General features: G+C 40.4%; 3 protein-coding genes and 1 long non-coding RNA gene across 7 annotated transcripts; 1 reads left to right on the top strand and 3 right to left on the bottom strand.

Annotated features, from left to right (window-relative positions):
• Nucleotides 1-4,678: 4,678 nt before the first annotated feature.
• On the bottom strand, nt 4,679-12,086 carry LOC100072612 (purine nucleoside phosphorylase). 3 transcript variants are annotated; one of them, XM_005603184.4, is made up of 6 exons: nt 11,857-12,086; nt 9,114-9,283; nt 6,856-6,959; nt 6,482-6,657; nt 6,178-6,368; nt 4,679-5,335 (listed from the first exon to the last, which is right to left on the bottom strand). In XM_005603184.4, exons 1-6 carry the CDS (start codon nt 11,865-11,867, stop codon nt 5,118-5,120), a joined length of 870 nt encoding a protein of 289 aa, XP_005603241.3. In that variant the 5' UTR covers nt 11,868-12,086; the 3' UTR covers nt 4,679-5,117. The 3 variants fall into 3 exon arrangements, with proteins under 3 accessions (XP_005603241.3, XP_001502658.4, XP_070095807.1); XM_001502608.6 differs by having other exon boundaries at nt 11,634-11,978; XM_070239706.1 differs by lacking the exon at nt 11,857-12,086 and adding an exon at nt 11,129-11,166.
• Nucleotides 12,087-61,272: 49,186 nt separating this feature from the next.
• On the top strand, nt 61,273-62,909 carry LOC138917556 (uncharacterized). The gene is made up of 3 exons (XR_011425763.1): nt 61,273-61,446; nt 61,572-61,674; nt 61,903-62,909. It is a non-coding gene; the product is annotated as an uncharacterized lncRNA (long non-coding RNA).
• A 10,893-nt stretch (nt 62,910-73,802) lies between these two features.
• On the bottom strand, nt 73,803-131,959 carry LOC100058767 (purine nucleoside phosphorylase). The gene is made up of 7 exons (XM_001505137.7): nt 131,956-131,959; nt 80,481-80,560; nt 77,933-78,102; nt 75,948-76,051; nt 75,573-75,748; nt 75,269-75,459; nt 73,803-74,444 (listed from the first exon to the last, which is right to left on the bottom strand). The coding sequence occupies exons 2-7, from the start codon at nt 80,489-80,491 to the stop codon at nt 74,227-74,229; spliced, it is 870 nt and encodes a 289-aa protein (XP_001505187.3). The 5' UTR covers nt 80,492-80,560; nt 131,956-131,959; the 3' UTR covers nt 73,803-74,226.
• On the bottom strand, nt 99,536-132,038 carry LOC100072592 (purine nucleoside phosphorylase). Of its 2 annotated transcripts, none has more exons than XM_014733732.3 (6): nt 131,879-132,021; nt 117,039-117,208; nt 114,552-114,655; nt 114,178-114,353; nt 113,874-114,064; nt 99,536-100,975 (listed from the first exon to the last, which is right to left on the bottom strand). In XM_014733732.3, exons 1-6 carry the CDS (start codon nt 131,887-131,889, stop codon nt 100,929-100,931), a joined length of 699 nt encoding a protein of 232 aa, XP_014589218.1. In that variant the 5' UTR covers nt 131,890-132,021; the 3' UTR covers nt 99,536-100,928. The 2 variants fall into 2 exon arrangements, with proteins under 2 accessions (XP_014589218.1, XP_005603240.2); XM_005603183.4 differs by lacking the exon at nt 99,536-100,975 and adding an exon at nt 107,340-113,031 and having other exon boundaries at nt 131,879-132,038.
• Between the last annotated feature and the right edge of the window lie 12,141 nt (nt 132,039-144,179).

Raw genomic sequence — 144,179 nt, 5'->3', positions numbered from 1 at the left:
CTCCACAGATTTGTACACTTAAAGTGTCAGGGCAGAGTCTGGTCTGTAACAGAAAAAGATTGCCTCTGGATGGGGTTAAAGGCCCCTGGGACCTACGTCATCTTTCCCATCTTCAGACCAAAAAGTGAGTAAGTCCGACTTCCCTACAAAGCAAAAAGCACTGCTTGGTGGAGCCATGGTGCTCCCTGAGCAACTCAACCTCATCCCGGCTCTCACAGGTCTCCCCAGGCTCCAGCCCCACCTTCCCCAGTCCCTGGGCTGGGCTGTCCACCCCACAGCAAGGGGTGAGCCGCAGTCTTGGATTCTGTCCATGGCACTCTAGAGCACTCTCTGCCTCCATCCCTGTCCCTCCAACTTGCCATCACTTTTGCTCTAAAGTGGTTGTCCTTGTGCCCACAGTCCTCAAAAAGGATGGCTGGGACACATCTTTAATGGACGTAGCTGAGATTCAAAGCCAAGGCTTCTTCTAAACATGCCATAAAATTTCAAAATTAAAAAAGATATTGTGTAAATTCGAAAATAAGTTTCCTTTCTTCCCTATTCCCTGGCCACTCAGTTGCCTTCTTCAGAAGTAAACTTCTCTTCCCCCATATGAATGTCTCATGTGTCCTTTAAGTTATATACTATGCATCTACAATCATAACCATGTATATTATTTAAGAAATTTTTTATATCAGTAGTATATTTTACATACCATCTGTATCTGGCTTTTCTCGCTTAATAATATATCTTGGATATATATTCATTTCAGAACATATAGAGCAGTCTTTCCTTTTTAATGGCTGCATAGTATTTCATTCATATTTGTGATGGTTAATTTTATGTGTCAACTTGGCTGGGCCATAGGGTGCCCAGATATTTGTTCAAACATTATTCTGGATGTTTCTGTGAGGGTCTAAATTGGTATACTTTGAGTAAGCAAAATGCCTTCCATAGTGTGAGTGGGCCTCAACCAAACTGGTGAAGCCCTGAATAGAAGAAAAAACTGACCTCCTCTGAGCAAGAGAGAATTCTCCAAGGAGACTGCTTTTGAATTTGAGCTGCAGCATCGGCTCCTTCCTGGGTCTCCAGCCTGCCTTTGGACTTCAACTGCAACTCTTTCCTGAGTCTCCAGGCTGCCAGCTACCCCTATCAGATTTTAGACTCACCAAGTCTCCACAATCCCATGATCCAATTCCTCAAAATAAATCTCTAACTATATACAGACACTTCCTATGGTTCCTTTTCTCTGGAGAACCTAATACGATACTATAACCTATTTGACCAGGCCTCTATTAAAGGATACTTAGTGTTTTCGTTTTTCTGCTATTACAAACAACGCTGCAATGAATATCTTTGTATATACGTTATTAGGGACATGCCACGTCTGTGTGTTTAACCACTGTGCTATTTTGCTTCAATATAAAAAGAACTTAGAAAATCCTCTCCCCAAGCAGTAGCCAGGCCAGTTTGGATAATGTCTTGCTACAAATCTTATGTTCAATGTCATTAGTCATTAGGGAAGTGCAAATTACAACCATAATGGAATATCACTATACACCCACTAGAATGGCTAAAACTATAAAGTCTGGCCATATTAAGCGTTGGTGAGGATGTGGAACAACTGGAACTCCAATACTCTGCTGGCGGGAGTATAAAATATTACAACTACTTTATAAAACAGTATGGCAGTTTCTTAAAAAGATAAAAATTTACCAACTTTATGACCCAGTCATTTCATTCCTAGATATTTTCCCAAGAGAAATGAAAGCTTATGTCCACACAAAGGCTTGTGCACAAATATTCACAGCTGCTTATTTGTAATAGCTAAAAACTAGAAACAACTGAATGTTCATTGGTGGGTAAATGTATTGTGGAATATCCATACAATGGAATATTACTCAACAATAAAAAGGAATGACTACTGATTCATGCAACACAGGGACGAGTCCCAAAATAATTATGCAGAGTAGAAGAAACCAGACGAAACACATGTTAAATACCGTATGACTTCATGTGTCTACATGAATATGTTTGCTGTCTTGATTGTGATGACTGTTTCACAGATGCATATACCTGTCAAAACTTACCCAATTGTACACTTGGAATATGCGCAGTTATTGTCTTTCAATTATATATCAACAAAGCTATAAAAATTTTATTTTGAACGTCAAAAAAAAAAAAAGAATGGCAGATTGGCCAGAAAATATAGAAAATTATTCTTACCATAATTCTATCTTTGTTTTTTTTAAACACTAGCGGCTCCTATCCATTTGTGAGGGAAGAGGGAAAGGTAGCTGAGGACACATCCAAGGATATGACTTTCTCCTGCGTCCAAAAATTCACACACCTGTAATCTTGCATTTCAGGGGCTTCACAGGCTGTGTAACATCCTATCTATTGATGTCCAGAGTGATAACTTTCCCACTCCAAATAAGTATATCAAAATAACTACTGTGCCAAATATTGACTTTATCCCTCGATGGCAATTATTTTTATACTTTCTTTGATGGAGTTGGTAGGATACTAACAATGGTGGGAGCTATATTTTATTATACGGGGGAGCAGTAGGGATTAACGTTGTGAGCCGGAATTGACCATAGACAACCTATTTTTTTTTTTGTCACCCTAGGAGTACATTTAATGCCTTAATATGAATATATTAATATACACTTGTATAAGCAAGTGAGTCCCACATTTTGTACTTTAAATTAGAACTAAGAAATTAGACTCTTGAATTAAGGCATCAAATGCATAATCTTATGGAATCTAGTATTCTATCACGAAATACATGATGCTCTACAGGGTAAATGGGTAAACCCATTTACTAATCTATAAAGTTAGAATTCCACAAAGTCTTTCAGGGACATATTTTTCAGGTGGCACCATTCCGGATCCTGATTCATCTCACCAAGGGGCAGATCAGGGGTAAGAAAGCCAAGCACCAGATGCAGCCCTCTTCCCACTTCCAAATACCCATTTGCCCATCTCACTAGAGTCCTTCATGTCCTCTGGTCTAGTCACAGCTCTTGTGACAATGACCTATGAATATGCCTAGTAGTTTTCATAGCCCTGTGCTTTGGCACACCCTGGTGTGAAATCTTCCTCCCCTCCATCCTCTGAGACTAAGTCAAAGTTTTCTGTGAAACTTTCCCTAAACACCCAATCGTCAGGGGCCAGTGTATGCAATCAGTCCATCCTTTGGTCTCCCGTCACATGTGACTTGTACCTATTTTATACCACCTTATAGGAACAGTTCATGGCTTTACAAAGGTATCTCTTAATATTGTAAGGCCCTTGAGAGAAATGACCATTTTTTCATTCTCAATTTAACATTTTCTGAGCTGAGAGTGTTATACAGAGATATTTAATAACTTGATCAAACAAAAATGTCTATTAGCCATCTCCTTAGGTGAACAAAGTAAAGTTGTGTTTCTATCTAAAGGATGCATAGTACTTCCCTCTAAACCAGCTCTCTCAGAGACAAAAGACAGATGCTAGTAGATTGCCTAAAGGTCCAGGTAGGGTTTTAGAGCTGGATGGAGGTACAAAGAACTGATGAAAGAATGATGACCAGGCCACTCCAGGATGCTTTTTGGTGCAGGGCTCAGCTAAGTAGGTCACTTACCATACAATGATGATTTGAAAGACTTTTTTTTTTTGAGGAAGATTAGCCCTGAACTAACATCCACAACCAATCTTTCTCCTTTTTCTGAGGAAGATTGGCCTTGAGCTAAGATCCACGCCCATGCCTGCCACAGCATGGCTAACAAGCCGTGCACAGGTCCACACCCAGGATCCCAAGTGGCCAACCTGGGGCTGCTGAAGCTGAGCGCGAGAACTTAACCGCTACGCCAGAGGCCGGCCCCCTGAAAGACTTTTCAAAAGCTTTCTGTCCAACATGCCTCTTCTATTTTATACTACTAGTACTTGGAATGTCACCATTATTATAGATTCATCCAGCACAACCCTTCCTGACAAGGCAAAGAGGCCCCGAGGGTAGTGTGGTTTTCAAACATGCCAGCCAGCTGAATGCACGTTGATAACCACTAGTGCCTCGAGCCAGTCACAGGGAGGTTCTGACCAAGCGAAAGTGAAGAGAAAGACTAGAGCCCAGACAGGCAGCAATAGGAGGGAAGGAAGAGCTCCAAGAAGCTGAGGATGAGCCCACTTCACAAGTTGCCTGGGGCTGGCAGGACTCTAACCAGCAGTGTAGTGGCTGGCCACAGAAAACGGGGTATTATCTGCTGCACTATCAGAGCAAAGGAGGGTATAGTTGCCACTAATTAGGGCAGAAGGTAGACTAGGAGAGAGAAGGAAATCAAGAGGAAATATAATTAGGACTTAACGGGGAAGTGGCAACTGTTAACAGAAGCTGAGATCAGTGAACAGTCTGGTATTCATGAGAGAGCAGACGGGGTGACACAATCGGAAGGCAAGGGACAGAGCAGACTGGTCTGAGGGAAGTGGCCTCACATGCCAGAAGCTAGCCCTTCCATCCTCATCATCTTCCAACAACTTTGTCTCTCATCATTTTGCCTTTCCTTCCTCTTTCCTGGATTCACCTACCACCTCATCTCAGTTCTTAGCTACTTATCTGAGAAGGAGACAGTCACATAAGACATGTGGTCTCGCAACCTTTCATACCAGTCTCTGCCTGTGCCCCAGCCTTATAACAAACTGCACAAAAATGAACAAATTATTTTATCTTTCTCTTTATTCTCAAAGTATGATAGTATAACAGTACAAGAGACATTGGGCTGGTCCCTGCGTGGGATCTAGTGCTTTAGGGGACTCAGAACTGAGACCCCAGGAATTTGAGAGCATCATTTCAGAAAGCTGGAGTAGCTACTATGCCAAGTGCAACAGCCTAAGCCACATCCTGGGCATTTGCATGGATGTGTGGCAGGGCTTGGGCTTCAGCTCTCAGGGAAGGACTGTTTTGAGAAGACAATGAAGCAAAAGAGGACCTGGCACCAGAAGGGTCTGATGGGAGAAGTGAGGAAGGTGGAGGATGTGGATCTTCCTTTCTTTTCTGCTACTACCTAAGAGCAGAGGCACATGACCCACCAAGGGGCCAAAGCAGGTAGCAGCTACTCGTATACCATAATGGAGAGGCCAGACCACTCCAGGCCTGCTTAACTGGCACTGCCAGGCTGTGGAATGCCAGCCATAAGGATGGAGACAAACTTTTCCAGTTTCTGTGCCGCTTGTCTCCCGGCCTCTAGGACTTCCTCGTGAGTGGTCTTTTCCAGGCTTTCATAATCCATAACGACCTTGTTAGTGATGAGGGAGAAGCCAAAGACTCGAAGTCCACAGTGCCTTGCAACTATAACTTCTGGAACTGTGCTCATGCCTGATGGGGAGAAAGAGGGACACCAACTGTCAGGAGCCTCAAGTGACTCTTTTCCTCACCCCTTGGCCTAACAGCTATTCATCACCTCTCTGAAAATTTAACATGTCAGAAAACATCCAAAGAAGCAGCTAAATTAGAGTTGAGCTTAGGTTGTTCTGTATTGTTTAAAGGAGTGGGCCCTCAGAGGGCCTTACACTTTTCTTATAAATATTACCATTGCAATACTTTATTTCTGTATCTGTCTGTGGCAATTTTTTTTTTCGAGGAAGATTTGCCCTGAGATAACATCTGTTGCCAATCTTCCTCATTTTTGCTTGAGGAAGATTCGTCCTGAACTAATATCCATGCCAGTCATCCTCTATTTTGTATTTGGGTCACCACCTAGCGTGGCTGCTGATGAGTGGTATAGATGCATGCCTGGGAACCTCAACTGGGCTTCTGAAGTGGGGTGTGCTTAACTTAACAACTAGGCCACGGGTCCGCCCCTGTCTGTGGCAATTTTGGAGTCAGTTGTAATGATGCAGTTCCATCTTCCAGGCAAGGTACAGAAGGTGCATATAATGATATTTATTAGAATAACACTTAGACATAGTTATCAAATCATGGATAGGTCATTAGCATTACAGCTGTTTAAGCCCTTGATGCTGGATGAGGAGGTTTGCTGGGACAATACACCAAACCTCACCATCTTAGTATCTTTCTAGAAGTCAATTTCATTCAATCTACCTTTAAGTCAGATTCTCTCTCAATCCACCATCAAATCTGCAATCTCTTACTTCTTGCCCTCCCTATTTTACCAGATCCCTCCCGCTTCAAGCCTCCAACCACATTCCCCTTCTCACCAATAGCATCTGCTCCCAGCTTCTGCAGCAGATGAGACTCTACCACAGTATCAAAGCTGGGGCCTGCCACCATCACGTAGGTGCCTTCCTGTAGCTCTCTCTCCTCCCCCATTTGTTTCCAGGCAATGTGAGCCTTCTGCCTCATATCCCGGTCATAGGCATCAGACATGGCAGGGAAACGAACTCCAAACCTAGGGCACAGGTTCAATTATCTCAGATTAACGGAATACAACGAGATTTCTCCGAACCCCCAGGCCAGTCCTTACAATCTATCCATCTATAAATAAAGGAACAAGATCCATACCTTTCATCATTGGGACCTATGAGAGGGTTCTGACCAGAGAAACCAGGCAGGTTAATGTGATCACGGATCAGCATGATATCTCCAACCTCAAACTTGGGGTTGAGCCCTCCAGCTGCATTGGTGACCACAAGGGTGTCCACACCCAGAAGACGGAAAACCCTCACTGGGAAGGTCACCTTAGAAGCAAAAGATAAAAGATGATAAACTGTTCTTTAAAATTTCACCAACCCATCCATGCAGACATGCATGATATACATCATGAAAGAGAAAAGAGGGCATCAAAAATTACCTAGACCAGGTAGCTAGGTAATAGAATAGGAGAGATGGCTCTCTCCCTTCTTCCAGATTCATCTAGGCTGATGCCCCTGATTCACCTTCCAGAGCGGGTAGCCTTCATACATGTGGAACCTGCCCTGCATCATCACACAGGCTTTGCCGTTCAGGAACCCAAACACCAGTCGACCAGCATGACCTGGCACTGTATACAAACAAGAAAGGGAGATGAATGGGATGATTGTTTCATACAACACATATCCATGAACACCTACCATGAGCCAACTCATTGTGCTCAACACGTGAGGGCATAATGAAGCAAAAGAAGACATTACCATCTCTGCTTTCAGAAAGTTTAAGTTGAGTGGGGGAGGCAGAAATTAATCACAATTTTACAATTAAGTATATAAATCCATTTTGAGATTAAAGCTATGGAGACAAGGATGTTCGGTGTAAACATATATCAAAACAAGGAAAGGCTTTTTAAAGACATTTCTAAGAATGAGAAAGCCATATTGCGAGAGAATAGGAATAAAAAGTAGAATAAATGGGTAATAATGAAACAGTGAATGCAGTAATTATAGAACTTTTTTCCAAAATTTTCAAAATTCTCAAAATGTATATTCTTATTTATTACCCTAACTATATGCCTCCTCGCTCCTGAAAGGGAACTCAAGGCATATCCTAGCTTTCTAAAGAGTCTACTGAACAAAGGGAAATGGGCAGAGCTTGGATCCATACAAGTCTCCTCCATTAGACCCACATAACAGTTCTGTGGGAGCACATGTCCAGGATGGGGCAGGCAGGGGACGGGAGTGCAAAGGTAACTCCCACCCAGACATCATAGCCATCATTACCATACCCTTATCTGGCATTTCTCCTCTAATGGACATGGCCACCCTATCGCTTGGAATGGATGTTCTAGGAGACGCACCAAAACCAAGAGGAAGAGTTGACGGACACACAGAGATATAGCAGCTTATTAAAAAAATTACCAGTAATAGAGCAGAGGTGTCAGAGATTGAAAAACTCAAGTGGAATACAAAAAAACACGTTGATAAAATTTAAAAATTAATCCACTTATCACTAAGTGCAATGCCCTTCTTCAGGGAGTAGGAGTGACAGGTAGAGCCAATGCCACTACTATCTTCCTTAGAAAACTTTGCCCTCCCTCTCTTTTCTTAATATTTCCTTCTCCTACCCCATTCCCACCTCCCCACTCTAGTCTCCCAGTTGCTTCAAAGGATTTGAAAAATATCGGTGAAAAGTCATAACTCTCCAGAGAAAACAGGAAGGTAGATTGCCGAAAAATTTATAAATAAATCAAGAGAAGTTAGTGATCTGAGAAATGAATCAGTAAACCAAATAAACTATCTTTGTCCTATTTTACCTGGCCCTTTTCCAAGTGTTAGCCTTAGAGCTTTCTGGATGCTACTGGGATGCTGGATACCCTATTCTCAGATACCTCAGAGCTCCACTGTGCACAGGGTGCATCTGCCCCGTTCCTTTCCCCTCCAAAGGGTAGTGTGAATGAGAAGTTGTGTATTCATGCAGCATCTGTGCATTTGTCTGCAGGAACATGGCAGTCTGCCCATTTGCTGCTGTGCACCAGTGTCTGCCTTATCCTAGGCCTGGAGCTAGAGCTGGGAGATTGGGAATAGCAGGAGGACATGGGACAGGGATGGCCTGATCTTGTCCTGAGCAGTTACAGGCACTGTTTTTTCCATTAATGCTGCAGACTGAAAGAAATGAGAGAAAAGAAATGAGAATGAAAGAAATAAGAGTGTGCGTGAGTCTGTGGTGACCATGGTATATGGGGGAGCAGTTGAGGGAGGTGTTGAAGAGCTTTAAGGAGCTCTGAATCATTCAAGCATATGAAACAGGTCATCATATAGTACATGACACACACACGCCCTGTCTATTCTGAAATTCCTACTGGGGAAATTTCCTTCTAAAGTCATTCTGATTCCTGGGGCTGGCCCCGTGGCCGAGTGGTTGGGTTCGCGCGCTCCGCTGCAGGCGGCCCAGTGTCTCGTTGGTTCGAATCCTGGGCACGGACATGGCACTGCTCATCAGACCACGCTGAGGCAGCGTCCCACATGCCACAACTAGAAGTATACACAACGATGTACCTGGGGGCTTTGGGGAGAAAAAGGAAAAAATAAAATCTTTAAAAAAAATAAATAAATAAATAAAAATAAAGTCATTCTGATTCCTGTCGTCTTCTCTCCTCCATCACAACAGTTGTCTCCAGTCAAATGCTATAGAGAATAACCAGCTCCAGGCACGGAAGCATTGCCCTTCCATCAGAATCCCATCAACATTCCTCAGTCCCATCCCTCCCTCCCCTGACCAGTACCTGTACTTCGGGGAAAGTTTGGTATCTCACTGTAGTCAAAGCTCTGGGCCTGAGTTAACTGATTAGTCAGACCTCCTAACCCAGAACCGCAGATCACCGCCACTTGAGGGCGGTGCTTGGTGTGGGACAGAAGCCACTGTGCGGTGGTCTGATAATCTTCATATGTGAACCTAGGAGAAAGGGAAAATCAAGGTGAGTTTCACTCCCATCCCAAGTGCATCACAGACTAATGACCCTCAGCGCACAAAGGCTGGCAGGTGTACCAAGGTGACAGGGGACAGAAAATCTGGTCAAAGAGCTGCACCAGAGGGAAGGCTCCTCTCTCTCAGGAGAGGCTGCACTAAGCTCACCCACCCACCCACCCACACACTCCTCTTTCTGAATCAGACTCACTAAAAGTCTGACATGAAACTCCCTCCTCATTCCTGGCAAATATTAATGATGCCTATGTCTCCACCAGCAGCCCCAACTCCAGTTCAGCCACCACTGGCAGGCTTAACCTCTCTCTTGTGACAAAGATTTAGAGGAAGGACCATCTAGTATACAGACAAATACAGCGAAATAATCAAATCGAGGAGGGTAAAAGTGCTGGGCCTCAGGAGGCCGGCCCAGAAGTACACTCAAAAAGGAACTAAGACCTTCCTTAGGGCAGTGACAAACTCAATGCACCCCTCCTTAGTACCCACTCAGGACGCTCAAAATGTGGTTAAGACTAACTACCCTGAGGGCAAGGGATGAATCCAATTTCCTTCTGGACCCTCACCCTCCAGCTCTCCCCTCAGACAAATACTAAGGGCTGAATTTTTTTTTTTTTTTTTTTTGAGGAAGATTAGCCCTAAGCTAACATCTGCTGCCAATCCTCCTCTTTTTGCTGAACAAGACTGGCCCTGAGCTAACATCCGTGCCCATCCTCCTCCACTTTATATGGGACGCTTACCACAGCATGGCCTGGCAAGCAGCACATAGGACCGCACCCAGGATCCAAACCAGTGAACCTCAGGCCACCAAAGCAGAACCTGCGAACTTAACCACTATGCCACCGGGCCCTAGGGGCTAAATTTTTGATTGACAAAGAAAGTGAGAGGAACACTCCTAGTGGAAGTCTATGTGTCTGTTCAATTGGATCCTTCTTTCCAGGGTCCCCAGACCCAAACAGAGTACTGTCACATGGAATGCCAAGAGCAGACCCCATTTGCACTCTGGTTGTCAGCGCTGGAGCAGAACTGACTGCATAAATTTCTCACAGCAGCTTGTTAAAAATAGATTCTGGAGCCCACTCCTCCAGATTCATAATTTTGGAGAGAGACCCTAGAATCTGTATTTTTTACAAAAGTGCCTCAAGTAATTCTGATTCAAAAACCAGGTTTGGGAATTTCTGGTCTAGAGGGAAGCAGAAATCAACCTGGTGTCTAGTCCCAATTTTGCCTTTTTAGGCAAGTAACTTGTGCTTCAAATTCTTTCCTGAGATAGAAACCAAAGGAATGTGATCAGCCCTGCCTATCTTACAGGCTCAGTTTGAAAATGAATTAAAAACTTGCTAACAAGCTCCAAAGATCTTTAACTCCATAAATCACCGGTTCAGGTCCCCATCACGTGAACCTTTCTGCCACTTGCTCCCATGTCTCTGTTCTGCTCCCTGCCTTCCCCCATCTTCCCTTCTCTTCACCAAGGTTCTTTGCTCCTCACAGACTTAAGGACATACACTCATCCAGAACCCATACATCCCAAGAATCAATCTAGAATTTTTCTCACAATTCTAGTCCAATTCTCTCACACCCATGCACACAGCTAACCAAGCCTCCAGAGGAAATTCTTTCCCTCAAAAGCAGAGCCTTTGAAACCAAATCACTCCACAATACACCAGGCTTCCCTCAGGGAAGTAGCTGAGAAAGGGACAGGGCAGGGGCGCTAGAGCCAGGGCCACAGGAGGCTGGAGAAGAGAAGCAATGAAATGGTAAGAAGTGAACCAAACAGCATCCCCAAGAGATGCAAAGGAAATGTGAAGCCCTGGCCACCTAGCATTTCTAGCCACAGCCATAGGACTTCCTCATTGGCCATCAGTGCCCTGAGCATCCAAAAGCCATTGCGATCCCTAACGCTGGAGATTTGGACTGGGATTTCCAGGACCAAAGCAGAGAAAGAGGTTTTCAAAGGTAGGAGTGGGGGCCAGTGGGCAGGATATGTTGCCTGGATCAATGAATAACGGTTTCCTTCCCTCCTTGGAGACTCCATCCCTAACTAAATTGGACCTCCAATTTCGAGGGAAGAGTGGCGTTGGCGAAGGACCTGAGCAATCTCTCCTCTGAAGGAGGAACTCTAGATATGGGCAGCAAAACTATCTCGCGGCTTTACTTGGACTCTAGAATGGGAATCTGTGAAGAGCGTGCAGTGGGAAGACCTTTGCCCTGTATTTGGGGTAGGGGAGTACGCCCCCCTCTAGACTTACACCCTCAACGTGCACGCGCACACATACACACAAACACACCGGCTCCTTTTCCGAGTACACTACACTCTACTCACCTCTCCCCTTCCCGCTCCACTGGCGTCACCCTGGCTCGATTCCCGAGTGCGTCCCTGCTCTGCGCCTTGGCCCTGACCCCGGGCTCCTTGCCAGGCCTCTCTGCAGCTCCAGGGCCCCCGCTCCCTCTCCCTCGGGGCCCAGAGCCGGGTTTCCAGGTCTCGGTAACAGCCATTTCCCCTCCCTAGGAGCGGCAGAGTTCCCCGGGCAAGGTGCCCACCTCACCCGGTCTCCATGGTGCCGCTGACGTTCTCCGAGCAAGCCCGCCCTTCACTGCCTGGATCTGCTCGGCTGAGCTGAGCTGCCGCCGCCGGTCAGGGCCGCACACTTAGCGCGCTGTTTGCTCCTCAGCCCGGAAGGCCCCACCCGACGGCAGCAGAGCACGCTGGCCGGTCCTGTCTCCATGGTGACACACTCTGTTTCAATCGTCCCAGGCTTGGCTACAAGCCTAATCTGACTTCTTCCCCGGGCTGGATCCTTTCTTGTGCCCCACCTCCCCTTGCTCCTCCACCCCCGGAGGGCCATGATGCATTTCATCCCTGCGCCTGTTCCAGTCCGTAGAGCTGGGGTTTCTGGCGAGGATGCCTATGCCAGAAGAGGGCTAGAAGCCAGGAGGAGACCCCCGAACTGTCTGTCTCCAACCCCATTCCTGCTTGTGTCTACAGTGAACCGTGAGAGATTGGAAAGTTGAAAATTTGAAACCTTAGATCATGCAACCTCAGAATAAAATTGAATTGAGCCTGTGTCTGAGCTGCTTCCTGAACAAGGAAACAGGGTCGAACCAAGAGGTTACGGCCTTTAGGAGCACTTATCGGGGGTCTAAATCCAGGTCCAGATGGGGAGAAGAGGAAAGTTCCAGGGGCAAGAATTCCTGGATCCTGGACATCGACAGAGAAAGGATGGGGATGGAGTGGGGATGACGTGGAAAAAGCCAGACAATCCCTTGATTTACGCAATACTGGACCAAAGCAATTCGGAAAGCTGGAGGACTCCTCCCAATATGGAAATTCCTGAAACAGAACTACACAACATAACGTCTTTGTAAGAATTCAGCTATTTCCTCTCTCCACTTTACAAGTTTAACCAGCCTCACATGAAATCGCTACTCACTGGCCCTTGCTTGGCTGTTGGAATCCTCTACCTGTCTCCACTCTCCTGAAACCTCATCTTTGCTGCTTGCCATTTCACCCACCACCATGGCCCAGGTCACTCTTTCCCAACCCTGTTTCTATCTCAGTCATGGGAGAAATGTTTATTGAGCCTCAACTATGTACCTGCAATGTTCTAGTGCTAGGGACAGAGGAGTAATGACAATATATATAAAGAAACAAATGATAAGGAACTGAGCCGAGTTTAGTTTATTCAGTCCTCATTAATATGAACAGTTTATTCAGTCATCATTATTGTTATTATTGGTTTATTATTATTGATTTATTATTACTGCTTTATTATATAAAATAAACCAATTTGTTATTATTTGTTTATTATCACTATCCTTAATCATCCGGTAATTTTAGCAAAAGTAACAACAGGACGATCAGAAAGTAAATCTTAGAGATCTTAGTAATGAGACTGGGAACAATTGAAACATTGGAAGCATGATTTTAAATGATGAATAAGGTCAGTCATAAGTAAAAATCAGCCCAAGGAAGGATGTATCCTATTTGTTCTCTGAAAGGTTTTTTTAAACACCCCAAATGCAGTCCAATTTACGCAAAAGATAAGAACATGATTATAACTTAACAAGTGCAAACTTAATTAATTTTAATGGAATCTGTCTAAAGTAAGCGTATGTAAACCAAAAGGAGATGATCTTCAATATATTTACAAAAGCAAAATTGGGTGACAATGTTTACTGTTCTGTAATGTTTCTCTGGTGTCATGTGGGGAAGAATCTGCAGTATGTATATATAAATATTCTGGTCACTGAAGAAATCATGTGACAGGCAAGGGCAGTTTACCAGACTACACCTTGGCCAGGGTGACATAACCTTCAGAACTTCATGGCGTACTTTATTCTGAATTCAGGTTCAGCAACCAGCCTTCCAAATAATCACTTGGGTCCCCAATCTCTTTAATCTGAGATTCACCAATGGCCCATAGAGGAGTCTACCCAGCAGGCCTCCTGAGACCACATGTTTTGTGGGGGTTTTTTTGGTGAATATCTTTTTATTTTATTTATTTTTTCATTGAGGGAACATTTGTTTATAATATTATATAAATTTCAGTTATAGATCATTATATTTCAATTTCTGTGTAGAGTAATCATGTTCTCCACCCAAAGGCTAAATACCATCCATCAGTGTACACATGTGCGCCTTTTACCCTCCTCCCTACCCCACTTCTCCTCTCATAACCATCAACGCAATCTCTGTCTGTGTGTTTGTTTGTTGTTGTTTTTATCTTCTATTTTGGAGTGAGATCATACAGTATTCAACTTTCTCCATCTGACAAATTTCACTTAGCCTAATACCCTCAAGATCCATCTATGTTGTCACTAATGGCGAGATTTCATCATTTTTTATGGCTGAGTAGTATTCCATTGTGTATATATACCATATCTTCTTTATTCATTCGTCCCTTAATGAGCACTTAGATTGTTTCAAAGTCTTGGCTATTGTGAATAATAACGCAAGGAACATACGGGTCCATATATCCTTATGCATTTGTGTTTGCACATTCTTTGGATAAATACCCAGCAGTGGAATTGCTGGATCATATGGTAGTTCTATTCTTAATATTTGGAGGAATTTTCATACTGTTTTCCATAGTGGCTGCACCAGTTTCCATTCCCACCAGCAGTGTATGAGAGTTCCATTTTCTCCACAAGCTCTCCAATACTTGTTATTTCTTGTCTTTTTAATTATAACCATTCTGACCGGCATGAGGTGATATCTCATTATAATTTTGATTTGCGTTTCCCTACTAATTAGTGATGTTGAACATCTTTTCATGTGCCTGTTGGCCGTCTGGATATCTTCTATGGAGAAATATCTGTTCAGATTTTTTGCCCATTTTTTAATTAGGTTGTTTGTTTTTTTGTTGAGATGTATGTGTTCTTTACATATTTTGGGTATTAACCCCTTATCAGATATATGGGTGGCAAATACCTTCTCCCAATTGTTAGGTTGTCTTTTCATTTTGTTGATGGTTTCCTCTGCTGTGCAGAAGCTTTTTAGTTTAATGTAGTCCCATTTGTTTATTTTTCCCACTGTTTGCCTTGCCTGGTCAGACATAGTACTTGAAAATATATTGCTGAGACCAATGTCAAAGAATGTACTGTCTATATTTTCTTCTAGGAGTTTTATAGTTTCAGGTCTTACATTCAAGTCTTTAATCCATTTTGAGTTAATGTAAGATAACGGTCTACTTTCATCCTTTTGCATGTGGCTGTCCAATTTTCCCAACACCATTTACTGAAGAGACTTTCCTTTCTCCATTGTATATTCTTGGCTTCCTTGTTGAAAATTAGCTGTCCATAGATGTGTAGGTTTATTTCTGGGCTCTTGATACTTTTCCATTGATCTGTGTGTCTATTTTTGTGCCAGTACGATGCTGCTTTGATTACTATAGCTTTGTAGTATATTTTGAAATCAGGGAGTGTGATACCTCCAGCTTTGTTCTTTTTTCTCAGGATTCCTTTGCCTATTCAAGTCTTTTGTAGTTCCATATAAACTTTAGGATTCTTTGTTTTATTTCCATAGAAAATGTCATTGGACCTTCCACAGGGATTGCATTGAATTTGTAGATTGCTTCACGAAGTATGGACATTTTAATTATGTTAATTCTTCTAATCCAAGAGCACAGAATATCTTTCCATTTCTTTGTGTCTTCTTCAATTTCTTTCAACAATGTTTTATAGTTTTCAGTGTACAGGTCTTTCAACTCTTTGGTTAAGTTTATTTCTAGGTATTTTATTCTTTGTGTTGCAATTGTAGATGGGATTGTATTCTTAATTTCTCTTTCTGCTCTTTCATTGTTAGTTATAGAAATACAATTGATTTTTGTATGTTGATTTTGTACCCTACAACTTTACTGTATTCATTTGTTACTTATCACAGTGTTTTGGTGGACTCTGTAGGGTTTTCAGTATATAAAATTATGTCATTTGCTAACAGTAACAATTTCACTTCTTCCTTTCCAATTTGGGTCTCTTTTATTTCTTTTTCTTGCCTGATTGCTCTGGCTGGGACTTCCAATACTATCGTAACTAAGAGTGATGAGAATGGGCATCCTTGTCTGTTCCTGTTCTCAAAGGGACAGCTTTCAGTTTTTCTCCACTGAGCATGATATTAGCTGTGGGTTTGTCATATACGGCTTTTATTATGGTGAGGTACTTTCCTTCTACACACACTTTATTCAGAGTTTTTATTGTAAATGGATACTGTTTCTTGTCAAATGCTTTCTCTATGTCTATTGAGATGAGCATCTGATTTTTATTGTTCATTTTGTTAATGTGGTGTATCATGTTGATTTGATTTGCAGGTTTTATTTATTTCTGCCTTCTCCTTCTCCTTTTTCTTTTTTCTTTTTCTTTTTTTTTTTGGTTGAGTCTAGCTAAAGGTTTGTCACATTTATTTATGTTTTCAAAGAATCCATCTTGATTTTTTCATTGATATTTATTGTTTCATTGATTCTCTTTATTGCTTTTTAGTCTCTATTTCATTTATTTCCACCCTGATTTTTATTATTTCCTTCCTTCTATTAATTTGAAGCTTGTTTGTTCTTTTTCTAGTTGCTTTTGATGCATTGTTAGATTGTTTATTTGAGATTTTTCTTGTTTGTTGACGTAGGTCTGTATTGCTAAACTTCCCTCTTAGAACTGCTTTACTGTATCCCATAAATGTTGGCATGTCATACTTTCATTTTCATTTGTCTTCAGGGATTTTTTTATTTCTCCTTCGATTTATTCATTGACTCAATCATTGTTCAGTAGCATTTTGTTTAATCTCCATGTATTTGTGGCTTTTCAAGCTTTATTCCTGTAGTTGATTTCTAGTTTCATACCATTGTGGTCAGCAAAGATGCTTGATACTATTTCAGTCATCCTAAATTTATTGAGACTTGTTTTGTGACCTATCCAGGAGAATGTTCCATGTGCGTTGGAAAAAAATGTGTATTCTGTAGTTTGCTGATGGGATGTTCTGTACATATCTACTATGTCTATTTGGTTTATTGTGTCATTTAAGTCCAACGTTTCCCTATAGAACTTCTCTTTGGGTGATCTATCCATTGATGTGTGTGGAGTGCTAAAGTCCATACTATTATCATGTTACTGTCTGTTTCTCCTTTTATGTCTATTAATAATTGCTTTTTTATATAGATGTATCTACGTTGGGTGGATAGGTATTGACAAGTGATATCCTCTTATTGAATTGTTCCCTTTATCATTATGTAGTGCCTTTCTTTGTCTCCTGTTAACAGTTTTTGTTCCAAAGTCTATTTCGTCTGGTATAAGTATTGCTACCCTAGCTTTCTTTTCATTTTTATTTGCATGGAGCATCTTTTTCCATCCCTTCATCTTCAGTTTTTGAGTGTCTAGGTTGACGTGTGTCTCTTGTATGTAGCATATATATGGGTCTTGTTTTTTTATCCATTTGGCCACCCTATGTCTTTTTATTGGAGTATTTAGTCCACTGACATTTAAAGTAGCTATTGATAAGTAGGTACTCATTGCCGTTCTGTTAATTTTTTTCTGGGTGTTTTAGTTCTTCTCTGTTCCTTTCCTCTTCTCTTGCTCTCCTCCCTTGTTATTTGATGGCTTTCTTTAGTATAATGTTTGTATTCCTTCTCTTAATTTTTTTCTGTATTTATTATAGATTTCTTGTTTGTCATTATCATGAGGTCCATAGATAATAAAACATGTAAATAGCAATCTATATTAAGTTGATGGTCTCTTAAGTTTGACCTCTTGCTAAAAGCTCTACTCTTTTACTCCCCTCCTCCCACATTTTGTTTTTGATATCATGTTTAACCTCTTTGTGTGTGTGTGTGTCCATTAACCTCTTATCTTGGAAATAGATAATTTTAATACTTTTGTCCCTTGAGCTTCACATTAGCTTCATTGGTGGTTGATCTGCTGCCTTTACTGTATATTTGCCTTTACCAGGGATTTTATTATTTTTTTGATAATTATCTTATTCTTATTTGTGATCTTCTTTTTATAAGTCCCTTTAACATTTCTTGTAGGGTTGGTTTATTGGTAATAAACTCCTTTAATTTGTGCTCGTTTGTAAAACTCTTTATCTCTCCATCCATTCTGAATGATAACCTTGCAGTGTAGAGTATTCTTGGCTGCAGGTTTTTTCCTTTAAGCACTTTAAATATACTATGCCAGTCCCTTCTAGCCTACAGGGTTAATACTGAGAATACTGTTAATACTGATAGTCTTATGGGGTTTCCTTTGTATATTACATGTTGCTTTTCTCTTGCAGCTTTTAGGATTCTCTCTTTGTCTTTAGATCTTGACGTTTTAATTATCATTTGTCTTGGTGTTGGCCTCTTTGGGTTCATCTTATTTTATGCTCTCTGTGCTTCCTGTACCTGGATGTCTGTCTTCTTCTTTAAGTTAGGAAAGTTTTCAGCTATTATTGCTTCAAATATTTCCTCTGCCCCCTTATCTGTCTCTTCTCCTTCTGGGACACCTATAATACGGATGTTAATGTGATTGATATTGTCCCAGAAATCCCTTAGACTGTCCTCGTTTTTTAAATTCTTTTTCCTTTTATCTGTTCAGCTTGGGTGATTTCCTTAAGTCTTTTGTCCAGCTTGCTGATTAATTCTTCTGTATCATCTATTCAGCCATTGATTCCCTCTGGTGAATTTTTCATTTCCCTTATTATATTCTTAAGTTCTGATAAGTTCTTTTCTATATTTTCCAGTTCTTTGTTGATGTTCTCACTGTGTTCATCCATTCTTTTCCCAAGATCAGTGAGCATCCTTATGGCAATTAGTTTTTACTCTTTATCAGGTAGATTGTTATCTCTGTTTTGCTTAGTTCTTTTTCTGAGAATTTGTCCTGTTCCCTTATTTGGAATGTATTCCTTTGTCTCCTCATTTGCCTATTTCTCTTTGCTTATATCTATGTTTTAGGTAGTTCAGCTATGTCTCCCAATCTTGGAGCAGTGGCCTTATATAAGAGATGCCTTATGAGGCCCAGCAAAGTGCTTTCCTCTTGTCACCATTTCCGAATGTTCCAGGAGTGTTGCTTATATGGACTATGTGTGTCCTTCTGTTGTTGTGGGGTTTCTCTTACTGCAGGTGCACAGGAAGGCTAGGCTGTCTGCCTGGCTGGCTATTTGTAAGGCTCAGCTGTGTGCAGCTGCTAGATCCCTTCAGTCACTTTATTGGGTAGGGGTAGTTAAGCACAGTTGGCTACAAGGTCTAATATCACATTCCTGCTGAAGTTTTTCTGTTAAGTGAGTAGGCCCCCAGTGTGGCTGGTTGCTAGGCTCAGAGGCTTACAATTGCTGTAGGCCTCTGGCCTGCAAGAGTGTTGTCAGCTCTCTCAGTAGTACAGCTGGGTGGGGCGAGACCCAGGCATGGCAGCATATGATTGTTTCAGGCATTGGAAGTTGGGGCAGATCCCCCTATATGGCTGTTTGAGAAGCACAAGTCTACTGCAACTAACAAAACCCACCACCCACAGGTCCACACAGCCTGTCAGTGCAGCCCTGTGCCATGCCCATGCCCCACCCCACTGAAGTGGACCCACTTGCCCTACTGCAGGGGCCCCACATGCTTCACCAATGCAGGCCCACAAGTTGCCTGAGGGCTTGCTATTGGGTGGGACCCTTGCCTAGGGCAGGCTACCTGCCCTGGCTGAGCTGGATTAAATCAGTGCTCTCATGAGTGAGGCAAACCCCTGTGCTAACAGGTCAGAGGAATAACTCCAATGGCCTCTGCCAGTGTCTGTGTCAGCCCACCTGTACTAGGTCACAATAATGGCTGCCACCAATGTCTCTGACCCTGGGGACGGGGTCCCAGCTACCTCCTGCCTTCCTGAGATGTGCCCAGAGCCTATCAAGTGAGTCTCTTTTCACCAAGGGACTGTGAACCTTTCTTTCTAGTGATTTTTGTGTTGCTGTCTGAAATGGGTGAATTTGTACATGAGCCCTTTAAGAGTGGACGTTTCTTTCCTTTATCTTTTTTTTTTTTTTTTTTAAAGATTTTATTATTTCCTTTTTCTCCCCAAAGCCCCCGGTACATAGTTGTATATTCTTCGTTGTGGGTTCTTCTAGTTGTGGTATGTGGGACGCTGCCTGAGCGTGGTCTGATGAGCAGTGCCATGTCCGTGCCCAGGATTCGAACCAACGAAACACTGGGCCGCCTGCAGCGGGGTGCGCGAACTTAACCACTCGGCCACGGGGCCAGCCCCAGTCTTTCCTTTATCTTTGATAGCTTTTCTGGAGGTATTACCTGTTCTTGTTAATAGCAAGCAAAGCCGGATATTAGTACATTTGTCTTAGTTGTGCTGAGTTCAAAAGCTGCTTATTGTGGCAAAGATCAACTGCTCAGATCCCCCACTCCTCTAGGGAAAGCTTCATACCTTAAGATTGCTCCTCATCTGTGATGCACCTCAGCTGGAATGTGGCTTTTTTCCTCTCCAGAAACGTATTTCTGCCTCTTACACCTCAGTCAGTGTAGTCCCCTGTTGTAGGGGTCATTTTTATCCAGTTTCTGGTTCTCTCTCAGGAGTAATTATTCCAAAGGTAGTTGTAAATTTGTTGTGTCCATGGGAGGAGGTGAATTCAGAGCCCTCTTATGCTGCCATCTTCCCAGCAATGGAGACCACATCTTTATCTTGTGGTCTATCCAACAAGGGGGCCCAGGCTCCAGGTTGCATCCAACCTTACCCTTGGTCCTGTCCTATTCCTAAAGTTGGTTTGTTTACATCTCTTACTGCTTTCCTCCCAGATTTTCGACCTTTGAAGGGTATGGTTTCAGATTTTGTGTATGTATATCTGCTGTACTATGAACACTGGTATACAGCACATGCTTAATGGTCAAATATATGAAATGTCTTAAATGTCTATTTCATCTCTTTAGGCCATCTCAAGGGAAGTCCCTGTAATATATTCCTTTATGACTATTTTGATCGGTTTTCAACACCCTAGTCTAGAGATTCCTAATTTTTTGGTTTATAGTGTACTTAACATCCCAGCAATTTTTTCAGAGCACCCGTAGGTCAAAAGAAATACCTAACAGTTTTGCTTTGCAAGTAGTTGATTTCTAACAACTTAGTAACCATCTGAAAAAAATAATACGCACAAATTGAAAGAAAAAATATGTTAAAGTTTTTTCTTAAATAGCCACAAATAGTCTCTAATGGGATGTAAGCACCTGTGGGGCACTGCACAACTTCTCAAACCTTGGAATCCAACACTGCTACCCTCATTTCCTGTTCTGTGCTGATTTTCACACAGTACTCTTTTATCTGAGGGACTTAGTAAAACAAAGCTTCACAAAGGTATTGTCATCAAAAAGAACGTAGCACAACCTAATGTTCAAATTGTGAATTACCTTGAGCTAATAGTTTGCATGGCATACAAGATGTTGAATATTGCTGTGTTCCCCTCAAAATTTTAAAATATCTCATTATGTCCAGTAAGTTTGCACCTTAGCACAAAGTTTGGAAACTATGGCCAGAGTTAGTCCATGTCACCTCATTCCTGAATTTAAATGAGGGGACTCTGTAATCAAACTACATGTGTATCAATTCCATCTCCATCCCTTACTTACCAGCTGTGTGATCCCACACAAGTAAAATTCTCACTGTGCCTCTGTTTTCTCACATGTAAAATGGTGACAATAATAGCACTTGCGCTGTTGCAAGGATTACATAAAATGCCTGTTAAGTGTTTAGATAAGTGCCTGGAATTATAGTAAGCACACAGTAAATGTTGGCTATTATTATTCCCCATTGTCTCTATTTCTCCCGGCCCACCTAACCATGAACTGGATCAGAAGACAAACTAGAGGTACACCCAGCCCATCAACACCGACTCTAATCCTGCCGTGTTCAAAACAGTAGCCTCTAGTGTCAATGCATGATAACCAATAACCATTCTATAGATAAGATAAATAAGATGAGTTTACTTGAACCAGAGTGAGGATTATGCATGGGAAGGCCTTAGAAAGAGTTCCAGAGAAGCATGGTTTTCAGTACAGTCATATCTTTTGAGAAAAAGGAACATACATTAAACACACCCAGGACATTTTCAAAGGTTCAAAGAGGTATTTAGTTGCAAATTAGCAGGTTATCATGACCCTCACTTCAGCAAAGGTACTAATAGTGTCGTTACCAATAGGATGTTACCAATAGGGGAAGTATGCATTCTTGTCTTGAGAATGCATTCTCTACTTTAATGGTTAAGGTAGATGTACAATGTGTGCTTCATATGCCATAAGTCAGGCTTCTTTAGTCCATGCTGAAGTAGTTTTGAACCTAAATAGTTACCCAATATACCTCCATATGTCTTGACAGAAGAGAAAGAGAGCAAGATAAAAAGAGAGATTGGCAAGTGGGATAAAGTCAGCTTCCTAAAATGAACCAAGTCAGAATGGAAGTGAAAAGAAAAAGCAAATGGAAGGGTGGGGATTCTTTGACCTAAGAACAAGAGAACAAAGACAGATTAATCCCAAACAATATCAAATCTAATTTATGCCCCAACTGAAAATCTGGCAAAAGGATTGAAGACAGGAAATTTTCCATTTTTATTAAAATCCGCATTTACAAAAACAGGAAAACCAGGCAGATAGCCAGTGTTTGCTCTAAAGATGTCCCTTAGAAACCAAAAGTAATTATGGAAAGAAGAGGCCTATTTAGAAGGAAAAAGTCAATGCAAATCTAAGCTAAATCAAATTTACACAGAAGGCACAGCACAAAATGAACAGTTCTGTGCTCCTCCCCATTCTTGTTTTAATGGAACGTCAAGTGGCATTATCTCTTTGTCTCTTTTTCTATTAGAAATCAACAAACAGACTGGGAAATGACTAAAAAAACAATTTAAAAATTAGGACCATATTCTTCTTTTGCTTCTAAAAAATTTGGGGTGAGACATGTGTACCCTTTACGGCACTGACCAAGATTCATCATGAAAAAACAGTAATATGAAAAGATATCCAAGATATATTAAGATAAAATAAAATAAGATGCAGAGCAGTACAACAGCAGACTAACTTCTGTGTATAATAAGAGGAGAAAAATAAGAATATCTATTTGTATTTACTTATATTTGTATTAAACTTGGAAGAAGGCACAGGAAACTACTTAGTAGTGATGACATTTTCACATATTGGAGTATATGGGGTAAGTATTGTGAATCAAAACTGACTTGGCTTGAAATAAAAAAAAAAAGCCTGATTTATGGCCTATCAAACATACATTGTACATCTGCTTTAACTATTAAAATAAGAATGTATACTTCCCCTCCTACAAAGCCAATAATGCCCTATTGGTAATGCCCTATGGGTAACACCCCTCTTAGTACCCCCAAAATAAATTCCCTTTTCCGACATCAGGGTCATGAAGACTTGCTAATTTGCAACTGAATACATCTTTGAATTTTTTTTTTTTTTTTTGAGGAAGATTAGCCCTGAGCTAACTACTGCCAGTCCTCCTCTTTTTCCTGAGGAAGCCTGGCCCTGAGCTAACATCTGTGCCCATCCTCCTCCATTTTATATGTGGGACGCCTACCACAGCATGGCGTGCCAAGCGGTGCCATGTCCACACCAGGGATCCGAACCGGCGAACCCTGGGCTGCTGAGAAGTGGAACGTGCGAACTTAACTGCTGCACCACCGGGCTGGCCTTACATCTTTGAAATTTTGATGAATATGTATCCCGGGTATGTTTAATGTATGATTCTTTGTTCTAAAAATGTATAAGACTATACTGAAAACCAGGCTTCTCCAGAACACATTGTTCCTTTCTGGAAAAGGCCCTCCTGGGTTATAATCCTCAGTTTGGATCAGGTAAAACTCACCTTATCTCTCCTATCTATAGATTATCAGTTATTGGTTATTTTGTGTCATTGAGAGTGGTCACAGGGAAGTGGAGTCGGGGAAGGAAGGGCAGACAGAAGAAAGGATGGAGGTAAAACTTTTCACTATATGCATTTTATGTTGTTTAATTTTTTAACTATGTGATTATATCACCTATTCAAAATTTTAACGTAGAAAGAAGAGAAAGCTGCTAACTTGACTTATGTGTAAATTTACATTTCTAAATTACTTGATCCTTTACCTTTACATTTTATTTTATAACAGCATATTCTTTAAAACACCACAAAAGATCTCAACCTGATTAAAAATTAAATTCTTAACACCACCAATGATGCTATTCTGTACAGCTAATTTGGGGTGAAAGTAATTCTACCATCAAAATAAGCCTCCCTGGTTCTAGTTAGGCTTCAATCCATCAAAATACTACAGTATGATTTCCACCTGTCAGTACTTAGGTAAAAGGCCTTCAATGCCTGCCCATCTTGCCTAGAAAATAAGGTTCTTACTCCTCAGCCTGGGATCAGAGCCCTCAGCAATCTAGCCCCTCTCCACCTTATCTCCCACTGCTCCCATACATGACTTCTTCAATTTAACCAGTTCAGTCTGTTACATGATAAAACATTCCTGAATTTACCTGCAGGTGGTGCCTTCTGCCACATCCTCTCCACCTGTCTTCCCTCTAAGGCCTAACTCAAGTCTCCCAGTCCTTTTCCCAATCCCCATCCCCTGCATTGGTTCTCTTCTCAGAAGTTCTACAGTACATGTTATCATCAGCACTTAGCATATGCTACGTTTCACACATTACATATTATATTCCTTTTTCTAAACTCTGACAATATAATATCTGAAAAGACCAGAAATGAGCATAGAGGGCACAACTAATTCAGCCTCTTTTTTCTCTTTCTATGCATATTTCCTGTCTCCATCTAGACTGCAAGCACTTTGTCTTATTACCAATTTGTATCATAGTTTTAGGACAATGTTCTATACAAGGTACATGATTAATAAACGTAATTGGTGTTGATACAGATGACCATGATAGGCTCAGGGAAGAAAGCCTGACTTGATGAAATGTGTGTGTTTTGACACCTATCGTGAGACTCAAGAAAATCAATCCATTTTGCAGGCATTCTGCAGGCCCCTCTGGAGAAGAATAGTCTCATTACTAGTTTTTTTCAAGAACTACCCTTTTTAGGTGGCCCACCCAGGATGATGTCCCTTGACTTTTTGCTTTTATTCTCTTGCTCATGTGAACTGATACATTCAGTGGGCTGGGTCGGTTGGCACTTTGAAATTGAAGAGACTTAAACAAATGGTGCTGTATCCATAAACGGGAATATTATTTGGTTGTAAAATAAGAATGAAGTACTGATACATGCTACGACTTGGATGAGCTTTGAAAACACTATGCTAAGTGAAAGAAGCCAGTCACAAGGTCCACATGATTCCATATGGGATTCCATTCATATGAAGTCCAAAGTAATTCAGCCTGTGGAGCAGAAAGTAGATCAGTGGCTGCTTGCGGCCAGGGAGGTGTGGTGGGTGGACTGAATGATAGCTAAAAGGTACCAGGCTTTCTTTTTTTTTTTAAGATTTTATTTTTCATTTTTCTCCCCAAGAGCTCTGGTACATGGTTGTCTGGTACATTTTTAGTTGTGGGTCCTTCTAGTTGTAGCATGTGGGGTGCCACCTCAGCATGGCCTGATAAGTGGTGCCGTGTCTATATCCAGGATTCAAACCCGCCGAAGCAGAGCGCACGAACTTAACCACTTGGCCATGGGGCTGGCCCCCAGATTTCCTCTTGAAGTCACGAAAATATTCAGAAATTGACTGTGGTGATAATTGCACTTATCTGTGACTATATTAAAAACTCCTCAATTATATAGTTTAAATGGATGAATTTTATTATATGTGAATTATATCTCAATAAAGCTGTTTTAAAAAAAGAAGACATTTTACGTGTTCATGTTTTCTTTCCCTAATCCATATACCCCTGAACCTAGAATTCTAGCGAATTTAAAATTAATTATCATTTATTATTAAATTGATACTTCTTAGTAAATGACTATTACTGGCCTATAGCTACTTTCCTTGGGGTACCTCCTAGTTTGGAATATAAAGAATTTACAATTTTGTTTTCTGTCACCATGGAGGTACATTTAATGCACTAATGTGAATATACTAATATACATTTGAATAAAGCAGGTGAGTCCTAATTTTTGTACTTTAACTTAGAACTAAAGAATTAGACTCTTGAATTAAGATATCAAATTCACAACCTTATTCTTGAATCTAGTATTCTATCATGAAATATATGACATCCTGTACAGGGTAAATGGGTAAATCTATTTCCTAAATCTATAAAGCTAGAATGCCCTTCAGTATTCCACTCAAGTCTCTCTGGGACATATTTTTCACGTGGCACCATTCCGGATCCTGATTCATCTCAGGAAAGGGCAGATCAGGGGTAAGAAAGCCAAGCACCTGATGCAGCCCTCTTCCAACCTGAAAATACCTGTTTGCCCACATCTCACTAGAGCCCTTCATGTCCTCTGGTCTAGTCACAGCTGTTGTGACAATGACCCATGAACATACCTAGTAGTTTTCATAGCTCTGTGCTTTGGCATACCCTGGTGCAAAATCTTCCTCCCCTCCATCCTCTGAGACTAAGTCAAAGTTTTCTGTGAAACTTTCCCTAAACACCCAATCCTCAGGGTCTGGTGTATGCAATCTGTCCATCCTTTGGACTCCATCACGTGTGACTTGTACCTGTTTTATACCGCCTTATATGAATACTTCATGGCTTTACAAATGTATCTCTTAAGATTGTAAAGGCCTTGAGAGAAATGACCATTTTTATATTCTCAATTTAACATTTTCTGAGCTGAGAGTGTTATACAGAGATATTTAATAACTTGATTAAATAGAAATGTCTATAAGTCATCTCTTTAGATAAACAAGATATAGTTGTGTTTACATCTAAAGGATGTACAGTGCTTCCCTCTAAACCAGCTCTCTGAGAGACAAATGACAGATGCTAGCAGATTGCCTAAAGGTCCAGGTAGGGTTTTAGAGCTGGATGGAGGTAAAAAGAACTGATGAAAGAATGGTGACAGGGCCACTCCGGGATGCTTTTTATTAGTGCAGAGCTCAATAAGTAGGTCAGTTATCAAACAAGGGATCATTTGAAAGACTTTTCTAAGCTTTCTGTACCAAATGCCTCTTCCAATCAATACTGCTAATATACTACTAATACTAGTTCTTAGTTTCATTCATCTTTTCTATTGTCTTTTTAGTCTCTATTTCATTTATTTCCACTCTGATTTTTATTATTTCCCTCCCTCTACTGACTTTGGGCTTCACTTTTTCTCCTTTTACTGGTTCCTGTAGAAGTAAGGTTAGATTGTTTGATTTTTTTCTTGTTTCTTGATGTAGGCCTGTATTGCTATAAACTTCCCTCTTGGTACCTCTTTTACTGCATCCCATACATTTTGGTATATCATATTTTCCTTTTCATTTGTCTTCAGGTATTTTTTGATTTCTCCTCTGACTGTTGACACAAGAATTGTTCAGTAGTATATTGTTTAATCTCCACGCATTTGTGATTTTTCCAGCAGTCTTCATGCATTTGTTTTGTAGTTTCATACCATTGTGATTGGAAAAGATGGTTGATATGATTTCAATCTCTTAAATTTATTGAGACTTGTTTTGTGTGCCAACATATGGCCTATGCTTGAGAATGTTCCATGTACACTCTAGAAGAATGTGTATTCTGCTGGTTTGGGTTGGAATGGTCTGTATGTACTTATTAAGTCCATCTGGTCCAATGTTTCATTTAAGGCTTATGTTGCCTTGTTAACTTTCTGTCTGGATGCTCTATCCATTGATGTACGAGGGGTGATATAGTCCCCTACTCTTATTGTGTTGCTGCCTATTTCTCCCATCAGGTCTGTTAATAATTGCTTCGTATATTTTGGTGCTCCTATGTCGGGTGTCTATATATTAATAAATATTATATCCTCCCATGGATTGTTCTCTTTATCATTAGATAATGTCTATCTGTCTCTGGTTGCCTTTTTTGGCTTGAAGTCTATTTTGTCTGACATGAGTATGACTACATTTACTTTTTTTTAGTTACCATTTGCTTGGAATATCATCTTCCATTCCTTTACTCTGAGCCTTTCTTTCTCTTTAGAGGTGAGATGGGTCTCCTGGAGGCAGCGTATAGTTGGATCTTGTTTTTAATCCATCCAGCCATGCTGTGTCTTTTGATTGGTGAATTCAATCTATTTACATTTAGGATAATTATTTATACATAAGGGCTTCATACTGCCACTTTATCTTTTGTTTTCTGGTTGCTATATTTTTCCATTTTTTTCTTTTTCTTGTATTTCTGTCTGCCTTTTCCATTAGGTACTTTTCAGGGCTGTTTTTCTCAGTTCCCTCTTTTTTGTGTTTCACATCTATGCTAGCTTTTTGTTTTGTGATTACCATGAAGTTTATAAAACATCTCATAGATGAGATAGACTTTTTTTCTGCTGATATCATCTTATCCTCATTTCCCCATACAGGTTCTGTTTTTCTCTTCCCCTTTTGTTTTGCTTGTCACAAATATCCCTTTGTCTGTTGTGAGTTCATTACTAAATTGAAGTAGCTATGGTTATTTTTAAAACTTTTCTCCCCTTTAACTTTTAGGCTATTCTGCTATAGAGTTACAATTTTCTGATTCTGTATGTCTGTTTACGAACTTACTCAAAGTTTTGTGGACTTCTGTCTTTTTCTTTCAGGTATAAGAATTCCTTTCAGCATTTCCTGTAAGTCAGGTTTAGTGGTGATAAACTCTCTCAGGTCCTCTTTCTCTGGGAAAGCTTTTGTCTCCCCTTCATATCTAAAGGATGACTTTGCTGGATGGAATATTCTTGGCTGACAGTTGTTATCTTTCAGTATTTTGAGTATGTCATTCCACTCTCTCCTGCCCCGTGAGTTTTTTCCAAGGAATCTGCCGATAGCCTAATGGGGTTTCTTTTGTAGGCTACCATCTTTTTTCCCCCTGGTTGCCTTTAAAATCATTTCTTTATCTTTGACTTTTGACAGTTTTAATATAATCTGTGTTGGAGAAAGTCATTTTGCATTGAGATAATTTGGTGTTCTATTAACTTGGTGGAACAAGTCCACCCAGTTCCTTCCCCTGGGTTGAGAAGTTCTCAGCTATTGTTTTTTTAAGTATGCTCTCTGCTCCCTTCTTCCTTTCTTCTCCTTCTTGGATACGCATCATCCTTATTTTGCCTTTCCTAATGGAGTTGGATAGTTCTCATAGAATTACCTAATTTAAAAAAAATCTTAGTATTCTCTCCTCTTCTCCCTGAATTATTCTTATATTTCTGTCTTTGAGCTCACAAATTCTTTCATCTGGTCTGCTCTATTTCCAGTGCTTTCTGATGAGGATTTTAGGCTGGTTATTTTTAAAACTACAGATAAGAAGCAGGCTCCGAGGACTGGAATTTTGCTTGCCCTTTTGAGAGACATTTGCATTTGTGAAGGAAGGGGGATGACCTTGTAGGGACCTGAAATTGGCCACCCCAAGATATGTCTCTTTGGCATCGGGATTGTTTTGGGGCTGATTGCTTTTGATAAACTGGCACAGGGAAGGAGGCTCTGAAGAATGGAACTTGCCCTTGTTGGGACATATTTACATTTGTAAGGTAAATCTCTATCTGTAAAAGGTGCCTCCCTCTCTGTACCAGAAGAAGAGAGATGACCTTATCCCTAGAAACTCTTAATGGGGAAGGCAAGAACTTAAGTTGATTGCTGTCTGGCAATCTCATGTAACTGATTTAGGGTGGTGGCTTCTGTCCTTTACTTAATCCGACTTGATTCTTGTCTAAAAGTCATGGGATCACCCAACGACCAGACCCCACCTGCACTGATACTATTTTAACTTTTTTTCATGTTCTTTCCTTTGTCTTGTAAAGAAATGATTCACATAGCTATGCCTTATAAAATTAGCCCTAACCCTCAACTCGGGGCAGCAGCAGGAGCTCTGCCTGCCCAAGTGTCCTGTCCCCATGCCAGCGGGGGCAGCAGAAGCGGTGGCAGCAGAAGCTCTGACTGCCCATGGGCCCTGTCCCCATGCTATTCCATACTATTCTCTAAATAAAAGAGCACTACTGCCAGATCTTGAGAGTACAAGAAATCTTTCTTTCGACTCCTCAGATCACTGACCCCGCATCACTTTCTAATGCATTCTTCATTTCATTTATTGAGTTCTTCAGCTCTAGAATTTCTGTTTATTTCATTGTTTTCCAGAAATTACTATTTATTCTTTTCAAAGTCTCTGCTCAATCATATTCTGTTTATTTTCCAAACCTACCAATCAGTTTGAGAAACAAAGCAGATTTCACTTTATTTCCACTGTGTTTTGCATAACATCTTGGATGACAATTTCCATTGTATTGTGACACATTAGACAAGCCCATTAGAATAATGACAGCCTGCATTTGGGTGGTGCTTTTTGCTTTAAAAGAACATTCATGTACCTTACCTATGTTGATTCTGATAATGATCACATGAGATAGACAAGAGAAGCTTAAGATTCTCACTTTAGAGGTGGAGAAACTGAGGCTCAGTGAACTAAGTGGTGCCCCATGGCATACTGTCATTGCCAGGCTAAGGATCAGGATCTGAACATCTTGACCCCAAATTCAGGCTCATTTTACGCTGGTATAAAACCTCACACTCTGAAAACTTAAACTATATCATTTTTAAGTGTTAATTACTTCATTTAGAAATTAATTCTCTGGTTTAGTCATCGAGAATTACATCACATGCTGAAATTACAAACAAAAAGGAGAACATGTCTTTGGCAGAAAGCTAGCTTGGTGACTCATTCAGTGTGCAGAGATATTGCATATAAGAATTTGGTTTTGTACAGTCTATAACCACATTTAAACCAATAAAGTATACTTTTGCCAAAATTGGATGTGCACTGTTTTGATTATGTCAATTTGCCTGTGTTTCAGGCTCTGCCATGTGGTGGTGGGGGGTGCCAGGGTCACTGGCACTGGTATTCCATCTGGGATTGTTGGATTCACAGACATCACTGCCAGGGGTGCAGGGCCCGGAGTCACAGGTGACACTGTGGCTGGAGGGACCAAGATGTTGGCCCCGTCATTGCTGCTACTTGGTTTTCTGTGGCTGAGGATGCCATGGCAACTTGGAGGCCTGTCTGTTGTTTACCTCCTCTGTTGTTGCTCTGAGTTCCCTGGGGCTGTGGCCTCAGCTAGTGAAGCAGGGACTGGATCATGGACATAGCCTCTGCTCTTCCCCAAGCTTACATCTTCTGTGTTTTCCAATCCACCCACTTTCAGATGTACTGATGTGTGGATCTCTACTTGTCCTAGTGTGTTAGGCAAAGAAACCTTTGTTGAGTTGCATGTTTTACTAGTTGTAGACCGAAGGGGAGAGACAAAGAGAACATCTCATGCCACCATGATGCTATGTCACCCAATCTGCCATTTTTTGTGGCTGGCTAGCTTCTAAAATATTTCTGCTCACCAAATTTCACTTCAGGATAGCTCTATGGCTGGTCTAAGGGCTTGTTAGCAGGACTCCCAAAGATCTAGGAAATGGATATCTGTTATGATTCCACAACACTGAGTTCAGGAATGTTATCTGACCAGAATGCACTAGCCTAGAGAGTATAAGAGAGATGCCTTAGAGAACGAAACTGTACCTGGCAGTTGTATTGTGTGTTGTGTGACCCTTAGACAGGTGAAGTGCATCTGTCCAAGGTTGGGCTCTGAGCATATTCACACTTGCTATTGAGTACAACTAGACTGGACTGAGAGAGATTCTTATATTTCCATAAAGTCTAATATGACCATAACTTACTTACAGTTTTCAGGAACAATTCTCCCTTCTGGTAAAGATGTTGGAGTCAAGATGTTTGTACTTCTGTCTGAATTGGAAAAATTTATTCATCTCTCTCAGAGAGATGACTTTATTCTGTGCCCTTTGAATAAATAACCCTATTTGATTTATTCAAGTGATATCTATGTCAAGTCTTGTCATCAATTTGCTCCTAGTATTGACATTTTTCAATACTCAGATAACCATAACATTTACCTGACAACTCTGTATTCATTGATGTTTGTTCATTTTTTCTGCATTCATTTTGAACTTTGTCCTTTTGACGATCAGATGTATTAAGCCTTAGAAAGAAATGCCAGGATGTGTGTGTATGTGTGTTTGTGTATATGTTTATACATACATATACATATGTAAAAACTAAAATTATTACCTTATAACTCTTGTCTGCCCATAAAACCTTAAGGAAGCTTGAAGCTTTGCTTCATCCTAGACAGGACACTTACCAGGTGTATCTTTCCAGGCTGCTGAGCCTTGAGGAATATGAACGCATGAAGAGGGTATGTTTCTTCATGTACTCAACAAACATTCTAGGGCTTGTGGACACAGAGAAGGACAACACAATGTTCCTTCCTTCATGGAGCTTACATTAAATTGGAGAGTCTGACTACAAATAAATAGATACGTAAAAAAATCTAAGGTAATGATAAGTGTTAAGGAAAAATAATCAAAGTAAGGGGATGGATAACAACAGAGGAAGGAAAGGCAAGTTAAAACTACAATGAGATACCATTTCATACTCACTAGAATGTCTATAGCAGATAAGAGACATTAATAAAAGTTGGCAAGTATGCAGAGACACAAGAATGTAACACATTGCTGGTGGGAATGTAAAATGGTGTAACCACTTTAGATAAACAGTTTGGCAGTTTCTCAAAAAGTTAAGCATAAAACTACCATACGACCCAGCAATGCTACTTCTAGGTGTCTACCCAAGAGAAATGAAAACATACCCACACAAAGACTTACACACAAATGTTTACAGCAACACTACTCAAAATAGCCCCTAACTGGAAACAACTGGTGGATGGATAGACAAAATGTGTATCCTTAGAATGGAATACTATTTAACACTAAAAAGGAACAGACTACTGACACACGTTATGTCATGGATGAACCACAAAAACATGCTGAGTAAAATAATCCAGACACAAAAGAATATATATCCTATGATTCTATTTATATGAAACATCCAGAAAAGACAAACTTATAGAGACAGAAAGTAGATTAGTGGTTTCCTGGGGCTCATGATGGAAAAGGAAATCAATGTAATTGAGGATTCAGGATCTTATTTAGGGGAAAAAATATTCCACATATATTTATGGTGATGGTTGCAACATTGAATAAAGGTACTAAAAATCATCAAATGGTATACTTGAAATGGGTGAATTATTATTATTTTTTGGGGGGGAAAGTTTCACCCTGAGCTAACATTTGTTGCTAATCTTCCTCTTTCTTTTTTTCTCCCCCAAATCCCTAGTACATAGTTGTATATTCTAAGTGTACATCCTTCTAGTTCTTCTATGTGAGCCACTGCCACAACACGGCTACTGACAAACAGTGTGGTTCTGTGACTGGGAACTGAACCTGGGCCAAGAAGCAGAGACAGCCAAACTTTAGCCACTAAGCCTTCAGGGCTGGCCCTGAAAAGAGTGAATTTTATAATATGTAAAATATACCTCAGTAAAGCTATTGAAAAAAAAGGGATGGGGCCAGCCCAGTGGTGTAGTGGTTAAGATCATGCATGCCTCTTCGGTGACCAGCAATTCCCAGCTTTGGATCCCAAGTGTGGACCTACACACCACTCATCAAGCCATGCTGTGACAGAGTCCCACACACGAAATAGAGGAAGATGGGCACCAATGTTAGCTCAAAGCTAATCTTCCTTAGCAAAAAGAGGAAGAGCTGGCAACAGATGTTAGCTCAGGACCAATTTTCCTCACCAAATAAATAAATAAATAAAATTTTTAAAAAGTAATAAACAAGCAAGGGATTTTAAATAGGTTAGTCCAAGGAAAGCCTCTCTTAGGACCCAGCATTTGAAGTGACGCTGAATAAATGAGGGAGTGAGCAATGCAATAATTAGGGAAGAGTGTTCAAGCAGAAGGTACACAACATAAAGGTTCTCATGGAACTTAGCACGTGAGCAACAGCAAGAATGCCAACGTTATCAGAAGAGAATGGACAACGAGAAGCGTGGTAGGAGATAAGGTTGGAGATGTAGGTAGTTGTTGTAGATCATGGTAAGAATTTTAAGCCATCTTTTGAGCATGGAAGGAGGTTACTAAAAGGATTTTTAATGAATTAAAGTTAAAAAACCCTCACTGCCTGCTTTGTAGAAAATCAATGGTATGGAGCAAAACGGCAGTAGGGAGACCAGATAGCAGACCACTGTGGTAGACCAGACTAAAAGTTGGTTTTGGTTTTCATTAGTGGTGATGGAAGTGGTAAGATGAGGTCAGATTCTGGAGATATTTTTGAAGACAGAGCAGACACGACTTGCTGATATATTGGAAACAGGGTATGAGACAAAGAGGAATCAAGAATCATTCCTGGGTCCGACCCAGTGGCTCAGCAGTTAAGTTTGTGAGCTGTTTCGGCAGCCAGGGTTTTGCCAGTTCAGATCCTGGGTGCAGATCTATGCACCACTTATCAGGCCATGCCGTGGCAGGCATCTCACATACAAAGTAGAGGATGGACACAGATGTTAGCCCAGGGCCAATCTTCCTCAGTAAAAAGAGGAGGATTGGAGGCAGATGTTAGCTCAGGGCTAATCTTCCTCAAAAAAAAGAAAAAAAGAAGAATCATTCCTAAGTTTTTGGCCTGATATATTTGATGAATAGAATTGCCATTTACTGAGATGAGATCATTAAGAGAGGAGCAGTTTTGGCAGGTAACCAAGAGTTTATTTTTACAGCTGTTAAATTTGACAAGTTTAGACCTCCAGAGGGACATGTGGAGTATGCAGTTGGATAAATGAGTCTGGAATCAAAAAGAGGAAGTTTAAGCTAGATGTATAAATTTGGAAGTAATTAGCATATAGATGGCTTTAAAGCAAATGACCTGGATGATCCCATCTGGGGACAGAAATCAGGATGAGGGGAAGGATTTAGCAAAGGAGTTTGAGAATGACCCCTAGGTGAGGTAGCAGGAAAATCAGGAAGAATGATGTCTTGGAAAGCAAGTGTCAAGGTCACTGCTGACCATGACAAATAGTCTCAGTGGAGCAACAAGGATGACCCCAGAAACAATGAGATGAGAATGTAGACACAGCATATACAAACAACTCCTTTGAGAAGTTTTGCTATATAGGGAGTGGTGGCTAGAGAAAGGACGTGTGGTCAAGGGAAAGGACTTAAAAATCTTTTTTTAAAAATGTTTTCAACAATGAGAGACATCTTGAAATGGAAAGAATCTAACTGGAACTAAGGTGTGACATGAGAGAGGAGACAAGATGGTTTGTACTATTGTTTGGGAGTTCAATGGCACCTTTAATTGATTACTGATAGAGAATTCTGTGACTTGCTTATGCTACAGTTAGAGCTGTGCAAGGTGATAGGGGACATTTGATACCAAAAGGAAATGAGTCCACACTGGGAGCTTGGCTTTGACTTAGTAGTTTATCCTAAGAGGGCAGCAGAGAAAGAGCTCTGCAATGTGTTTCCTGCACAGTAATGACTGTGTTACCTCCTCTGCAAAGATATTAGAGGGAATGCAGCCCTTCCTCCCTAGAACCTCAGTGCTAAAAACCAGCTTAGAGATCCCAGAAGCTCCGGACTTTGGGACATACTTGAATAATGTGGCCAGGCTTTGAAATCTGGAGGGAAGGAAGCAATTATCATGCTGATTGAGTGTGGAGGAAAGGCCAGTACAGAGGGAGGTTGTAGCAATTATGTTGAACCATTTTTAAAAATAACAGAATGAATCTGGACCATTGTTATTATAAATATACTGATTCCCCTGGAGTAATCATCACCACAATCATTCCAAAAGAACCGTTGATGCTGAATCCCAAAGTGTGTGGCCAAATTTTACCAGAAGTGCCAAGTAGAAAAGGAACCAATCTATGATGGAGAGAGGAAGACACTCCTGCTGTGATTGGACCTTTAATGTGAATATCATAGCATGTAACGTGTACACAGTGCTTTACAGTCTACAGAAGATGTCATATGCTTTGTCCTTTTTAGTTTTGATATTTATAGAGACCACTGACTAAGTGTCATTCATATTATTCTCATTTTTATTCTTTAGATGAAAAAAGACAGGCTGGAGAATGGTCGCCTAACTTTGCCACCATCACACAGCAAATGAATGGCTGAGCCAGGACTCAGACTCAGGACTTTTGGCTTCATGTCTTTGAATCTACAGAGTGAGGTGGGTGGGTGGGTAATGTGTGGAAATTCATCACATGTGTAGGCTGATTATGAAATGTCCAAGGGGAGTTAAGCTGGTGGCAAATCTGAGAAGAAATGGGGAAGTGAGGGTTTGTCTTCTATCATTTTTACATGTTTGTCCATGTACAAGAAGAATTGTATTCATTCTGTGCAACTTTGGAGAGTTAAGACTAGAACAGGGAGACAGATTCCACTCAGTTTGTGCAAAGCTCCACAAAAAGGAAATCATTGAGTTGCTTTCTTAAAGAGTTGAAGCTGGGGCCTGATGAATAGCTGGCAATGCTTTGGAGGGAATTCGTTGACCTTACAACCTCCAAGATTCTATTCAAATCAGGTCCCTTAGGACTTCTTTGAAAAAGCCTGAATAATACATTTCTCTAGCACTCTAGTTACATGGAAGGATGGTGGGGTGTTACGCTGTACTTTCGTGTTGCAATAATTTTGTATCCATAAATGTCTATTTCTGCTTGACCCACAGCATGGCGGGAGATGAGAAGTTAAGAGGCTAAGTTATGAAGAGTAGAGAGCTGTGACTGATCCCAGACAGAAGTATAAGCAATTCACTGCTTCTTCATGCAGGGAAAGGCAAACTTTTAGTTCAGCAATGCAGAAATCTTGAGCATTATAGCAGGGAGAATTCCTCAGGGGATTGAAGCGGTGACTCAGAGAGGATAGGTGGAGGAAGGGTTACATAAGAACCTTGGGAAAGGAATGGTTTATGGGTGGAAGCCTTGCACAGAGGTGCAGTCAGTGGTGAAGGAAGCCATTTGTTCCAGGAGAGCTGTTTAGGGGGAATACGTTTTGTGTGAGCAGTAGTTTATGAGCAAGTCTTCATGGGGAAGAGAGTTATGGGGTTAGTAGTATGCATGGGAGGACATGTTGAGCAATGGTGTTTGTAGGGGGCTTGCTTTGCTGGGGCAGGGGGTGGGGGTAATGTTTGCAGCACTGAGCCAGGCCACAGGGACCTAAGGAAAAAACCTTGCTGTGGCCTTAAAAAAAAAAAAAAATATATATATATATATATATATATATATATATGTATATACATACATCTTTAAAATTTTAAATAAAAATCTTATATGATTACAAAAACATATTAATGTAGAACATTAATATAGAATCATTTGACAATATAAAGAACAAAAAAGAAGCCATATATCCCCTCAGCCAAGATAAGCACTGTTACCAGTTTGGTGTATTTACTATGGATTTGATATAATTTTGGGAAATTTTTATGTCCACTTTGTCCCCAACTACTCATGTGGAAAATCTTCAAATCTGTACAGCAGTCAAAAGAGCAGCGTAATGAACTAGTATACCTTCCACCTAATTCATCAGTTGCTAATATTTTGCCACAGACACTTCCTTTTTTTCCTGAGCCATTTGAAAGTAAGTTGTTGCACACATCATGGCAATCCGCTTTTAAGCATACCAGCATGCACCTCTAAGAACAGGGACATTCTCCTGTATAACAACATTAACGTCATCTCAGCTAAGAAGATCAATGTTAATTCAGTGATGTCTACATATGTCTTACTTACCAGCCTGGTCAGAGTAATTACCTACCGGGTGAGGTAAGAAAGACTCTGGGCATGGGAACCTGGAAGCTGTCAGGAGGGCATCTCTCTCTCAAGCCCCTACTCTTCCTTGCCTCTTGCTCACTTCAACAGTTCTCCTCTAGGCTGTGGGCTAGAGCATTGCTCTGGGGGAATCCCAGCCTCCCTTCCTCTCTCTCCTTCCCTCCTTTCCTCTCTCCTTCACCAAACTCTACTGTGTGCCTGTTCTCTGCCCACTTCTGCACCAGGGTCTGCTGACCCAAGTGAACTTGGTCTCTGATCTCAGGAAAGGACAGAAAAGGCAGAGTTTCTCCTTGGTGAGAGGTTTCTATCCTTGGCCCTGTGACCTGCCATTTAGGAGCATCATGCCCATGGGACTCTTTTGTCCACCTGGTCACCTTACCAGGGTATCTGGGCTTCACATGGGAAAAGCCTCTACTCCTTGGACCACTAGTTTTCTTGACATTCATTATTATCTGAGCAGAGCAGCAGACACACTTTGATGAAGAGAAAGTAAGCCTCCTAAGTCTGAAGGCTTAGCTTAGCTGCTCTCCTGTGGGGTGATTCTGTGTGGAGAGAAAATATTGGATTTCCAAATTAAGGATATTTTGTCTACTTTCTCGTTCTAGGCTTTTTTTTTTTTTTTGATTCAGATGTTGACTGTCCTTTCAAGATTGTTCCTAGGTGGGAGAATGTAAAGATGGAGGTCTGTGAGCTAATTTTAACATTTCAGAAATCTTCAAGAAAACCACAAATTTACTCTAAGTAAGCCTATACATGCTAATTAAAACTAAGTTTATTTGAATTATATTAATCTATTGTGGCAACCCTGCTTATCTTATTTTTATCAAAAATTCCTGCTAACTTTTTTTAATTAATAACAATGGGAAAATTAAATTAATTAAATTGTGGTGATTCATGAGTATAACAGCAAAATTTCCTCAAAACTTCAAATTTTCAGTACCATCTAAAGATTAAATCAGTTCAGATCAGCCTTTGGTAAATAGTAGCCACCATTTGTGAAATTAAACTCCTAATCTACCCAAACCCATAAACTATCAAGGGGGGGGGGGGGTTGGCTGCAAAGAACCCACACGCTCCAGCTTTGGGGATCAAAATGCAGGTTTAGGGAAGTATGTTGATTTTAGCATCCTCACAACTAAAGTTCAACCAATCAAACTGTATCTTGCCTCTTTTCTCTTAACTAAATTTGATTTGGGTTATCATTTATTGCAGATAGCTTTGCAAGCTTCCTTTAATCCTATCTTGGGACAAGGTAGAAAATAAAAGAATACAAACCAACAAGCCTGCTAATATATTTTAACAAAGAGATGGGGGAGCTTGGAGATTAGAAAGGGAAATTCTAAGTTTTGGAATTGCTTCCTTGTGAGCCAGCACTGCTCAGGGGGAAGATGCTGGCTCAGTCCTTAAATCCCGGTCAGGAATGTCTCCCCAAACCCATCCTGCCTGAATGAATCTGAACACTACTCCCACCACTGCTCACCAAGCAAACATCTCTTCATGGTTTGGTCTCCCACTTAAGTGAGAGAGAGAATATGTAGGGCAGGGGTATTTCCCACTGCACATAGTGTTCAATGTAGCTCTTGTTTATAGTGTCGTTTTGGGATTGGTTTGTATGAGTCAGTCCCGTGAGACTGAAAAACTCCAGAAGCACAGACAGAATCAAGTGTGGGCCTGTGAGTTGAGGACGGTATCCAATGTGCTGGGGTAAAGGTGCTGCCTCCACCTCCTGAAGCCCTTGCTGGGCGGATCATCTGACCTTTCTGGATGACTTTGTTATCTCAGTCTAAGCGAGAGAAATAATTGTAACTTAGCAAAGGTAGCTTACAGGGACCTAAGGGGGCAGGGAATAATGAAAAGTGTCCTTGCTAATTAAAAGATTAGAGGCCATGAGTTTAGCTGGTTTATGTTCTTTTAACTTCAGAGTTTTTTTGCCAATTGAATTAAATGTGGTTCCACTAAAACTTGTTTGATCACTACCTCAAGTTGAAATACTACATAGTAACGATTGTTTGAAAGTCTCTTTCTGTGAGTTTCGCTGTTTCAGCATTTTGTGGCCATTCTAAAAAGTTGTTACTACTACCAATCAACCATTTCGCAAAGTCGTCTTCCACTCCAGCAGACACACACACACACACACATTCATACTCACATTTTCTTTCCCAGTGTTCTCTCCTTCTCACTCCTAGTGTCTAGTACCCTTATGACCTCAGGGATTGCCAAGAATTGGAATTCTGTCCACAATGGAACTTCCAAGAACATGGATTTCCAGTCAGACAACTCTGAGTTCAAATGCTGACTCTGTCATTTACTAGCTGGATGATCTTGGGTATTTCACTGAAGGTTCCTAATGCTTTGTTTCCCCACTTTAAAATGGGGATATGGTATCAGTCACTTCACAGTGTTAGATGAGATAGGTTCAGTATTCCTGTAAAATCTGTCGTTTTCCAGATCCTTTCCCAGAACTGGGCAGTCAGAAGAGGAGTGCAGAGGTGGGTCAGGGAGTGGTTTGAACTACTGGGTGCAAAAACCTAAAAAGAAAACAAAACTCCTGAATTTGCTTATCTTTCACTTCCTTGCTCACAAAGCCCTCACATTTCCTTTTTGTTATTTCCTTCTCCAGTTTTCAGTTTTCTATCCAGGGTAATTGTTCCAAAAATAGTTGTAACCTGGTTGTGTTCATGGGAGGAGATAAGTTCAGAGTCTGCTTATGCCGCCATCTTGACAAGATCTCCTTCTCCTTTAAGGTCATTTTTTTAAAGACTTTTTCTTATGGGAAATTTCAAACATGCCCTAAGTAGAGAGAAGAGTATACTAAATCCCCATGTGGCCACCACATGCAACTTCAACAATCATCAACATTTTGCCCATCTTATTTCCTTTCTCCTCATTATTTACTATTTTTACTTGTGTTAATTTATTCCTAGAATTTTTTTTTTTAAAGATTGGCACCTGAGCTAACAACTGTTGCCAATCTTCTTTTTTCTTTTTTCTGCTTTATCTCCTCAAACTCCGCGTACATAGTTGTATATCTTAGTTACAGGTCTTCCTAGTTGTGGGATGTGGGACGCCGCCTCAATGTGGCCTGATGAGCGGTGCCATGTCCGTGCCCAGGATCCGAACCCTGGACTGCTGCAGTGGAGCGTGTCAACTTAACCACTCCGCCATGGAGCCAGCCCAACCTAGAATGTTTTTAAAGCTAATTCTGAGTTTATTTTTAATGAATTCTCCCTCTCTCCCCAGTTAACACTGGGAGTTGGGCAGAGGAGACCCAGCTTGGTGAGTTCAGCCCCTCCCCCTGCCTCCCCAGCTCTCCATCACTGCCTCACAGAGGAAATGAGGTGAAATACAATTTCATAACTTGGTATTTATTCTTCTAATAAATAATCTAGACCACTTTCCTTATGCCACACACTGTGCTAGGCACTGAGGATAAGAAAAATGCTAGAATAAGAAACTCTCAGCTCAATGGGAAAGAAAAGAAGTAGAAAAACAATATTGTTGGTTTGGCCCAGTTATTTACACAGGTGCAGCGAGAATTTTAATTTACTGTATTGGTGTCCTAAAGTTTGTTTTGTATGCCTTTTTATGTTGTGAGTTGATTACTGAATTGAAGTGGCTATCATTTTTAATGTCTTTTTTCCCCTTATATTTTTATGCTATAATTAAGTGTTTAAAACTTATTTTGATAGAGTTGCAATTTTCTGAATCTGTCTAATTATCACCTTACTCAAAGTTTTGTGTACTTCTGTCTTTTTGTTTCAGGTAGAAGAACCCCTTTCAGCATTTCCTCTAAGTCAGGTCTAGCGATGATGAGCTCCCTCAGCTTTTCTTTGTCTGGGAAAGCCTTCATTTCTCCTTTGTATCCGAAGGATAACTTTGCTGGATGGCGTATTCTTGGCTGACAGCTGCTATCTTTCAGTATTTTGAGTACATCATTCCACTCTCTTCTGGCCTGTGTGTTTCTTCTGAGAAATCTGCTGATAGCCTAATGGGGATCCTTTGTGTGTTACTGTCTTTTTTTCATCTGGCTGCCTTCAAAATTATTTTTTGTCCTTGACTTTTGACAGTTTTCATATGATGGGTCTTGAAGAAGATCTTTTTGCATTGAGATAATTGGTGTTCTATTAACTTGGTGGACTTGTATATCCAGTTCCTTCCCCAGATTTGGGAAGTTCTCAGCTATTATTTTTTTAAGCGTGCTCACTGTTGGCTTCTTCTTCTTTCTCCCTCTGGGATACCCATTATCCTTATGTTGCCTTTCCTAACAAAGTTGGATAGTTCTCAGAGAATTACTTAACTTTTAAAAAATCTTAGTTTTCTCTCCTCTTCTACCCATGTCATTCCTACATTTCTATCTCTGTGCTCACATATTCTCTCTTTCATCTGCCCTGCTCTATTTCCAATGCTTTCTAATGCATTCTTCATTTCATTTATTGAGTTCTTCAGCTCTAGAATTTCTGTTTGTTTCATTTTCTTCCCCAAACAGCATTTATTCTTTTCAAAGTCTCTGCTCAATCATATTCAGTTTATGTTCCAAACCTTCCAAACAGTTTGAGAAAGAAAGCAGATTTCACTTTATTTCCACTGTATTTTGCATAACACCTTGGACGACAGTTTGGATTGTCTTGTGACACATTAGACAAGCCCATTAGAATAATGACAGCCTGCATTTGGGTGGTGCTTTTCTGTTTAAAAGAACTTTCACAAACGTTATGTATTTTGATACTGATAGCAATCTTATGAGATTGACAGGGGAAGGTTAAGATTCCCACTTGAGGGGTGAGGAAACTGAGGCTCAGGAAGCTAAGTGGTGTCCCAAAGTCATTCTGTCACTGGCAGGCCAAGGACCAAGATCTGATCATCCTGACTCATAATTCAGGCTCATTTTACACTAATATAAAACCTTACACTGAAAACTTAAAGTATAGCCCTTCAAAGTATTAATTACTTCATTTAGATGTTAATTCTCTGGCTTATTCATTGAGAATTACGTATCATGCTGAAATTGTAAACAAATTGCAAAGGAGAACATGTGTTTGGCACAAAACTAGCTGGGTGACTCATTCAGTGTGCAAACATATTGAATAGAAGGATGTTATTTTGCACAGTCACTTTCCTAATTAAAACCAAATTTTAACCAATAATGTGTACTCTTGCCAAAATAGGGTGTGTACTCTTTTGATTATGTGAATTTCCCTGTGTTGCCGGCTCTATCATTTGGTAAGGGGAGGATGGGGGAGCCAGGTCACGGGTGCCACTGCCCCATCTGGGGTTGTTGGTTTCCTGGACATCACTGCCAGGAGAGGGTTGCCCAGAATTACAGGTGCCACTATGGCTGTGGGGACTCGGATCTCAGCCCTGCCATTGTTGCTACCCTGTTTCCTGTGGCTGCAGATGCCACTGCAACTTGTAGGACTGTGTCTTGTGTGCCTCCTCTGTTGTTGCACTAGGTATCCTGGGGCTGTGGCTTCAGCTGATGAAGCCAGGGGCTAGGTCATGGGCACAGCCTCTGCTCTTCCCCAATCTCACCTCTTCTGTGTTTTCCAGTCCACTCACTTTCAGATGTACTGATGTGTGGATCTCTACTTGTCCTAGTGTGTTGGGCAAAGGAACCTTTGTTGAGTTATGGATGTTTTACTAGTTGTAGATTGAAGAGGAGAGACAAAGGGAGCATCTCGTGCCACCATGATGCTGTGTCACCCAATCTGCCATTCTTTGTGGCTGTCCTGCTTTAAAATATTTCCTACTCACAAACTTCTCACTTCAGTATAGCTCTACAGCTGGCTTAAGGGCTTGTTAGCAGGACATCCAAAGATCTATGAAACTGACCCCCATTATGATTCCACAATACTGAGTTCAGGAATGTTCTCTGACCAGACTGTACTAACCTGGGGAGTCTGAGAGAGAAACCTTGGATAACCAAACCGCACGCAGCAGTAGTATAGTGTGTTGTGTGACCCTTAGACAGGTGAGGTACCTCGGCCAAAGGAGGGAGTCTGGGTATATTCACACTTGCTTATGAGTACAACTAGAATGGACTGAAAAATACTCTTATATTCCCATAAAGTCTAATATGACCCTAACTTAGAGTTTTCAGGAACAATGCGCCCTTCTGGTGAAGGTGTTGGAGTCAAGATGTTCGTACTTCTGTCTAAATTGGAAAATTTGTTCATCTCTCACACAGAGCTGTTATTCTGCACCCTTTGAATAAATAACCATATTTGATTTATACAAGTGATGTCTGTGTCAGGTCTGGTATCAATTTGCTCCTAGTATTGACATTTTTTCAATATAGTGGCCACTCAGCTAACCATAACATTTATCTGACAACCCTTTATTGCACTGTTTGTCCATTTTTTCTGCACTTATTTCAAATTTTGTCTTTTGATAATCAGATGCATTAAGCCTTATAAAGAAATGTCAGGATGTGTTCATATGTGTGTATGTGCACATATGTATATACATAGATATACATATGCAAAAACAAAAATTATCAACTTATAAACTGCTGTCTGCCCACAAAACCTTGAGGAAGCTTGAAGCTTTTCAAGGTCCCAGGCAGGACACTCATCAGGTGTATCTTTCCAGGCTGCTGAGTATTGAAAAACATGAACTCCTGAGGAGGGTATGTTTATTCCTTTACTCAACAAGTGTTCTAGGGATTGAGGACACAGAGAAGGAAAAGACAGTGTTCCTGGCTTCGTGGAACTTACACTAAATTGGAGAGTCAGGCTACAAATAAAGAGATATACAAAAAAATCCAAGGTAATGATAAGTGTTTAGGAAAAATAATCAAAGTAAGGGGATGGGTAGTAATGGAGGAAGGAAAAGCAAGTGAAAACTATGATGAGATACCATTTCATACTCACTAGAATATCTATAATAGATAAGAGACATTAATAAATGTTGGCAAGCATGCAGAGAAACAAGAACCCTGACACATTGCTGGTGGGAAGGTAAAATGGTGTAACCACTTTGGATAAACACTTTGGCAGTTTCTCAAAAAGTTAAGCATAAAACTACCATATGACCCAGCAATTTTACTTCTAGGGGTCTACCCAAAGGAAATGAAAACATATCCACGCAAAACTTACAGGGAAATACTACTCGAAATAGCCCCTAACTGGAAACAACTGGTGGATGGATAGACAAAATGTGTATCCTTAGAATGGAATACTATTCAGCACTAAAAAGGAACAGACTACTGACACATGTTATGTCATGGATGAAACAGAAAAACATGCTGGGTAAAATAATCCAGATACAAAGGAACATGTGTCCTATGATTCTATTTATGTGAAATGTCCAGAAAAGACAAACTTGTGGAGATAGAAAGTAGGGTATTTGTTTCCTGGGAATCAGGGTAGAAAAGAAGATCAATGTAAATGGATGTAAAAGATCTTATTTGGAGAGTGAAAATATTCCAAAACTGCATGGTGATGTTTGCAATACTGAGTGCAGTTACTAAAAATCATTGAATGTATACTTGAAATGGGTGATTTTTTTTTTTTTTTACTGAGAAAGATTCTCCCTGAGCTAACATCTGTTGATAATCTTCCTCTTTATTTTCTTTTTTCTCCCCAAAGTCCAAGTACCTAGTTGTATATTCTAGTTGTAAGTCCTTCTCTTTCTACCGTGTGAGGCATAGCCACAACGTGGCTACTGGCAAACAGTGATATGGTTCTGCAACAAGGAACCAAACCTGGGCCACTGAAGTGGAGAACACCAAACCTTAACCACTAGGCCATCAGGGCTGGCACTGAAATTGGTGAATTTTATAATATGTAAAATACACCTCAGAAAAGTTATTTAAAAGAAAAAGGTAATGAAGGTGAAAGGGATTTTAAATAGGTTAGTGCAGGGAAGGCCTCTCTGAGGACCTGGCATTTGAACAGAGGCCTGAATAAATGAGATAGTGAGCAATGCAATGATTGGTGAAGAGTGTTCAAGCAGAAGGTACAGCTGGCATAAAAGTTCTCAGGGAACTTAACAAGTTAGCAACAGCAAGAAGGCCACTGTTATTAGAATAGAGTGAACATGAGAATCATGCTGGGAGATAAGGTCGGAGATATAAGTCAGTGGTGTAGATCATGGTAAGAAGTTTGGGTTTTACTTTGAACATGTAAGAAGGCTACTGAAAGGATTCTTAACTAATTTGCCTTTTAAAAAAAAAAAGCAAAAAAACCTCACTATCTGCTTTGTAGAAAATCAATGGTATAGGGCAAAAATGGCAGTAGAGAGATCAGATAGCAGACCACTGTAGTAGACCAGACTAAAAGTCGGTTTTGGTTTTCATCAGTGGTGATGGAGGTGCGAAGAAGAGGTCAGATTCTGGAGATATTTTTGAAGATAGAGCAGACAAGACTTGCTGATATACTGGAAATAGGGTATGAGAAAAAGAGGACTCAAGAATCATTCCTAAGTTTGTGGCCTGATATATCGGATGAATGGAGTTGTCATTTACTGAGATGAGACTCTTAAGGGAGGAGCAGTTTTGGATCAAGAGTTTGCTTTTACAGCTGTTAAGTTTGACAAATCTAGACCTTCCAGTGGACATGTGGAGTATGCTGTTGGATAAATGAGTCTGGAATCAAAGAGAATAAGTTTAAGCTAGATATATGAATTTGGAAGTCATTAGCATATAGATGGCATTAAAACAAATGATCTGGATGATGCCATCTAGGAACAGAAATCAGGATGAGGGGAAGGATCTGGCAAAGGAGTTTGAGAATGACCCCTCAGTGAGGTAGGAGGAAAATCATGAAGTAGGATGTCTTGGAAAGCAAGTGTCAAGGTCACTGCTGACCATGACAAGTAGTCTCAGTGGAGCAAAAATGATGACCCCAGAAACAGTGAGAGATGAGAACACAGAGACAGCATATGTAAACAATTCTTTTGAGAAATTTTGCTATATAGGGAGTTGTGGCTGGAGAAAGGATGTGGGGTCAAGGGAAGGGGCTTAAAAATTTTTTTACATTTTTTTAGTGATGGGAGACATCTTGATATGGAAAGAATGCCACTGGGCCTTGGGAGTGATGTGAAAGAGGAGACAAGATGGTTTGTACTATTGTCAGGGAGTTTAATGACTTTTTTTCCCCAAGATTTTTTAATTTTTTTCCTTTTTCTCCCCAAAGCCCCCTGGTACATAGTTGTATATTCTTAGTTGTGGGTCCTTCTAGTTGTGGCATGTGGGACGCTGCCTCAGCGTGGTTTGATGAGCAGTGCCATGTCCAGGCCCAGCAACTGAACCAACGAAACACTGGGTCGCCTGCAGCGGAGCGCGCGAACTTAACCACTCGGCCATGGGGCCAGCCCCTAATGACATCTTTAACTGATATTGATAGAGTACTCTGTGACTTGCTTATAGTACAATTACCACTGTGCCATGTGATAGGGACCCCCAAAAATGAAAGAAAATGAGTCCACACTGGGAGCTTGGCTTTGACTTAATCCTAAGAGGGCAGTAGAGAAAGAGCTCTGCAAAGTGGTCTCTGCAGGGTAATGACACTGTTACATCCTCTGCAAAGACATTAGAGGGAATGCAGCCCTTCCTTCTTAGAACCTCAGTGCTAAAACCCAGTTTAGAGATGCCAGAGGCTCTAGACTTTGGGACATACTTAGATAATGTGGCCAGGCTGTGAGATCTGGAGGGAAGGAAGCAATTGTAATGCTGATTGAGTGTTGAGGAATGGCCAATATAGAGGGAGGTCATAGCAAAATTGTTGAAGCATTTTTTAAAAGACCAGAACAAGGCTGGACCATTGTTATTATAAATATACTGAGTCCCCTGGAGTAATCATCACCACAATCATTCCAAAAGAACCATTGATGCTGAATCCTAAAGTTGTGTGGCCAAATTTTACCAAAAGTGCCAAGTAGAGAAGGAACCAATCTATGATGGAGAGAGGAGGACACTCCTGCTGTGATTGGACCTTTAATGTGAATATCACAGCGTGTAACGTGTACACAGTGCTTTAGAGTCTACAGAAGATATCATATTCCTTGTCCTTTTGAGTTTTGATATTTATAGAGACCACTGACTAAGTGTCATTCATATTATTCTCATCTTTATTCTTCAGATGAGAAGAAAGAGGCTTAGAGAAAAGTGTCCTGACATTTCCATCATCACACAGCAAATGAATGGCTAAGCCAGGACTCAGATTCAGGACTTTTGTCTCCATATTTTTGAATCTTACAGTGATGTGGGTGGCTCATGTGTGGAAATTCATCACATGTTTAGGCTGATTATGAAAGGTCTGAGGGGAGTTAAGCTTGGTAGTAAATTGGAGATGAAATGGGGAGGTGAGAAACTATCTTCTAACATTTTTAAAGATTTGTCCATGTACAGGAAGAATCATATTTATTCTGTGCGACTTTGGAGAGTTAAGACTAGAACAGGAAGACAGATTCTGCCCAATTTGTGACAAGCCCCACAAAAAGGAAATTTTTGAGTTGCATTCTGAAAGTGTTGAAGCAAGAGACAGATGAATATTTGGCAAAGCTCTGGAGGGGAATCTTTGACCTTTCAACCTCTAAAAGTCTATTCAGATCAGGTCCCTTAGGACTTCTTTGAAAAGGCCTGAATAACAATAGTACACTTCTCCAACACTCTAGTTATGTGGAAGGAAGGTGGGGTGTTACACTGTACTTTTGTGTTACAATAATCATGTATCCATGCCTGTCCGTTTCTGCTTGACCCACTGCAGGGTGGGAGGTAAGGAGTTGAGGGGCTAAGTTAGGAAGAGTAAGGAGCTGAGACTGATCCCAGACACAAGTGGAAGCAATTCACTGCTTCCTCAGGCAGGGAAGGGCAACCTCTTAGCTCAGCAATTGAGAAATCCTCAGCAGCAGAGCAGGAGGAATTCCTCAGGGGATTGAGGCGGTGACTCAGAGAGGATAGGTGGAGGAAGGTTACACAGGAACCTTGGGGAAGGAGTGGTTCATGGGTGGAAGCCTTGCACAGAGGTGCAGTCAGTGGTGAAGAAAGCCATTTGTTCCAGGAAAGCTGTTTAGAGGGAGTATGTTTTGTGTGGGCAGTAGTTGATGAGGAAAGTCTTCATAGGGAAGAGGGCTATTAGCCTAGTGATATGCAAGGGAGGACATGTTGAGAAATGGCGTTTGTAAGGGGCTTGCTTTGCTGAGGTGGGGGCTGGGGGTACAGTGAGAGAGGCCACATGGGACAAAAGAAGGAATCCTTGCTGTGGTCTTTATATATATATACACACATATATATTTAAAATTTTAAATAACAATCTTATATGATCATAAAAACAATATATATTAATGTAGAACAATTGGATCATATTAAGAACAAAATAAAGAATAAAAAGAACCCTTATATCGTCTTGGCCAAGATGAGCACTGTTACCTGTTTGAGGTACTTACTATGGATTTGCTATATTTTTTGGAAATTTTTAATGTCCATTTTATCCTCAACTACTTACTTTGAAAATCCTCAAAGCTGTAAAAAAGAAGAAAGAATAGTTAACGAACTAGTATACTTTTCACCTAATTTGCCAAGTGTTAATATTTTGCCATGCACACTTCCTTTTTTCCTGAGCCATTTGGAAGTAAGTTGTTGCACACATTATGGTAGTCCACTTTTAAACATACCAGCATGCATCTCTAAGAATAGGGACATTCTCCTGTATGACAACATTACTGTTATCTCAGCTAAGATAATCAACATTAATTCAGTGAGGTCTGCATATGTCTTACTTATCAATACGTCTTACTACAGACTCTAAGGAAAAAGCTTTCCTTTTCCTTATTTCTCCAGCTCTCATCTTTGAAGGCAGAACTTCAGTATGTCTCTAGCCAGCTAGGCCAGAGTAACCACATACTGGGGAAGGTAAGAAAGACTCTGAGCATGGGAATCTGGAAGCTCAGAAGGGCATCTCTCTCTCAAAGCCCCTACTCTTCCTTTCCCCTGAGCTCATCTCCATTGCTCTCCTCCAGGCTGTGGGCTAGACCATTGCTGTGGGGAATACTACCCTCCCTTCCCCTTTCTCTCCTTCCCTCCTTTCCTCTCTCCTTCACCAAACTTTACTGTGTGCCTGTTCTGTGCTAGCTTCTTCACCAGGGTCTGCTGACCCAAGTGAACCTGGTCTCTGGTCTCAGGAAAGTACAAAAACGGCAGAGTTTGTCCTTGGCAAGAGGTTTCTGTCCTTGGCTCAGTAACCTGACATTTAAGAGCATCATGCTTGTAGGTCTGGCTTGTCCATCTGGTCGCCTTACCAGGGTATCTGGGCTTCACAAGGAAAATACCTCTGCTCCTTGGACCACGATTTTCCCCGATGTTCAATACCTCCTGATCAGAGCACCAGACACAGTTTGATGACAAGAAAGTAGCCCTCCTTAGTCTGAAAGGTTAGCTGTGGTGGCAACCCACATGTAAATTAGGACAAGATTGACATGGATGTTAGGTCAGGGCGAATATTCCTCAAGCAAAAAAGACAAAGATTGGCAACAGATGTTAGCTCTGGTGAATCTTCCTCAGCAAAAAGAAACAAATGAAATTTTGTCACATACAGATACAGAAATAAAGTATTCCAATGGTAATATTTATAAGAAAACTGTAAGGCCCTGTAAGGGCCCACTCCTTTAAGCAGAACAGAGCAACCTAAGCTCAACTCTAATTTGGCTGCTTCTTTGCATGTTTTTTGGCATATTAAATTGTCAGTGAGGTAATGAGTACCGGTTAGGCCAAAGGGTGACGAAAAGAGTCACTTGAGGATCCTGAGAGTTGGTGTCCCTCTTTCTCCCCATCAGGCATGAGCACAGTTCCAGAAGCTATAGTTGCAAGGCACTGTGGACTTCGAGTCTTTGGCTTCTCCCTCATCACTAACAAGGTCGTTACGGATTATGAAAGCCTGGAGAAGGCCAATCACGAGGAAGTCCTAGAGGCCGGGAGACAAGTGGCACAGAAACTGGAAAAGTTTGTCTCCATCCTTATGGCTGGCATTCCACAGCCTGGCTGTGCCAATTAACCGGGCCTGAAGTGGTCTGGCCTCTCCCTTATGGGATCCAAGTAGCTGCTGCCTGCTTTGGCCCTTGCTGGGTCATGTGCTTCTGACCTTGGGTAGTAGCAGACAAGAAAGAAAGATCCTTATCCTTAACCTTCCCCAGTTCTCCCATCAGACCCTTCTGGTGCCAGGTCCTCTTTTGCTCCATTGTCTTGTCAAAACAGTTCTTGTCCAAGAGTTGGAGCCCAAGCCCTGTTACATATCCATGCATATGCCCAGGATGTTGGCTACGCTGTTGAACTTGGCACAGTAGCTACTCCAGCTTTTTGAAGTGATGCTCTCGCGTTCCTGGGGTCTCAGTTCTGAGTCTCCTAAAGGTGTCCCACATTTCATGATAGAATATTAGATCGAAGATGATTATGCATTTGGTGTCTTAATTCAGAAGTCTAATTTCTTAGTTCTAAGTTAAAGTACAAAAAGTAGGACTTGCCTGCTTTAAATAAGTATATATTACCATATTCGTGTTAGGGCATTAAATGTATTCTAATGGTGACAGAAACAAAATAGTACATTCTTTATAGTCCAAACTAGGAGGTATGACAAGGAAAGCAGCTACAGGCAAGTAGTAGCTACTGAAGTATAGGTAATAAGTATTAATTCTAAATTCACTAGAATTCTAGGTTCAAGGGTGTATAGATTGGGGAGAAAAACATGAACACAGAAAATGTTTCATTTTCTTTTTTAAAATGGCTTTATTGATGTATAATTCACATATGATAAAATTCACCAATTTAAAGTATATAATTCAATGGTATTAGTATATTTACTGATAAGTGCAATTATCACCATACTCAACTTCAGAACATTTTTGTCACCTCAAAAGGAAACCTTGTACCTTTTAGCTATCATTCTGCCCACTCCCCCACCTCCCGAGCCCCAAGCAACCACTAATCTACTGTCTACTCCACGGACTGAATTATTTTGGACTTCATATGAAGGGAATCATGTGGACTTTGTGACTGGCTTCTTTCACTTAGCATAGTGTTTTCAAGGTTCATCGAAGTTGTAGCATGTATCGGTACTCCATTCCTTTTTATAACCAAATAATATCTATGTTAAGTCTTGTCATCAATTTGCTCCTAGTATTGACATTTTTCAATATAGTGGCCACTCAGATAACCATAACTTTTACCTGAGAACCCTATATTGCACTGATGTTTGTCTATTTTTTCTGCATTTGTTTTGAACTTTGTCCCTTTGATAAGCAGATATATTAAGCCTTAGATAGAAATGCCAGGATGTGTGTGTTTGTATGTGTACATACATACATATACATATGCAAAAACCAAATTTGTCAACTTATATACTCTTGTCTGCTCATAAAACTTTGAGGAAGCTTGAAGCTTTTCTTCATCCCAGACAGGACACTCATCAACGGTATCTTTCCATGCTGCTGAGCATTGAGAAATATGAACTCACAAAGAGGGGATGTTTCTTAATTTACTCAATAAATGTTCTACAGATTGAGGACACAGAGAAGGACAAGACAGCGTTCCTGCCTTAATGGAACTTACGTTAAATTGGAGGAGATCAATGTAGATGGGTGTAAAAGATCTTATTTGGGTGATGAAAATATTCAAAAGCTGATGTATGGCAGTGATTGCAACACTGAGTAAAGTTACTAAAAATCATTGAATTGCACATTCGAAATGTGTGATTTTTATAACATGTAAAATATACCTCAGTAAAGCTATTTTTTAAAAAAAGGTAACGAAGGGGCAAGGGATTTTAAATAGATTAGTGCAGGGAAGGCCTCTCTGAGGAACTGGCATTTGAACAGAGGCCTGAATAAATGAGAAAGTGAGCAATGCAATGATTAGGGAAGTGTGTTCAAGCAGAAGGTACACCTGGCGGAAAGGTTCTCAGGGAACTAAGCAAATTAGCAACAGCAAGAAGGTTATGCAATAACAGCAAGAAGCCAATGTTATTAGAGTGGAGTAAACAATGAGAATCATGGTGGGAGACAAGAGTGGAGATGTAAGCAGGTGTTGTATATCATGGTAAGAAGTTTGGGGATTATTTTGAGCATGAAGGGAGGCTACTGAAAAGATTTATAACTAATTCACCTTAAAACAAAACCCTCACAGCCTGCTTTGGAGAAAATCGATGGTATGGGGTAAAAATGGCTGTAGGGAGATCAGAGAGCAGACCACTCTGGTAGACCAGACTAAAAGCTGGTTTTTGTTTGCATCAGTGGTGATGGAGGTGGTAAGAAGAGGTCAGATATTGGAGATATTTTTGAAGATAGAGCAGACACGACCTGCTGATCTATTGGAAATAAGGTATGAGAAAAAGAGAAATCAAGAATCATTCCCAAGTTTTTGGCATGACATATTCAATGAATGGAATTGCCATTTACTGAGATGAAACTCATAAGGGAGGAGTAGTTCTGGCAGGTAATCAAAAGTTTGTTTTTTCAGTTGTTAAATTTGACAAGTCTGGACCTCCAGGTGGATAGGCGGAGTATGCAGTTGGATAAATGAGTCCAGAATCAAGGGAAGGGATTTAAGCCAGGTATATAAATTTGAAAACCTTTAGCATATAGATGGCATTAAAGCAAATGATCTGGATGATGCCATCTAGGGTCAGAAATCAGGATGAGGGGAGGGATCTAGCGAAGGAGTTTGAGAATGCTCCATCTGTGGGCGGGGAGGGGGTGAATTAGCAAGTAGGATGTCTTGGAGCGCAAATGTCAAGAGAATTAGTACAGACCTTGAGACCTTGAGAATTAATCTCAATGGAGTGATAATTATGACACCGGAAAGAATGAGAGATGCGATAGTGGAGACAGCATATATAAACAACTCCTTTGAGAAATTTTGCTATATAGGGAGTGGTGGCTGGAAGGATGTGGGGTCAAGGGAAGGAGCTCAAAAATTTTTTGTTAAATTTTTTTAATGATGGGAGACATCTTGAAGTGGAAAGAACACCACTGGGACTTGGAAGTGATATGAGAGAGGCAGCAAGATGGTTTGTACTATTGTCTGGGAGCTCAATGACACCTTTAGTTGATCACTGATAGAGTACTCTGTGACTTGCCTATAGTACAGTTACAACTGTGCCATGCGATAGGAACCCTTGATAATGAAAAGAAATGAGTCCTCATTGGGATCTTGGCTTTGATTTAATAGTGGTTCATAAGAAGGCAGCAGAGAAAGTTCTCTGCAATGTGTTCCCTGCAGGGTAACGACACTGCTACCTCCTCTGCAAAGATGTTAGAGAGAATGCAGCTCTTCCTCCCCAGATCCTGAGTGCTAAAATCCAGTTTGGAGACCCCAAAGGCTCCAGACTTTGGGACAAACTTGGATAATGTGGCCAGGCTTTGAAATCTAGAGGGAAGGAAGCAATTATAAAGCTGATTGAGTATGGAGGAAAGGCCAGTACAGTGGGAAGTTGTAGCAATTACGTTTAAGCATTTTTTAAAAGACCAGGACAAGGCTGGACCATTGTTATTATAAATATCCTGATTCCCCTGGAGTAGTCACTGCCACAGTCATTGTGAAAGAACCATTGATGCTGAATCCCAATGTTGTGTTGCCAAATTTTACCAAAGTGCCAAGTAGGGAAGAATCTAATCTATGATGGAGGGAGGAAGACACTCCTGCTGTGATTGGAACTTTAATGTGAATACCACAGCATGTAACATGTATAGAGTGCTTTACAGTCTGCAAAAGATGTCATATTCTTTGTTTTTTTTAGTTTTGATGTTTATAGAGATCATTAACTAAGTGTCATTCATATTATTCTCATTTTTATTTTTCTGCTGAAAAAAGAGAGGCTTAGAGAAAGGTCACCTGACTTTTCCACCATCACACAGCGAATGAATGGATAAGCCAGGACTCAGACTCAGGACTTTTGGCTCCATATCTTTGAATCTACAGAGTGTTGGGGGTGGGTAATGTATGGAAGCACATCACATGTTTATGTTGATTATGGAAGGTCCAAGGGGAGTAATGCTAAGGGGCAAATTGGAGACAAAACGGGGAGGTGAGGAACTGTCTTCCATTGTTTAAAAGGATTGTCTATGTAGAAGAAGAATCATATTTATTCTGTGCAACTTTGGAGAGTTAAGACTAGAACAGGGAGGCAGATTCCACCCAATTTGTGAAAAGCCCAACAAAAAGGAAATCATTGAGTTGCTGTCTTAAAGAGTTGAAGCTGGGGCCTGATGAATAGCTGGCAATGCTTTGGAAGGAAATCTTCAATCTTGAAAGCTCTAAAATTCTATTCAAATCAGGTCCCTTAAGACTTCTTTGCAAAAGCCTGAACAACAATAGTACACTTCTCTAGCACTCTAGTTATATGCAATGATGGTGGCGTGTTACACTGTACTTTCATGTTGCAATAATTTTGTGTCCGTGCGTGTCCATTTCTGCTTGACCCACTGCAGGATGGGAGGTGAGAAGTTGAGGGGCTAAGTTAGGATGAATACGGACCTGTGACTCATCCAGACTCAAGTGGAAGCAATTCACGCTTCATCAGGCAGGAAAGGGGAAGCTTTTAGCTCAGCAATTGAGAAATCTTCAACAGCAGAGCAGGAAGAATTCCTCAGGGGATTCAGGCAGTGACTCAGAGAGGATAGGTGGAGGGAGGGTTACCCAGGAACCTCGGGGAAGGAGTGGTTCGTGGGTGGAAGCCTTGCACAGAGGTGCAGTCAGTGGTGAAGGAAGCCATTTGTTTCAGGAGAGCTGTTTAGAGGGAGTATGTTTTGTGTGGGCAGTAGCTGATAAGGAAAGAGAGTTACGGGGTTAGCGATTTGCATGGGAGGACATGTTGAGAAATAGGGTTTGTAAGGGGCTTGCTTTATCGGGCGTGAGGTGGGGAGATGTTTGGTACAGTGAAAGAAGCCACAAGGACAGAAGGAAGAATCCTTGCTGTGGCCTTAACTATATATATATAGTTATGTGTGTGTGTGTGTATATATATATATGTATATACCTGTATATAGTTATATATATATATATGTACACACACATATATATTTAAAATTTTAAATAAAAATCTTATATGATTACAAAAACTATATATTAATGTAGAGCAATTGGACAATATAAAGAACAAAAAAGAACCCTTATATCCCCTCAGCTAAGACGAACGCTGTTACCAGTTTGGTGTATTTATTAAGGATTTGATATATTTTTTGTAAATTTTTAATCTCCACTTTGTCCCCAACTACTTACTTCGAAAATCTTCAAAGCTGTAAAAAAGTAGAAAGAATAATGTAATGAGCTAGTACACATTCCACCTAATTCAATTCCTAATATTTTGTCACATACATACTTCTTTCTTTTGCTGATCCATTTAGAAGTAAGTTGTTGCGCACATCACGTCAGTCCGCTTTTAAACATACCAGCATGCATTTTTAAGAATAAGGACATTCTCCTGTATAACAACATTACCGTTTTCTCAGCTAAGAAGATCAATATTAATTCAGTAAGGTCTGCATGTGTCTTACTTATCAAGATATAGTACTACAGATTCTAAATGCTTTCCTTTCTCTTATTTCTCAGACTCTCATGGTTGGAGGAAGACTATCTCTCTAACCAGCTAGGCCAGAGTAACCGCATACTGGGGGAGGTAAGAAAGACTCTGGGCATGGGAAGCTGGAAGCTGTCAGAAGGGTATTTATCTCTCAAAGCCCCTACTCTTCCTTCCCCCTTAGCTCATCTCACCCGCTCATCCTCCCCGCTGTGGGCTAGAGCATTGCTCTGGGGAATCCTACCCTCTTTTCCTTTCTCTCCTTCCCTCCCCTCCTCGCTCATTCATCAAACCTTACTTTGTGCCTGTTCTGTGCTAGCTTCTGCACCAGGGTCTGCTGACCCAAATGAACTTGGTCTCTGGTCTCAGGAAAGTATAGAAAAGGCAGAGTTTCTCCTTGGTGAGAGGTTTCTGTCCTTGGTTCTGTAACCTGCCATTTAGGGGCATCATGCCCGTGGGACTGGCTTGCCCATCTGGTTGCCTTACCAGGGTGACTGGGCTTCACATGGAAAAAGCCTCTGCTCTTTGGATCACTAGTTGCCCTGACCATTTCCTGACGAGAGCACTAGACACAGTTTCATGAAAGAAAAGTAAGCCCCATAGCTGAAACGTTAGCTTAGTTATTCTCCCGTGGGCTGATTCTCTGTGCAGGGAAAATATCGGATTTCCTAATTGAGGGGCACCTAGGTTTACTTTCCCAACCTAGGCTTTTTTTTTTTTTTTGATACAGTTGTTGACTGTCCTTTCAATATTTTTCTTATATGGAAGTATGTAAAAATGGAGATCTGTGAGCTAATTTCAACATTTCAGAAATCTTCATGAAAACCACAAATTTACTCTAACTAAGACTATACCATGCTAACTAAACTAAGTTTATTTGAATTATATCAATCCACTGTGGAAACCCTGCTTATCCCATTCTTATCAAAAACTCTTCTTGGTAAATTTTTAAAAAAATTAATACAAATGTGAAAATTAAATTAATTAAATTGTGATGATTCACGAGAATAACAGCAAAATTTCCTCAAAACTTGAAATTTTGGTACCATCTGAGGATTTACTCAGCTCAGATCAGCCTTTGGTAAATAGTAGCCAGCATTTGTGAAATCAAACTCCTAATCTAACCCAAACTCATAAGCCATCAATGGGAGGAGGCACCAAGAACCCACAGACTCCAGCTTTGGGGACCAAAATGCAGGTTTAGGGAAGTATATTGATTTTAGCATCCTCACAACTAAAGCCCAACCAATCAAACTGTGTCCTGCCTCTTTTCTCTTAACTAAATTTGATTTGGGTTATCATTTATTGCAGATAATTTTACACGATACCTTTACTCCTATCTTAGAACAAGGTAGAATATAAAAGAATACAAACCAAAAAGCCTGATAAAATATTTTGAGAAGGAGATGGGGAAGCTTGGAGATTAGAAAGGGAAATTCTAAATTTTGGAATTGCTTCCTTGTGAGCCAGCACTGCTCAGGGGGAAGATGCTGGCTCAGTCCTTAAATCCCGGTCAGGAATGTCTCCCCACACCCATCCTGCCTGAATGAATCTCAGCACTACTCCCACCCCTGCTCACTAAGCAAACATCTCTTCATGGTTTGGTCTCCCATTTAAGTGAGGGAGAGACTGTGTGGGGCAGGGGTATTTCCCACTACACATAGTGTTCAATGTAGCTCTTGTTTATGTGTTATTTGGGGATTGGTTTGTATGAGTCAGTCCCGTGAGACTGAAAAACTCCAGATGCACAGACAGAATCAAGTGTGGGCCTGTGAGCTGAGGACGGGATCCAATGTGCTGGGGTAACGGTGCTGCCTCCACCTCCTGAAGCCCTTCCTGAGCGATCATCTGACCTTTTGGATGACTTTGTTATCTCAGTCTAAGCAAGAGAGATAACTGTAACTTAACAAATGTAACCTACAGGGACCCAGTGGGACTGAGAATAATAAACAGTCTCCTAGGGTATTGGAAGATTAGAAGCCACTAGTTTAGCTGGTTTATGTTCTTTTAACTTCAGAGTCTTTTTGCCGATTGAATTAAATGTGGTTCCACTAAAATTTGTTTGACCACTACCTCACGTTGAAATACTACATAGTGACAATTGTTTGAAAGTCTTTCTCTGTGAGGTTTGCTATTTCAGCACTTTGTGGCTGTTCTAAAAGAGTCGTGTTACTATTACCTATCAACCATTTCACAAGTGGTCATCTCCCACTCCAGCAGACACAGACAGACAGACACACACACACCCCTATGTCTTTCCCAGTGTAATCTCCTTCTCAGTCCTAGTGTCTAGTACCGTTATGACCTCAGGGATTGCCAAGAACCCCCAAGTGACCTAACAGTCTATCTCCATACTTGTTCCTGTCCACACGGGAACTTCCAGGAACATAGATTTCCAGTCACACAGATCAGAATTCAAATGCTGACTCTGTCAATTAATAGCTGGATGATCTTGGCTATTTTACTGAATGTTCCTAATACTCTGCTTCCAAATTTATAAAATAGAGCTGTAGTATAGTATTAGTCACCTCACAGTGTTAGATGACACAATGTAAATAAAGTACCTAACAAAACTCTGCGGCACTCAATCAGGACTTTATAAATGCTACCTTTAATTTTTTTGCATTTTCCAGGCACAATCACACTAAATTGATATTGACTACAAGCCCAATTAAATATGTCAGCCCTTTCAGGGATAATTTCATTTAAAAAAAAAAGTCAGGGAAAGACGATGAATGTTAAAGAAATGTCTCTCCAACAGTGGAGTCTTACACACTGTGACCAGCTAGTGGGAGAGAAGTTCTTAGAGTGTATTGGAAAGAAACCTCAAGAATCACACATCATTAGATGTCTTTTATCCTGTGTTTACCAATAAGCTTGGCCCTGTCTGCAGCCACAGAGACCTGAAGGTGGTCTGAAGGAACGTTTGTACTCCAAGGCAAATGAGCAATGCCTGTTCTCTCTCCTGCTTCCTCACTCCCAGGGCCAGGCTGACTCCTCTTCTCCTCATTCCCTCCAGAATCACTGTTGGGGGAGGGAATGATGAATACAGGGCACAGTGCTTCCCCCTTCCTAGGGTCTCCAGCACTGATTCCCTCCACACACCTACACCCCTCTCCTGCCTCCTCCTCAGCCCTTAGAGCATTCCATTCCCATTCTGCTCAGTATCTGGCCGCCGCCCAGTATCAGACCTGAAATGGCTCAGCCAAAGGACCAGTGTCTAGAGTGAAGCTTGCCAGGACTCAGGGCTGAAATAATGACAGTTGACCACGTCCCTCTCTAGGTTCAGTATTTCTGGAATCTCTGCTGTTTTGCACATCCTCTCCCAGAACTGGGCGGTCAGCAGAGGAACACAGATGTGGGTCAGAGTGTGGTTTTTACTACTGGGTGCCAAAACCCAAAAACAAAACAACAAAACTGACTGACTTGCTTATCTGTCTCTTCCTTCCTCACAAAGCCTTCAGAATTCCTTTTAAAATTTCCTTCTCCTTTAAGATCATTTTTAAAAAACCTTTTTCTTATGGGAAATTTCAAACTTGCCCTAAGTAAAGAGAAGAGTATAATGAATCCCCATGTGGCCACTGCATGCAACTTCAACAGTCATCAACATTTTGCCCATCTTGTTTCATCTCTCCTCACTGTTTATTATTTTTACTTGTGTGTTCATTTATTCCTAGAATATTTTTAAAGCTAATTCTGAGTTTATTTTTAAGAATTCTCTCTCTCTCCCCAGTTAAAGCTGGGAGTTGGGCAGAGGAGACCCAGCTTGGTGAGTTCAGCCCCTCCCCCTGCCTCCCCAGCTCTCTATCACTGCCTCACAGAGGAAATGAGGTGCAAATACAATTTCATAACTCGGTATTTATTCTTCCAGTAAATAATCCTGACTACTTTTTTATGCCACGCACTGGGCTAGGCACTGAGGATAAGAAAAGCGCTAGGAGAAGAAATTCTCAGTTCAATGGGAAAGACAAAACGCAGAAAAACAATACTGTCGATTTGGCCTGATAATTTATACAGGTGCTACAAGAGTGTTAATTTATTGTACAGGCCTCCTTAATTTGGTTTTGTATGACTAGAGCCATATATTATTGACAAGCCCACAAAATTAACTTCTTCGTGGAAGTTTCCTTAAGGAACCCCAGGTTGGGCTTTTAAAAGCCTCTTTAAATTACTTTCTTGAGTTTAGAAAAACCAAGCCAAAGAAACTCTTTCCACAGATTTCACCCAAGTACGTACAGATTTGGGTAAATTGCTTTCTTCCCAAGCACCCCATAATTTCCTAAATTTCCTGGCCTGCCAGGAGGTGATGTTTCCCACCTCCTGCAAAGCTTGGACCCTGTAAGCCAGGTCCTAGGCAAGTGTCCTGAGAGGACTTTGCAGGCATTAGTTCATCATACGGGATTAAAGGAGCATCATTCTCAAAAATGACATTCTGGGAAAGGCCTTCGTTGCATAACTGATTTTTCCATTACATCCTGCTTAAAAGGAGAACAAACTCACTGAACCTATGCAAATAACATACTGTCATGAAAAGTAAGGGGACTTGGTAAGAGTTTCTGAATTCTTGGCTGTGTGTGTGGGTCAGTGAGAATCAGGTATCACCTATAAATGTTTATTTTAACTTGAAAATAATGGATTAAAGTGAATTTAAGAAGAAAGAAAAGAGCCTTCTTTAAATATTAAGAATAGGACATTAAAACAGCATCAACACTAAGGTAGAACAATAAACCAATATTCCAAATAAATAACCACAAATTTGCCTTATCAGTTCATTTGTCCTACACAACTAATTCTTCTTCTGGTGGATCTTGAGTTAGCAGTCTCATGAAGCTGTCTGCTTTTTGACTAAAAAGAGTTGTGTAAATCTTGACTCCGTCCTCCGGTTTGGTACGAAAGTTGTCTAAGTGATGGAAAGTGTCAATAGCTGGAAGTTTCTGGTACAGTCTGTTTTACGAGGTTCTGAGACTGTCCTTCTTTATTGAAGACACAAATTCTGGCCTATAATTTAAGGCAGAGCCTTCAGGCAAGCATTAGAGTAAACTAAAAACTACCTGCCGGTGACAGAGCCATAAAATGCCTGTGATTACCTTATATCTGATAATTTTCAAATGTGAAAATTTATGTAGATTCATAAAAAATAATAATGCAACTTACAAGGAAATCTGGTTGTTTAAAACCAGATAATAAAGACATTTCAAAAAAGTCTTTACACAGAATGTCTCTAAAGATAATTTTTAAGCCTATTTCAAAGAAGTCAGTGAATGTTACTTATGCTGCTTGATATCAATGAATGAACATAATTTTTATAGAGAACACAACCAGAAGGTCAGTGAGCTGGCATCTTTCCTAGCAGAGGTGTAGGCTGTGAGAAGAAGAGAACTTGGCAAGAGGGATCCGTGGGCTACAGGTAATCTTTGGGAGCAGCTTCTATAGACTTTGTTGGTTCTGGAAGTTCCTGTTGTACCAGAGTCGAGTGGTTGTGGTCTGTTTTACTGATCATATGTTATTAACAAAACTCCTCCAACATTACAGAAGCTGCCAAAATCACTCAGTGAGAAAGAACAAGACATAGTGTGATAACTCCCCCAGAGGGTCATCTGCCAAGTGGAGCCGGGGCTATGCAGAGCCTGAACAGGTAAGGACCCAGATCAGGGAACTGCAGTGATTAGAGAGGGGATGAAAGGATTCTAAGAGTCCAAGTTCTCACAGAGGTGAGAAGGGTCTGTTTCTATGGATTGTGAGCAGGTTTATGAGAGTTCATTTTACAAATATGAGTTTTTATGATTCTTAATAATACCTAAAAATATCCATCTTATATGTGCAAGATTGTTTTGGGCATTGATGGTAACCAATTATTCTCTAGATCCATGAGAATTGACGTCAACTGGAACAGACTATCAGGGGCAAGGCAGAGAGAAGGAACAGAGGATGGGAGTCTGTAGACCAGGGTCGCATTCCTGTTCTGCACCCAGGACCTATGCAGCCTTCCACAAGACACTTATCCTGAGGCCTTGATTTTATTGTAAAACAGGAATAATAGTTATAGTTCTTCTTATTTGTTGGACAAGTTGTAAGGGTTATGTGAGGTCATTTATGTGAAATGAACTAAAATGTAAAGCCATCTATTTAGGTCCCCAGATGGCCTAAACAACACCTTTGTATGGATTGGAAGAAAATCCCGTCCTCTGGATGAAGTCAACCCTGTGCCATTTTGTACAGTTTGTTGAGCAGAGCAGGGGTTAAGTTTCAGTTTCTACTCACCCTTGGCTGGCCACTCTTGAGCAGAGCAGAGACATCAGAACTGTTTCTGCAAGAAGAATTACACCACGCAATATCATAAGGAAGCATTCACTACCAAGATGTTTGCCAAATATCCTTAATAGGCCAGATCCCTTTGTCTTTGGTGGGTAAACTGATGCTATGCTCTGCACACCACTGAGCACTCTGGGATCCTAATGGAAGACCACGTTTAAGCGTTGGAACATCTTGAATAACACATCTCTCTCTGGAAAAATGCCTCCCTCTACTGCTCCCACCTTGGACTTTAGTGTATCTGATGGGCATGTGAGTGACAAAAACTCTTGAAAAAAAGCTCATCTAATGCCTTATTTGTGCCCCACAGCAGAGTTGGATACCTTACTAGTAAAACGTTATTCAGCATGCTTTCCCCTCTTTTCTTTCCATGTCTCCCATCTTAAGAAACTCTTCATAGCTGAGGAGCCTCCAGCCCAAGGCTGACCTGGATTCTTATATCCAGTCAACTGTAATTAGGCAGTAGCAGCCACAGCTGCAGAATGAAGGGAAGGGTCCTGTGCGTGCAGTGTAGCAAGGCCCCTGACTATTACTTTGTGTGTGTGTGTGTGAGGAAGAGTGGCCCTGAGCTAATATCTGTGCCCATCTTCCTCTATTCTTTGTATGTGGGTCACTGCCACAGCATGGCTTGATGAGTGGTGTAGGTCTGCGCCCAGAATCTGAACCCATGAACCCAGGCCACCAAAGTAGAACACACCAAACTTAACCACTACACCACTGGGCTGTTCTCCATTACTGATTCTTTTAAACCAGTGGTTCTCAACCACATCACCAGATCCAACCATCTACAGCAAGCATGCTGTTTACCATCTTGAAGTGTAATTTATAGATAAAATAACACATTTATACATGTAAACTCAGGCAATCCACCCCTAGAGTCTGAGCACTCAAAATCATTGCTCTAACAATTCCCTCCTTTCTCTCCTGTATTATCAGTTTTTCCTCTACTTGGTCTTTTTTTAATCAATAAACAAGTGGGGAATTTTTCTCTTCTAAAAATAAAACAAAGGAAAAATCAACCTGATCTTGACAGTCACTCTCATCCAGTCTCATGACTTACATGCCTAGTCATATGCTGATATCCCCCAAATTTAGATCTCCAGCTCAGACTCTTTTGAACTCTATATGTCTCTTCACTATATTCAGCTGACATCTCAACTTGTCATTTTCATGGACATGTTGAACTTAACATCAACACAGGGTTGGATGGGGTGGGAGAACACCTCAAGGATATGCACCAAAAGGTAAATAACAGTCTCAGTGAGGGTCTTATATGTGTTTCTCTATACCATTATGTAAAACTTCTGTAATGAGAATTAACACTTTAAAAAAACTTCTTTATTTTGAAATATTTATTGATGCATAGGAATTTTCAAAGACAATACACTGAGGGCCAACACCATGTACCCTTCACCCGGCTTCCCCCAGTGGTTACATTGTACTTAACTATAGTACATTGACATTGGTATAGTGTGTGTGTGTGTGTGTGTGTCTATGTAGTTCTGTGTCATTTTATTTCTAGTAGATTCATGTAACCACCACTGCAATCAAGATACAGAACTATTTCATCACCACAAAGATCCCCGCTGTGGTTTCTGTTTACAGTCAGACTTGTATCCCTATCGCCATCATCCTAACCACTGGCAACTGCTATTATGTTTTCCACGTTATACAAATGTTATGTAAATGGAGTCATACAGGACATGACCACTTAACATTATTTTTTTCTGTGACACTAAAGCAGTTAGCTGTTACTTGAAGTTGTTTTAGGTACATAAATCAGAATACATAACTATTCTTAAAAAGTTCTCCCAAAAACATTTACCTTTTGTGATTTATCATTTTTATATCTATTTAGTTTACCTATTTCCAATAATTATTTAGATTGTCTATAAAAACTTCATGAGACATCAGACCAAATCAGCTACTATTTTAAGTTATTATTCTTGCTGACAAATTTTCTAACGGAGATAATACGAGTTTATTTGACTTATAAAGGCTGTATGTTTACATCATATCCAATGTTGATATCTCTGAGGACATGTCTGTTTTAATTAAACCAACAAACTTAAACAAGTTTTATTTACCAGAGGTCACTTTACATCATGCTAACTTGAAAGACATCTGGGCTAGTTTTCACTACACTGAAAAAAAAATTTGTATAAGCTCTTAAATTCATTAAACAGAAATCTCTTTTAAAATTATATCATCCAGACACACATACAATGACATGTAGACAAACACAAAGAAAAATCTTTAAAATTTTGGCCATGTTGTAGGCACAAAACTTAAAAGAATCTGGATCCAAATTGGGACCTGTTTAGATGGCTAAAGATTCTCATTCAAGATTTTTTTTCTCTGCATTTTGCTGTAAGGATCCTTTTTACAGCTGCTTTTAAAGTCATGTTATCTTTTAGAAGCTTCCGCATATTAATCAAAGAATGCATTCCACTGTGAGAGATTTTGAATCCTCTTCTTTTTTTCCCAAGGGTGACCCTGAAGGTGGATGTATCTGAAACAACAGTTCCCCAAAATGGCCACTGCCATTGTAAGATATTTTAAAAGTTTACTTATTTTCACTTGTTTAATTTTAGGTCTGGAATTTGGGAGAAGTTGAAGTTGGTGAGCTCAGTAAGAGAGGAGGGAGGAACAGCAGACTTGGTTTCGTTTTCCTGGCATGTTGGCTTATTTAATTATTTTTTCTTAAAGAGGTAGTATGGGATTTCTGACCTTGATTAGAGGCCTCAAAAGCTAAAATAGTCTTCTCATTCATTGTTTAATTTGTTTTATAGCTCGCTTTTTTTCCAACTACATGTGTAAATAGGTCAGTTTGGGTAAACTGAAATTGTCCCATTTGGACAATTTTAAAGTGAAATCTCTTTTAGCATGTTTAATTAACACTTTCTGAAGGGTGGATTTATATGCTCTCATAATCCCTAATTAGGCAAAAGAGATGTAATCATTTTACAGAAAGTCCATCATTTCCAGCCAGTCTTGTTAAAAAAAGGTTAGACAAGGACAAAAACAAAGAACTGACACATCCAAAATCCACTAAAGGAAAATCAGACCAAGCACTCAGATGGCAAGTACCTTGGCACTGCCGTGCATGAGTTCTGTCAGTTACCAAAGACGTCTTTTCATGTGCCAAACCTAGTTTCTTTCACCACCAAAAGCAAAAGCTACCTCCTGAGGGTGGATGACTAAGGAGACTAAATTACTCCAGGCAGATTTTAGGAGGAAATCTGGGAGAGGTCAATGGAAATTCTCTAGCAGAAAGTGTGAGGGAAAGAAGAACAGGAGGGCATTGAGTTCTTCCCAATGACTGCTGGTAAAGAAACTGAGGCACAGGGAGAGATCTGAGAGACCTAGAGCCAGTTTGTTAAGGATATAGAGAAAGAAACCATGATAAATATTCTGTCACTTTAAGGCAAAGCTTCTGTTGGGCGTCCCTGACCGGCACCCACACAGGTCACAAACATTCTGAACTCAGCCTGCAGGGACCGAACCCTGCCTTTTTCCACAATTGCAAAACAAGACTGAGAGATGGACTCTGTAACTTCTGAGAGAATTAACCCCAGCCACAGGGGATCAGTTCCTTCTGTCACAGACACTACACAAACATAAAGACTCAGTGGCTCCCAGGGCAGGGGGACTCAAACCCACCCCTTGCCACTTTAGAAACACAAACACAAAAGGGCCCTCAGAAGGTCATCAAGCCCCAGCAGTGACAAACTCAAATGGGCCTCAAGCCTTCACTGCCCAATAACTAGTCAGCAAGGATTGCTCCCATTTGCCAGAGCCAAACATCAGCTCTTCGAGAGTAGCCAGGTCATGCAATCCTTCCAACCAAACATGAACTCTCACTCCCATGAGCCAGGCTGCCTCCAGATGGGGATCTGAACTCAAAACCCAGGTTCCACAAACGAATGTTGGGACTTGAACCCAAGGCTAAAGCAATCTTAAACCCAAGGATCAGGCAGCCTGGTTAGTGAGACAATGTAGAGAAATAACTTATAGTTATCCTGTGGGGATTGCACCACTTACCTCCATCAAGAGATCCTTGGAGCAATATGCTCAGTGTAGCCACTGGGTCTCCCAGTGGGGAAGCAATGTCAAATTGGCGGCACAAACACCAAGAAGAAAGCATCACCCTGCCTGTGAGGCTGACCCCTCAACCTCCAGTACTGTAAACCAGAGAGCTGGAAGAATATAGCCTCAGAGGGACAGAGGTCCCACCAGGGTAACCAATTTGTTACCAGACCAGACCTGAGTCCCCTTCTTGGTAAGTTAATCAAACTATACCAGAAATAGTTGTCACACAAAGCAGAAATTTTATTTTTGGCTTGCAGCAAAGAAAATAGAGCCCACTGGGAATAATTTCACAAAGGTATTGCTCGCCTAGCACATGGATGTAGGTGCCTTTATTTGGGCCAGGGAAAGAATATACAAATAGGAAGTTTCATCATCACATGTAGAGGTGGCATAAGTTTGCACATGCGTGGTTTGAAATGATGCTTTTATATACATAGCATGAACTACAAATAGCTATTTTGCCCATCCCAGAAGAGACTTTAGGATGTTAATGAAGACAGTTACTTTAGTACAATTCTCTGTCTGCAAAGTTGTCATTCTTGTGGTGGAGGTCTGGACCAGTTCAGAGCAGATAGGCCCATGGTGGTTGTTGCTTAGAGCTTCTTCTTGGAACATAGATGAAACCACATAAGCTCAAGACCCCCAAAGTCATTAGAGAAAGAAACATCTGTACCTTTCAACAAGACGAGAGAATTAAGTCAAACACAAAAAAAGGTTATGGTTTAGGCAAGACAAAAGAAGAGGGTTAGAGTCTATGGCTGTGAGAGGTTGAGGAGTGGAGAGAAGGAAATCAAGAGGAAATATACTGAGGGCTTAACAAGGAAGTGGCAGCTATGAAAAGAAGCTGAGGTTGATACCCAGCAAGAGCTCGATCTGCTCACCCTAGATAAAAGGCCAAGCAGGCGGTGGTAGAGAAAGAACTTAATAAGCGATAAGCTAGCAAATTGCAAGATGGCAGCCTATCATCCTAAAAAAAAAAAAAAAAAAAAAAAATTTAAAAGGAACTGATTTGGAAATGACTTATATAAGGCAAATGGGGTTGGGAAGTGGGGCTCAGAAATGTCAGGTGATGGATGACAACAGAAAGTTGAGTGCCTCTCCACAGAAGATCTGTTGAATGCAACATTGCTGAGGAATCTAAGAAAACCTCAGTTCCTTCCTTATCTGGGAAAGAATGAAGAGTCTGGGCAGAGGACGTAAATTTTCTGCTAGCAAGTAATTCTTTCTACCAGTTGCAGATTAGCTTAACTACATGCAGTTCTAAGCATTCTTCCAAAGTATATTGCAGAATAAGACACGGAGGGGCAGCATGTGGCCATGGGGGCTGAAGTTCTAAGAGCCCTCTGTACAGGGGCAACTGTCTTTCATATTTCTTCATGGGCTGCCTGTGCAAAGTCAGGGGTGTTCTATGTGTTGTGTGTGGTGGATCTTAGTCTTTGATGTGTGAAGCTTACAATCAGTCTTTTTAGCTTGTCAATGCTCCTGCATTATGCTTAGTCAGGTGGAGGGCTGTCTGCAAGGCAAGCTCAGAAACTTTGGTTACTTTGTTTCCCCTGTTAACCTTGTGGGTACAGGCATGGTTTCATCCTAATCTGGGAAAACTTTAACTCTTTCATCCTAGGTTTTAACCCCCACTGTTTTATGATCATTCCTCAATCTTGGGGAATGGGGGTGAAGACTGCTCTAGTTGCTTCCTACCGTGAATGGGTGAAGATCAAGCTTAGATGAATGAAACTGCTTTACTTTTACTGTAAATATTTTGAGGTACCAGATGAGGAGAGCGAGACATGCTTTGCGTGACTAATATTTCAGTACTCTGATCAATGGCTTTGGAACAACATATAAGTCTACACTTTACAATTACATAGATGACCACACATATTAGCAAAATAGACAGCCCAAAGTTTAGTATCCCCTCCATAATGGACCTTAATCCCAGTAGAAGTGATCTGTAAACCAATCAAGGTTAGGGCCTGGAATCTCAGGTGAAATCTGATGTAGCCAAGTAGTTTCTGTGTAATAGTCCAACAAGTAAGGTAAGAACCTGGGAGTTATTCATTGCTTATCTTCAGAAGACCATCTTCTAGATAGCAACTTGTGGTTGGTCAGGGGTTCATTTGTCCAGTCAGAAGAGTCAATGTCTAGAGCTAAAGCCAGACAAGGTTTTGGTGATCCAGGTTGTGATGTACTTCTATTGCATGGTTCCCATTCCTTGTGGTGTTTCTCGTAAGGACTCATCTTGTGCTTCCAGGATTTTAAAAGGACCTAATCTCCACAACAAAGATGGTGCAGAGGAACATCTAGTGCCTAGTTCCTTGTTTCAGGTTCCCTCCAGGTCTCTTTGGTCATCTCTAGATAATAGGAAGGGTCTCCCAAAGTTAAGCTTATATTGTGTAAGCAAGTAACCAGGTATTTGATAAGAAGCTTTTCTAGAAAAACAAAAAGAAAAGCAAGGTTAATGATTGGAACAAACTATAAACTAAATTTTGAGTCCAGGGGACAGTCAGTTGAGAAGATCTCTAGATGTCTATGTTGAAGAATCCCCTGCAGTTCAAAATGTCTCTGATGACATCATCAGGCATTCAGGTAAACCTTTTAAGTGGCTTACGCAGCAACAGGTATGAAGATTGCCCAAACATGGACTATCATGGTGCTGTCTTAAGTTTACTTCCAGTTTTCCAATTTCATTGTGCAAAGCTTCAGGAAAAAGAGTGGTCTCAGTTCTCAATGATTCCAGATTAAAAGGAAGGAAAAAAAATGAAAATATTAATTTGGAGATCTGTAACAAGTATTTAAGGAAACTAGAAGGATTCAGGATCCAGTGCAGTTTACAGATAGAAAAGAAAAACATCAAAGACAAATAATAGAACCAAAATCCAACATCCACAAATGTGTACTATAGTTTCTATTCAAACATAATTTTTCTCTCTAAATCACTCTCATTTTTACCACAGAAAGAATAGCAACTGTCATATAGGCTCTTTTAAATCTGCTTTGCTGGACCTTTTTATAAGGAATCTCAAGATTGAATTTTAAAGGCCTCTTGAGGCCAGGAAAGCCAAGCCAAGGACTTGTCATCAGACTCTGTCTGCAATACCTACAGATTTGGGTGAATTCCTTTCCTCTCTTGAGGTTCCCCAAAATATCCTGAGGCTCCTTGTACCTCCTAGGGAAGAGATCTTCTTTACTCATCTGGTAAGGTGTTGGAAACACTGTAAGCAAGGTACCAGTCCAATATTTCCAAGTGACTTTATTTCATAAAGTTAACCTTTGTTTCTCAAAAGCTGTATGGTCATGTCTGAGTTGACGTATGTTTTTCTCAAATATAACAGTCCAGTCAAAGCCTTGGTAATATAACCAGTATTTCCAATTGTAGCCTTTTATAAGAACAGATTCTTACTGAACTTATGCAAACATCTATATTGCTATTAAGAATACTCACTCATCAAGAGTTTCTAAATTCTGGAAAAAGATAAATGCCTTAGTTCTGCTTACAAATTGCTATAAGTCATAGTTCCTTAAGAAAAAAGAGAAAAATTTTCCTTAAATCAGGAAAAACAAAACATTTTTTAAAATCAGCAATATTTCAAACTAAAAGTCATAAAAATTATAATTATCCTTATCAGTTTATTTACTCCTATTATATCAACTCTTCATCTTCTATTAGCAGTTTCATGAGACCATCAGTTTCTCCATTACAGTTCTTTAATTTCTTGTCTAACTCAGTTTCATATTCTGAAAGTTTATCAGAAACTTGTATCCTAGAGCAAGTGTCAGAGTCCTTTTCATGAATCTCTCCAAAGATGAAACACATCTGCTAAAATATCAGAATAAAACAACAGCTCTCTGCAAATAACAAAGCATTAAAAAATGGCAATTGACAAAGATGTGACATATAACACTTTGAGATAATAGCCAGAATTATCACTGATAAACAGGACAGATCAGAATTTTAGGAATGTTATATAATTTTTCTTAAACACATATTAATAACATTTACCCACACAATATAACCTAAGAAGGTTTATCACCACTTATTTGACAATGCTGTCCATGTTATGTAACATACCAAATAGTTTAATTGGTTTAATATCTTCCCCTTTATAGAAAGAGAGAACAAATTCTTGAGAAGTCCCTGGGTTCATTGGAAATTCCTAAAGCTTCCCTTTTTAAGTCAAAATAAAGACTAATTTTGGGGAGAAGTTCATCAAAAATAAAAAAAGTTTTAAAACACTTGGTCAAATAGGAAACAATGCTTAGTTATTCATTTAACCAAAGTGACAACAGAAGTAGTCAAAGGCAAGCACAGAGTTAAAACAGTCAAAAAAAGAAAAAACCCTTAATAGAGAGATTTCAGTCCTTTTGAACATAGGACCTTATTTTAACAAAACATAGATTGTCTTTTAGGTAAACTTACTCAAAAATAAGGGAAAACTTTTTATAATTTCTTTATCCAGAACAGACCAAAAGTTCAAGAGAATTATCCTTTTTAAGAGAGAGCGAGCCAAAGTCTAATTTTGCACCAGTTTATGTTTGATATTGAAACTCATTCATTTAATTGAAATTTTAATCTTAGCCAACTTGACCATACACAAAAATCCTCAGGGTTTTACTTCCACAAAACTTCTGTCATATGCTTTTATATTCAGAATTTGTCCCATGCCTTCTTTTCTTTATCCTTTCCTAGTACTTTAGGACAAATTTATCATCTTTTAACAAAACAAACAAAAGTACCTCTATTCTCTATACCTTCTTTACTGAAAAGATACATTTTACTTTCCATGGATACAGACTTTCTAGAAATATATGTGTTTTCTCACAGAAAAGTCCCTAGCATGGCACAAAATATGTTTATTAAAAACTTAAGCATCTTTCAGTTTCTCTGAGATGAGAAACCAAAGGCAGACAATCTATGCCCAGTAATCAATTTCTAATATTTTATCTTATGTGGAAATGACCTAGATACTCAATAAATTTCATCAGATAATTTAACTTAGCCAAACTCCAAAGTTTTAACCTACCAAAAAGATTTTGGAAGCTGTTTTTCAAGTATACAGGCCAGAAAACATAATTGTTGCACCCAAAAACTCTTACCCATTTCCTCTATCTACATCATTTGTTCCCAAGAATTAAGCTTCATTACTCACAAAAACTTTAGGTGACATTAAATCAGTTAGCCAGCATCTTAACTTGTTTTAAGTACATACACCATAACACATCTATTTAATTTACTCATTCCAAATAATTATATTTAGATTGCCTACAAAGCCCTGATGAGACATCAGACAAAATAAGCTATTATTCTAAGTTATTTTCACTGACAAATTTTGTAAGAGATAACATGTTTGTATCACAACCAATGTTGATAACTCTGAAAAATGTTTAACAAAACCAACAAACTTAAACAAGCTTTTATTTATCAAAGATTATTTTATATCATGTTAACTTGAAAGATATCTGGGTTAGTTTCTATTACATTTTGCAATAATTTATATAAGCATCAACTTCAAGCCCATTAAATAGAGATCCTTAGAAATTATATCATCTGGAGACAGACAAATATATACGGAGACAGATAGACATAAACAGAGATCTTCAAAATTTTATCCAGGTCTCAAGTACAAAACTCAAAAGAACACGAATCCAAATTTCTCCTTGGCAGATGGACCTGCTCAGATGGCAAAAGTTTTTGTTGCTAAAGATTCTTTTGTTTTTGCTGTAAGGATCCTTTTGTCTTTTAGAAGTTTCTGCATATTAAGCAGGTGAGAGGTTTTGAATCCTCTTTTAAGGGTGTCCCCTTAAGTTCAGCTCATCTGAAACAGGTTCCCCAGAATGACCATTAGAATTTCATATTGTCTCAAAAGTTTACCCATTTTTACTTGCTTAATTTTAGATCAGGAATTTCAAAGGAGTTGAAGTACGGAAGCTCAGTGAGAGAGGAGCAGCAGATTTGGTTTCATTTTGCTAGCAAGGCCACTGACGTCCCCTAATCTGGCATGTTAATTACTTAATTATTTTCTCTTAAAGAGGCAGTAAAGTATTCCTGATTTCCTTTAGAATCTCAAAAGATTAAAATAGGCTTCTGATTGGTTAATTTTATAGCCAGCTTTTTCCAATTGCATATGCAAATATATCAGTTTGAGTAAACTGAAATGGTCCCATTTTGGCCATTTTAAAGTAAGCTCTCCTTTAATGTGTTTAGTTATTGTTGCCTGGAGGGTGGATTTATGTGCTGTTATAGTATCAGGCAGAGGAAATGTGAGACACAATGTTTATCTCCATAGCATAATCTATAATACAATCAGGCAAAAAAGATGCAATCCTTTCATATAGTCTATTTAAACATACTAATTTTTTTCAAGGTTTTATCTTAATCTTAGCAACTCTTAAATACCTCTAATCAAAACTCCCATTAGGGTTCCATTAACAAGTTTCGATATTATACTACTGTGTAGGGGAAGTACTCCCAGCCAGACATAACAACCATTTCCAAAAAACATTCACGCAAAGTTTACACAACCTCTTTATATAATATTAGTTTAAACACTTTAATCTTTATAATCTTATTCACCTTAGCAGACTTATCATTGCCCAAGTAATTGTTCATTAGGTTTCTCGTGATTTCTACCTTCTGGCTTTTTAAAATGTTTTCAAACTAGGGTGAATAGAATGGGCCTGTTTGAGGTCCTTTAAGGTTGGAAGAGCAAAAGCAGTATGGGGTCCCTTTAGCCCACCCAACCTTAGGCAGTGTTTTATTAAAACCTTTGCTATAACTTAATTCATGTCCACTTGTTATAACTGAATTCACGTCTGTTTCATAAATTCCATTTTTCTTTTTGAGACCCATCTGAAGGTTTTCAATATGCTAGGGTGAGTCTTGTGATTCTTCCCTTTTTGATTCCTTTTTCAATATTTGTATGATTTATCTCATTGTCTAATTTACATTTTTGGGGGGAGGGGTAAGATTAGCTCTGAGCCAACATCTGTTGCCAATCTTCCTCATCTTTTTGCTTGAAGATAAACCCTGAGCTAACATCTGTGCCAATCTTTCTCTACTTTATATGTGGGTTGCCACCACAGCACGCCAGACAAGTGCTATAGGCAAGGGACAGAAGCAGACTGGTCTGAGGGAAGTGGCCTCATGTGCTAGAAGCTAGCCCTTCCATCCTCATCTATTCAAACATATTCATGTGTCGTCACTTTGCCTTTCCTTCCTCTTTCCTGCATTCACATACCACATTTCAGTTCTAGCTACTTATCTGAGAAGCAGACAGTCACACAAGACGTGGTCTCACAGCCTTTCATACGAGTCTCCACCTGTGTCTCGGCCTTATAACAGACTGCACAAAAATGAAGAAGTCATTTCATCTTTCTCTTTATTCTCAAAATATGACAGTATAAAAGTACAAGAGACATTGGGCTGGTCCTTGTGTGGGATCTAGTGCTTCAGAGGACTCAGAACTGAGGCCCCAGGAATGTGAGAGCATCATCTCAAAAAGCTAGAGTAGCTACTGTGCCAAGTTCAACGGCCTAAGCCACATCCTGGGTATATGCATGGATGTGTGGCAGGGCTTGGGGAAGAAGTATTCTGAGAAGACAGTGGAGCAAATGAGGATAGAGCACCAAAAGTGTCTGGTGAGAGGAGTGGGGAACGTGAAGGATGTGGCACTTCCTTTCTTGTCTGCTACTACCTAAGGGCAGAGGCATGTAACCCAGCAAGGGCCAAAGCAGGTAGGAGCTAGTTGGATCCCATAGGGCAGAGGCCAGACCACTCCAGGCCTGCTTAACTGGCACAGCCAGACTGTGGAATGCCCGCCATAAGGATGGAGACAAACTTTTCCAGTTTCTGTGCCGCTTGTCTCCCGGCCTCTAGGACTTCCTCGTGATTGGCCTTCTCCAGGCTTTCATAATCCGTAATGACCTTGTTAGTGATGAGGGAGAAGCCAAAGACTCGAAGTCCACAGTGCCTTGCAATTATAACTTCTGGAACTGTGCTCATGCCTGATGGGGAGAAAAGGGAGTATGAACTGTCAGGAGCCTCAAGTGATTCTTTTCCTCACTCTTTGGCCTAACCGCTACTCATTACCTCACTGACAATTTAACACGTCAAAAAACATGCAAAGAAGCAGCTAAATTAGAGTTGAGCTTAGGGTGTTCTGTACTGCTTAAAGGAGTGGGGCCTCAGAGGGCCTTACACTTTTCTTATAATATTACCATTGCAATACGTTATTTCTCTATCCTTCTGTGGCAATTCTTTTCTTTCTTTCTTTCTTTTTTCTTTTTTTTTGTGCTGAGGAAGATTCACCCTGAGCTAACATCTGTTGCCAATCTTCCTCTTTTATGCTTGAGGAAGATTGCCCTGAACTAACATCCATGCCAGTCATTCTCTATTTTGCATGCCTGGGAACGGAACCCGGGCAACTAAAGCAGAGTGAGCTGAATGTAACTACTATACCATGGGGCAGGCCCCTGTCTGTGGCAATTTTGAAGTCACTTTTAATAATACAGTTCTGTCTTCCAGGCAAGGTACAGAGGGTGACTATAATGATCTTTGTTAGAATAATCCTTAGAAACACTTATCAAATCATGGATAGGTCATAGCATTACACCTGTTAAAGCCCTTGATGCTGGGTGGGGAGGTTTGTTGTCCCAACACACCAAACCTCACTACCTTAGTACCTTTCTAGAAGTCAATTTCATTCAGTCTTCCTTTAAGTCAGATCCTCTCTCAATCCACCATCAGCTCCACAATCTCCTAATTCTTGCCATCCTTATTCTACCAGATCCCTCCCTCTTCAAGCCTAGAGCCACATGCCCCTGCTCACCAACAGCATCCGCCCCCAGCTTCTGCAGCAGACGACACTCGGCCACAGTCTCAAAGTTGGGGCCTGCCAGCATCACGTAAGTGCCTTCCTGTAGCTCTCTCTTCTCCCCCATTTGTTTCCAGGCAGCGTGAGCCTTCTGCCTCATATCCCGGTCATAGGCATCAGACATGGCAGGGAAACGAACTCCAAACCTGGGGCACAGGTTGGATTATTTCAGATGAATAGAATACAATGAGCTTTCTCCTAACCCCCAGGCCAGTCCTTACAATCTATCCATCTATAACCAAAGGAGCAAGATCCACACCTTTCATCATTGGGACCTATGAGAGGGTTTTGACCAGAGAAACCAGGCAGGTTGATGTGATCGCGGATCAACATGATATCTCCAACCTCAAACTTGGGGTTGAGCCCTCCAGCTGCATTGGTGACCAGTAGAGTGTCCACACCCAGAAGACGGAAAACTCTCACGGGGAAGGTCACCTTAGAAGGAAAAGATAAATGATCACAAACTGTTGTTTAAAATTTCACCAACCAACCCACGTGGACATGCATGATATACATCATGAAAGAGAAAGAAGGGGAGCAAAAATCTACCTAGACCAGGTAGCTAGGTAATAGAATAGGAGAGATGGCTCTCTCCCTTCTTCCAGATTCATCTAGGCTGATGCCCCTGATTCACCTTCCAGAGCGGGTAGCCTTCATACATGTGGAACCTGCCCTGCATCATCACACAGGCTTTGCCATTCAGGAACCCAAACACCAGTCGACCAGCATGACCTGGCACTGTATACAAACAAGAAAGGGAAACGAATGGGATGATGTTTCACACAACACATATCCACGAGCACCTACTACGAGGCTACTCATTGTGCTCAACATGAGGGCATAATGAAGCAAAAGAAGATGTTATCATCTCTGCTTTCAGAAGTTTAAGTTGAGTGGGGGAGGCAGAAATTAATCATAATTTTACAATTAAGTATATAAGTCTATCTTGAGATTAAAGCTATGGAGGTATGATGTTCAGTATAAACATACTTCAAAGGAAGGAAAGGCTTTTTAAAGAAATTTCTAAGAAGGAGAAGGTCATACTGCAAGAGAATAGGAGGAAAAAGTAGAATAAATGGGTAATAATGAAACAGTGGATGCAGTAATTATAGAACTCTTTTCAAAAATTTTCAAAATTCTCAAAATGTATATTCTTATTTATTACCCTAACTATATGCCTCCTCGCTCATGAAAGGGAACTCAAGGCATATCCTAGCTTTCTAAAGAGGCTACTGAACAAAGGGAAATGGGCAGAGCTTGGATCCATACAAGTCTCCTCCATTAGACCCACATAACAGTCCTGTGGGAACACATGCCCAGGATGGGGCAGGCAGGGGACGGGAGTGCGAAGGCAACTCCCAACCAGACATCATAGCCATAACTACCGCCCCTTATCTGGCATTTCTCCTCTAATGGACATGGCCACCCTATCCCTTAGGGAATGGAGGTTCTGGGAGATACACCAAAAGCAAGAGGAAGAGTTCACAGACAAACAGAGATATAGCAGCTTATTAAAAAATTATCAGTAATAGAGCAGAAGTGACAGAGATTAGAAAGCTAAAGTGGAATACAAAAAAAATAGGTTCATAAAATTTAAAAGTTAGTCCACATACCACTAAGTGCAATGCCCTTCTTGCTGGGGGTAGGAGTGACAGGTAGTGCCAATGCCACTACTATCTTCCTTAGAAAATTCTGCCCTCCCTCTCTCTTTTTAATATTTCCTTCTCCAACCCTATTCCCACCTCCCCACTCTAGTCTCCTAGTTGCTCCAAAGGATTTGAAAAATATCTGTGAAACGTCACAGCTCTGCAGGGAAAAGAGGAAAGTAGAAAGCCAGGAAATTTATGAAGGAAGCAAGAGAAATTAGTGGTCTAAGAAATTAATCAGTAAAGCAAACACACTATCTTTGTCCCTATTTCACCTGGCCCTTTTCCAAGCCCTAGTCTTAGAGCTTTCTGGCTGCTGTTGGGATGCTGGATATGCTCTCCTCAGATCCCTTGGAGCGCCACTGTGCACAGGGGACATCTGCCCCTTTCCCCTGCAAAGGGTCAGTGTGAAGCAGGTCCTGTGTATTCACGTATTATCGGTGCATTTGTCTGCAGGAACATGGCAGTCTGCCCATTTGCTGCTGTGCACCAGTGTCTGCCTTATCCTAGGACTGGAGTTAGAACTAGGAGATCGGGAATGGCAGGAGGACATAGGACAGGGATGGCCTGATCTTGTCCTGGGAAGTTACAGCACTGTTTTTTCCATTAATGCTGCAGACTGAAAGAAATGAGAGAGGGGTGTGTGTGTGAGCCTGTGGTGACCATGGTATATGGGGGAGCACTTGGGGGAAGTGTTGAAGAGCTTTAAGGAGCTCTGAATCATTCAAGCATATGAAACAGGTCATCATATAGTACCATGACACACACACGCCCTGTCTATTCTGAAATTCCTACTGGGGACATTTCCTTCTAAAGTCATTCTGATTCCTGGGGGTCTTTTCTCCTCTGTCACAACAGTTGTCTCCAGTCAAATGCTATAGAGGATAACCAGCTCCAGGCATGGAAGCATCGCCCTCCCATCAGAATCCCATCAACATCCCTCAGTCCCATCCCTCCCTCCCCTGACCAGTACCTGTACTCCGGGGAAAGTTTGGTATCTCACTGTAGTCAAAGCCCTGGGCCTGAGTTAACTGATTAGTCAGACCTCCTAACCCAGAACCGCAGATCACCGCCACTTGAGGGCGGTGCTTGGTGTGGGACAGAAGCCACTGTGCGGTGGTCTGATAATCTTCATATGTGAACCTAGGAGAAAGGGAAAATCAAGGTGAGTTTCGCTCCCATCCCAAGCACATCACAGACTAATGACCCTCAGCGCACAAAGACTGGCAGGTGTACCCAGGTGACAGGGGACAGAGAATCTGGTCAAAGAGCTGCCCCAGAGGGGAGGCTCCTCTTTCTCAGGAGGGGCCACATTAAGCTCACCCACCCTCTCCTCTTTCTGAATCAGACTCACTACAGGTCTGACATGAAACACTCCCCTCATTCCTAGCACATTAATGATGCCTATGTCTCCACCAGCAGCCCCAACTCCAGTTCTGCCACCACTGCAAGGTTTAACCTCTCTCTTGTGACAAAGATTTAGAGGAAGGACCATCTAGCCTACAGACAAGTACAGCGAAATAATCAAATCAAGGAGGATAAAAGTGCTGGGCCTCAGGAGGCCGGCCCAGAAGTACACTCAAAAAGGAACTAAGACCTTCCTTAGGGCAGTGACAAACCCAATGCACCCCTCCTTAGTACCCACTCAGGATGCTCAAAATGTAATTAAGACTAACTACCCTGAGGGCAGGGGATGAATCCAATTTCCTTCTGGACTGACACCCTCCAGATCCTCCTTCAGAAAAATACTAAGGGCTAAATTTTTTGATTGACAAAGAGAGCAATAGGAACACTCCTAGTGGTGGTCTACATGTCAGTTCAATTGGACCCTTCTTTCCGGGATCCCCAGACCCACACAGAGCCCTGTCATATGGAATTGCCAGCGATAATTCAAGCCTGGACTAGACAAGCTACCCCACAAAAAAGAAGACCCCGTTCATACTCTGGTTGCCAGCGCTGGAGCAGAACCGACTGCATAAATTTCTCACAGTAGCTTGTTAAGAATAGATTCTGGAGCCCAGCCCTCCAGATATAAGTCTGGGGAAGGACCCCAGAATCTGTACTTTTTACAAAAGTGTCTCAGGTACTTCTGTTTCACAAACCAGGTTTAGAAATTTCTGGTCGGAAGGGAAGCAGAAATCAACTTAGACTTTAGTCCCAATTTTGCCTTTTTAGACAAGCAAAACTTGTGCTTTGAATACTTTCCTCAGAGATAAAACAAACAAATGTAATCAGCCCCACCTATCTTAGAGGCTCAGTTTGAAAATGAATTAAAAACTTGATAACAAGTTCCAATGATCCATGACTCCATAAATCATTGGTTCAGGTCCCCAGCATTTGCAGCTGCTCCCACTTTCCCCCATGTCTCTGTTCTCCTCTCTGCCTTCCCCCATCTTCTCTTCACCAAGGGTCTTTGCCTTTCAGAGACCTAAGGACATACACTCATCCAGAACCCATACATCCCAAGAGTCAATCTAGAATTTTTCTCACAATTCCAGTCCAATTCTCTCACATCCATGAACACAGCTAACCAAGCCTCCAGAGGAAATTCTTTCCTTCAAAAGCAGAGCCTTTGAAACCAAATCACTCCACAATGCACGAGGCTTCCCTCAGAGAAGTAGCTGAGTAAGGGACAGGGGCAGGAAAAACAGAGCGGGGACCACAGGAGGATGGAGAAGAGAAACAATGAAATAGTAAGAAGTGAATCAAAGAGCATCCCCAAGAGGTACAAAGGAAATGAAGGAAGTGTGAAGCCCTGGCCACCTAGCATTTCTAGCCACAGCCATAGGACTTCCTTATTGGCCATCAGTGCCCTGAGCATCCAAAAGCCATTGCGATCCCTAACGCTGGAGACTTGGACTGGGATTTCCGGGACCAAAGCAGAGAAAAAGGTTTTCAAAGGTAGGAGTGGGGGCCAGTGGGCAGGACCTGGAGCCCGGTTCACGGAATAAGGGTTTCATTATCTCCTTGGAGACACCGTCCCCAACTCTATTGGACCTCCAATTTGGAGGGAAGGGAGGTGTTGGCGAGGGACCTGAGCAATCTCTCCTCTGAAGGAGGAACTCTAGATATGGGCCCCAAAACTACCTCGTTGCTTTACCTGGACTCTAGAATGGGAATCTGTGAAGAGCACGTGCAGTGGGAAGACTTTTGCCCTGTACTCGGGGGAGGAGGTATGCCCCCCTCTAGACTTACACCCCCAATGTGCGCGCGCGCACACACACACAAAGACACTGGTTCCTTTTCCGAGTACACTACACTCTACAAACCTCTCCCCTTCCTGCTCCACTGGCGCCACCCTGGCTCCATTCCCGCGTGCGTCCCTGCCCGCGCCGGCCGCCCCACTGCTCTGAGACTTGACCCTGACCCCAGGCTCCTTGCCAGGGCTCTCTGCAGCTCTGGGGAGCCCGCTCCCTCTCCCGGCTCTCTCAGGGCCCACAGCCGGGTTTCCAGGTCTCAGTGACAGCCATTTCCCCTCCCCAGGGGCCGCCACGGCTCCCCGGGCCTGGCGCCCGCCTCACCCGGTCTCCATGGTGCTGCAGACGTTCTCTGAACAAGCCCGCCCTTCTCCGCCGCAATCTGCTCGGCTGAGCTGAGCTGCCGCCGCCGGTCAGGGCTGCACTCAGCGCGCTGTCTGCTCCGCGCTGACTTATATCCCCAGCCCGGAAGTCCCGAGCCAATGGCAGCCCAGCACGCGGGCCAGTCCTCTCTCCACGGTGACACACTCTGATTCAATCGCCCCAGGCTTGGCTGCAAACTTAATCCGAGTTCTTCCCGGAGCTGGATCTTGTCTGGCTCCCCACCCGACTCCTGGAGGAGTGCATTTCATCCCTGCACCCATTCCAGTCCTCAGGGCCGAGGTTTCCGGCAAGGAAGCCTATTCGGGAAGAGGGTTAGAAGGCGGCAGGAGACCCTTGAACCATCTGTCTACAACCCCACTCCCAGGTGTGTCTACAGCGAACCGTGAGACATTGGAAAGAAAATTTGAAACTTTAGATCATGCAACCTCAGAATAAAACTGAGTAGCCTGAATCTGAGCTGCTTCCTGAACAAGGAAACAGGGTCGACCGAGCAAACAACACTGCTGATGTGGAGGTTACAGGATTTGGGAGAACATATTGGGGGTCTAAATCCAGGCCTGAATGGGGAGAAGAGAAAAGTTCCACGGGCAAGAATTCCTGGATCCTGGACATCGACACCGACAGAGAAAGGTTGGGGACGGAGTAGGGATGACCTGGAAAGAGGCAGACAATCCCTTCAATTACGCAATACTGGATGGAAGCGATTCAGAAAACTGGAGGACTCCTCCCAAGATGGAAATTCCCGAAACAGAACTACACAATATAACGTCTTTGCAAGAATTCAATTATTTCCTCTCTCGACTTTTGCAAGTTTAACCAGCCTCACATGAAATCGCTACTCACTGGCCCGTGCTTAGCTGTTGGAATCCTCTACCTGTCTCCACTCTCCTGAAACCTCATCTTTGCTGCTTGCCATTTCACCCACCACCATGGCCCAGGTCACTCTTTCCCAGCCCTGTTTCTATCTCAGTCATGGAAGAAATATTTATTGAGCATCAACTTTGTGCCTGAGCTGTTCTAGAGCTAGGGACAGAGAAGTAACGACAATATATTTAAAGAGAAACATAATATATATAAAGAACTGAGCCCAGTCCAAATGCACAGTTTGTCATCACCATTGTTATTATTGGTTTGTTATCATTATTATTGTCCTTATTAATCCAGTAATTTTAGCAAAAGTAACAACAGGATGATCTGAAAGTAAATCTTAGAGATCTTAGTAATGAGACTATGAACACTTGAAACATTGAAAGCATGATTTGAAATGATGGATAAGATCAGTCATAAGTAAAAGTCAGCCCAAGGAAATTTCTATTCATATTTGATTGCTGAGAGGTTTTTTAAACACCCCAAATCCAATCCAGTTGACAAAAAAAGACAAGATTAGAACATGACTATCTTAAAATGTGCAAACTTGATTAATGAAATCTATCTAAAGTAAGTGTATGTAAACCAAAAGGAGATGATCTACAAAATACTTACAATGGGAAAATTGGGGGACAATGTTTAATCTTCTGTAGTGTTTCTCTGGTGTCATGTGGAGAGAATCTGCAGTATGTATATATGTATAAATATTCCAGTCACCAAAGAAATTATGTGACAGGCAAGGGCAGTTTACCAGACTACACCTCCTGAGAACACATCTTGTTTTTTTTGGTAAATGTTCTTTTCTTTTATTTATTTATTTATCTATTCATTCATTTATTCATTTAGGGAACAGTAGTTTATAACATTATATAAATTTCAGATTGCATTATTATACTTCAGTTTCCGTGTAGAGTACAAAACCTTCTCTACCCAAAGGCTAATTACCATCCATCACCATACACAGGTGCCCATTCACTCCTTTTACCCTCCTCCTGCCCCCTTTCTCCTTTGATAACCATCAATGTAATCTCTGTCTCTATGTATTTTGTTGTTGTTGTTTTCATCTTCTATTTCAGCATGAGATTATACAGTTTTTGACTTTCTCTATCTAACTTGTTTCACTTACCATAATACCCTCAGGGTCCATCTATGTTGTCACAAATGGCAAGGTTTCATCCTTTTTAATGGCTGAGTAGTATTCCATTATGTGTACATACCACATTTTCTTTATCCATTCATACCTTGATGGTCCCTTAGGTTGTTTCCAAATCTTGGCTATTGTGAATAATGCCTCAATGAACATAGGGGTACATATATCTTTACACAATTGTGTTTTCCTGTTCTTTGGATACATATCTAGCAGTGGAATGTCTGGATCATATGATACTTCTACTCTTAATTTTTTGAGGAATCGCCATACTGTTTTCTATATTGGCTGTACCAGTTTGCATTCCCATCAACAGTGTATGAGAGTTCCAGTTTCTCAACAACCTCTCCAACACTTGTTATTTCTTGTCATTTTAATTATAACCATTCTGACAGGTGTGAGGTGATATCTCACTGTAGTTTTGATTTGCATTTCCCTAATAATTAGTGATGTTGAACATCTTTTCTTGTGCCTGTTGGCCATCTGTATATCTTCTTTCAAGAAATGTCTGTTCAGCTCTTTTGCCCATTTTTTAATTTGGTTGTTTGGTTTTTTGTTGTTGAGATGTGTGAGTTCTTTACATATTTTCGATATTAACTCTTTATCAGATATATGGTTTGCAAATATCTTCTCCCAATGGTTATGGTCTCTTTTCGTTTTGTTGATGGTTTCCTTTGCTGTGCAGAAGATTTTTAGTTTGATGTAGTCCCATTTGTTTACTTTTTCTATTGATTCCCTTGCCAGGTCAGACATGGTACTTGAAAATATACTCCTAAGACCAATGTCAAAAAGTATACTGTCTATCCTTTCTTCTAGGACTTTTATGGTTTCAGGTCTTACAGTCAAGTCTTTAATCCATTTTGAGTTAACTTTTGTGTATGGTATAAGACAATGGTTCACTTTCATTCTTTTGCACGTGGCTGTCCAATTTTCCCAACACCATTTATTGAAGAGACTTTCCTTTCTCCATTATATGTTTTTGGCTCCCTTGTCGAAAATTAGCTCTTCATAGACATGTGGTTTATTTCTGGGCTCTCAATTTTGTTCCATTCATCTGTGTGTCTGTTGTTGTGCCAGTACCATGCTGTTTTGGTTACTATAGCTTTGTAGTATATTTTGAAATCAGGCAGTGTGATACCTCCAGCTCTGTTCTTTTTTCTCAGGATTCCTTCAGCTATTCAGGGTCTTTTGTCATTCCACATAAATTTTAGGATTCTTTGTTCTATTTCTGCTAAAAATGTCATTGGACTTTTCATAGGATTGCATTGAATCTGTAGATTGCTTTGGGAAGTATGGACATCTTAACTATGTTAATTCTTCCAATCCAAGATCCAGAATATCTTTCCATTTCTTTCTGTCTTCTTCAATTTCTTTCAACAACGTTTTATAGTTTTCAGTGTACATGTCTTTCACCTCTTTGGTTAAGTTTATTCCTAGGTATTTTATTTCTTTTGTTGCAATTGTAAATGCCATTGTATTCTTAATTTCTCTTTCTGATACTTCACTGATTTTTATATGTTGACTTTGTATCCTGCAACTTTACTGTATTCATTTATTATTTTTAACAGGTTTTTGGTGCGTTCTTTAGGATTTTTGATACATAAAGTCATATCATTTGTAAATAGTGACAGTTTCACTTCTTCCTTTCCAATTTGGATCTGTTTTATTTCTTTTTCTTGCCTGATTGCTCTGGCTATGACTTCCAATACTATGTTAAATAAGAGTGGCAAGAATGGACATCCTTGGCTGGTTCCTGTTCTTAAAAGGATAGCTTTCAGTTTTACTCTGTTGAGTATGACATTAGCTATGGGTTTGTCATATATGGCTTTCATTATGTTGAGGTACTTTCCTTCTGCACCCATTTTATTCAGAGTTTTTGTCATAAATGGATACTGTTTCTTTTCAAATGCTTTCTCGATGTTTATTGATCATGTGATTTTTAGTCTTCATTTTGTTACTGTGGTGTATCACATTGATTGATTTGCAGATGTTGAACCATCCCTGCATTCCTGAAATAAATACCACTTGATCATGCTGTATGACCTTGTAATGTATTATATTCAATTTGCTAGTATTTTCTTGAGGATTTTTGCATCAATGTTTATCAGTGATATTGGCCTGTAATTTTCTTTTTTTGTTGTTATCCTTGTCTGGTTTTGGTATCGGGGTAGTGTTGCCCTCCTAGAATGAGTTAGGAAGCTTCCCCTCCTCTACAATTTTTTGGAAGTTTGAGAAAGATACATATTAAGTCTTCTTTGAATGTCTGGTGGAATTCACCAGGGAAATCATCTGGTCCTGGACTTTTATTTTGGGGGAGGTTTTTTATTTCTGCTTCTACCTCCTTACTGGTGATTGGTCTATATAAATTCTCTATTTCTTCTTGATTCAGCCTTGGAAGGTTGTACGATTCTAAGAATTTATCATTTCCTCTAGATTATCCAATTTGTGAGCATATTGTTATTCATGGTATTGTCTTATAATCTTTTGTATTTCTGAGATGTCTGTTTTAATTGTTCCTCTTTCTTTTCTGATTTTATTTATTTGAGCCTTCTCTCTCTCTCTTTTTTTTTTTTTTGGTGAGTCTAGCTAAAGGTTTGTCAAGTTTATTTATCTTTTTAAATGACCAGACCTTAGTTTCATTGATTTTTTTTCTTTTTTTTTTTAGTCTCTACTTCATTTATTTAAACTCTGATTTTTATTATTTCCTTCCTTCTACTGGTTTGTTCTTCTTCTAGTTTCTTTAGGTGTGCTATTACATAGTTTATTTCAGATTTTTCTTTTGTGTTAAGGTAGAATTGTGTTGCTGTAGACTTCACTCTTAGAACTGCTTTGCTGTATCCCATAAATTTTGACATTTCATATTTTCATTTTCATTTGTCTCCAGGTATTTTTTGATTTCTCCTTTGATTTCTTTTGACTCAATAGTTGTTCAGTAGCATTTGTTGAATCTCCACATATTTTTGGCTTTTCTGGTTTTATTCCTATAGCTGATTTCTGGTTTCATACCATTGTAGTCAGAAAAGATATTTGGTACTATTTCAGTCATCTTAAATTTATTGAGACTTGTTTTGTGGCCTAATGTGTGATATATCCTGGAGAATGTTCCATGTGTATTGGAAAAGAATGTGTATTCTGCAGGTTTTGGATGGAATGTTCTGTATATATCTACTAACTAGAGGTGCACCCAGCCAATCAACACCAGCTCTAATCCTTCAGTGTTCAAAATGTAGCCACTGGTTCAATGCATAATAACCAATAACTATTCTATAGATAAGAAAAATAAGGTGAGTTTTACTTGAGCCAGAGTGAGGATTATGTACAGGAAGGCCTTAGAAAGAGTTCCGGAGAAGCATGGTTTTCAGTACAGTCTTATGTCTTTTTAGAACAAGGAACATACAGTAAACAAACCCAGGATACATTTTCAAAGGTTCAAAGAGGTATTAGTTGCAAATTAGCAGGTTATCATGACCCTCACTTCAGCAAAGAGACTAATAGCGTCATTACCAATAGGAGGTTACCAATAGGGGAGGTATGCATTATTATCTTGAGAGTGCATTCTCTACTAAAATGGTTAAAGCAGACATACAATGTGTGTTTGATAGGCCATAAGTCAGGCTTCTTTAGTTCAAGCTGAACCAGTTTTGAACCCGAATAGTTACCTCATATACGTCAATGTGTGAACATCTCTTGACAGAAAAGAAAGAGAATGAGAAAAAAAGAGAGATTTGCAAGTGGGATAAAGTCAGATTCCTAAAATGAACCAACTCAGAAAGGAAGTGAAAGTGAAAGCAAATGGAAGGGTGGGGGCTCTGACCTAAAACCAAGAGAACAAAGGCAGATTAATCCCAAACAACACCAAATCTAATTTATGCCCAAACTAACAATCTGGCAAAAAGATTGAAGACAGGAAATTTTCCATTTTTATTAAAATCCACCTTTACAAAAACAGGAAAACCAGGCAGATAGCCAGTGTTTGCTCTAAAGATGTCCCTTAGAAACCAAAAGTAATTATGGAAAAAAGAGGCCTATTTACAAGGAAAAAGTCTGCAAATCTAAGCTAAATCAAATTTACACAGAAGGCAAAGCACAGAATGAACAGTTCTATTCTCATCCTTCTTCTTATTTTAAAAAGGCATCAGGTGGCATTATCTCTTTGGCTCCATTCCTATGAGTAATCAACAAACACACTGGGAAATGGCTAAAAAAATTAAAAAATTAAGACCATATTCTTCCTTTGTTTCTAAAAAGTTTGAGGTGAGAGATATGTATCCTTGACAGCACTGACCTAACTCATCAAGAAAAAATACTAATTTACTGATGTGAAAAGATCTCCAAGATACATCAAGATAAAACAAAATAGCAAGATGCGGAAGAGTACAATAGCAGGCTAACTTCTGTGAAAAGAAAAGGAGAAAAATAAGAGTATGTATTTGTATTTGTTTATATTTGTAGAAATCCTGGAAGAAGCCGCAAGAAACTAATAAGTGGTGACGAGATTCTCACATATTGGGATATACTGGGTAACTATTCTGATTCAAAACTGATTTGACTTGAACTAAAAAAAAAAAAGCCTGATTTATGGCCTATCAAACATACATTGTACATCTGCTTTAACCATTAAACTAAGAATGTGCACTTTCCCTCCTACAGAGCCAAAAATGCCCTCTTGGTAACACCCTATCAGTAACACCCCCACTAGTACTCCTAAAATGTTTCCTTTCCAAACATCAGGGTTAAGTTGACTTGCTAATTTGCAACTAAATACCTCTCTGAAATTTTGGTGAATATGTATCCCGGATGTGTTCAATGTATGACTCTTTGTTCTAAAATGGTACAAGACAGTACTGAAAATCCAGCTTCTCCAGAATGTTTCTTCCTTTCTGGAAAAGGCCTTTCTGGATTATAATCCTTGGGTTGGCTCAAGTACAATTCACCATATCTCTCCTATAAATAGCACGGTTATTGGTTATTTTGCATTGTTGACAGTGGTTACCAGAAGGAAGGGCAGATGGAAGACAGAATGGAGGTGAAACATTTCACCGTATACATTTTGTGTCGTTTAATTTTTAAACTATGTGATTATATCACCTATTCAAAATTTTAACCTGAAAAAAAGAGAAAACTGCTAACTTGACAATGTATATTTTTATGTCTAAATTACTTGCACCTTTACCTTTACATTTTATTCTATAACAGCATATTCTTTTAAATACCCAAAAGACCTCAACCTGATTAAAAATTAAATATTTAACACCACCAATGATGCTGTTCTTTACAGCTAATTTGGCGTGAAGGTAATTCTACCATCAAAACAAGCCTCCCTGTTTCTACTTAGGCTTCAATCCATCAAAATACTGCAGTGTGATTTTCACCTGTCAGTCCTTAGTTAAAAAGCTTAGTTAAATATGGCTGCCCATCTTGCCTAGAAAATAAGGTTCTTACTCCTCAGCCTGGGATCAGAGCCCTAAGCAATGTAGCCCCTCTCCACCTTATCTCCCACTGCTCCCATTCATGACTTCTTCAATTTAACCAGTTCAGTCTGTTAAATGATTAAACATTCCTGAATATGCCTGCATGTGGTGCTTTCTGCCACATCCTCCACCTGTCTTCCCTCTAAGGCCCAACTCAAGTCTCCCAGTCCTTTTCCCACTCCCCATCCCCTGCGTTGGTTCTCTTCTCGGAAGGTCTGCAGCACATGTTATCATCAGCACTTAGCATATGCTACTTTTCACACATTACATATTATAGTGCTTTTTCAAAACTATTTTTCTAAACCAAGACAATAGAACATTTGAAAAGACCAGAAAGTAAGCATAGAGGGCACAACTAACTCAGCCCCATTTTTCTTTTTTTATGCATATTTCCTGTCTCCATCTAGACTGCAAGCACTTTGTCTCATTACCAACATATCATGGTTTTAGGACAATGTTCTATACAAAGTACATGATTAATAAACATTATTCATGTTGATACAGATGACCATGATAGGCTCAGGGAAGAAGGGCTGACTTGATGAAATGTGTGTGTTTTGACATCTATCGTGAGACTCAAGAAAATCAATCCATTTTTCAGGCATTCTACAGGCCCCTCTGGAGAAGAATAGTCTCACCACCAGTTTTTTTCAAGAATTGCCCTTCTGTAGGTGGCCCTTCCAGAACTGTCTCCTGTGACTTTTTGCTTTTATTCTTTCATTCACCTGCACTGAGTCATTCAGTGGGCTGGGTTGGTTGGCACTTTGAAATTGAAGACACTTGATAAACAAATTGTGGTATACCCATACAATGGAATATTATTTGGTTATAAAAAGGAGCGAAGTACTGAAACACGCTAGAAGTTGGATGAACCTTGAAAACACTATGCTGAGTAAAAGAAGCCAGGCACAAAGTCCACATGATTCCATATGGGATTCCATCCATATGAAGTCCAAACTAATTCAATCTGTGGAGCAGAAAGAAGATGAGTGGTTGCTTGGGGCTGGGGATGTGGGCGGATGGGCAGAATGCTAGCTAAAATGTACCAGGTTTCCTTTTGAGGTGATGAAAATATTTGGAAATTGATTGTGGTTATAATTGCACTTGTTTGTGAGTATACTAAAAACCATTGAATTATATACTTTAAATGGGTGAATTTTATTGTATGTGAATGATATCTCAATAAAGCTGTCCTAAAAAAAGAAATTGCAGACATTTTCTGTGTTCATGTTTTCTCTCTCCAATCCATACAGCATCGAACCTAGAATTCTAGTGAATTTAGAATTCATTCTAATTACTTATTATTAAATTAATATTTATTATTAAATGGCTATTACTTGCCTGCAGCTACTTAATTGTCATACCTCCTAGTTTGGACTATAAAGAATACACAATTTTATTTTCTGTCAGGATGGGAGTACATTTAATGCCTTAACATGAATATAGTAATATACACTTGAATAAAGCAGGTGAGTTCTACTTTTTGTAATTTAACTTAAAACTAAGGAATTAGATTCTTGAATAAAGACATCAAATTCACAACCTTCTTCTTGAATCTAGTATTCTATCATGAAATACACGACACCGTCTACAGGATAAATGGGTAAACCCGTTTAGTAAATCTATAAAGCTAGAATGCTCTTCAATATTCCACTCAAGTCTCTCTGGGACATATTTCTCAGGTGGCACCATTCCGGATCCTGATTCATCTCATCAAAAGGCAGATCAAGGGTAAGAAAGCCAGGTGCTACATGCGGCCCTCTTCTAACCTCCAAATACCCATTTGCTCATATCTCACTAGAGCCCTTCATGTCCTCTGGTCTAGTCACACCTGTTGTAACAATGACGCATAAGCATGCCTAGTACTTTTCACAGCTCTGTGCTTTGGCACACCCTGGTGTGAAATCTCCCTCCCCTCCATCCTTTGAGACTAAGTCAGAGTTTCCTATGAAACTTTCCCTAAACACCCAATCCTCAGGGTCCAGTGTATGCAATCCGTCCATCCTTTGGACTCCATCACATGTGACTTGTACCTATTTTATACCACCTTATATAAACACTTCATGGCTTTACAAATGTACCTCTTAAGACTGTAAGGCCCTTGAGAGAAATGACTATTTTTATATTCTCACTTTAACATTTTCTGAGCTGAGACTGTTATACAGAGATATTTAATAACTCGATTAAATAGAAATGTCTATAAGTCATCTCATTAGATGAACAAGTTATAGTTGTGATTATGTCTAAAGGATACACACTACTTCCCTCTAAACCAGCTGTCTCAGAGACAAATGGCAGATGCTAGCATAATTGCCTACAGGTCCAGGTAGAGTTTTAGAGCTGGATGGAGGTACAAAGAACTGATGAAAGAAGGGTGAGAGGGCCATTCCAGGATGCTTTTTCTTAGTGCTTGGCTCAGTTAAGTAGGTCATTTACCAAACAAAGGATAATTTGAAAGACTTTTCTAAACTTTCTGTACAAAATTCCTCTTCCACTTTGTACTACTAATAATTGAAATGTCACCACTATTAGAAGCTCGTCCAACACAAGTCTTCCTCAAAAGACAAAGGGGCCAAGAGGGTAGTGTGTGTAACTTCTGTTTTGTTGCTGATTTTATTTATTTGAGCCTTCTCTTTCTTTTTCTTAGTGAGTCTAGCTCAAAGGTTTGTCAATTTTATCTTTTCAAAGAAGCATCTCTTAGTTTCATTCATCTTTTCTATTGTCTTTTTAGTCTCCATTTCATTTGTTTCCACTCTGACTTTTATGATTTCTTTCCTTCTACTGACTTTGGGCTTCATTTGTTCTTCTTTTACTGGTTCTTGTAGGTGTAAAGATAGATTTTTGAGATTTCTCTTGTTTCTTGATGTAGGCTTGTATTGCTATACACTTCACTCTTAGTACCAGTTTTGCTGCATCCCATATAATTTGGTATATCATATTTTCATTTATCTTCAGGTATTTTTTCATTTTTCCTTTGATTTCTTCATTGATGCAATAATTGTTCAATAGCATGGTGTTAGTCTCCACATATTTGTCATTTTTCCAGCTTTCTTCTTGTATTTGACTTGTAGTTTCATACCACTGTGATCAGAAAAGATGTTTGATATGATTTCAATCTCTTAAATTTATTGACACTTGTTTTGTGTGCCAACATATGGTCTATGCTTGACAACGTTCCATGTGCACTTGAGAAAAATGTGTATTCTGCTGGCTTTGAATGCAATGGTCTTTAAGTATTTATTAAGTCCATCTGGTCCCATATTTCATTTAAGGCTGATGATTCCTTGTTGACTTTCTGTCTGATGGTGTATCCACTGATGTAAGTGGGGTGTTAGAGTACCCCACTATTACTATATTGCTGTCCATTTCTCCCTTTAGATCTGGTAATAATTGCTTCATATATTTTGGTGCTCCTATGTTAGGTGCATACATATTAATAAAGGTTATATCTTCAGAAAAGATTGTCCTCTTTATCATTATATAATGTCTTTCTGTCTCTGGCTACCTTTTTCAGGTGGAGGACAATTTGTTTTGACATAAGCATGGCTACATTTGCTTTCTTTTGGCTGCCATTTGCTTGTAGTATTGTCTTCCATCCCCTCACTCAGAGCCTATGTTTCTCTTAGAGCTGAGATGGGTCTCTTGGAGGCAGGATGTAGTTGGGTCTTGTTTTTAATCCATCCAGTGCCTCTGTGTCTTTTGATTGGTGAATTCAATCCATTTACATTTAGGGTGACTATTGATATATGAGAGCTTAATAACTGCTGTTTTATCTTTTGTTTTGTGGTTGTTCTATATTTCCATTTTTTCTTTTTCTTTGTATTTCTGCCTGCCTTTCCAGTTTGATGCTTTTCTGTGCTATTTTTCTCAGTTTCATCTTTTTATATGTTTCATGTCTGTGCTAGCTTTCTGTTTTGTGGTTACCATGAAGTTTATATAAAACACCTCATGATGAGATAGATCTATTTCTGTTGATGGTATCTTATTCTCATTTTCCTATACAGGTGCCATTTTTTTCTCTTCTCCATTTATGGTTTTTTTGTCACAAATATTCCTGTTTTTACTGTGAGTTCATTACTAATTTAAAGTAGTTATAATTATTTTTAAAAACTTTTCTCCCCTTTAACGTTTAAGGTATAATCAAGTTTTTAACAACCTATTCTGATAATAGAGTCACAACATTCTGATTCTGTATGTCTGTTTATAACGTTACTCAAAGTTTTGCATACTTTTGTCTTTTGATTTCAGGTAGAAGGACTCCTTTCAACATTTCCTGTAAGTCAGGTCTAGTGGTGATAAACTCTTTCACCTTTTTTTTGTCTGGGAAAGCCGTTATCTCTCCTTCATACCTGAAGGACAACTTTACTGGATAGAGTATTCTTGGCTGACAGTTTTTATCTTTCACTATTTTGGGTATGCCATTCCACTCTCTCCTGGCCTGTAGATTTTCTTCTGAGAAATCTGCTAGTAACCTAAGGGGTGTCCTTTGTATGTTACTGTGTTTTTGCCCCTGGCTGCCTTTAAAATTCTTTCTTTATCCTGATGTTTGACAGTTTTCATATAACATGTGTTGGAGAAGATCTTTTTGCATTGAGATAATTTGTTGTTCTACTAACTTGGTGGATTTCTATGTCCAGTTCCTTCCCCAGGTTTGGGAAGTTCTCAGCTATTATTTATTTAAGTATACTCTCTGCTCACTTCTTTCACTTTTCTCCTTCTGGGAAATCCATTATCCTTATGTTGCCTTTCCTAATGGAGTTGGAAAGCTCTCACAGAATTACTTAATTTTTTAAAAATCTTAATATTCTCTCCTCTTCTACCTGAATCATTCTTACATTTCTGTCTTTGACCTCACTAATTTTCTCTATCATCTGGTCTGCTCTTTTCCTAATGCTTCCTAATGCATTCTTCATCTCATTTATTGAGTTCTTCAGCTCTAGAATTTGTTTGTTGCATTTTTCCCAAAAGTTAATATTTCTTCTTTTCAAAGTCTCTGTACAATCATATTCAGTTTACATTCCAAACCTACCAATCAGTTTGAGAAAGAAAGCAAATTTCACTTATTTCCACTGTGTTTGGCATAACACCTTAGAAGACAATTTCAATTATATTATGACACGTTAAACAAGCCCATTAGAATAATGACAGCCTGCATTTGGCTGGTGCTTTTCTGTTTAAAAGAATATTCATGTACCTTACTTACCTATTTTAATTCTGATAATAATCTTATGATATTGACAGGGGAAGGTTAATATTCTCACTTTAGAGGTGAAAGAACTGAGGCTCAGTGAGCTAAGTGGTGCCCTAGGTCAAACCAAACTGTCATTGTCAGGCCAAGGACCAGGATCTGAACATCTGACTCCTAACTCAGGCTCATCTTACACTGATATAAAACCTCACACTCTGAAAACTTAAAGTATAACATTTTAAAGTATTAATTACTTCATTTAGAAATTAATTCTCTGGTTTATTCATTGAGAATTACATAACACGCTAAAATTGTTAACAAATTAAAAAGGAAAACATGTATTTGGCAGAAAAACTAGCTGGGTGGCTCATTCTGCTCATTCAGCAGATATATTACATACAAGGATGTTATTGTATACAGTCACTTTTCTAATTGTAACCACATTTGTACTAATAAAGTGTACTTTTCCCAAAATTGGGTGTATACACTTTTGATTATATCACTTTGTCTGTGTTACAGGTTCTGCCATGTGTTGGGGAGCTGAGGGGGTTTAGGGTCATGGGAACCTCTGCCCCATTTGGGTTGTTGGATTTATGGACATCACCACCAGTAGTGTGGGGCCTGGAGTCACAGGTGGCACTATGGCTGGTGGGACTGGGATCTCGGCCCCAGCATTGCTGCTACTTGGTTCTCTGTGGCTGCAGCTACCACTGTGACTTGAAGGCCTGTGTGTTATTCATTCCTCTGTTGTTGCTCTGGGTACCCTGGGGCTATGGCTTCAGTGGCTGCAGCCAGGGGCTGTATCATGGGCACAGCCTCTGCTGTTCCCTAATCTCACGTCTTTGTTTTCCAATCCACCCACTTTCTAATGTACTGATGTGTGGATCTCTACTTGTCCTGGTCTGTTGGGTAAAGGAGCCTTTGTTGAGTTATGGATGTTTTACTAGTTGTAAATTGAGGGGGAGAGACAAAGGGAGCATCTCATGCCGCCATGATGCTATGTCACCCAATCTGCCATTCTTTGAGGTTGTCCAGCTTCTAAAATATTTCAACTCACCAACTTTTCACTTCAGGATAGCTCTATGGTGGGCCTAAGTCCTGTTAGCAGGACTCCCAAAAACCTAGGAAATTGATCTCAGTTATGATTCCACAATACTGAGTTCAGGAGTGTTCTCTGACCAGAATGGACTAGGCTGGAGAGTTTGAGAGAGACACCTTAGAGAACCAAACTGCACCTGGCAGGAGTGTTGTGTGTTGTGTGACCCTTAAACAGGTGAGGTGCATCTGCCCAAGGAGGGGCTCTGAGCATATTCACACTTGCTGTTGAGTACAACTAGACTGGACTGAGAGATACTCTTATATTTCCATAAAGTCTAATATGACCCTAACTTACTTAGAGTTTTCAGGAACAATGCACCCTTCTGATGAAGGTGTTGGAATCAAGACATTTGTACTTCTATCTGAATTGGAAAATTTGTTCATCTCTCTCATAGAGCTGACTTTATTCTGTGCCCTTTGAATAAATAACCCTGTTTGATTTATTCAAGTGCTGTCTGAGTCAGGTTTTGTCATCAATTTTTTCCTTGTATTAACATTTTTCAACATAGTGGGCACTCAGATAACTATAACATTTACCTGACAACCCTGTATTATATTGAGGTTTGTCTATTTTTTCTGCATTTATTTTGAACTTTGTCCTTTTGATAATCAGATGTATTAAGCTGTAGATAGAAATGTCAGCATATATGTGTATGTGTGTGTGGTTTTTTGGGAAAAACCAAAATTATCCCCTTCTAACTCTTGCCTGCCCATAAAACCTTGGGGAAACTTGACGCATTTCAACATCCCAGGGAGGACACTCATCAGGTGTGTCTTTCCAGGTTGCTGAGCATTGAGAAATATGAACTCATGAGGAAGGTATGTTTCTTCATTTACTCAACAAATGTTCTAGGGATTGAGGACACAGAGAAGGACAAAACAGTGTTCCTGACTTCACGGAACTGACATTAAACTGAGGAGTCAGACTACAAATAAATAGAAACATATAAATATCTAAGATAATGATAACTGTTAACAAAAAGTAATCAAAGAAAGGGGATGAATAGTAACGGAGGAAAGAAAGGTAAGTTAAAACTACAATGAGATACCATTTCATACTCACTAGAATGTCTATAATAGATAAGATAGATGTTAACAAATGTTGACAAGTATACAGAGAAACAAGAACCCTCACACATTGCTGGTGGGAATGTAAAATGATGTAACCACTTTGGATGAACAGTTTGACAGTTTCTCAAAAAGTTGAGCATAAAATGACCATATGACCCAGCAATTCTACTTCTAGATGTCCACCCAAGGGAAATGAAAAGATTTCCACACAAAAACTTACACGCAAATGTTCACAGTAACACTACTCAAAATAGCCCCTAATGGGAAACAACTGGTGGATGGATAGACAAAATGTGTGTCCTTAGAATGGAATACTATTCAGACTAAAATGGAACAGACTACTGACACATCTTACATCATGCATGAACCTCCAAAACATGCTGAGTAAAATGATCCAGATACAAAAGAACATGTATCCTTTGATTCCATTTATATGAAATGTCCAGAAAAGACAAACTTATGGAGATAGAAAGTAGGGTAGTGGTTTCCTGGGGCTCAGGGTGGAAAAGGACATCAATGTAAATGGGCATAAAGGATCTTATTTGGAGAGTGAAAATATTCCAAAACTGCATGGTGACAGTTGAACACTGAGTGAAGTTAGCAAAAATCATTGAAGGGTATACCTGAAATGGGTGAATTTTTTTTTTTTGGTGGGAAAGACTCTCCCTGAGCTAACATCTATTGCCAATCTTCCTCTTTTTTCCCTCCCCGAAGACTAAGTGCACAATTGTATATTCTAGTTGTAAGTCCTTCTATTTCTTCTATGTGAGGCACTGCCACAGCATGACTACTGACAAACAGTGGTATGGTTCTGCGACTGGGAACCAAACCCTGGCCAACAAAGTGGAGAGCATCAATCTTTAACCACTAGGCCATCAGGACTGGCTCTGAAATGGGTGAATTTTATAATATGTAAAATACATTTCAGAAAAGCTATCTGAAAAAAAAAAGGTAATGAAGGCACAAGAGATTTTAAATAAGTTAGTACACAGAAAGTCTTTCTGAGGACCTGGCACTGGAATCGAGACTTGAATAAATGAGGGATGCAATGATTAAGGGAGGTGTTCAAACAGAAGGTACAGCTGGCATAAAGGTTCTCAGGAAATTGAGCAATTTAGCAACAGCAAGAAGGCCACTGTTATTAGAGTGAGCAACAAGAATCGTTGTGGGAGGTAAGGTCAGAGATATGGATAGATGGAGTAGACCACGGGAAGAAGTTTGGGTTTTATTTTGAGCATGAAAAAAGGCTACTGAAAGGACTTGTAACTAATTCATCTTAAAAAAACAAAACAAAAAACCACCTCACTGTCTGCTTTGTAGAAAATCAATCATATAGAGCAAAAATGGTGGTAGGGAGATCAGATAGCAGACCACTGTGGAGGACCAGACTAAAAGTAGGTTTTGGTTTGCATCAGTGGTGATATGGGTGGTAAAGAGATCAGATTCTGGAGATATTTAAGAAGATAGAGCAGGAACGACTTGCTGATATATCAGAAACAGGGTATAAGAAAAAGATGAACCAAGAATCATTCCTAAGTTTTTGGCCTGACATATTCAATGAATGGAGTTGCCATTTACTCAGATGAGACTCTTAAGGGAGGAGCAGTTTCGGCAGGTAATGAAGAGTCTTCTTTTACAGCTGTTAAGTTTGGCAAGATTAGACCTCCAGGTGGACATGTGGAGTATGCAGTTGGATAAATGAGTCTGGAATCAGAGAGAGGAAGTTTAAGCTAGATGTATAAATTTGGAAGTCATTAGCATATAGATGGCTTTAAAACAAATGATCTGGATGATACCATCTGGGGACAGAAATCAGGCTGAGGGGAAGGATCTAGCAAAAGAGTTTGAGAATGACCTCTCAGTGAGGTAGGTGGAAAATCAGGAAGTAGGAGGTTGGAAAGCAAGTGTCAAGGTCACTGCTGACCGTGAAAATTAGTCTCAGTGGAGCAACAAGGATAACACCAGAAAGAATGAGAGATGAGAAAGTAGAGACCGCATGTACAAACAACTCCTTTGAGAAATTTTGCTATATAGGGAGTGATGGCTGGAGGAAGGATGTGGGGTCAAGGGAAGGGGCTTAAAAATTTTTTTTAATTTTTTTAATGATGGGAGACATCTTGAAATGGAAAGAACCCAACTGGGACTTGGGTGTGAAATGAGAGAGGAGACAAAATGGTTTGTACTATTGTCTGGGAGTTCAATGGCACCTTTAATTGATTACTGATAGGGTACTCTGTGACTTGCTTATACTACAGTTACAACTGTGCCATCCAGTAGGGTCCCTCGATAATGAAAGGAAATGAGGCCTCATTGGGAGCTTGGCTTTGACTGAACACCTGCGCATAAGAGGGCAGCAGAGAAAGAGTTCTACAAGGTGGTCCCTGCAGGGTAAGGACACTGTTACATCCTCTGCAAAGATATTAGAGAGAAGGCAGCCTTTCCTCCCCAGAACCTGAGTGCTAAAATCCAGCTTAGAGACCCCAAAGGCTCCAGACTTTGGGACATACTTGGATAATGTGGCCAGGCTTTGAAATCTGGAAAGAAGCTGTTATAATGCTGACTGAGTGTGGAGGAAAGGCCAGTACAGAGGGAGGTTGTAGCAACTATGTTGAACCATTTTTAAAAATAAGAGAATGAAGCTGGACCATTCTTATTATAAATATACTGATTCCCCTGGAGTAATCATCACCACAATCATTCCAAAAGAACCATTGATGCTGAATCCTAAAGTGTGTGGCCAAATTTTACCAAAAGTGCCAAGTAGTGAAGGATCTAATCTATGATGGAGAGAGGAAGACACTCCTGCTGTGATTGGACCTTTAATGTGAATATCACAGCGTGTAATGTGTACACAGTGCTTTACCGTCTACAGAAGATGTTACATTCTTTGTCCTTTGGAGTTTTGATATTTATAGAGACCATTGACTAAGTGTCATTCATATTATTCTCATCTTTATTCTTCAGATGAGAAAAGAGAGGCTTAGAGAAAGGTCACCTGACTTTTCCACCATCACACAGCAAATGAATGGCTAAGGCAGGACTCAGATTCAGGACTTTTGTCGCCACATTTTTTAATCCTACCGTGACGTGGGTGGGTAATATGTGGAAATTCATCACACGTTTAGGCTGATTAGGAAAGGTCCAAGGGGAGTAAAGCTTGGTGGCAAATTGGGGATGAAACAGGGAGGTGAGGAACTGTCTTCTATCATTTTAAAAGGTTTGTCCAAGTACAAGAAAAATCATATTTGTTCTGTGCAACTTTGGAGAGTTCAGACTAGAACAAGGAGTCTGATTCTACTCAATTTGTGAAGAGCTCCACAAAAAGGAAATTGGTGATTTACATTCTTAACGTATTGACGCAAGGGCCAGATGAGTATTTGGCAAAGTTTTGGAGGGAAATCTTTGACCTTACAACCTCTAAAATTCTATTCAAATCAAGTCACTTAGGACTTGTTTGCAAAAGCCTGAATAACAATAGTACACTTCTCCAACACTCTAGTTATATGGAAGGATGGTGGGGTGTTACACTGTACTTTCGTGTTACAATAATCATGTATCCATGCCTGTCCGTTTCTGCTTGACCCACTGCAGGGTGGGAGGTGAGGAGTTGAGGGGCTAAGTTAGGAAGAGTAGGGAGCTGTGACTGATCCCAGACACAAGTGGAAGCAATTCACTGCTTCCTCAGGCAGGGAAGGGCAACCTCTTAGCTCAGCAATTGAGAAATCCTCAGCAGCAGAGCAGGAGGAATTCCTCAGGGGATTGAGGGGTGACAGAGAGGATAGGTGGAGAAAGGGTTACCAGGAACCTCGGGGAAGGAGTGGTTCACGGGTGGAAGCCTTGCACAGAGGTGCAGTCAGTGGTGAAGGAAGCCATTTGTTCCAGGAGAGCTGTTTAGAGGGAGTATGTTTTGTGTGTGTCACCGACAAGTTACCCCGAGGACCTGAAGGGTGGATTTGGATATCTTGATTGTTTTTCCAAATTGTTCTTTTTTCCTTTTGTCATGTTAAGGAGACACAATCACCAACAACCCTGAACCAGATCAAGCCTCACTACCAGAGTTATGACAACTAAGACTTTTGTCTTTTTTTTTTTTTTTTTTTGGTTTTCATAATTTTTATTTCTTTGATTACTTGAGGTCAAATATATTGTCATATTTTATTTTTACTTTTTATTGAGATTATGATAGTTTACAACTTTCTGAAATTTCAGTTGTACATTATTGTTTATCAGTCATGTTGTAGGTGCACCACTTCACTCTTTGTGCCCACCCCCTCCCCCCCTCTTTCCCCTGGTAACCACTAATCTATGCTCATTGTCCGCATGTTTAACTTACACATATGAGTGGAGTCATACAGAGGTTGTCTTTCTCTATCTGGCTTATTTCACTTAACATAATATCCTCCAGATCCATCCATGTTGTTGTGAATGGGATGATTTTATCCTTTTATGGCTGAGTAGTATTCCATTGTATATATACACCATATCTTCTTTATCCAATCATCAGCTGATGGGCACTTAGGTTGCTTCCATGTCTTGGCTATTGTAAATAATGCTGCAATGAACATAGGGGTTTATGGGACTTTTGGAATTGCTGATTTCAAGTTCTTTGGATAGATACCCAGTAGTGGGATGGCTGGGTCATATGGTATTTCTATTTTTAATTTTTGAGAAATCTCCATACTGTTTTTTCATAGTGGCTGCACCAGTTTGCATTCCCACCAGCACTGTATGAGGGTTCCTTTTTCTCCACAACCTCTCCAACATTTGTTACTTTTTATTTTCATTATTTTTGCCATTCTAACAGGTGTAAGGTGATATCTTAGTGTAGTTTTGATTTCTTTGCCTTATTTTTAATACTAAGATCTCTCCAGGAGGAGCTTAGGCCTCATTACCATAACCTGCAATGCATGTGGAGGCGTGTTTTCCAACTGAGCCAACACAAGAGAATCCCACCTCTCCTTTTTGAATGTTCATTCTCTGTCCAAAATAAATGTCCATGTTTCCCTTTGTTCGGGGGTGCCATGGCTTTGGAAATGATTCCTCATGGTCTCCTATTTGCTGCAAATACACTTTACTTTGTGAGACAACTACTTTCGGTGTAGAGTCTGATTTCACTCGCCAGGAGTGAACCCACTTCAGTTTCGGTAACATGAGGCCAGTAGTTTATGAGGAAAGTATTTGTGGGGAAGAGGGTTATGGGGCTAGTGATATGCATGAGTGCATTTGCTGAGAAATGGGGTTTGTAGGGGCCTTGCTTTGCTGGGACAGGGGCTCGAGGCTGTTTGGTGCAGTGAGAGAGGCCACAGGGACAGAAGGAATAATCCTTGCTGTGGCCTTAACAATATATACACAGATACATGTGTATTTAAAATTTAAATAAAAATCTTATATGATTACAAAAGCAATACATATCAATGTAGAAGAATTGGACAATAAAAGGTACAAAATAAATGAAAAAAAAGAACCCTTATATCTCCTTGTCCAAGATGAGCACTGTTACGAGTTTGGTGTACTTTCTGTGGATTTGATATATTTTGTAGAAATTATTAATGTCCACTTTGTCCCCAACTATTTACTTCAAAAATCTTCAAACCTGTAAAAGCAAAGAAAGAGTGGTTAGAGGCTGGACCCATGGCCAAGTGATTAAGTTCACACGCTCCACTTCAGTGGCCCAGGGTTTTGCCAGTTCCGATCCTGGGCATGGACATGGCACCGCTGGTCAGATCAGGCTGAGGTGGCATGCCACATGCCACAACTAGAGGGACCCACAACTAAAAATATACAACTATGTACCAGGGGCACTTTGGGGAGAAAAAGGAAAAATAAAATCATTTTTTTGAAAAAAGAAAGAGTAGTTAATGAACTAGTATACCTTCTGCCTAATTTGTCATTTGTTAATATTTTGCTATACATACTTCCTTTTTCTCCCTGAGCCATTTGGAAGTAAGCTGTTGCACACATCATGTCAGTCACTTTTAAACATATGAGCATGCATCTCTAAGAATAGGGACATTCACCAATAAAAGAACATTACCGTTATCTCAGCTAAGCTGATCAATGTTAATTCAGTGAGGTCTGCATATGTCTTACTTATCAAGATGTCTTACTACAGACTCTAAGTGCTTTCCTTTTTCTTATTTCCCCAGCTGTCATCTTTGAAGGCAGAACTTCAGTCATGTCTCTGGCCAGCTAGGCGAGAGTAACCACATACTGGGGAAGGTAAGAGAGACTCTGAGCATGGGAACCTGGAAGCTGTCAGAAGGGCATCTCTCTCTCAAAGCCCCTACTCTTCCTTTCCTCTTGCTCATCTCCATTGCTCTCCTCCAGGCTGTGGGCTAGACCGTTGCTCTGGGAGATCCCATCCTCCTTCCCCTTTCTCGCCTTCCCTCCTTTGCTCTCTCCTCCACCAAACCTTGCTGTATGCCTGTTCTGTGCTAGCTTCTGTACCAGGGTCTGCTGACCCAAGTGAACCTGGTCTCTGGTCTCAAGAAAGTACAGAAAAGGCAAAATTTCTCCTTGGTGAGAGGCTTCTGTTCTTGGCTCTGTAACGTGCCATTTAGGAGCATCATGCCCATGGGGCTGGCTTCTTTATCTGGTCACCTTACCAGGGTGTCTGGGCTTCACATGGAAAAAGCCTCTGCTCCTTGGATCACTGGTTGCCCTGACAACGACGTGGCGAGAGCACCAGACACAGTTTCATGAAAGAAAAGTGGGCTCCTTTAGCTTAAAGGCTAGCTTAGTTATTCTCCCGTGGGCTGATTCTCTGTTCAGGGAAAATACTGGCTTTGGAGGGGCACCTATGTCTACTTTCTTGACGTAGGCTTTTTCTGTTGATGCACTTGTTGACTGTCCTTTCAAGATTTTTCTTATATGGAAGAATGTAAAAATGGAGGTCTGTGAGCTAATTTTAACATTGTAGAAATCTTCATGAAAACCACAAATTTGCTCTAAATAAACCTATAACATACTAACTAAAACTAAGTTTATTGGAATTATATCAATCCACTGTGGAAACTGTGGTCATCTCATTCTCATCAAAAACTCTTCTTGGTAAATTTTTTAAAAATTAATACAAATGGGAAAATTAAATTAATTAAATTGTGGTGATTCATGAGTATAACAGCAAAATTTCCTCAAAACTTGAAATTTTTGGTACCATCTGAGGATTTACTCAGCTAAGATCAGCCTTTGGTAAATAGTAGCCACCATTTGTGAAATCAAACTCCTAATCTACCCAAACTCATAATCTATCAATGGGGGGAGGCGCCAAGAACCGACACACCCCAGCTTTGGGGACGAAAATGCAGGTTTAGGGAAGTATATTGATTTTAGCATCCTCACAACTAAAGTCCAACCAATCAAACTGTGTCCTGCCTCTTTTCTCTTAACTAAATTTGATTTGGGTTATCATTTATTGCAGATAGTTTTGCAGGATATCTTTACTCCTATCTTGGAACAAGGTGGAGTATAAAAGAATACAAACCAACAAGCCTAATAATATACTTTAAGAAGGAGATGGGGGAGCTTGGAGATTAGAAAGGGAAATTCTAAATTTTGGGAATTGCTTCCTTGTAGCCAGCACTGCTCAGGGCTATGATGCTGGCTCAGCCCTTAAATCCCAGTCAGGAATGTCTCCCCCCACCCACCCTGCCGGAATGAATCTCAACACTACTCCCATGCCTGCTCACTAAGCAAACATCTCTTCATGGTTTGGTCTCCCACTTAAGTGAGAGACAGACTGTGTGGGGCAGGGGTATTTCCCACTGCACATAGTGTTCAATGTAGCTCTTGTTTATAGTGTCATTTTGGGACTGGTTTGTATGAGTCAGTCCCGTGAGACTGAATAACTCCAGATGCACAGACAGAATCAAGTGTGGGCCTGTGAGTTGAGCACGGGATCCAATGTGCTGGGGTATCGGTGCTGCCTCCACCTCCTGAAGCCCTTCCTGAGCGGATCGTCTGACCTTTCTGGATGACTTTGTTATCTCAGTCTAAGCAAGAGAAATAACTGTAACTTAACAAATGTAGCTTACAGGGACCCAAGGGGGCAGGGAATAATAAAAAGTGTCCTTGCTAACTGAAAGATTACAGCCCACGAGTTTAGCTAGTTTATCTTCTAACTTCAGAGACTTCTTGCCAATTGAATTAAATGTTGTTCCACTACAACTTGTTTGACCACTACCTCAAGTTAAAATACACATAGTAACAATTGTTTGAAGGCCTTTCTCTGTAAAGTTCGCTGTTTCAGGCTTTGTGACCATTCTAAAAGAGTCATGTGACCATTACCTATCAACCATTTTACAAATAGGCATCTTCCACTCCAGCAAACACACACACACGCATATCTTTACCAGTGTTCTCTCCTTCTCAGTCCTAGTGTCTAGTACCCTTATGACCTCAGGGATTGCCAAGAATTCTGTCCGCAATGGAACTTCCAAGAACATGGATTTCCAGTCAGACAACTCTGAGTTCAAATGCTGACTCTGTCATTTACTAGCTGGACGATCTTAGATATTTTACTGAAGGTTCCTAATGCTTTGCTTCCCCATTTATAAAATGGAGCTGCACTATAGCATCAATCACCTCACTGTGTTAAATGACATAATGTAAATAAAGTACTTAATTCCATGGCACTTATTATAAATGCTAGCTTTTATTTTTTCTCATCTTTCAGAGGCAATCACATTAAATTGATATTGACTACAAGCCCAATTAAATATGTCAGCCCTTTCAGGGATAATTTCATTAAAAAAAAAGGCAGGAAAAAATGATAAATGTTAAAGGAATGTCTCTCCAACAGTGGAGTCTTACACACTGTAACCAGCTAGCATGAGAGAAGTTCTTGGAGTGTATTGGAAAGAAACTTCAAGAATCACATGTCATTAGGTGACTTTTATCCTGTGTTTACCAATAAGCTTGGCCCTGTCTGCAGCCACAGAGACCTGAAGGTGGTCTGAAGGAACGTTTGTACTCCAAGGCAAATGAGCAATGCCTGTTCTCTCTCCTGCTTCCTCACTCCCAGGGCCAGGCTGACTCCTCTTCTCCTCATTCCCTCCAGAATCACTGTTGGGGGAGGGAATGATGAATACAGGGCACAGTGCTTCCCCCTTCCTAGGGTCTCCAGCACTGATTCCCCCCACACACATACACCCCTCTCCTGCCTCCTCCTCAGCCCTTAGAGCATTCCATTCCCATTCTGCTCATGACAGTATCTGGCCGCCGCCCAGTATCAGACCTGAAATGGCTCAGCCAAAGGACCAGTGTCTAGAGTGAAGCTTGCCAGGACTCAGGACTGAAATAATGACAGTTGACCACGTCCCTCTCTAGGTTCAGTATTCCAGGAAACTCTGCTGTTTTGCACATCCTCTCCCAGAACTGGGCAGTCAACAGAGGAACACAGATGTGGGTCAGAGTGTGGTTTTTACTACTGGGTGCCAAAACCCAAAAACAAAACAACAAAACTGACTGACTTGCTTATCTGTCTCTTCCTTCCTCACAAAGCCTTCAGAATTCCTTTTAAAATTTCCTTCCCCTTTAAGATCATTTTTTAAAAACTTTTTCTTACAAAAAATTTCAAACATTCCCTAAGTAGAAAGAAGAGTATAATGAATCCCCATGTGGCCACCGCATGCAACTTCAACAATCAACATTTTGCCCATCTTGTTTCATTTCTCCTCACTGTTTACTATTCTTACTTGTGTGTTCATTTATTCCTAGAATATTTTTTTTTTAAAGATTTTATTTATTTTTTTTCCCCTTTTTCTCCCCAAAGCCCCCCGGTACATAGTTGTGTATTCTTCGTTGTGGGTTCTTCTAGTTGTGGCATGTGGGATGCTGCCTCAGCATGGTCTGATGAGCAGTGCCATGTCCGCGCCCAGGATTCGAACTAACGAAACACTGGGCCGCCTGCAGCGGAGCGCGCGAACTTAACCACTCGGCCACGGGGCCAGCCCCGATTCCTAGAATATTTTTAAAGCTAATTCTGAGTTTATTTTTAATGACTTCTCCCTCTTTCCCCAGTTAAAGCTGGGAGTTGGGCAGAGGAGACCCAGCTTGGTGAGTTCAGCCCCACACTCACCCTCCCTTGCATTCCATCACTGCCTCACAGTTGAAATCAGTGGCAAATACAATTTCATAATTTGGTATTTATTCTTCTGATAAATAATCTTGACTTCCTTCTTTATGCCACACACTGTGCTAGGCACAGAGGATAAGAAAAGAGCTAAGAGAAGAAACTTTCAATTCAATGGGAAAGAAAAGAAGCAGAAAAACAATATTGTTGGCTTGGCCTGATAATGTATACAGGTGCCACAAGAGTGTTAATTTATTGTACAGGCCTCCTTAATTTGGTTTTATATGTCTAGAGCCATATATTATTGACAAGCCCACAAAATTAACTTCTACCTGGAAGTTTCCTTAAGGAACCTCAGGTTGGGCTTTTAAAAGCCTCTTTAATTTGCTATCTTGAGTTTAGAAAAACCAAGCCAAAGAAACTCTTTCCACAGATTTCACCTAAGTACCTACAGATTTGGGTGAATTGCTTTCTTCCCAAGCACCCCATAATTTCCTAAATTTCCTGGCCTGCCAGGAGGTGATGTTTCCCACCTCCTGCAAAGCTTGGACCCTGTAAGCCAGGTCCTAGGCAAGTGTCCTGAGAATACATGTAGGCATTAGTCCATCATACGGGATTAAAGGAGCATCATTCTCAAAAATGACATTCTGTGCCAAGCTTTGGTTAGATAAACATTTTTTCCATTATATCCTGGTAAAAAGGGAGACAAACTCTTACTGAACCTAAGCAAGTAATATACTGCCATGAAAAGTAAGGGGGCTTGGTAAGAATTTCTGAATTCTTGACTGAGTATGTGGGTCAGTGAGAATCAGATATCACCTATAAAGGTTTATTTCAGTTTAAAAAAGCAGAATCTGGGGCCAGCTCCATGGCCGAGTGGTGAAGTTCATGCGCTCCGCTGCAGCGGCCCAGGGTTTGGTTCCTGGGCGCAGACATGGCACCACTTATCAGGCCACGTTGAGGCGGCGTCCCACATCCCACAACTAGAGGGACCTGCAGCTAAGATATATAACTGTGTACAGGGGGGGTTTGGGGAGACAAAGCAGAAAAAAAAAAAGATTGGCGACAGTTGTTAGCCCAGGTGCCAATCTTTGAAATAAATAAATAAATAAATAAATAAATAAATAAAATAAATTAAAAAAGCAGAATCTAGTAATTTGTTATGGATTATAGCAACTTTAAGAAGAAATAAAAAGCCTTCTTTAAATATTCAGAATTGGGCATTCAAACAACATCAACACTAAGATAGAACATTAAAACAATATTGCAAATAAATAACCACAGAATTCCCTTATCAGTTCATTTGTCCTACACAACTAATTCTTGTTCTGGTGGATCTTGAGTTAACAGTCCAATGAAGCTGTCTGTTTTTTGACTAAAAAGAGTTGTGTAAATCTTGACTCCGTCCTCCGGTTTGGTATGAAAGTTGTCTAAGTGATGGAAAGTGTCAATAGCTGGAAGTTTCTGGTACAGTCTGTTTTACGAGGTTCTGAGACTGTCCTTCTTTATTGAAGACACAAATTCTGGCCTATAATTTAAGGCAGAGCCTTCAGGCAAGCATTAGAGTAAACTAAAAACTCTCATCCAGCCTCATGACTCACATACCTAGTCATACGTTGATGTCTCCCAAATTTAGATCTCCAGCTCAGACTCTTCTGAACTCTAAACGCCTATTCACTATATTCAGCTGCCATTTGACATCTCTACTTGTCATTTTCATGGACATGTTGAACTTAACATCAACACAGGGTTGGATGGGGTGGGAGAACACCTCAAGGATATGCACCAAAATGTAAATAACAGTCTCAGTGAGGGTCTTGTATGTGTTTCTCTATACCATTATGCAAAACTTCTGTAATGAGAATTAACACTTTTAACAAAGGTCTTTATTTTGAAATATTTATTGATGTATAGGAATTCACAAAGACAATACACTGAGGGCCCACACCATGTACCCTTCACCTGGTTTTCCCCAGTGGTTACATTGTACTTAACTATAGTACATTGACATTAGTAGAGTGCTGTGTGTGTGTGTGTCTATGTAGTTCTGTGTCATTTTATTTCTAGTAGATTCATGCAACCACCACTGCAATCAAGATACAGAACTATTTCATCACCACAAAGATCCCCGCTGTGGTTTCTCTTTACAGTCAGACTTGTATCCCTATCGCCATCATCCTAACCACTGGCAACTGCTATTATGTTTTCCACGTTATACAAATGTTATGTAAATAGAGTCATACAGGACATGACCATTTAACATGATTTCCTTCTGTGACACCAAGCAGTTAGCTGTTACTTGAAGTGTTTTAAGTACATATGTCAGAATACATAATTATTTTTAAACAGTTCTCCCCAAAACTTTTACCTTTTGTGATTTATCTTTTTCGTATCTATTTAGTTTACCTGTTTCCAACAATTATTTAGATTGTCTATAAAAACTTCATGAGACATCAGACCAAATCAGCTATTTTAAGTTATTATTTTTACCAACAAATTTTCTAACAGAGATAATAAGAGTTTATTTGACTTATAAAGGCTGTATGTTTACATCATATCCAATGTTGATATCTCTGAGGACATGTCTGTTTCAATTAAACCAACAAACTTAAACAAGTTTTATTTACTAGCGATCACTTTACATCATGCTAACTTGAAAGACATCTGGGCTAGTTTTTATTACCTTTAGAAAAAATTTACATAAGCCCTTATTTTAAGTCCATTAAATAGAACTCTCTTTAAAAATTATGTCATCCAGACACACATACAATGACATGTAGACAAACACAAATAAAAACCTTTAAAATTGGACCATGCTTTAGGGACAAAACTCAAAAGAATCTGGATCCAAATTGGGACCTGTTTAGATGGCTAAAGATTTTCATTCGAGATTTTTTTCTCTGTATTTTGCTGTAAGGATCCTTTTTACAGCTGTTTTTAAAGTCATGTTATCTTTTAGAAGCTTCCGTATATTCATCAAAGAATGCATTCCACTGTGAGAGGTTTTGAATCCTCTTCTTTTTTTCCCAAGGGTCACCCTTAAGGTGGATGTATCTGAAACAACGGTTCCCCAAAATGGCCACTGTCATTGTAAGATATTTTAAAAGTTGACTTATTTTCACTTGCTTGACTTTAGATCTGAAATTTTGGGGAAGTTGAAGTTGGTGAGCTCAGAAAGAGAGGAAGGAGGAGCAGCAGACTTGGTTTAATTTCACTAGTGTGTTTGCTTATTTAATTATTTTTTCTTAAAGAGGCAGCATGGGATTTCTGACCAAGTTTAGAAGTCTCAAAAACTAAAATAGTCTTCCCATTGGTTGTTTAATTTTTTTTTATAGCCACTCTTTTTACAATTACATATGTAAATAGACCAGTTTGGGTAAACTGAAATTGTCCCCTTTGGGCCATTTTAAAGTTAAATCTCTTTTAGCGTGTTTAATTAACATTGTCTGAAGGGTGGATTTATATGCTCTCATAATCCCAAAAATATAATTTAAAATATAATTAGGCAAAACAGATGTAATCATTTTACAGAAAGTCCATCACTTCCAGCCAGTTTGTTGGAAAAGCGTAACGCAAGGACAAAAACAAAAGCCTGCCAGATCCATTATCCACTACAGAAAAATCAGACCAAGTGCTCAGAAGCCAAGTACCTTGGCACTGCCGTGCACGAGTTCTGTTACTTACCAAAGATGTCTTTTCATATGCCCAAACCTAATTTCTTTCACCACCAAAAGCAAAAGCTACCTCCTGAGGGTGGATGACTAAGGAGACTAAATTACCCCAAGCAGATTTTAGGAGGAAATCTGGGAGAGGTCAATGGAAATTCTCTAGCAGAAAGTGTGAGGGAAAGAAAAACAGGGGGCGTTGAGTTTTCCCCAATGACCGCTTGTAAAGAAACTGAGGAACAGAGAGAGATCTGAGAGGCCTAGAGCCAGTTTGCTAAGGAAACAGAGAAAGAAACCATGATAAATATTCTGTCACTTTAAGGCAAAGCCTCTGTTTGGCATGGCTGACCAGCACCCACACAGATCACAAACATTCTGAACTCAGCCCGCGGGGACCGAACCCTGCCTTTTTCCACAACTGCAAAACAAGACTCAGAGATGGACTCTGTAACTTCTGAGAGAATTAACTCCAGCCACAGGGGATCAGCTCCTTCTGTTACAGACACTACAGAAACATAAAGACTCAGTGGCTCCCAGGGAGGACTGGAACCCACCCCTTGTAGCTTTCACAACACAAACACAACAGGGCTGTAAGAAGTTCATCAAGCCCCAGCAGTGACAAACTCAAATGGGCCTCAAGCCCTCACTGCTCAATAACTAGTCAACAGGGATTGCTCCTCTGCCAGAGCCAAGCATCGGCTCTTCCAGTGGTCGGTCATGTAATCCTTCCAACCAGCCAGGGACTCTCACTCCCCTGAGCCAGGCTACCTCCAGAGGGGATCTGAACCCAAAACCCAGACTCCAAGAAGTGAACTTTGGGACTCGAACCCAAGGCTAGGGCACCCTTTAACCCAAGGATCAGGGAACCTGACTTTGTGAGACAACTTAAAGAAATAACTTATCTTTGTACTACGGGGTTGGCGCCACTTACATCCATTGAGAGATCCTCTGAGCAAAATGCTCACTGTGGCCACTGAGTCTCCTAATGGGGAAGTGACGTCAAACCAACAGCACCAACACCAAGAAGCAAGTCCCCGGCAGGCTCACCCCTCAACCTCCAGTAGCATAAGCAACATGTTGGAAAAATAGAGCCTCAGAGGGACTGGGTCCCATCTGGTTCACCAATTTGTTACCAGACCAAACCTGAGTCCCCTTCTTGGTGTGTTACCCAAACTACACCAAAAGGAGTTGTCACACAAGGCAGAAAATTTGCAGCTTGCAGCAAAGCAAATGGAGAACTTTGGGAATAATTTCACAAAGCTATGGCTCCCCTAGCAAAGGGAGGTGGGTGCCTTTATTTGGGGTAAGGAATGAATATTCAAAGGGGAAGTTTCATCATCACATGTAGAGGTGGGCATACGTTTGCACACGCATGGTTTGGAATCATGCTTTCTGTGTTTTGTTTTGTTTTTATAGATTGACACCTGAGCTAACATCTGTTGCCAATCTTCTTTGTTTTTCTTTTCTTCTCCCCAAAGCCCCCCGGTACATAGTTGTATATTCTAGTTGTAAGTCTTTCTGGCTCTGCTATGTGGGACGCTACCTCAGAATGGCTTGATGAGAGATGCCATGTCCTCGCCTAGGATCCGAACCAGTAAAACCCTGGTCCGCCAAAGCAGAGGGCACAAACTTAACCACTCGGCCAAAGGGCCAGCCCCTGAAATCACGCTTTTATATAAATAGCATGATCTAAAAAGCGCTACTTCGCCCCTCCCAGAGGAGGAGAATTTAGGATGTTAATGAGGGCAGTTTATTTTAGTACAATTCTCTGTCTGCACAGTTGTCATTCTTGTGGTTGAGGTCTGGACTGGTTCAGAGTGGATGGGTCTAGGGCTGTTGGCACTTAGAGCTTCTTCCTGGAGCATAGCTGAAACCACAAAGCTCAAGACTCCAAAGTCATTAGAGAAGGGAATATCAGTAGCTTTCAAAAAGACAAGAGAATTAGGTCAAACACAAAAAAAGGTTAGACTTTAGGCAAGACAAGGGAAGTGGGTTAGAGTCCGTGGCTGGTGACATGTCGAGTAGCAAAGAGAAGGAAATCAAGAGGAAATATAATGAAGGCCTAACAAGGAAGTGGCGACTATGAACAGAAGCTGAGACTGATACAGAGCAAGGGCTCGATCTACACTCCCCGAGATAAAAGGTCAAGCAGGCGATGGTAGAGAAAGAACTTTAATAAGCGATAAACTAGCAAATTGGCAGAGAGCTGACTATCATCCTAAAAAACACCCGTCTTAAAAGGGAGCTGATTTGGAAATGACTTATATAAAGCAAATGGAGTTGGGGAGGGGGCTCAGAAATGTCAGGCGATGGATGACCACAGAAAGTTGGGTGCCTCACCGTAGCAGATCTCCTGAATGCAACATTCCTGAGCAACCTAAGAAAACCTCAGTGCCTTTCTTATCTCGGACAGAGGGAACAGTTTGAGCAGAGGACACAAATTTTCTACTAACAAGCTATTCTTTCTACCAGTTACAGATCAGCTTGCCAATATGCAGTTTAAACAGTTTTTCCAAAGCGTATCTTGAGAATAAGATGAGGGGAACATATGGCCTTGGGGGGCTGAAGTACTAAGAGTCCTCTGCGTAGGGGCAGCTGTCCTTCATACGTCTTCACAGGAGACCTGTCCAAATTCCAAAGGGTTCCACGTGTTGCCTGTGGTGGATCTTTAGTCTACGACATGTGAAGCTTACAATCGGTCATTATAGCTTCTCAATGCTCCTGCATGAGGCTTAGTCAGGTGGAGGGCTGTCAGGAAGCTACTGTCTTATCAGTGGTCCTCCTGGTATTCTTCCAGGCAAGCTCAGAAACTTTGGTTACTCTGTTTCCCATGTTAACCTTGTGGGTACAGGTTTCATCTGAATCCAGGGAAATTTGAAGTCTTTCATCCTCAGTTTCAAGACTAGTTAATGGGGGCTGATATTGATGAGAAAGTAGACAGGAGGTGATCATAAGGCAAGGGACAGAGCAGACTCATGTGACGGAAGAGGCCTTCATCTGCCAGAAGCTAGCCCTTCCATCCTCATCTCATCTAAGATACCAGTTACAGATCAGCTTGCCAATATGCAGTTTAAACAGTTTTTCCTGTCATCACTTTGCCTTTCCTTCCTCTTTCCTGCATTCACATACAACCTCATCTCAGTGCTTAGCTACTTCTCTGAGAAGCAGATAGTCACACAAGATATGTGGTCTCAAGGCCTTTCATACTCCCCTTGGCCTGTGACACAGCCTTACAACAAATTGCACAAAAGTGAAGAAATTATTTTATCTTTTTCTGTATTCTCAAAGGATGAAAGCATTAAAGTCCAAGAGACATAAGGCTGGCCTTTGTGTATTATCTACTGCTTTAGGGGACTCAGAACTGAGCTCTCAGGAATGTGAGAGCATCATCTCAAGACACTAGAGAAGCTACTGTAGCAAGTTCAATGGCCTAAGTCACATCCTGGGGATATCCATGGATACATGGTAGGCCTTGTGCTCCAACTCTTGGACAAGAACTGTTTAGAAAACAATGGAGCAAAAGAAGAATTGGCACCAGAAAGTTCTGATGGGAAAGTGGGGAGGAGAAGGATGTGGTTCTTCCTTTCTTGTCTGCTACTACCTAAGGGCTGAGGCACACGACCCACCAAGGGGCCAAAGCAGGTAGCAGCTACCTAGATCCCATAAGGGAGAAGCCAGACCACTCCAGGCCCGGTTACTTGGCACAGCCAGGCTGTGGAATGCCAGCCATAAGGATGGAGACAAACTTTTCCAGTTTCTGTGCCGCCTGTCTCCCGGCCTCTAGGACTTCCTCGTGATTGGCCTTCTCCAGGCTTTCATAATCCATAACGACCTTGTTAGTGATGAGGGAGAAGCCAAAGACTCGAAGTCCACAGTGCCTTGCAACTATAACTTCTGGAACTGTGCTCGAGCCTGATGGGGAGAAAGAGGGACACCAACTCTCAGGATCCTCAAGTGACTCTTTTCCTCATCCTTTGGCCTAACCGCTATTCATCACCTCACTGACAATTTAACATCTCAAAAAAAATCCAAAGAAACAGCTAAATTAGAGTTGAGCTTAGGTTGTTCTGTACTGTTTAAAGGAGTGGAGCCTCAGAGGGCCTTACACTTTTCTTATAAATATTACCATTGCAATACTTTATTTCTGTATCTGTCTGTGACAAAATATCGTTTGTTTCTTTTTGCTGAGGAAGATTCACCCTAAGCTAACATCTGTTGCCAATCTTCCTCTTTTTTGCTTGAAGAAGATTTGCCCTGAACTAACATTCATGCCAATCTTCTTCTATTTTGTATTTGGGTTACTGCAATGTCATGGCTGTCAACAAATGTGTAGGGGCCTACCTGGGCCGCTGAAGTGGAGAGCACTGATCTAAACCACTAGGCAATGGAGCCAGCCCTTGTCTATGGCAATTTTGAAGTCAGTTTTAATCATGCAGTTCTGTCTTCTAGCCAAGGTACAGAAGGTGGCTATGATGATATTTGTGAGAATAATCCTTAGAAACAGTTATCAAATCCTGGATAAGTTAGAAGCATTACAGCTGTTAAAGCCCTTGATGCTGGGTGGGGAGGTTTGATGGGACAACACACCAAACCTCACTACCTTAGTATCTTTCCAGGAGTCAATTTCATTCAATCTTCCTTTAAGTCAGATCCTCTCTCAATCCACCATCAGCTCTACAATCTCGTACTTCTTGCCATCCTTATTCTACCAGATCCCTCCCTCTTCAAGCCTAGAGCCACATGCCCCTGCTCACCAACAGCATCCGCCCCCAGCTTCTGCAGCAGACGACACTCGGCCACAGTCTCAAAGTTGGGGCCTGCCACCATCACGTAAGTGCCTTCCTGTAGCTCTCTCTTCTCCCCCATTTGTTTCCAGGCAATGTGAGCCTTCTGCCTCATATCCCGGTCGTAGGCATCAGACATGGCAGGGAAACGAACTCCAAACCTAGGGCACAGGTTGGATTATCTCAGATTAATGGAATACAATGAGATTTCTCTTAAGTTCCAGGCAACTCCTTACAACCCATCCATCTATAACCAAAGGAGCAAGATCTGTACCTTTCATCATTGGGACCTATGAGAGGGTTCTGACCAGAGAAACCAGGCAGGTTGATGTGATCGCGGATCAGCATGATATCCCCAGCCTCAAAGCTGGAATTGAGCCCTCCAGCTGCATTGGTGACCACAAGGGTGTCCACACCTAGAAGATGGAAAACCCTCACTGGGAAGGTCACCTTCAATGCAAAAGATAAAAGATCATAAACTGTTCTTTAAAATTTCGCCAATCCACCCACACAGACCTGCATGATCTACGTCATGAAAGAGAAAGGAGGGGACCAAAAATTACCTAGACCAGGTAGCTAGGTAATAGAATAGGAGAGACGGCTCTCTCCCTTCTTCCAGATTCATCTAGGCTGATGCCCCTGATTCACCTTCCAGAGCGGGTAGCCTTCATACATGTGGAACCTGCCCTGCATCATCACACAGGCTTTGCCGTTCAGGAACCCAAACACCAGTCGACCAGCATGACCTGGCACTGTATATAAACAAGAAAGGGAAACGAATGGGATGATGCCTTCATACAACACATATCCATGAACACCTACCGTGAGGCAACTCATTGTGCTCAACATGAGGTCATAATGAAGCAAAAGAAGACGTTATCATCTCTGCTTTCAGAAAGTTTAAGTCGAGTAGAGGAGACAGAAATTAATCATAAATTGACAAAAAATTATATAAATACATCCTGAGATTAGGAGCTATGGAGGTAAGGATGTTCAATATTCATATACCTCCAAGGAAGGGAAGGCTTTTTTTCTTTATTTAAAGATTTTATTTTGGGGGGGACTGGCCCGGTGGCACAGTGGTTAAGTTTGCACGTTCTGCTTTGGCAGCCCGGGCTTTGCCTCTTTGGATCCCGGGTGCGGACATGGCACCGCTTGGCAAGCCATGATGTGGCAGGCGTCCCACATATAAAGTGGAGAAAGATGAGCACGGATGTTAGTGCATCGCCGGTCTTCCTCAGCAAAAAGAGGAGGATTGGCAGGAGTTAGCTCAGGGCTAATCTTCCTCAAAAAAAAAAAAAAAAGATTTTATTTTTCCTTTTTCTCCCCAAAGCCCCTGGGTACATAGTTGTGTATTTTTAGTAGTGGGTCCTTCTGGTTGTGGCATGTGGGATGCCGCCCTCAGCATGGCTTGATGAGCGGTGCCATGTCTGTGCCCAGGATTCAAACTGGTGAAATGCTGGGCTGCTAAAGTGGAGCATGCAAACTTAACCACTCAGCCATGGGGCCGGCCCCGGGAAAGCTTTTTAAAGAAATTTCAAAAGAATGAGAAAGCTATAATGTGAGAGAATAGGAGTGAAAAATAGAATAAAGGGGTAACAATGAATACAGTGAATGCAGTAATTATAGAACTCTTTTCCAAATTTTCAAAATTCTCAAAGTGTACATTCTTACTTATTACCCTAACTATATGCTTCCTCACTCCTGACAGGGAACTCAAGGCATATTCTAGCTTTCTAAAGAGGCTACCGAACAAGGGGAAATGGGCAGAGTTTGGATCCATACAAGTCTCCTCCATTAGACCCACAAAACAGTCTTGTGGGAGCACATGCCCAGGATGGGGCAGCAGGGGATGGGAGTGCAAAGATAACTCCCACCCAGACCTCATAACCATGATTACCATTTCCCTTATTTGGCATGTCACCTCTAATGGACATGGCCAACGTATTCCTTAGAGCATGGATGGTCTGAGAGAGGGACCAAAACTAAGCGGAAGAGTTGATGGAGACACAAAGATATAGGAGCTTATTTAAAAAAAAAAAATACCAGTAAAAGAGCAGAAGTGATAGAGATTGAAAACTCAAGTGGAGTATAAAAAACAGGTTGATAAAATTTAAAAATTAATCCACTTATCATTAAGTGCAATCCCCTTCTCACTGGGGGTATGAGTGGCAGGTAGAGCCAATGCCACTACTATCTCCCTTAGAAAACTTTGCCCTTCCTCTCTCTTTTTAATTTTTCCTTCTCCATCCCCCATTCCAACTTCCCACTCTAGTCCCCCAGTCTTGCTGCAAAAGACTTCAAAAATATCTGTGAAAAGTCATAACCCTCCAGGGAAAAGAAGGTAGGAAGTTAAAAAATTTATAAGTAAGCCAAGAGAAGTTAGTGTTCTGAGAAATTAATCAGTAAACCAAACAAACTATCTTTGTCCCTATTTCACCTGGCCCTTTCTAAGCCTTAGCCTTAGAAATTTCTGGCTGCTATTAGGATGCTGGATACACTATCCTCCAATCCCTCAGAGCTCCATTGTGCACAGTGGACATCTGCTTCTTCCCCCCTCCAAAGGTCAGTGTGAATCAGGTCCTGTGTATTCACATATTTTCTGTGTATTTGTCTGCAAGAACATGGCAGCCTGCTCATTTGTTGCTGTGCACCAGCATGTACCTTATCCTAAGACTGGAGCTAGAGCTGGGAGATTGGGAATGGCAGGAAGACACAGAACAGGGATGGCCTGATCTTGTCCTGGGTGGTTACAGGTACTTATTTTTCCATTAATGCTGCAGACTGAAAGAAATGAGAGAGGGGTGTGTGTGTGACTCTGTGGTGACCATGGTATATGGGGGAGCATTGGGCGAGGTGTTGAAGAGCTTTAAGGAGCTCTGAATTATTCAAGCCTAGGAAACACGTCATCATATAGTATCCCAACAAAGACATATGTGTTTATTCTGAAATTCCTTACACGGAACTTTCCTTCTAAAGTCATTCTGATTCCTGTGGTCTTTTCTCCTCCATCACAACAGTTGTCTCCAGTCAAATGCCATAGAGGATAACCAGGTCCAGGCATGGAAGCATTGCCCTTCCATCAGAATCCCATCAACATCCCCCAGTGCCATCCCTCCCTCCCCTGGCCAGTACCTGTACTCCGGGGAAAGTTTGGTATCTCACTGTAGTCAAAGCTCTGGGCCTGAGTTAACTGATTAGTCAGACCTCCTAACCCAGAACCGCAGATCACCGCCACTTGAGGGCGGTGCTTGGTGTGGGACAGAAGCCACTGTGCGGTGGTCTGATAATCTTCATATGTGAACCTAGGAGAAAGGGAAAATCAAGGTGAGTTTCGCTCCCATCCCAAGGGTGTCACAGAGTAGTGACCCTCAGTGTACAGAGGCTGGGAGATGTACCAAGGTGACAGGGGACAGAGTAGCTGGCCAAAGAACTGCCCCAGAGGAGATGCCACATTAAGCTCACCCACCCACTCACTCCTCTTTCTGAGTCAGATTTGCTAAAATTCTGACATGAAATGCACTCCTCATTCCTGGCAAAAGTTAATGATTTCTATGTCTCCACCACCAGCCCCAACTCCAGTTCTGCTACCACTGGCAGGTTTAATAGCTCTCCTTATTACAAAGATTTAGAGGAAGGGATCATCGAGCCTACAAAGAAAAACAGTGAAATAACCAAATCAAGGAGGGTAAAAGTGCTGGGCCTAACGAGTGATGACAGCATCATGACAGAGTGAGCTCTCCTGGTGAACTTTCCCTCTATAATACCATGAAAACAACATTCATATTCCAACAAAGGACATCCACACAGTATAAAAGACATCTGAGACACCCATGCAGCCATATGTCAGAAGGTGGAATGGGATAAGAGAAAGCTTCACTCCCTCACCAAAGGACAGTGATCCAGGGATTGTGCATGGCCAAAGAGAGGAAAGAGGCTTGGGGCACCCTTTCATGGGAACATCATAGATCCCCAAGGTCCCTCACAGTCCAGGGGAAAACCCCCTACAGAGTTAACTAGCCATCATGGGAGTGACTTCATCAAGTCAACCTCCTAGGAGAGCAGATAGCAAGGGCAGAGCAAGAAGCCCCAGAGAGTATGCAGAAGAAAGAAAACACCCCTCCCCTCTGCCCAGCACCTGAGTCCAGCACCTGCCATCCCAGCAGAAACGAGAAGGCTCAGAATATGCAGCTCTTGACCTCCACCCAGTGGCAATAGGTGGAAATGGCAATCAAATAATACCACAATGCAGAAGAACAAAGCCACGTTGTTTAACAGTATGAAAAAATACATTAAATATCCAGACCAGAAGAAAAATGACAAGTACCCAGACAACAATCCTGAAGAGACAGAAATATATAATCTAAGTGACAGAAAATTCAAAATAGCTATCATTAAAAAACTCAAGTTAAAAGAGAATGCACAGACAATTCAATGAGTTCAGGAGCTACTTTGCAAAAGAGATTGAAAGTATAAAGAAGAAATAATCCGAAATATCGGAGATGAAAAACACAACCAATGAGGGGCTGGCCCAGTGGCACAACTGTTAAGTGCACATGTTCTGCTTCAGTGGCCCGGGGTTCACCGGTTTGGATCCCGGGTGCATACATGGCACTGCTTGGCAAGCCATGCTGTGGTAGGCGTCCCACATATAAAGTAGAGGAAGATGGGCACAGATGTTAGCTCAGGGCCAGTCTTCCTCAGAGAAAAGAGGAGGATTGGCAGCAGATGTTAGCTCAGGGCTAAACTTCCTCAAAAAAAAATAAGACACAATGGATGAGATACAATAAAATATGGATTCCGTGAATGCTAGAGTTGATATCATGGAGGAATGAATAAGCAACATTGAGGACAGAAATATAGAATTGCTCTAGATGGAGGAGGAGAGAGAACTAAGATTAAAAAGAAATGAAGAAAGTCTCCAAGAAATATTCGACTCAATTAGGAAATGCAACATAAGAATTATAGGTATACAAGAAGGAGAAGAGAAGGAAAATGGAGCAGAAAGCTTGTTCAAAGAAATAATGGCAGAGAATTTCCCTGGGGAAGGAGATAGAAATCTACGTGGAAGAGACTGAGATCTCCTAACTATGTCAATGTAAAAAGACCTACTGCAAGGCATATAGTAGTCAAGCTGGCAAAGTCAATGACAAAGAAAAAATACTAAGGGCAGCAAGGCAGAAAACAATAACTTACAAAGGAACCCTTACTGGGCTTTCAGCAGATTTCTCAGCAGAAACCTCACAGGCTAGGAGAGAGTGGAATGATGTATTCAAATATTTGAAAGATGGAAAGTTTCAGCCAAAAACTCTATCCAGCGAAAATATCCTTCAGATATGAAGAAGAAATACAAGCTTCCCCAGACAAACAAAAGCTAAGGGAGTTCATAGCCACAAGACCCCCCCCCACACACACACACAAGAAATCATCAAGAAGGCCCTCATACCTGCAAAAAGAGAGGGAAGAAAGGGGTTACAAAGCCCAGAGTAAGGAGATACATAGGTAGACAAAATCAGTAAATTGTAGCTATCCATCAGAACAGGTTAGTAAATATTCAAGATAACATTAAAGATAAAGGGAAGGAAAACACCAAAAACAAAGATAATCTTGTGATTTTAACCACAAGCTCACAACACAAGGTGGAATAAGATGTGACAAAAACAACATAGGAGGGGATGAGGAAAGGGACTGAATTGGTTTAGTATAAGGAAAAAAGAGGTCATCAGAAAATGGTCTAGCATATCTACGAGATTTTGCATACAAATCTCATGTTAACCACTAAACAAAAAAACAGAACAGAGACACAAAGAATAAATAAGCAGAACACTAAGAAATCTAGCATAAAAAACCACATGACTGAATTGGTAGTCTGAAATACAAGGAATAAGAAACAAAGGAAATGCAGGAGAACCAGAAAATGAGCAATAAAGTAGCAGCATTAAGCCCTCATTTATCAATAATCACTTTAAATGTAAATGAACTGAATTCCCCAATAAAAAGACACCAAGTGGTGAGATGGATTAAAAAACAAGACACAACAATATGCTGCCTCCAGGAAACACATCTTAGCTCCAATGACAAACATGGGCTCAGAGTGAAGAGTTGGAAGATGATACTCCAAGCTAATGACAAACAAAAGAAAGCTGGTGTTATAATACTTATAGCTGACAAAGTAGACTTCAAGATAAGACAGGTAAAGAAAGACAAAGAGGGACAGTATATAATGATCAAAGGGACACTCCACCAAGAAGACATAACACTTATAAATACCCATGCACCAAACACAGGAGCACCAAAGTACATTAAGCAACTATTAACAAACCTAAAGGAGTCATTAACAATAACACAGTAATAGTAGGGGACCTCAACACTCCACTCATGTCAATGGACAGCAGAAAGTCAACAAGGAAACAGTAGAATTAAGTGAAAAACTAGAACAGATGGACTTAATAGATGTATATAGAATACTCCATCTAAAAACAACAGAATATACATTCTTCTCAAGTGCACAGGGAACATTCTAAAGCATAGACCATATGTTGGGAAACAAGGCAAGCTTCAATAAATTTAACAAGATGGAAATAAGAACAAGCATCTTTTCCAACCACAATACTATGAAGCTAGAAATTAACCACAAGATAAAAGCTGAGAAAGGGATAAAGATGTGGAGCCTAAACAACATGCTACTGAACAATCAATGGATCATTGAAGAAATTAAGGAGAAATCAAAAACTATCTGAAGACAAATGAAAATGAAAACATATCATACCAACTCATATGGGATGCAGCAAAAGTGGTACTAAGAGGGAAATTAATCACAATACAGGGTCACCTTAATAAACAAGAAAAATCCCAAGTAAGCAATCTCAAACTACACCTAACTGAATTAGAAAAAGAAGAACAAACAAAACCCCAAATCAGCAGAAGGAGGGAAATTATAAACATCAGAGCAGAAATAAATGCAATTGAAACAAAAAAGGCAGTAGAAAGGATCAATGAAACAAAGAACTGGTTCATTGAGAAGATAAACAAAATTGAAAAACCCCCAGCGAGACTTACAAAGAAAAAAAGAGAGAGAGCTCAGATAAACGAAATTAGAAATGAAAGAGGAGAAATTACAATGGATACCACAGAAATACAAAGTATTATAAGAGAATACTACGAAAAGCTATATGCAACAAATTGGACAATCTAGAAGAAATGGATAAATTCTTAGACTCTTACAACCTCTCAAAGCTGAATCAGGAAGAAACAGAGAATCCGAATAGACCAATCACAAGTAAAGAGATTGAAACAGTAATCAAAAACATGCCAAAAAATAAAAGTCCAGGACCAGATGGCTTCCCTGGAGAATTCTACCAAACAATCAAAGAGGATTTAATACCTTTCCTTCTCAAGCTATTCCAAAAAATGCTTCCTAACACATTCTACAAGGCCAAAATCACTGATACCAAAGCCTGATAAGGACAGCACAAAAAAGGAAAACTACAGGCCAATATTGCTGATGAACATAGATGCAAGAATCCTCAACAAAATATTGGCAACCCAAATGCAGCAATACATCAAAAAGATCATAGACCATGATCAAGCGGGATTTATACCAGGGACACAGGGATGGCTCAACACCTACAAATCAATCAATATGATACACCATATTAACAAAATGAGGAATAAGAACCACATGATCGGGAGAGGGGCGGAGCAAAATGGTGGGGTGAGCTGACCCGGGATTCTCTCCCCTCCAAAATACAACAAAGGATTGGAAAAACTGAATTTCAGAGAATAAATCTAATGCCAACACGTTAGAGACCTACAATACCAAGAAGGCGGAGAACAGAGACCTTGCTGACAGCCTCGGAGGAGCTGGAATGGGGTAGGAGAGAACGTCGCTCCTTCCCCTAGAGTCTGCGATCCCTGCTGCGTGGGTCGGGAAGGAGCGGGGGAACGGCCGCGCGACTGGGGGATCATCGAGGACTCCTGCCGCTGGTTCAGTGGAAACCCGCTGACAGTGGAAAGCTTCCGTGCGTGGGGACCCCATAAACCCAGGGCCTCAGGAGACCAGAGAACAGAACTGATCTGAATCCAGATCTGCGCGTGAGAAAAGCAGCCCCTCCCTCACGGAAAAGCGCACTGGGCACCGCCATCTTGCCCGAAGGCAGAGAGCTCAGAACACGCTGCTCTCGAATCGCCATCTACTGGCGACAGGCGGTAACTGCAACCGAATTCTATCACTATGCGAAAAAACCGCTCCTCTACCATCCAGCAATTTATAAAAGCCCCAGACCAGAAGGAAAACAATAAAAACATAGAATTAAGTCCTGAGGACTTGGAATTAGGTAAACTAAGTGATAATGAGTTCAGAGCAGCTATAATCAAGAAACTCAATGAGGTAGAGAGAAAGATAGAGAAATAAGCCAATGAGTTCTGGAGTTACTTCACAAAAGAGATTGAAATTATAAAGAAGAATCAAACAGAATTACTTGAGATGAAAAACACAATGGACCAGATAAAACAGAATACTGATTCCCTGAATACCCGTGTAGACACCATAGAAGAGCAACTTAACATAATTGAAGATAGACAGGCTGAATGGCTCCAGACAGGGGAAGAAAGAGAACTAAGAAGAAAATCTCCGAGAGATAGTGGATTCAATGAGTAAGAACTTAAGGATCATAGGAATTCCCGAGAACGTGGAAAAGGAAAATGGGGCAGAAAGTGTGCTTAATGAAATTATAGAGAGAACTTCCCAAATCTAGGGATTGATGGAGAAATGTGTGTAGAGGAAGCTTTCAGATCTCCTAAATTTGTCAATGTAAAAAGACCTACTGCAAGGCAGATAGTAGTACAAATGGCAAGAAGAAAAGACAAAGAAAGAATACTCAGGGAAGCAAGAAAGAAGAGAATTACCTACAAAGGAGCTCCTATCAGACATTCAGTGGATTTCTCTACAGAAACCTTACAAGCTAGGAGAGAATAGAGTGACATACTCAAAGCTTTAAAAGATAAAAATCTTCAGCCAAGAATACTCTATCCAGCAAGAATTTCCTTCAGATATGAGGGAGAAATTAAATCTTTTCCAGACAAACAAAAGTTAAGGGAATTTGTAACTAAAAGCCCTCCACTACAAGAAATCCTCAAGAAGGCTCTCATACCTGAAAAAAGAAAACAGGGAGAAAGGGGTCACAAACCACAGACTAGGGAGACCGATGGATAGAACCAGAACAGGATAGCAAGTATTCAACTATAGCATTAGGGTAAAGGTAAGGAAACTACCAAAGCAAGGATGATCTTATCATTCTTAACTACAAATTCATAACAGGAGTTGGAATAAGAAATGAAAATAATTATTTAGGAGGGGAAGAGCAAAGGGTCTAAATCAGTATAGGCCAAGTAAGTAAGAGACCACCAGAAAATAGACTATATTATACATGAGATTCTAAATACAAACTTCAGAGTAGCCATTAAACTAAAAAAGAGAACAGAGCCACAAAACATAAATAAGTAAAAATCTAAGAAACCCAGCATAAGAAATTGCAGTATTAAATGGGTAGGCTAAAGCACACAGGAAAAGAAACGCAGGAAAACAAGATAATGAGCGACAGATTGACAGCATTAAGTCCACACACATTAATAATCACTGTCAATGTAAACGGATTGAACTCTCCAATAAAAAGACACAGAGTGGCAAAATGGATTAAAGAACACGATCCAACAATTTGTTGCCTCCAGGAAACACACCTCAGCCCCAAGGACAAACACAGGCTCAGAGTGAAGGGGTGGAGGACCATACTTCAAGCAAATAGCAAGGAAAAAAAGGCAGGTGTTGCAATTCTTATATCAGACCAAGTGGATTTCAAAATAAGACAGGTAAAGAGAGACACAGAGGGACCATATATAATGATCAAAGGGACACTTCATCAAGAAGAAATAACGCATATAAATATCTATGCACCCAATACAGGAGCACCAAGATTCATAAAGCAACTATTAACAGACCTAAAGGAAGATGTTAAAAACAACACAATAATAGTAGGGGACCTCAACACCCCACTCACATCAATGGACAGATCATCCAGACAGAAAATCAACAAGGAACTAGTGGAGCTAAATGAAAACCTAAAACAATAGGACTTACTAGACATATATAGATCACTTCATCCTAAAACAGCTGGATACACATTCTTCTCAAGTGCACACGGAACATTCTCAAGGATAGACCATATGTGGGGAAACAAGGCAAGCCTCTACAAATTTAAAAAAATTGAAATAACAAGCATCTTCTCCGATCATGATGCTATAAGGCTAGAAATTAATTATAAGAAAAAAGCTGAGAAAGTCACAAAGATGTGGAGACTAAATAACACACTACTGAACAAGCAATGGATCATTGAGGAAATCAAAAAATACCTGGAAACAAATGAAAATGATAACATGCCATACCAACTCATACGGGATACAGCAAAAGCTGTATTAAGAGGAAAATTCCTCGCAATACAGGCACATCTTAACAAACAAGAAAAAATCCCAAATAAGCAATCTTAAACTACACCTAACTGAACTAGAGAAAAAAGAACAAATAAAGCCCAAAGTCAGCAGAAGGAGAGAAATAATAAAAATCAGAGCAGAAATAAATACTATTGAAACGAAAAAGGCAGTTGAAAGGATCAATGACACAAAGAGCTGGTTCTTTGAGAAGATAAATAAAATTGACAAACCCCTAGCCAGACCTACAAAGAAAAAAAGGGAGAAAGCTCAAATAAACAAAATCAGAAATGAGCCAGGAGAAATAACAACAGACTCTGCAGAAATACAACAGATTATAAGAGAATACTACAAAAAACTATATGCCCACAGAATGGATAGAGGAAATGGATAAATTCTTGGACTCCTACAATCTCCCAAAGCTCACTCAAGAAGAGGCAGACAATTTGAACAGACCAATCACAAGGAAAGAGATTGAAACAGCAATCAAAAACATCCCAAAGAATAAAACCCCAGGACCAGATGGCTTTCCTGGGGAATTCTACCGAACTTTCAGAGAGGATTTAATACCTATCCTTTTCAAGCTATTCCAAAAAATTAGGGAGGATGGAACACTTCCTAACACATTCTATGAGGCCAACATCATGCTCATACCAAAACCTGACAAGGACACCACGAAAAAAGAGAACTACAGGCCATTATCACTGATGAACATAGATGCAAAAATTCTAAACAAAATTTTGGCAACCAGAATTCAGCAATTCATCAAAAGGATCATACATCAGGATCAGGTGGGATTCATACCAGGGACACAGGGATGGTTCAACATCTGCAAATCAATCAACATGATACACCACATCAACAAACTGAGGAATAAAAACCACATGATCATCTCAGTAGATGCAGAGAAGGCATTTGACTAGATCCAACGGCCATTTATGATAAAAACTCTGAACAAAATGGGCATAGAAGGAAACTACCTCAACATAATAAAGGCCATGTATGACAAACCCATAGCCAACATCATACTCAAGGGGCAAAAATGGAATGCCATCCCCCTGTAAACAGGAATGAGACAAGGATGCCCTCTATCACCACTCTTATTTAACATAGTACTGGAGGTCCTGGCCAGAGCAATCAGGCAAGAAAAAGGAATAAAAGGAATCCAAACAGGGAGGGAAGTAGTGAAACTCTCGCTGTTTGCAGACGACATGATCTTATATATAGAAAACCCCAAAGAATCCATTGGAAAACTGTTAGAAGTAATCAACAACTACAGCAAAGTTGCAGGGTACAAAATCAATTTGCATAAATCAGTAGCATTTCTATATTCTAATAACGAACTAACAGAAAAAGAACTCAAGAACACAATACCATTCACGATCGCAACAAAAAGAATAAAATACTTCAGGGTAAATTTAGCTAAGGAAGTGAAGGACCTACATAATGAAAATTACAAGGCCTTTCTGAGAGAATTGGATGATGACATAAGGAGATGGAAAGACATTCCATGTACATGGATTGGAAGAATAAACATAGTTAAAATGTCCGTTCTACCTAAAGCAATCTACAGATTCAACGCCATCCCAATCAGAATCCCAATGACATTCTTTACAGAATTAGAACAAAGAATCCTAAAATTCATATGGGGCAACAAAAGCCCCCAAATTTCTAAAGCAATCCTGAGAAAAAAGAACAAAACGGGAGGCATCACAATCCCTGACTTCAAAACATACTACAAAGCTACAGTAATCAAAACAGCATGGTACTGGTACAAAAACAGGTGCACAGATCAATGGAACAGAATTGAAAGCCCAGAAATAAAACCACACATCTATGGACAGCTTATCTTTGACAAAGGAGCTGAGGGCATACAATGGAGAAAAGGAAGTCTTTTCAACAAATGGTGCTGGGAAAACTGGAAAGCCACATGTAAAAGAATGAAAATTGACCATTCCTTTTCACCATTCACCAAAATAAACTCAAAATGGATCAAAGACCTAAAGGTGAGACCTGAAACCATAAGGCTTCTGGAAGAAAACGTAGGCAGTACACTCTTTGACATCAGTATTAAAAGGATCTTTTCGGACACCATGTCTTCTCAGAGAAGGGAAACAATAGAAAGAATAAACAAATGGGACTTCATCAGACTAAAGAGCCTCTACAAGGCAAATGAAAACAGTATTGAAACAAAAAAACAGCCCACTAACCGGGAAAAAATATTTGCAAGTCATATATGTGACAAAGGCTTACTATCCATAATATATAAAGAACTCTCACAACTCAACAACAAAAAAATCAAACAACCCAATCAAAAAATGGGCTGGAAACATGAACAGACATTTCTCCAAAGAAGACATACGGATGGCCAATAGGCACATGAAAAGATGCTCATCATCGCTGATCATCACGGAAATGCAAATCAAAACTACACTAAGATATCACCTTACACCCATTAGAATGACAAAAATGTCTAAAACTAGTAGTAACAAATGTTGGAGAGGTTGTGGAGAAAAAGGAACCCTCATACAGTGCTGGTGGGAATGGAAACTGGTGCAGCCACTATGGAAAACAGTATGGAGATTCCTCAAAAAATTAAAATTAGAACTACCATATGATCCAGCCATCCCACTACTGGTTATCTATCCAAAGAGCTTGAAGTCAGCAATCCCAAAAGTCCTAAGTACCCCAATGTTCATTGCAGCATTATTTACAAAGGCCAAGACGTGGAACCAGCCTACATGCCCAGAAACTGATGATTGGATAAAGAAGATGTGGTATATATACACAATGGAATACTACTCAGCCATAAAAAAAAGACAAAATTGGCCCATTCACAACAACGTGGATGGACCTCGAAGGTATTATGTTAAGCGAAATAAGCCAGTCAGAGAAAGACGAACTCTATATGACTCCACTCATAGGTGGAAGTTAGTATATTGATTAGGAGATCTGATCGGTGGTTACCAGGGAAAAGGGGGGGTGGGGGGAGGGCACAGAGGGGGAAGTGGTGTACCCACAACATGACTAACGAAAATGTACAACTGAAATCTCACAAGGCTGTAATCTATCATAACATTAATAAAAAATAAATAAATAAAAAAAATAAAAAATAAATAAAAAAAAATGTGGACTAAGAGAACAGTTTAGTGGATACCAGGGGAAAGGTGGGGTGGGGGGTGGGCACAAAGGGTGAAGTGGTGCACCTACAACACAAATGACAAACATTAATGTACAACTGAAATTTCACAAGCTTGTAACCTATCATTAACTCAATAAAAAAAAAAAGAACCACATGATCGTCTCAATAGATGCAGAGAAAGCATTTGATAAGATCCAATGGCCATTTATGATAAAAAAAAAAAAATCTCTTAACAAAATGAGGATAGAAGGAAATTACCTCAACATAATAAAGGCCGTATATGACAAACCCACAGCCAACATCATATTCAATGGGGAAAAACTGAACACCTTCCCTCTGAGAACAGGAACAAGTCAAGGGTACCCACTATCACCATTCTTATTTAATATTGTGCTGGAGGTTTTGGCCAAAGAAATTAGGCAATAGAAAGAATAAAAAATGAATGCAAATAGGAAATGAAGAAGTGAAATTCTTGCTGTTTGCTGACAATATGGTCTTATATATAGAAAACCCTAAAGAATCAATTGGAAAACCATCAGAAATAATCAACAACCACAGTAAAGTTGCAGGTACAATATCAACTTGCAAAACTCAGTTGCATTTCTATACTCTAATAAGGAACCAACAGGAAGAGAACTCACGAATACAATTCCATTTACAATCACAACAAAAAGAACAAAATATCTGGAATAAATTTAACCAAGGAGGTGAAGGACTTATACAATGAAAACTGTAAGACATCATTGGAAGAAATCAGTGACGACATAAAGAAATGGAAGGATGTTAAATGCACATGGATCAGAAGAATAAACATAATTAAAATGTCCATACTACCAAAGCAATCTACAGATTTAATGCATCCCAATCAGAATCCCAATGACACTATTCACAGAAATAGGGCAAAGAATTCTAAAATTCGTATAGGGCAACTAAAGACCCAGAATAGCTAAAGAAATCCTGAGAAAAAAGAACAAAGCTGTAAGCATTGCAATCCCAGACTTCAAAATGTACTACAAAACCATAGTAATCAAAACAGCATGGTGCTGGTACAAAAACATACACATAGATCAATGGAACAGAATTGAAAGTCCAGAAATAAACCACACACTACAGACAGCTAATCTTCCACAAAGGTGCTAAGAACATATAATGGAGAAAAGATAGTCTCTTCAATAAGTGGTGTTGGGAAAATTGGACAGCCACATGCAGAAGAATGAAAGTACACCATTATCTCACACCATGCACAAAAATAAACTCAAAACAGATCAAAGACTTGAAGGTAAGACTTGAAACCATAAAACTTCTGGAAGAAAATATAGGTAGCACATTCTTTGGCATCACTCTTAAAAGGATCTTTTCAAATACAATGTCTTCTCAGACAAGGGAAACAAAGGAAAAAATAAACAAGTGGAACTTCATCAGACTAAATACCTTCAGCAAGGCAAAGGAAACTAGAATCAAAACAAAAAGACAATCCACCAAGTGGGAAAAAATACTTGCAAATCATATATCCGACAAGGTGATAATCTCCATAATATATAAGGAACTCACAGAACTGAACAACAAAAAAAACCCAGCTTGACCAAAAAATGGGCAGAGGATATGAACACACATTTTTCAAAAGAAGATCTACAGATGGCCAATAGGCACATGGAAACATGTTCAACATCAGTAATCATCAGGGAAATGTAAATCAAAACTACACTAAGATATCACCTTACACCTGATAAGATGGCTATAATCACTAAAACAAACAAACAAACAAACAAACAAAAGGTTGGGGACGTTGTGGAGAAAAGGGGACCCTCATTCACTGCTGGCAGGAATACAATCTGGTGCAGCCACTATGGAAAAGAATATGGAAATTAAAAATAGAAATACCACATGACCTAAGTTTCCCACTACTGGGTATCTATCCAAAGAACTTGAAATCAATAATCCAAAGAGACTTATGAACCCCTATGTTCATTGTAGCACCATTCACAATAGCAAAAACATGGAAGCAACCCAAGTACCCACTGACCAATGACTGAATAAAGAAGTTGTGGCACATATATATATAGAATGGAATACTACTCCGCCATAAAAAAGACAAAATCGTCCTATTCACAACAACATGGATGGACCTGGAGGGTATTATGTTAAGCGAAATATGTCAGACTGAGAAAGAAAAACATCATATGATTTCACTCATATGTGGAAGATAAAAAAACACATGGACAAAGAAAACAGTTCAATGGTTACCAGGGGAAGGGGCCTGGGGGAGGGAACAGGGGGTGAAGGGGAGCACTCATACAGTGATAGATAAGTAAATATGCACAACTGAAATTTTACAATGATGTAAACTATTATGAACTCAACAACAACAAAAGTGCAGGGCCTGAGGAGGCAGGCCCAGGAGTACACTCAGAAAGGGACTAAGACCTTCCTACTACCACCCTTCTTAGTACCATACCTGCCTGCTCAGAACACTCAAAACGTAATTAAGACTAACTAACCTGAGGGGAAGGAATAAATCCAATTTCCTTCTGGACTGACACCCTCTAGCTCTTCCCTCAGACAAATACTAAGGGCTAAATTTTTTGATTGACAAAGAGAGCCATAGGAACACTCCTAGTGGAGGTCTACATGTCAGTTCAATTGGACCCTTCTTTGCGGGATCCCCAGACACACACAGAGCCCTGTCATATGGAATTGCCAGGGGTAATTCAAGCCTGGACAAGACAAGCTACCCCACAAAAAAGCAGATTCCATTCACACTCTGGTTTTCAGCACTGGAGCAGAACCAACTGCACAGATTTCTCACAGCAGCTTGTTAAAAATGGATTCTGGAGCCCACCCCTCCGGATTCATAATTCTGGAGAAAGACTCCAGAATCTGTATTTTTTACAAAAGTGCCTCAGTTAATTCTGATTCAAAAACTAGGTTTAGGAATTTCTGGTCTAGAGGTAAGGAGAGCTCAACTTGGACTTGAGTCCCAATTTTGTCTTTTTAGGCAAATAACTCATGCTTCAAATACTTTCCTCAGCTATAAACAAAGGGAATGTAATCAGTACCGCCTATCTTAGAGGTTCAATTTGAAAATGAATTAAAAACTTGCTAACAAGCTCCAATGATCCATGACTCCATAAATCATTGGTTCAGGCCCCCAGCACTTGAAGCTGCTCCCATTTTCCCCCTTGTCTCTATTCTTCTCCCTGCCGTCTCCCATCTTCTCTTCTCTTCACCAAGGGTCTTTGCCTTTCAGAGACTTAAGGACATACACTCATCCAGAACCCATACATCCCAAGAATCTATCTAGAATTTTTCTCACAATTCCAGTCCAATTCTCTCACACCCATGAACACAGCTAACCAAGCCTCCAGAGGAAATTCTTTCCTTCAAAAGCAGAGCCTTTGAAACCAAATCAGTCCACAATACACCAGGCTTCCCTCAGAAGTAGCTGAGTAAGGGACAGGGGCAGGAAAAACAGAGCCGGGACCACAGGACGATGGAGAAGAGAAACCACCAAACGGTAAGAAGTAAATCAAACAGCATCCCCAAGAGGTGCAAAGGAAATGAAGGAAGTGTGAAGCCATAGTCACCTAGCATTTCTAGCCACAGCCATAGGACTTCTTCATTGGCCATTAGTGCCCTGAGGACAACCTGGGGCCCTGAGCATCCAAAAGCCATTGCGATGCCTAACACTAGAGACTTGGAGTGGCATTTCCGGGACCAAAGCAGAGAAAAAGGTTTTCAAAGGTAAGAGGGGAGTCGGGCAAGTGGGCAGGGTCTGGTGCCCGGGTCATGGAATAAGGGTTTCCTTCTCTCCTTGGAGACTCTGTCCCCAACTCAATTGGACCTCCAATTTGGCGGGAAGGGAGGTGTTGGCAAGGGACCTGAGCAATCTCTCCTCTGAAGGAGGAACTCTAGATTTGGGCCCCAAAACTACCTCGTGGATTTACCTGGTCTCTAGAATGGGAATCTGTGAAGAGCACGTGCAGTGGGAAGATTTTCGCCCTATATTGGGGGATGGGGGTATGCCCCCCTCTAGACTTACACCCCCAACTCACACAAAAACACACTGGCTTCTTTTCGGAGTACACTACACTCTACCAACCTGTCCCCTTCCTGCTCCACTGGCGCCACCCTGGCTCCATTCCCGCGTGTGTCCCTGCCGGCGCCGGCTGCCCCACGGCTCTGAGCCTTGACCCTGACCCCGGGTTCCTTGCTAGGCCTCGCAGCAGCTCCAGGGCGCCCTCTCCCTTTCCCGGCTCCCTCAGGGCCCACAGCCGGGTTTCCAGGTCTTGGTGACAGCCATTTCCCCTCCCCAGGGGCCGCCAGGGTTCCCCCGGCCTGGTGCCCGCCTCACTGGGTTTCCATGGAACCGCCGACGTTCTCTAGACAAGCCCGCCCTTCGCTGCCGCGATCTGCTCCGCTGAGCTGAGCTGCCGCCGCCTGTCAGGGCCGCACGCTTAGCGCGCTGTCCCCTCGGCGCTGGCTTATCCCCAGCCCGGAGGCCCCCAGCCAATGGCAGCCGAGCACGCAGGCCAGTCCTATCTCCAAGGTGACACACACTGTTTCAATCGCCCCAGGCTTGGCTGCAAACCTAATCCGAGATCTTCCCGGGCCTGGATCCTTTCTCGCGCCCCCTCCTGCCCCCAAGGGGGCATCAAGTATTTCATATCTGCACCCATTCCAGTCCTCAGGCCAGGGTTTCCGGTAGGGAAGCCTATGACAGAAGAGGGCTAAGAAGTCAGGAGGAGACCCCCCGAACCATCTGTCTCCAACCCCGTTCCCGTGAAAGATTTGAAAGTAGAAAATTTGAAACCTTATATCGTGCAACCCTAGAATAAAACTGAGCCTGTGTCTGAGCTGCTTCCTAAAGAACGGAAACAGGGTCGACCCAGCAAGCAACACTGCTGACCTGGAGGTTACAGGATTTGGGAGAACATATCGGGGTTTAAATCCAGACCCAGATGGCGAGAAAAGCAAAGTTCTACAGGCAAGAGTTCTTGGATCCTGGAACCTGACAGAGAACTGATGGGGATGGAGTGGGGATGACACCGAAAGAGGCAGACAATCCCTTGATATACACAATACTGGATCAAAGCAATTCGGAAAACCGGAGAAGGACTCCTCCCAAGAGGGAAATTCCTGAAACAGAACTACACAATATAAGGTCTTTGTAAGAATTCAATTATCTCCTCTCTCCACTTTTGCAAGTTTAACCAGCCTCACATGAAATCGCTACTCACTGGCCCGTGCTTAGCTATTGGAATCCTCTACCTGTCTCCACTCTCCTGAAACCTCATCTTTGCTGTTTGCCATTTCACCCACCACCATGGCCCAGGTCACTCTTTCCCAACCCTGCTTCTGTCTCAGTCGTGGGAGAAATATTTATTGAGCATCAACTGTGTACCTGCAATGTTCTAGTGCTAGGGACAGAGGAGTAATGACAATATATGTAAAGAAAAAATAATATACATAAAGAACTGAGCCCAGTGACAAATGAACAGTTTATTTTGACATCATTATTGTTATTATTGACATTATTATTACTATCCTTATTCATCTGCTAATTTTAGCAAAAGTAACAACAGGGTGATCTAAAAATAAATCTTAGTGATCTTAGTAATGAGGCTACGAACAATTGAAACAATGAAAGCATGATTTTAAATGATGAATAAGATCAGTAATAAGTAAAACTCAGCACAAGGAAATATCTACCCATGTTTGATTGCTGAAAGGCTTTTTTAAACACTCCAAATGCAATCCAGTTGACAGAAAAGACAAGATTAGAACATGATTATATCCTAAAAAGTGCAAACAAGTAATTTTAATGGAATCTATCTAAAGTAAGTGCATGTAAACCAAAAGGAGATGATCTACGAAATATTTTCAAAGGGAATATTGGGGGGCAATGTTTAATCTTCTGTAGTGTTTCTCTGGTGTCATGTGGAGAGAATCTGCAGTATGTCTATGTGTATAAATATTCCGGTCACTAAAGAAATTATGTGACAGGCAAGGGCAATTTACCACACTACACCTTGGCCAGGGTAACATAACCTTCAGAACTACATGACATACTTTATTCTGAATTCAGATTCAGCAACCAGCCTTCCACATAATCACTTGAATCCCCAATCTCTTTAATCTCGGATTCACCAGTGACCCATAGAGGAGTCTACGCAGCAGGCCTCCTGAGACCACATCTTTCATTTTGGTAAATGTCCTTTAATTTTATTTATTTTTTATTGAGGTAACATTGGTTTACAACATTATATAAATTTCAGGTGTACATCATATTTCAATTTCTGTGTAGAGTTCATCATGTTCACCACCCAAAGAATAATTACGATCCATCGCCACACACGTGTGCCCCTTCACCCCTTTTACCCTTGTCCCTTTCCCCTTTCTCCTCTGGTAACCATCAATGTAATCTCTGTCTCTATGTGTTTGTTTGTGGTGGCTGTTCTTACTATCTTCTACTTCTGAGTGAGATCATATGGTATTTGACTTTCTCCCTCTGACTTATTTCACCTAGTATAATACCCTCAAGGTCAATACATGTTGTCACAAGTGGCAAGATTTCATCATTTTTTATGGCTGAGTAGTATTCCATCATGTATATATACCACCGTTTCTTTATCCACTCGTCCCTTGGTGGGCACTTAGGTTGTTTCCAACTCTTGGCTATTGTGAATAATGCTGCAATGAACATTGGGGTGCATATATCTTTATACATTTGTGTTTTCATATTCTTTGCATAAATATTCAGCAGTGGAATATCTGGATCATTTGTTAGTTCTATTCTTAATTTTTTGAGGAATCTCCATACTGTTTTACATAGTGATTCTACCAGTTTTCATTCAGACCAGCAGTGTATGAGTTCCATTTTCTTGACAGCCTCTCCAACATTTGTTATTTCCTGCCTTGTTAATTATAACCATTCTGACAGGTGTGAAGTTATCTCTCATTGTAGTTTTGATTTGCATTTCTGTAATAATTAGTGATGTTGAACATTTTTTCCTGTGCCTGTTGGCCATCTGTATATCTTCTTTGGAAAAGTATCTGTTCAGCTCTTTTGGCCATTTTTTTACTGGGTTCTTAGTTTTTTTTGTTGTTGAGATGTATGAGTTCTTCATATATTTTGGATACTAACCCCTTATCAGATATATGGTTAGCAAATATCTTCTCCCAATTGTTAGGTTTTCTTTTTGTTTTGTTGATGGTTTCCTTTGCTGTGCAGAAGCTTTCTAGTTTGATATAGTCCCATTTGTTTATTTTTTCTATTGTTTTCCTTGCCTGGTCAGACATGGTACTTGAAAATATGCTGCTAAGACCAACGTCAAAGAATGTACTGTCTATAATTTCTTCTAGGAGTTCTATAGTTTCAGGTCTTACATTCAAGTGTTTAATCCATATTGAGTTAATTTTTATGTATGGTATATTAGTCTACTTTCATTCTTTTGCTTGTGGCTGTCCTGTTTTCCCAACACCATTTATTGCAGATACTTTCCTTTCTCTATTGTATGTTCTTGGATCCCTTTTTGAAAATTAGCTCTTTGTAGATGTATAGGTTTCTTTCTGGGCTCTGGATTCTGTTCCATTGATGTGTGTGTCTGTTTTTGTGCCAGTACCATGCTGTTTTGATTAGTATAGCTTTGTACTATATTTTGAAATCAGGGAGTGTGATACCTCCAGCTGTGTTCTTTTTTCTTGGGATTCCTTTGGCTATTCTGGGTCTTTTGTGGTTCCATATAAATTTTAGGATTCTTTGTTCTATTTGTGTGAAAAATATTGTTGGAACTTTCATAGGGATTGAATTGAATCTATAGTTTGCTTCAGGAAGTATGGACATTTTAACTACGTTAATTCTTCTAATCTAAGAACACAGAATATCTTTCCATTCCTTTGTGTTTTCTTCAGTTTCTTTCAACGATGTTTTATAGTTTTCAGTGTATAGATTTTTCACCTTTTTGGTTAAGTTTATTCCCATATATTTTATTATTTTTGTTGCAATTGTAAATGGGATTATATTCTTAATTTCTCTTTCGGCTACTTCGTTGTTAATGTGTAGAAATCCAGCTGATTTTTGTACCCTGCAACTTTACTGTATTCATTTATTATTTCTAAAAGCTTTTTGGTGGATTCCATAAGATTTTCCACATACAAAACCATGTCATCTGCAAATAGTGACAATTTCACTTCTTCCTTTCCAATTTCAATCCCTTTTACTTCTTTTCCTTGCCTGATTGCTCTGGCTAGGACTTCCAATACTATGTTAAATGAGAGTGGTGAGAGTGGGCATGCTTCTCTGATTCCTGTTCTTAAACGGATAGATTTCAGTCTTTCTCCATTGAGTGTGATATTATCTGTGGGTTTGTGATATATGGCCTATATCATGTTGAGGTGCTTTCCTGCTATACCCATTTTATTGGAGTTTTTAACATAAGTGTATCCTGAATCTTGTCAAATGCTTTCTCTGCATCTATTGAGATGATCATGCCATTTTTACTGTAGTGTGTCATGTTGATTGATTTGCAGATATTGAATCATCCCTGCATCCCTGGAATAAATCCCAATTGATCATGGTGTATGATATTTTTAGTGTATTGTATTTGATTTGCTATTATTTTGTTGAGGATTTTTGCATCGAAGTTCATCAGTGATATTGGCCTGTAATTTTCTTTTTTTGTTTTGTCCATGTCTGGTTTTGGTATCAGGGTGATGTTGGTATCCTAGAATGAAGTAGGAAGCTTCCCCTCCTCTTCGATTTTTTGGAAGAGTTTGAGAAAGAGTTTGAGGTATTAAATGTTCTTTGAATGTTTGGTAGCATTCACCAGGGAAACCATCTGGTCTTGGACTTTTATTTTTTAGAAGGTTTTTGATTACTGTTTCTATCTCCTTACTGGTGATTTGTCTATTCAAATTCTGTATTTCCTCTTGATTCAGTTTTGGAAGGTTGTATGATTCTAAGAATTTATCCATTTCTTCTAGATTATCCAATGTGCTGGCATATAATTTTTCATAGTATTCTCTTACAATTTTTTGTGAGATGTCCATTGTAATTTCTCCTCTTTTGTGTCTGATTTTATTTATTTGAACTATCTCTTTTCTTTTCTTAATGAGTCTAGATAAAGGTTTGCCAATTATATTTCTCTTTTCAAAGAACCCCCTCTTAGTTTCATTTATTTTTTTCTTTCTTTTTTTTTTAAGTCTCTATTTCGTGTATTTCTGCTCTATTTTTACTATTTCCCTCCTTATACTGATTTGGAACTTGTTTGTTCTTCTTCCAGTTCCTTTAGGTGCACTGTTAGATTCATTATTTGAGGTTTTTCTTGTTTGTTGAAGTATGGCTGTATTGCTATAAACTTCTCTCTTAGAACCGCTTTGCTCTATCCCACAAATTTTCGCATGTCATATTTTCATTTTCATTTGTCTCCAGATATTTTTTTATTTCTCCTTTGTTTTCTTCATTGGCCCAATAGTTGTTCAGTAGCATTTTGTCTAATCTACACATATTTGTGGCTTTTCCAGTTTTATTCCTGTAGTTGATTTCTAGTTTCATACCATTGTGGTCAGAATAGATGCTTGGTACTATTTCAGTCATCTTAAATTTATTGAGCCTTGTTTTGTGGCCTAATATGTGATCTATCCTTGAGAATGTGCCATGTGCATTGGAAAATAATGTGTATTCTGCAGTTTTTGGGTGGAGTATTCTGTATATATGTACTATGTCCATCTGGTCTACTGTGTAATTTAAAGCCAGTGTTTCCTTTTTGATCTTCTGTTTGAATGATCTACCCATTGATGTAAGTGGAGTGCTAAAGTCTCTACTGTTTTTGTGTTAGTGTCTGTTTCTCCTTTCGTGTCTATTAATAATTGCTTTATATATTTAGGTGCTACTATACTGGGTGCATAGATATTGACAAGTGTTATCCTCTTATTGGATTGTTCCCTTTATCATTATGTAGTGACTTTCCTTGTCTCTTGTCACACTTTTTGTTTTAAAGTGTATTTTGTCTGATATAAGTATTGCTACCCCAGCTTTCTTTTCATCTTCATTTGCATGGAATATCTTTTTCCATCTCTTCACTTTCAGTTTTTGGGTGTCTTTAGATCTGAAGTGTGTCTTTTGTATACAGAATTTATATGGGTCCTGTTTTTTATCCATTCAGCCACCCTATGTCTTTTGATTGGAGAAGTTAGACATTTAAAGTAGCTACTGATAAGTATGTATTCATTGCCATTCTGTAACTTTTTTTCTGGGTGTTTTAGTAGTTCTTCTCTCTTCCTTTCTTCTTCTCTTGCTCTCTTCCCTTGTGGTTTGATGGCTTTCTTTAGTTTTACATTTGCGTTCCTTTCTCTCAATTTTTTGTGTATTTATTATAGGTTTCTTCTTTGTCATTATCATGAGGTCCATAGATAATAAAGCATGTAAACAGCAATCTATATTAAGTTGATGGTCTCTTAAGTGTGACCTCTTGCTAAAAAACTCTAGTCTTTTACTCTCCTCCTTCCATGTTTTATGTTTTGATATCATATTTAACCTCTTTTTTGTGTATGTGTATCCATTAACCTCTTATCTTGGAAATAGATAATTTTAGTTATTTTATCTTTTGGCCTTCATATTAGCTTCATGGGTGGTTGATCTACTATCTTTACTGTATATTTGCCTTTCAGTGATTTTTTTTTTGATGATTTTCTTACTTCTATTTGTGGTATTCTCTTTTCCATTTAAATAAACCCCTTTAACATCTCTTGTAAGGCTGGTTTATTGGTGATAAACTCCTTTAATTTGTGCTTGTCTGGAAAAGTCTTTATCTCTCCTTCCATTCTGAATGATAAACTTGCAGAGTAGAGTATTCTTAGCTGTAGATTTTTTCCTTTCAGCACTTTAAATATATTCTGCCAGTCCCTTCTAGCCTATAGGGTTAATGCTGAGAAGTCAGATAATAGCCTTAAGGGGTTTCCTTTGTATGTAACTTGTTGCTATTCTCTTGCAGCTTTAGGATTCACTAATTGTCTTTAGTTCTTGACATTTTAATTATAATGTGCCTTGGTGTGGGCCTCTTTGAGTTTGTCTTGGTTTATGCCCTTTGTGCTTCCTATACCTGGATGTCTGTTTACTTCCTTAGGTTAGGAAAGTTTTAGCTATTAGTGCTTCGAATATATTCTCTGCCCCTTTGTCTCTCTCTTCTCCTTCTGGGACACCTATAATATGGATGTTAATGTGCTTGATGTTGTCAGCTCTCTCAGTAGTACAGCAGGGTGGGGCCAGACCAAGGCATAGCAGCACACAGTTGTTTCAGGCATTGGAAGTTGGAGCAGATCCCCTATATGGCTGTTTGAGAGGCACAAGTCTACTGCAGCTGACAAGTCCCACCATCCACAGGCCCATGTTGCCGGTCAATGCAGTCCTACCCCATGCCCATGTCCCACCCCACTGAAACAGACCCATTCACTCTGCTGCAGAGCCCTCACATGCATCACCAACAATTGCCCACAAGTTGCCTGAGGGCTTGCTGGTGGTGGGGCCCATACCTAGGGTGGGCTGCCTGCCTTGGCTGAGCTGGATTAAATCCATGCTCTCCTGAGTGAGGCAAACCCCTGGGCTAACAGGCCAGAGGAAGAACTCCAATGGCCTCTGCCAGTGTCTGTGTCAGCCCACCTGTACTAGGTCACAATAATGGCTGCCACCAATGTCTCAATCCCTGGGGGGTGGTCCCAGCCACCTCCTGCCTTCCTGAGATGTGCCCAGAGCCTATCAAGTGAGTCTCTTTTCACCAAGGGACTGTGCACCTTTCTTTCTGGTGATTTTTGTGTTGCTATCTGAAATGGGTGAATTTGTGCATGGGCTCCTTAAGAGCAGACTTTTCTTTCTCTTATCTTTGATAGCTTTTCTGGAGGTATTCCCTGTTCTTGTCAATAGCAAGCAAAGCCAGATATTACTACATTCATCCCAGTTGTACTGAGTTCAAAAGCTCCTTATTATGGCAAAGCTCTCTTACTCAGATCTCCTGCTCCTCCAGGGAAAGCTTCATACCTTGATTGCTCGCATCTGTGACACATCTTGGCTAGAATGTGGCATTTTTTCCTCAATAGAAAGATATTTCTGCCTTTTCCACCTCAGTCAATGCAGTCTCTTGCTGTGGAGGTTCTTTTTATCCAGTTTATGGTTCTCTCTTAGAGGTAATTATTCCAAAAGTAGTTGTAAATTTGTTCTGTCCTTGGGAGAAGGTGAGTTCAAAGTTCTATGCCACCATCTTCCCAATGATAGAGACCACATCTTATCTTTTTGTCTATCCAACAAGAGGGCCCAGGCTCCAGGTTGCATCCAACCTTACCCTGGGTCCTGTCTTGTTCCTAAAGTTGATTTGTTTATATCTCTTACTGCTTTCCTCACAGATTTTTGATCTTTGAAGGGTATGGGTTCAGGTGTTATATGTGTGTGTCTGCTGCACTGTGAACACTGCTATACAGCACACACTTAGTGGTCAAATATATGAAATGTTTTAAATGTCTATTATCTCTTTAGGTCATCTCAAGGCAAATCCCCATCCTGTATTCCTTTATGACCATTTTGGTCTGTTTTCAACATTCCATTCCAGAGGGTCCCAATTTCTTGGTTTATAGTGCACTTAATATCTTGGCAATTTTTTCACAGCACCCCTAGGTCAAAAGAAATACCTAACAACTTTTCTTTTAAAGTAGTTGTTTCCTAACAACTTATTAAGCATTTGAAAAAAATAGTACACACAAATTGAAAGAAAAAATATTTTTAAGTTTTTTCTTAAATAGCCACAAATAGTCATTAATGGGATATATGTACCTATGGGGCACTGCACAACTTCTCAAACTTTGGAATCCAACACTGCTACCCTCAATTCTTGTTCTGTGCTGATTTTCACACAGTACTTATTCTTTTATCTGAGGGACCTAGTAAAACAAAGCTTTGCAAAGATATTTTGGCATCGAAAGAAATGTAGCACAATCTAATGTTCCAGTTGAGAATTACCTTGAGCTAGTAGTTTGCATGGTATACAAGGGAGGTCAAATACTGCTGTGTTCCCCTTAAAATTTTAAAATATCCCATGGTGCCCCTGTGAATTTTCACCATAGTGCAGAGTTTGGAAACTATGGCCTGAGTTACTGCATGTCACCTCATTCCTGAATTTATGTAGTGTAAATGAAGGGACTCTTTAATCAAACTACCTGTGTATCAATTCCATCTCCACCCCTTACTTACCAGCTGTGTGATCCCACGCAAGTAAAATTCTCACTATGCCTCAGTTTTCTCACCTGTAAAATGGTGACAATAATAGTACTTACTGCTGCTGCAAGAATTATATAAAACACCTGTTAAGTATTAGATAAGTGCCTGTAATTATAGTAAGTACATACAGTAAATGTTGGCCATTATTATTCCCTGTTGTCTCTTTTTCTTTTTGATTTCTCCAGGCCCACCTAACCATGAATTGGATCAGAAGACAAACTAGAGGTACACCCAGCCCATCAACATCGACTCTAATCCTGCAGTGTTCAAAACAGTAGCCTCTGGTGTTGACACGTAATAACCAATGACCGTTCTATAGATAAGACAAATAAGATGAGTTTTACTTGAGCAAGAGTGAGGATTATAACCTGGGAAGGCCTTAGAGGGTGTTCCAGAGAAGCCTGGTTTTCAGGAGAGTCTTATATCGTTTTAGAACAAGGAACATGCATTAAACACACCCAGGATACATTTTCAAAGTTTCAAAGAGGCATTTGGTTGCAAATAGTGGGTAAACATGACCTGACTCCGGGAAAGGGAACGGTAGGTTCCTTACCAATAGGGTGTTACCATAATGTGTTACCAAAGAGGAACTAGGTATTTTTATCTTGAGAGTGTATTCTCTACTTTAGTGGTTAAAGCAGATGTACACTGTGTGTTTGATAGGCCATAAGTCAGGCTTCTTCAGTTCAAGCAGAACCAGTTTTGAAGCTGAATATTTACTACACATACCTCAATATGTGAACATCTCTTGACAGAAGAGAGAGAACAAGAAAAAAAGGGAGATCGGCAAGTGGAATAAAGTCAGATTCCTAAAATGAACCAACTCAGGCTGGAAGTGAAAGTGAAAGCAAATGGAAGGGTGGGGGTTCTTTGACGTAAAAACAAAAGAACAAAGGCGCGTTAATCCCAAACAATATCAAATCTAACTTACGCCCAAATTAAAATCTGGCAAAAAGATTGAAGACATGAAATTTTCCATTTTTATTAAAATCTGCATTTACAAAAATAGGAAAACCAGGCAGACAGCAAGTGTTTGCTCTAAAGATGTCCCTTAGAAACTAAAAGTAATTATGGAAAGAAGAGGCCTATTTACGAGGAAGAAGTCTGCAAATCTAAGCTAAATCAAATTTACACAGAAGGCACAGCACAGAATGAACAGTTCTATTCTCCTCCTTCTTATTTTAAAAAGGCATCAGGTGGCATTATCTCTTTATCTCTGATCCTATTAGTAATCAACAAATGGACTGGGAAATGGCTAAAAAAATAAAGACCATATTCTTCCTTTGCTTCTAAAAAATTTGAAGTGAGAAACATGTATTCTTGACAGGATTGACCTAACTGATCAAGAAAAAACAGTAATTTATTGATGTGAAAAGATCTCCAAGATATATTAAGATAAAACAAAATAGCAAGATGCAGAACAGTGCAATAGTAGGCTAACTTCTGTGTATAATAAGAGGAGAAAAATAAGAATATCTACTTGTATTTATTTTATTTGCATAGATCCTGGAAAAAGGCACAAGAAACTAATAAGTGGTGATGAGATTTTCACATATTGGGGTATATGGGGTAACTGTTCTGACTCAAAACTGATTTGGCTTGAACTAAAAAAAAAAGCCTTATATGGCCTATCAAACACAGGTTGTACATCTGCGTTAACTATTAAAATAAGAATGCATACTTCCCCTTCTACAAAGCCAGTAATGCCCGACTGGTAAGGCCCTTTGGGTAACACCCTCATTAGTGCTCTTAAAATAAGTTTCCTTTCCCAACATCAGGGTCATGTTGACTTGCTAATTTGCCACTGAATACCTCTTTGAAATTTTGGTGAATATGCATCCTGGGCATGTTTAATGTATAATTCTTTGTTCTAAAAAAGTATGACTGTCCTGGAAATCAGGCTTCTCCGGAACACTTTCTCCCTTTCTGGAAAAGGCCTTCCTGGGTTATAATCCTCACTCTGGCTCAAAGAAAAACACCTTATCTCTCTTATCGATCGAAGGGTTATTTGTTATTTTGTGTCATCAATTGTGGTTACCGGTAGAGTGGGGAAGGAAGGGCAGATGGAGGAAAGGATGGAGGTGAAACTTTTCACCGTATACATTTTATGTTGCTTAATTTTTTAACTATGTGATTATATCATCTATTCAAAATTTTAACCTAAAAAAAGAGAAAACTGCTAACTTGACTTAAGTGTGTATTTTCATTTCTAAATTACTTGCACCCTCGCATTTACATTTTATTTTATAACAGCACATTCTTTTTCTGTTTTATTATTGTTGTTGTTTTTTGAGGAAGAAGATTGGCCCTGAGCCAACATCCGTGATCATCTTCCTCTACTTTATATGTGGGACACCTGTCACAGCATGGCTTGACAGGCAGCGCATAGGTCCGCACCCGGGATCCCAACCGGAAAACCCCGGGCCACGGAAGCAAACATGGGAACTTAACCACTGCACCACCAGGCCAGCCCCTATAACAACATATCCTTTTAAACACCACAAAAGACCTCAACCTCAGTAAGAATTAAATACTTACCACCGATGATGCTATTCTTTAGAGCTAATTTGGGGTGAAAGTAATTCTACATCAAAACAAGCCTCCCTGGTTCTAGTTAGGCTTCAATCCATCAAAATACTAGAGTGTGATTTTTACCTGTCAGTCCTTAGTTAAGAAGGCTTCCATGGGTGCCCAATCTTGCCTTGCAAATAAGGTTCTTACTCCACAGCCTGGGATCAGAGCCCTAAACAATCTAGGCCCTCTCCACCTTATCTCCCACTGCTCGCATTCATGACTTCTACAATTTAACCAGTTCAATCTATTAAATGATTGAACATTCCAGAATTTGCCTGCATGCGATGCCTTCTGCCACATCCTCCACCTATCTTCCCTCTAAGGCCCACCTCAAGTCTCCGAGTACTTTTTCCACTCCCCATCCCCTGCGTTGGTTCTCTTCTCGGAAGTTCTTCAGCACATGTTATCATCAGCACTTAGCATCGAGGCATCGAGGGCACAACTAAGTCAGTCTCATTTTTCTTTTTCTGTTGGATATAACCTGTCTCCGCCTAGACTGCAAGCACTTTGTCTTATTACGAATTTGTATCATGGTTTTAGGACAATGTTCTATACAAAGTACATGATTAATAAACATTATTCGTGTTGATACAGATGACCATGATAGGCTCAGGGAAGAAAGCCTGACTTGATGAAATGTCTGTGTTTTGACAACTATCATGAGACTCAAGAAGACTGGCAACAGTTGTTAGCTCAGGTGCCAATCTTTTTTAAAAAACAGAATTGGCCACCACAAAATGTGTCTCTTTGCCTTGCCTTAATTTTTTTTTTTTTTGAGGAAGATTAGCCCTGAGCTAACATCCATGCCTATCTTCCT

The sequence above is a fragment of the Equus caballus genome, chromosome 1 (assembly GCF_041296265.1).
Source record: "Equus caballus isolate H_3958 breed thoroughbred chromosome 1, TB-T2T, whole genome shotgun sequence".
Lineage (NCBI taxonomy): Eukaryota > Metazoa > Chordata > Mammalia > Perissodactyla > Equidae > Equus > Equus caballus.
This window is presented reverse-complemented; position numbering and strand designations above follow the sequence as displayed.

What these genes read in the sequence shown, in the direction of transcription:
- LOC100072612 (XM_001502608.6), bottom strand. Translation starts at nt 11,806, where the DNA reads ATGGCTGTTACCGAGACCTGGAAACCCGGCTCTGGGCCCCGAGGGAGA. An exon ending in ATAGGTCCCAATGATGAAAG is followed by an intron (nt 6,369 to 6,481) that starts GTATGGATCTTG and finishes CCTGTGCCCTAG; the next exon opens with GTTTGGAGTTCGTTTCCCTG. An exon ending in GCTGGGAGCAGATGCTATTG is followed by an intron (nt 5,336 to 6,177) that starts GTGAGAAGGGGA and finishes TCTCCCCATCAG; the next exon opens with GCATGAGCACAGTTCCAGAA.
- LOC100058767 (XM_001505137.7), bottom strand. An exon ending in AAGGCTACCCGCTCTGGAAG is followed by an intron (nt 75,749 to 75,947) that starts GTGAATCAGGGG and finishes TTTCCTTCTAAG; the next exon opens with GTGACCTTCCCCGTGAGAGT. An exon ending in ATAGGTCCCAATGATGAAAG is followed by an intron (nt 75,460 to 75,572) that starts GTGTGGATCTTG and finishes CCTGTGCCCCAG; the next exon opens with GTTTGGAGTTCGTTTCCCTG.
- LOC100072592 (XM_005603183.4), bottom strand. An exon ending in AAGGCTACCCGCTCTGGAAG is followed by an intron (nt 114,354 to 114,551) that starts GTGAATCAGGGG and finishes TTTGCATTGAAG; the next exon opens with GTGACCTTCCCAGTGAGGGT. An exon ending in GCTGGGGGCGGATGCTGTTG is followed by an intron (nt 113,032 to 113,873) that starts GTGAGCAGGGGC and finishes TCTCCCCATCAG; the next exon opens with GCTCGAGCACAGTTCCAGAA.